Here is a 144179-nt window from a genome sequence, read left to right as displayed (position 1 = left end):
GCTGATCTCTCTACAGGATGATTTTTTGTAGCTGACCTCTCTTCAGGGTGATTTGTTTCTAGCTGATTGCTCTGCAGGTTGATTTGCTTGTAGATGAACTCTCTATACAGTGTAACTTGCTTGTAGCTGAACTCCTTACTTTGTGTCTAGTTTGTAGCTGATCTCTCTACAGGGTGATTTGTTTGTAGCTGAACTCCTTACTTTGTGTCTAGTTTGTAGCTGATCTCTCTACAGGGTGATTTGTTTGTAGCTGATCTCTATATAAGTTTATATGTGTGTAGCTGTTCTCTCTGCAGGGTGATTTGTTTGTAGCCGATCTCTCTACAAGGTAATTTGTTTGTAGCTGAACTATCTATAAGGTGATTTGTACATAGCTGATCTCTCTGCAGATTGATTTGTTTTAGCTGAACTCTCTACAGGGTGATTTGTTTCTAGCTTATCTCTCTACAGGTTGATTTGTTTGTTGCTGATTGCTCTAAAGGTTGATTTGTTTGTAGCTGAACTCTCTGCAAAGTGTTTTGTTTGTAGTTGATTTCTCTACAAGGTGATTTTTTGTAGCTGACCTCTCTTCAGGGTGATTTGTTTCTAGCTGATATCTCTACAGGGTGATTTTTTGTAGCTGACCTCTCTTCAGGGTAATTTGTTTCTAGCTGATCGCTCTACAGGTTGGTTTGTTTTTGTAGCTGAACTCTCTACAGGATGATTTGCTTGTAGCTGAACTCCTTACATTGTGTCTAGTTTCTAGCTGATGTCTCTACAGGGTGATTTTTTGTAGCTGAACTCTCTACAGGGTAATTTGTTTCTAGCTTATCTCTCTACAGGTAGATTTGTGTTGATTTGTTCATTGCTGATCGCTCTAAAGGTTGATTTGTTGCAGCTGAACACCCTGCAAAGTGTTTTGTTTGTAGCTGATCACTCTAAAGGGTAATTTGTTTGTAGCTGAACTCTCTCCACAGTGACTTGTGTGTAGCTGAATTCTGTGTAGCTGAATTCTCTAGAGAGTGACTTAATTGTAGCTGAATTGTCTACACAGTGCATGACTTGTTTATAGCTGAACTTTCTTCAGTGTGACTTGTAATGTTCTGAATCTCTATAGTGATATATTTGCTTAACTCTCCACATGGTGATTGTCTTCTTGCTGAACTGTCTATAAGATTAACTGTTTGCAGCTGAACTCACTACAGAATAACTTGTGATGTAATAAAATTCTATAATGGAATAAATAAACTAGCCGAATGCTCTATTAGGGTGATTGTTCTATTAGAGTATCTCGATCTCGCATTTGCTACACGGAGTTGGCTTTCGAATCATAACTCAGTGGTTTGTAATCCGATTCTTCTGTACTACTGCAAGGACTTTCTATGAAGATTATTCCAGCTATACACCGATTTTCAGCTCATTGCTCTAAGCGGTTTGCCTAGTAGGCGTGAAAACTAATACTTTTTTATTCATAAAAATCGATCGCGTAATTGTGACACAGGTTTGGTTTTGTGTCATATCTCCGTGGTCTTTATCTCGATTCCTTTCAAACAACCAAAAGGCACTCCTACGATGGTTACTCCATCTACATAGCAATTTTCAACTCATTCCATGAAGCGGTTTACCCTGTAGGCGTGAAAACAAATCGATCTTGTTTTACGCGAATAATCGGTAATAACTCCTGAACCATTCATCGGATTTGTACCAAATTTGATGCTAGGATTCGCCTTTGGACTCCCTTTCTGTGTGCCAAATTTAAAGGCGATCGGAGTACGCGTTTGCTTGTTATAGTAATTTTTGCAAGTGTGCGAAAAGACGAAGAAGAAGAAGAAAAAAAAAACGAAGAAAAAAAAAACGAAACTTTGGCAGCTCGTATCTCGGAAATGGCTGGAGCGATTTCCTTCAAATTTGGACTGTAGACTCCCTTGGCTGGCGGGCAACTGTGTAGCAAATTTGGTTCCAATCAGATAAGTGATCACCGAGATACAAAGGTGTGAAAATGTCTTCCTGTCAATATACTCACGGGTGTGGCGCGCCGGCTTCTTGGGCCGCACGACACACTACCGTGTGTCTTGATAAACTGAAGATCCATTATTTTCCACTAAAAACTGCTAAATATACTCTCAGATTCACCTTTAGAGGGCCTAATTTTCAAAAATTTCCTGCGGGGGATGCTCCTAAACCCCCGCATGCTTTGCATGCTAGTGTGACTTTGCACACTAATGTAGTCACTAGACCATGGATACTACATGAATCTTACAACTAGCTAGGGCCTTGTGAGAAGGTTTGGTATCTTCTAATGTCTGGCTAGTTACCTATGTCTCTTAGTCCCCCCTTTCAAAAAATCCTAGATCTGCCCCTGGTAGATGCGCAAAATAAGAAGATGGAGAATTGAGGCGATTTTGGAATTTTTCCCAAAATCACTTTCCTTGTGTTTTATACTTCCAGGTCAGTCTTTACAACACCAGAGTAAAGTCTAGAAGGTTTTTGAACACACATCCAAAGCCCGGAAGGCTGCTTTTGGCGTGCATTCTATTTTAGTATTTTGAAAACTTTTGCCCCAATCTCTATTATGAACCACTATCATGGTTCATGATAATGCCATGATTAATGCGTGCCCTTATTATATCCTTGATATAATATTATGAACATAATTCTACTGAAAGTGTTTACTATTGAGTGAAATAACACTGTATCCATACACAAGCATTAAAAATGCTGTAATTTACTAATCTTTCCAATTTAGCTGCTAAATTATTATGTTGTATAACTTTCCTTTATAAAGTGATAAAAAAGCAGAGTTTTGATCCAATCAACTTCTCACTTATTACCTGATACTTACCTAATACATACAGTACATATACCATTACACATACCTGTTTTAACACAGTCATAACAGGTGTCAAATCCATCATCCCAACTTTCGCCGCTTTCTGGACCACAGCAAGTTGCAAAATCCGAATTGGAGAAAACATCATAGTTATATGCAAAGTTGCATAATCCGCCATTACGATCAATGTCAATGAAGCAAGCTGTAAATATGAGATGCATGATGGAAAATTGCAACAAGACCAGATATTGGAAGATCACCCTTAATTACAACAAATCATGTGAAATACTACTTCCACTCATCCAGATTTCTGATAACTCAATGAAGAAGTATGCTATCAGTTTCAAATTTTTACCTGTTATTGCATGATGCAATGAAAGAATTGTGGAAAAATGTTAGGTTAATAGCATACTAGCATACTGAGTAGTCACTGTACAAGCAGCTAAAGCTAATGAATTGGATGGTTTTCCAGTCACATACATGTATGTCATCATGGTATCACATAACCAACAAAATGAGCAGTGCACACCACAAGCAACCACTACTGTGAGTTATTTGTATAACCCAACAACCAATCTTCACCATAAACCATGACCTCATCTCACAAAGTGGAAGGTTTCGACCTGATAGTAGAGACAAACAACATTTATATCCATCCTCAAATGTGCCGGATTTGCAAAAAGGAGTCTTCCACACACATCCAATTTATGGACTTTGGCGATTCATAACTTCAGATTGGAAAAGGTTATTGTCATGACATTTGGACAGTAGTGAGCACCAACATAGGTTAATGGACAAAGAAAATTTCAGCTTTGTATCTTTCTTGAACACAAAGTTATGTTTACCAAGTTCATAGAATTGGATCTCTGTGTGTCTGCCACTGCAATGACCCATCAATCAGAATAGATTTCTCTTAAAACCAAAACCAATAGTATGGTAGTGTAGCTAACACCAGTTGTGTTAGTTTGATTTTGTCTGATGAGTAATTTTATCAGTTTATAAAAAAAAATATGACAATCGACTTAGTTAAAAGTTTCATATATAGCCGCTTTACACAATAGCATACTTACTTTGTGCAAGACTTCTTGAATAGAAACAACTGAAGATACACACAGTAAAGATGAAAATGATATTGCTGTCCATTTTTGGTTACACACTACTGTCAATGCTTTTGGCTAATGAAAATCTTCTCTGCTTACGGTACAGCTCAACTATAACTTCACTATTCCACGCGTGATCACGCATGTTTCTACGTCAGTGTATGCGTGGTTCCATTGTCACGGCCATCGTGGTCCACGCTTACTCACTTGTCTTACTTCCTAGTGAAACCATGCAGTCTCGTGGTGAACTACGCAATGATTCCATGCATGATCGTGGAACCCTCACGAAATCCGTGAAACACGCGTGGAAACCGTGGAACCCACGCAGTAAAAAAGCAAGATATGTCGCATTCAGGGGATCTGGGCAAGACCTTTACAGTGATTTCAAAAAACTTTACAGTGATCTCAGCACAGGAGCTCGGGAGCTAAAGCATCACACCCCTGCCCTGCACAGCGAATATACTAGAATTTAATTGCACGTGATCTTCTAACCACAATCACCACGTGCCTTGAACTGAACGGTTCGAAAGAACACTCTAGCACTTAGAATGGTCAGGACCTCTGAAAGACGTGTATCTGAAGGTAAGTTTAGGGCTTATAGTTTTCGTTGAGTACTTGGAAGTCGATGTTAAGATTGTACCTGTCATTCTAATTCTTTTTCTAGGATCTACCAAGCCAAATGCTTTGGTGGACTTCGGCGATGAGGGAACTAGCGTTATCCGGAGCGATAAAATTATTGAAGGAAGCATCAACGATGGGAAATGCCGAGTTATTTGGTCGGACAAGGAGTATGAAGCTGATTTATTGTTTACAGGTGATGTATAATTCATGTTTGCATAGCACTAGCAATCCTTCGAGGGAGGCTATAAAACACGGAATAGCGGAACAGCGACTTTGCGGAAATTTTATTTAGCGATTTTTGCCACTATATGTAGGGAGTTCAAGGGATAATTATATATTCTACTTCAGTGACCTGAAGTCTGTCAACAAGCGGCCATAACTTTGCAGGAGGTAGTGCAGCCCTTCATTAAAAAATGGCCACCATCTTGCTGAGAAAGATGAGGCAAGTCCATTGAACCAAAATTTGAGGCTGTAGACTATGTTTCAAGGAAGAAAGCCTCCAGGTGTTAATGGCCTTTGCTGCATTCTGCATTGTTAAGCCTTGTGGTCTTAAAGTACTTTTTGAGTAGACCAGAGAGAAGGTACTTTGATAATTAATTTAAAAAATATAAAAGTAGTGGGACAGAGAAAATTGTACAAGTGGTATCATATATACTGTGCTGTGATCTGTGACCATGGTCTAAATGATTGAAATAAAAAATTGATTTTAGATGATCTCAAATCAAACTTGAAATTGTATATATGTGCATAGGTAACTACTTAGAGTGTGTTAGAGAACAAGCAGACACCGAGAAGAAGGAGAAGAAACAACCAAAGAGAAAAAGAAAACGTTTAAAGGTAATTGAATTGTAAATTGGATATCTCATGTACTGTTACACTCAGCATGATGATGGTGGTGAAAAGAACAAGAAACCAGCAGTAAGTTACAGTGTATTATGTTTTGCTGGTAACTATTATGATCCGTGCGTCATCAAAATTATGCATTTTCTATTACGTAATTATGCATTCTTTTGTCTATAAAGGAAGCTGCTGGCTTTAGTTCCAGTACGATTGTGCATCAAAATATTTGTCTTTCTATATTACACAACACTATGCAACTTGTAATAGTGAAGAGCTAACTGGTTTGTAGAAATAGGGCTGTTTGCTTGCCACCTTGAGCTTAAACGGAATGCCAATTGAACAAAAACTTTATTTTGTCAGCTACTGTACAGGGATATAGCGAAATTTGGCTTTATTGTTTTATTTAGAGTATACTGTGCAATTGAAACTCCAACTGAAAGGCTTGTTGATTGGTGTCAATGGCACTAGTGGAATAAACTTGCTGACCTATGGCATTTGCATGGTATCATGCTTCTTCAGCAATCAGGTGCATTGGCCAGGATCAAATCATTTACACATTATGTGATTACAGCCTATTGCATCATCACTTTAAGCAGTGTGCTTGGCGAGTGTATTCCAGTAGGACACTCTTTCTCTATGTTATACACTCTTGCCATTATGTATTGGTGGGTTTGAGAGATATTTCCACTTATTAGACTGACAAGATGACAGTAGATGAAGCAAAGAGAGGGAGTGACAAGGGAGATGAAACAAAGAGAGGGAGTGACAAGGGAGATGAAACAAAGAGAGGGGGTGACAAGGGAGATGAAACAAAGAGAGGGGGTGACAAGGTATGCCATGTTGTCATGCAAATACACTATACTCTTATCTTTATGTGACATAAAACAATTTTTCAAATACCTTACAGGATCCTTTTATAATTGATGTCAGTGAATTTCCTCCCTGCTCACCTAGATCAAAAGTAAGGATTAGCATTTAGTAGTAAAACCTATTTTGTATGTGGTTGCTATATATCAAGATCTGTATGCTCGTTGTACGTTGATTTGCAAAGTGGATAAATTTGTGTGCATTCTTTTCTTGAGCTATTCTTCGTTTGACCATTGTTTTTAGCAGTTGGCTTTTAGTAATTTAATAAAAGTACTATCAACTCGCGTGATTGTGCTGTCTCTATAACTAAGCAGATTTAAAAGTTCATTGTAGAGTGGATTTTTTATGAGCATTCAACATAAAAATCAGACCTATGATTTTGCCTTCCCCATTGACTATTCTGCAGATGTGTGGAGTGTATATGCTTAATATTTATGAATTGTTTTCAACATAAATTTTGGTGATTCAGTTATTCTGTTTCGGTTATTCCATGTTTTGTCGAGTCACTAATGCGATTTTGGTGTTTTATTTTCTAATATATGTACTTGTAGCATCAAGAACCTGAATGTTCACTTGAAGAAGATGACAAAAACTCGGTAAGCACAATTCATACTTTCACTGTGTGCATGCTTGCATTTGAATTTCTTATGTGCACAGTGTATGATCACTGATTGGCTTTACAGACTCTAGCTGTTCAGTAAGGGCATTCGGTGAAATAGGACGTTTAGTATAATCCAAGGATGACGGCTATTAAAATTTAAGGGCAGCTTTAGTGCACATTTTATCTTGTGGCACTGCTGTTTACATTAACAACTCAAAAGGCTGGCGACTTGTTCGAGTGTTCAAAGTCTAATGCATTGAACTATAGTCCATTTGTGTTCCACTGGGCTCTTTTGCTAGTGATTCCAACTCCACTCTTTCAGCCGCCGTCATTACAAAAATGTCAAGTGCAAGCGGAATGGAAATTCCGTTGCATAAAACAGAAATGGGTAATTCATTTTTGTCCACTACTGTACTTTATGACTGTGCTACAAATTATATTCATCAAACAACAAATATTTCTACCCACATGGGGAGTAATGCAGCTTTTAATCTTGCTCCTTAGGCCTATCTTATTCATTGTTATACAATATCATTTACATATGTTACATGTTGCAATGCTTTTGTTTGTACTATAGGCTGTTGACATTACAAAGAAAATGATAATTCACGATTTTGATGGCAAACAGGTTCATGTGTGTATAGGATATTTGCTATAGGACAGTCGCTTTGGGCTAGTTTGAAATTTTGGTGTAGTAGCATCTTGAAAATGCTTTAAAAGGTTTTGCTTCGAGCTCTATGACCATTTAACAGCACTGTAAAATACACTGCTGGCCTCTCAGGCTACTAGGAATAGCATAGTGCTTTGTGTTTACAATGGGCGTGTCCCCTCAGTACGATAGTAAAAACAAAGACTACAAGAGCAACTTATGTGCTTCAGACAATGAATTTTGATTTAAAAATAGACTATAAATTACCCAAGAAGATAGTACTCATCAATTTTGTGTATAAAACTTGTTTTGAAATGAGCATTGCTTAGCACAAAGCGGAAGCATTAAGGACACACGTGATTAACCTGTAACACAGATTAATGCTACCATAGATTGTGTGGAGCATTTTGTCTAAGACTTTTTCACTATTCACGGCATTGGTATGGACTGGGATCACAGCTCTCCGCATAAAGAATGCTAATCAAAAAGCCCTGCCTCCTCTGGAGGAATAATCTCGTCTCAGAAGGATTTTCTGCATTGACATGTGTCCCAGTGCTGTATGATCACGTGATCATTCTAACCTGGTAGCCAAAGGCTTTGCTTTTTGTGTATGTAAACTTTTAAGAGTAGATAGTGTATTACTGTGCTTTTGTTATCTCATGTTGCCAATTATGCCTACATTTCGTATTTTTAGATTGATATAAATGACATTGCTGAATCGATGGAAAATTTGAAGGCAGATATCCGAAGATACAATGATGAACAGGTGAATTGATTTTAAATGTGTACTGTTATGGACTGGCACTGTAATATTGGGAAGATAAACAATCCTGATGTGTTTTGCAGCAATTTTAACTATACATGTGCCATCTTTTAAAATTTTATGTATCGAAATTTTAACTAATGAACTACTGTATGTACCGTGGCGAAATGTAAAAATTGGCGATTTGATGACAATTTGCCAATTCCGCCAAATTTAGTTCTCTGCCAAAATTTGTTGCTATAATGTCCCAAATACTTATGTTGCAGCACCGATGTACTTATAGCCGGTGTACATTTCAGCAAAATAAATTCAGCTCCTGCAAATGACATTCTTGCCAATGTTTGTTGTTACACGGTACATCTTATAGCTGGATTATATTAACATGTGCTGTAAAAAGTATTTAGCACAGTCGAACATGTTACCATACCGTCTTAAAGATATGTGACCGGGCCTGCGATAATAGGGCATGTGGGCACATGATTTTTGCCTACTTTTTCACATTTTCATCACTCATAATGTTTTGTACCATTATGCTATGGCATTGAAATTTTCACCTCTTAGTAAGCATTTACGTGGCATCATGATGCAAGTTACAGAATGGAAATATACGTTTCCAGTACAGAGATATGACCTGTAGAGCAATGGGATGTAGTTTGTGCCCACATGCCCTGTTTTCGCAAGCCCGGTCACATATTGACATTGTGCATAAGTGTCTATTGGTGATAGCATATATAAGGTTTCTTTCAGTGTGCTCACATACCAGGGGGTTAGGGCATGAGGTCATAACACACATGAATTCGAAGATAATTAAAATTCTAGCAATGATTATGCTACATACCACTACCAAAGTCTCTCCCTGATTTTGGGCGTTGCAAATCCAGTAGTCTTTCCAGTGAATGGATACACCCTCCCTCATATATATAGTACATGTAACAGTCATAGTGAGTCGATTTAATATTTTGTAAAACATTTGTATACATACGTATGTATGAATACATTGAACTAATTTGTTATCTTGCTAGGAATTTCGATTTGAGAAAATGCTTCTTCAACTAGAGAGTGTTTGTAAGAGTGTTAGCACACTTACCAGCTCAGGTATGATTAAAGTCCTAGAAATTTAGCCTGTTATGAAACACCTAGGCAATGGATCCGACACAACCCCCCAATCATACCTCCAGGGTGACCAACTACCATCGGCTCAATCAGGCTACCAATCCTTTAAACAAGATTACCAGCCCTATGGACAAGGGGACCACCAGTCCTATGGACAAGAGGAACAATGGGACTACCAGTCCTATGGACAAGAGGAACAATGGGACTACCAGTCCTATGGAAAAGAGGAACAAGGGGACTACCAGCCCTACGGACAAAGGAAACAAAGGAACTACCAGTCCTATGGACAAGAGAAACAGTGGGATTACCAGCCCTACGGACAAAGGGAACAAGGGAACTACCAACCCAATGTACAAGGGGAACAAGGAGCCTATCAGTCCTGTCAACAAGGAGCCTATCAGCCCTATCAACAAAGGACCTGCTAGCCCTATCAACCAGGGACCTGCCAGCTCTATAAAGGAGGGAGGAAGCCAGTCAACAGCAGGCAGGAACAGGCAGTCAACAACCTCCAGCAATTAACCAGTCACCCGGTACATATTTGTATCTCAATCTGTTTATTCAACTAGGAGTAAACCATAGAATGGCCTGGAAGACTTATTAAACTGTACATGTTTGACAGAACTGGCCGTGTTAAAATGTAGCGATGCCGGTAGAGATTTAATCTGTTATGGGTATACAACTGAGTCAGGAATTATACACTATTTTATGCGTAGGTGTAGATGACCTCCCTGCACTTTTTATCTCCATTATCCCTAATCGAATGTAGAAGTCCCGATGCTTATAACCTTAGGCTTATTACACAAACAGTTACAATAACTTGTACAGAAATACAAGTATGTGCAAATACATGTAGTACAGCTTTATACTTGATATATATTTATTTAGTAAGTTATCATTTGTGTAAAATGTTAATTTTAATCTGTATTTATTGTAGGAAGATGAGCAGATCCCCCCCCAGCAAGCTCGTCCCCATGATCATGAGGCATAAAACCAGAAGATCTCTAGCCGCAGCAATGGTGGACGAGCTTGTGGATGCTACCACCAGAATTAACAGTAACATTAATGGGAGGGGGAAAGATAAGGTGACTGGGAAAGAGAAACAAAAACTAGACCCCAAGATCATATCTTATGTAAAGAAGAAAGTTTTTGAAGTTCACCCTTCAGAAAAACTAGCTGATGAAGAAAGTGACTGGCACGACTGTATAGTTAAAATTGATGACCAGGGGAGGGAGCTTAAAAGAAAATTGAAAAAGCAGTCAGAAGTTTAGAACAACCCAATGTAGTGATTTAGGCATAATTTTTGACATGATGTGGAACAGTATGTATTGTATTGTATATAAATTATAGTTAATATCCACTTGGATCACCTTCCACCTGAATTATCTTCGGAATCACCTTTTTCAAATGGCTGATATACTTCCGACACACTTCAGGCGTTAGAGTCCGCCAAAACTGTTTAATCCCTTGTTTCAGTTCAGCTAGATTCTTTGGTTTAGTGGAGTTTCTTAGGTATTGCTTTAGAGATCCCCATACCAGTTCGACTGGGTTTAAATCAGGCGATTCAGGTGGCGTGTACAGTGCTTGAAATAAGCAGACAAAAATGCTAGGACATATCACCTAAACTAAACTATTTTTGATCAGACATTTATAAAACTTGTTCAGACATTGAATACTTTTGCCATGAAAAATTATTATATTAAGTCTGATATGCATTTGTTTGAGTAAATTTTATACCAATTTTGGTTGGACATGATGTCTGACCAAAATAGAACATGTTCAGACATACACCAATTTTGGTCAGAAAATGTCAGATGTCCGACCACTATTTCAAGCACTGGTGTACCACCAATTTACTCCTTCATTTTTCAAAAAACATTCAATGTATTTTGAGGAGTGCTTGGGATCGTTATCTTGGTACAATCTATGGTGGTCTGGGAAACGTTCCTCTATAAATGGCAACAATCCTGCATTGTACACTGCTCCAAGGCGCTCGGCATTCATAATTCCAGAGAAAATGACCAGTTGGGTTGCTCCTTGGGCAGAGATTCCACCCCAAATATGCACTTTAATGGGGTGTTTTGCCCTCTGCTTTAATACTCTTGGCTGCATCCTTTTACGAAAGCAAATTCTGCTGTGTTGCTCAAGCTGCACAGTTGACTCATCGCAGAAAATGACATCCTGAAATTTTTCAGTAGTTCTTTGTTGCTCTTTGCACCAAATCAAGCATTTTCTTTTATTAAGCTAAAGTTTAAAAACACATCATTTTAAAAGAGTGAATAATGGCTTGGGAGCTCTAGCTACATACGTATTTGTGTGCTTTAGGTCAACTGTAGGTATCACCTAGAGCTGTACATACAAGTACAATAATATGTGTCAGATTCCCACTAGTAGTTTTGAGATGCTAGTCCAAACTTGTATGGTATGTTAAAACATTGTGGATATATTGACATGATGTGATATAGTCACAAATATAATGCATGATGTCAAGCAGTCATAAGAATGATGAGATAGTGAAGTGCTGATACAATATGCAGGCCATAAATTTATGCAACACATGCATTAAACTTTTTAAAATATAATAATAACAGCACACACCTCACGTATCAACTGGCAGTAATGAGGCCTTGTACACACCCAGCCTAGATTTCTCCGCACCCGCTTGATGGTGGGAATGGAAACTTCAAGATCCAGCCACTTTTCCAGAAGCAAATTCTTCATCGCTCTAGCTGTAACCTCATCATTCGCGCGCAACCGTTCCTCCATAAATCTTTTCATCTCTTCTGTTAAAATTTGAGGCATCTTGCGGCGTGGCAGGTCCCTAATAGTTCCTTTCAGGTGATACTTCTGCACTAAATTGTACAGCGCTCTAGGGCTTAGCTACATCTACTTTTTCGGCATCCAGTCTATTACTGATCTCCAACACCGAATAATCAGAATTATACAACGGTATCACCCTGCATCTGGCCTCATACGACAAACGAGGCATGGCAAATCCCTGACTCCAAATAATGCCTTATTTCCGGCTTTCTTCGTAGGGCAAGCACCAGTAATTTGCACCAACTATTTTCAGCGATTAGTAAGTACGTACGTATGTAGTATATACGTAGTATGCCTATTCTAGTGAATTGACAAATTAAATAACTAGCTGAGCTGTGAGCTACGCAGAGATGCCAACCTCTGAACAATTTTAGGAGTGAGACCTCAAATACTACCAGCAATGTGGACCAGACTCCAGTGCAGCTCTAGGATTTTTGGTAGTGAAGACCAAAAAAAAAAAAAAAAGTCGATGCATGCTCAAAGTACAAAAATAAGTACAGGGCTGTCCAATTTTAAGCACAGGGCTAATGATGAAGCAGATCAGGCGTGACAAATGCGTGAGAACTAAGCTAATAGAGTGAGAAACAGAGGGTTAGGCGTGAGAGCGTGAGATTACTAGCCAAAGAGTGAGACTCACGCCTAATGCGTGAGAGTTGGCATGTCTGGCTACGTACGTAGCTATGTACTAGTCTTGGCAAGAACGAGTCCGTGATCACGCCACGAAAATCACGCGAAAATCCTCGCAAAACTCGGAGGTCTCACGAGTTGACAGTGCTTGTTTGCGTGGGTTATTTTACCGTGGAATTTGTGTTTTCCACGGATTGTAAAGCATGCTTCCACGCGAAATCACGCGTGGTTCCATGCGTGGAGCTCCATGCGTGTGTGAAGTTGTAGTTGAGCTGTACCGTAGCTCTTTGCTAGAAAGGATTAGATAGACTGCACAATATAAATGTTACATTGTTTTTATAGTAGAACACAGAAACCATAAAAGTCAATTAACTGTGTGTGACTGTTATGTGCTGCAATGTGAAGTTATGTGGCTCCAAAGTAAATGCTTTTTCATGTGAAATGCTGTCTGGCTTTATAAATGTGTTTCGGAGAATTAAAACTTTCTAGGTTTGCATGTTTGTCTGATACTGTAATACCACATAGACCAAAGCTATAAGCCTTTATAGCTAACAAATGGTTAAGTTTGTACATTAAGTAATGAATGATTTTCTGCATACTGTAACTCCTATTACTGTACAATAATACACTGTATCTTATTCAATCCCATGTACGTATGTGCATTATGCATTAGATTAGCAAAGCCATGAATATAATTATGTGACCAGATCTGCAAAAATGGGTCTATAGCCTTTCCAATGCATGTACTTGGCAATCCATAATTTTATTTGTGTGTATGGTACCAGCCTGAAACTTGGTCACGTTACACTCCTCACATAGCACTATTCCTGAATGTAATTTTAAGACAATCAGTTAAATGCATGATGAGTTATGACTCGTCAAACTTGGAAGTATGGAAAGGCTTTAAGACACCTTTTCGCAGATCCAGTCACATTATACTGATTGTTAATTCTCTATTACCTCATTTACATGATCTAAACCAACTTAGGGATATCATAGTGTACATTGTAACTGGGGCTGCAAAAATGGCACAAACTACGTATACTCCACCACACAAACAGTCATATGTATGTCAGTACTGAAACAGAATATTTGCATTCTGTAACTTTATATATAGCCAATTAAATTTTTAATAAGGGCTAAAATTGCATGGCCTAAGCATGATGGCATAAACAGTAATGAGTCATGAAAATTCGATAAATTTTATAAATGCCAACATGCCCTATTTTTGCCCCAGTCAAAATCGATGGTACATGTAAAATAAATTATTACATTAATGGTGTCAAGTTATAATGTCAATGGTGACAAATTATAGCATCAAAAGTGTCTGTATTATGCACACCTCATTCTTTGAAACTCTTCCCAAACTTTTAGTTTAGTAGCTACAAAGGATAATGTAACCTAATAGTGGTTAGTAGCTTCCATCAATATGTAAAATAATTACATCAGTGGTGTCAAGTTATGGTGTAAACTGTGTCAAATTACAACATCAAGGCTATGGCTCGATATATATAAATATACTGATATACGTATACTTGTATATCTGTATCTATACCAACATGATGATTATCAGCTGCAGCATCAGTCAATTACAATGTATGTATATATTGTTTGACTGGATTTGCGAAAAGGTATCTTCCACACACATCCAATTCTATGTACTCGGAAGACCATAACTTACTCTGCGCAAACTATACGGACCCGAAACTTTCTCCATCCATTAAAGCATGTGAGTGCCAACTATACAGATTAAATTTCAAGTCAGTAGTGTTCTATAATCTTAAGTTATGAATCATTATAGTTGGTAAATTGGATGTGTGTGGAAGATCCTTAACATAAATTATATCACTGAGGTTTTGCTTATGTAGTATAAATATTAAAAAGAAATTCTCTTACAGATGGTAAACTCTGAAATAGTGTGTGTGGGAGGGTGATAAATCCGGTGTGACTGGTGAATCTGGTGTGGCTGATGAGGGTGGTTTTGAACCAGAAAGTTGTCCGTGTTTTCTTCATGGAAGCTGAAGTATATGGTGTATGCCACCTTTTGAAAGTTTCTTTATGTACAGTAACTTTGTACTGACAAATGATATCATTTTCTTATCAAAACATTTTGCAAACAGTCACTAATAGCTACAGTGTATACTGCAGTAACTCAACAGCAAAAGTAATAACTACATATATATGACCGGATTTGCGAAAACAGGGTAAGTGGGCACAAACTACGTGCCATCAATAAACGAGTCATGTATCAGCACTGCAATAGAATATTTACATTTTGTAACCTGTATCATAAAGCCAAATAAGTATGTAATATGGGTTGAAAATTGCATGGCCACAGCTTGATGGTATAAAAAGGTGTGAGACATGAAATTTGAAAAAGTAGGCAGATTTAATGTACCCACATGCCCTGTTTTCACAGGCCAAGTAACACATAGCTATGTGGTATATAGCAGCATTCTATTCAACAATTATAAAGCCAGTAAGTACTTCATTTGAATCAGACAAATAATACAAATAAATATATCATGGATCTGTTTAATTGGCGAAGCCAAATATCCTTACTGTGATGTACAGCATGGTAAGGCTTCACCTATTAAACAATTTGCAGTATTTTCTGGTTTTGCATGATTATTTCAGAGAATTTTAAAGCCGATTTACCTGCCTCTGCTCAGTAGTTATCTATAAAATGTATATGCTTGTTGGTATGACTATAATACCACCTGGTAATCATTTTTATATCAAACAACTGAACAGTGGATTATTATGTGAATAGGCTGGGCTTGTGTGTGGGCACATAAAATTTGAGTAATATGTCAACTTTCTGGATCCATAACATCATGCTATGAGTAGCTATGTAATTTTCATTCTTTATTTAACTGGTTTCATAATACAAATTACAGAATGCAACTAATTATACCATAATTCCAGCACTGAGATATAACCTGTTGTGTAAAAGGGCGTATATAGTTCGTGCCTACTTGCCACAGGCCCTTATATTTAAGGTTATGTCCATCTCTATATTTTATTACAGCAACTACTATACACAAAACAGTATGGCTGCCAAGGTCCAGTCATGGATTTTTTCTCCTTTCTCCACATTTTCAAACATACTTTCTGGCAACTGTAAACAGGCTGTAGGACCAGGTATCCTACAGACCTTCAGCACCTGTGCTGTAAAGCCCTAATAAATTATGACCAGGCCTACGAAAGTAGGGCATGTAGTCACATGATTTTTGCCTACTTTTTCAAACTTCCATCACTCGTAACGTTTTGTATCATTATGCTATAGCAATGTAATTTTCAGCACATAGTAAGTGTTTAATGGGCTTTATGATACAAGTTACAGAATTGAAATATTTTGTTTCAATACTGAGGTATGACCTGTAGAATGATGGGGTGTAGTTAGTGGTCCCATGCCCTATTTTTGCAGGCCCGGTCACATAATTATAAATTATTTCTGGAGCATCACGTGAGATCACGTGACCTGCCAAGAATCCTGGAGCAGTGGAAAGAAGTCTGGTCAGTGTGTGGTGGCTGGCACTGGTCATGGAGTGATTCCAAAGTATGTTTTTGTGTGTTTGGCTCCTTTACAGCCAGATGAGTATTATATGTGACTGGATTTTGGAAAAACGATCCAAATCGCACATTAGAAGTTCCGAGATAAACGGTTTTAAAGAATTGAAGCCAGCATAACTCTCCAAGGATAGCAAGCACGCGTATGAAATTTACACAAAAGATGCATCAATCTGTTACCTTTCAAGCCACTTCCAGTACTTGTAGCTGCTTGTACAGTTTCCCGCCAAATAAGATAGAAAATCTGAGCAGTTGGACGAGCGAAGTAGTATCACGAGTGCTCACAAAGGGGTGGAGGCTGGGGGGTGGCGGGGAGGGCAAAAGTTAAATCTCAAAATTGAGGCAGACCACGATTGGAGTCCAGACACGAGATTACAGGGCTGTGCTGGCTCCTTAGTGGCTGATATGTAGCAAAATCAACAGAGAACACGTCTGGCCAACATTATAAGGCTGTCCACCAGTAAACCACTGACTCTTGCCAAGCCAGGTCCTTCACAAGGCCTGAAACCGCCATTTGAGCACTCCACACCACCCAGAAAAGACGTGTGTAAAAACCAGCCTCTTGTAGTTTGAGTAGTGCTGAGGGTCAAAACTTGTAGTACGATAGTGTAGCTATCCACTGGTGGTGTTAGTTTGATTTTGCCTGATGTGCGATTTGGATCGGTTCTGTAAAATCTGGTCACATATACCGTTACATCAAAACACATACTCATTCGATGGTAGTGTTTCATGTGGCCCTCACTGCTGCCAGTGTGTTATTGACTGGAAGGACAGTAATGTGATTTTCATATGCATAATTATAATTAAATCATGTATACATTCATAGATGATTCTGCTGCGTTAATTTAAGAGAATTGTTCTAAATTCCACACAGGTTTTCAGAGTGATAGCTAGTCAAAAAGAAAGAATGTAGATACATAATTACATGTTTTATAGTGAAGACATAGTAGAAAGCTGAACATAAAAACACCTATAGGTATCGCTATAGAATCCAACTTGATATAAAATTGCAGCAGTTTAAACTATGGAGGAAATCCAGATGTCTTAGGTATTGACATGAGTCCATAACAAAGCCGAGGACGATAGTCATATTCTTCAATTGCAGTGACACAACAAACAGTTAAACCATGACACTAATAAATAACACATGGTTGAAATTTATGGTTGCAGTAGATTAAAGACTTGTTTCTACCAAAGTGAAATGCTTGCAGGTATAATAATTATGTAACCAGATTTGCAAAACGGGGGTCTTCCACACTTGTCCAATTAAATGATTTTGACAATTCATGCTTAACTTCAGAGTAGAACAATCTATTTACTCAGAATTTGGTCAAATGAGCCAACAAACTGTGTGACTATTATGTGCTACACTGTGTAAAGTTATTTGGCTCCAAAGCAAATGCATTTTCATGTGAAAATTGCTATCTGGCTTTATAAAAGTGTTTCAGGGAATTTAAAACTTTTTAGGTTTACATGTTTGTCTGGTACTGTAATACCACATAGACATAGCTGTAATCCTTTATAGCTATCAAATAGTAAAGTGAGTACATCAATGAGATCAAGACACACGGTAGTGTGTCGTGCGGCCCAAGAAGCCGGCGCGCAACACCCGTGAGTATATTGACTGGAAGAAAGAAAACGCAATTTTCGCACCTCCGTAGCTCTGTGCTGCCTTGATGAAAAATGACTATTTTTGCTGTGGATACTTCCTCCACCTTCAGTACTCCACATTCCAAATTTGAGCGAAATCGCTTCAAACGTTAGGCCACTCCAAGTCATACCTTAGTTTCTGGTCACTCCCTAGCCAACAAAAGGATGCGGGCGGGCGGATGATCAGGACTTCAGGACTATCATAGACTCTTACATATACACAAGTAATACTGTAATGTTATTAATTTTGCTCCATTTACCCATTTCATATTGAGTTTACAACCAAACTTAACCAACATTCTTATAGCATAAGTAGTTAATTATGCTTCTGCAAAGTGCACTAGGAAAATTGTTGATGGCTATAAGCTACACTGCTGAGCACAACAATGTGTAGCTAACACTAAGGAAAGGTCTGCTCATGTAGCTACTTTTGCTTTACAAATGAAATGTTTCATTAGCTATGTCAGGAAATTATTATTTATTAGCTAGCTAATAATAATCCAAAACTATATTAACACATCAGAAACTCTTTCAAATGTGAAGTCTTAGTCAACTATATATGCATGTGTTTCCAGCCTTCTATACAGTAAACCTTCAGTAAAGTAGCTGTCAAAGTTTTGAGTTGAGTTGTTGAGTGCTCCAGGCTAGTGTTTTTCAGTGATCATGTGGGAAAGCTAAGTTAATGTTTTAACTAAGGGATGCCATGCACTTGTTAATTTAGGACCATACTTGCAATTATTTAATCATGGAAAAGTTGAAGTTTGAGCTCACCAAATGTTACCGGATTTCTAGTCAGTATATCAGTGATCAGTAATAAGGAAGTCCAAGTTTAGATCCACTAGAAGAGTTACTAGATTAATCATTAGAGGACCACATCTGAATTATTAGGAAAGTTTAAGCTATGGTATATCTGATCATTAGGCTAGTGATCAATGCTACATACATACTGTACTGAATTTACTTACTGGCAACAGAAGCATTTACTAATAGCTATATAGCTAATCAAGGACAAGTCAAAAACGTTATAGTAGTATCTGTCTATTCTAGTATTAATGTTAAGGGTAGTGTGACTGCTCTATTAGAGTATCTCGATCTTTTGCAGTGTTTAAAAATCACTGTCCTTGGTCACGTACACTTAAGCGCCTGTAATATTAATAATAGTCCTCATAAACTGGGGTTCCAGTTTTCCATGCGGGCGGTGACCAGAAACTAAAGTTTGACTTGGTGTGGCCTTACCGAGATATGCGACTTCAAAAATTGGCTAAGTTTCTTAGTTTTTTTTTTCTTCTTATTTTTCTTCCTCTTTTCGCACACTTACAAAAAGTGCTATAAAACGCGATTGCCCTGAAATTTGGCACACTGAAGGGGAGTATAAAGGCGCATCTCTGTACCAACTTTGGCTAGAATATGATAAACAGAAAAAGAGTTATGATCGATTATTCCCGAATAATAACACCAATATGTTGTCACGCCTACAGCTAGGGTAAACCGCGTATGGGAAGAAGCTGAAAATCGGTGAGTGAATAGGTTAACTATTGAACCTCAAACCTTTTGTGGTTTGAAAGAAATCGAGCTAAAAACCAGGAAGATACAACGAAAAAACCAACAGTGTGTAACAATTACGCAATCGAGATTAGCTAAATAAAAAACGACTACTTGCCACGCCTACCAGATAAACCGCTTGGGGTAATGCTTTGAAAATTGCTGCATAGATGGAGTAATCATCTTAGAAAGGCTCTTCAATGGTGTAGAAGAATCAGACTTAAAGCCACGGAGTTATAACACGAAATCCAACTTGGTGCAGCAAGTGCGAGATCGAGATACTCTAATAGAGCAGTCATCCTAATAGAGCAGTCAGCCTGAAGAGAATTCAAGAGATCTGCTAGAAACAAGTAACCTGTATAGAGATCAGCTAGAAACAAGTCACCCTGTAGAGAGATCAGCTACAAACAATTCACCCTGTAGAGAGATCAGCTAGAAGAAGTTACCTTGTAGGGAGTTCATGCAACTATGGAAAGAGATAGTTCAGTTGTAGAGTTCAGCTACAAAGAAACTACCATGTAGAGAGTTCAACTACAAACAAATCGCCCTATAGAGAGATCAATAGAAGAAGTTACCTCGTAGAGAGTTCAGCTACAAAGAAACCATCATGTAGAGAGTTCAGCTGCAAACAAATCACCTGTAGAGTGTTCAGCTACAAACAAATCTCCCTGTAGAGAGATCAGCTAGAAGAAGTCACCTTGTTGAAATTTCAGTTACAAAGAAATCATCATGTAGAGAGTTCAGCTACAAACTAGTGACCTTGTAGAGACATCAGCTAAAAGAAGTTACCCTATAGAGAGTTCAGCTACAGAGAAACCATCATGTAGCGTAAGATATGTAGGTTACAAACACTATTTAAAATCATCCACAATGGGTACCCTTTATCTATCCCATCCTACTGTTTAGAAATGGAAAGAGCCACTAGACAATATCATCCTAGATGTTACATTCTTCCTACTTCATCCACCAACATATTCCAGCATAGTTTTTATTTCAAATCAATTCGTGATTGGAACGCTTTACCACCCAGATTAATTGATCATGATAACATTGACCAATTTACTAATGAAATCCAGCAAATTTATAAGTCCTAACTTCTGTACGCATGTAATCATTGTAACTATGTTTGTAATTGCTAAATTTCTCCTGAGCCAATAAGCACTGAGTGCTTCCTGCTCAGTAATAATAAATTAATAAATAGAGAGTTCAGCTACGAACTAGTGACCTTGTAGAGACATCAGCTAAAAGAAGTTACCTTATAGAGAGTTCAGCTACAGAGAAAACATCATGTAGAGAGTTCAGCTACAAACAAATCTCCCTGTAGAGAGATCAGCTAGAAGAAGTTTCCTTGTAGAGGGTTCAGCTACAAACAAATCACCTTTTAGAAAGATCAGCTAGAAGATATTACCTTGTAGAGAGTTCAGCTACAAAGAAACCATCATGTAGAGAGTTCAGCTGCAAACAAATCACCTGTAGAGAGTTCAGCTACAAACAAATCTCCCTGTAGAGAGATCAGCTAGAAGAAGTTTCCTTGTAGAGAGTTCAGCTACAAACAAATCACTCTGTAGAAAGATCAGCTAGAAGATATTACCTTGTAGAGAGTTCAGCTACAAAGAAATCATCATGTAGAGAGTTCAGCTGCAAACAAATCACCTGTAGAGAGTTCAGCTACAAACAAATCTCCCTGTAGAGAGATCAGCTAGAAGAAGTTCCTTGTAGAGAGTTCAGCTACAAACAAATCACCCAGTAGAAAGATCAGCTAGAAGGAGTCACCTTGTAGAGAGTTCAGTTACAAAGAAACCATCATGTAGAGAGTTCAACTACAAACTAGTGACCTTGTAGAGACATCAGCTAAAAGAAATTACCTTGTAGAGAGTTCAGCTATAAAAAGAAACCATCATGTACAGAGTTCAGCTGCAAACAAATCACCCTGTAGAGAGATCAGCTAGAAGAAGTTATGTTGTAGATAGTTCAGCTACAAAAAAATCACACTGTAGAGAGATCAGCTAGAAGAAGTTACTTTGTAGAGAGTTCAGCTACAAAGAAACCACCATGTAGAGAGTTCAGCTACAAACCAATCTCTATGTAGAGAGATCAACTAGAAGAAGTTACCTTGTAGAGAGTTCAGTTACAAAGAAACCACCATGTAGAGAGTTCAGCTACAAACTAGTGACCTTGTAGAGACATCCACTAGAAGAAGTTACCTTGTAGAGAGTTCAGCTACAAAGAAACCATTCTGTAAAGAGCTCAGCTGCAAACAATCACCTATACAGAATTCAGCTACAAACAAATAACCCTGTAGAAAGATCAGCTAGAAGAAGTTACCTTGTAGAGAGTTCAGTTACTAAGAAACCACCACGTAGAGAATTCAGCTGCAAACTAGTGACCCTGTAGAGACAACAGCTAGAAGAAGTTACCTTGTAGAGAGTTCAGCTACAAAGAAACCATTCTGTAAAGAGCTCAGCTGCAAACATATCACCTGTACAGAATTCAGCTACAAACAAATCACCCTGTAGAAAGATCAGCTAGAAGAAGTTACCTTGCAAAGAGTTCAGCTGCAAAGAAACCATTCTGTAAAGAGCTCAGCTGCAAACAAATCACCTATACAGAATTCAGCTACAAACAAATCACCCTGTAGAAAGATCAGCTAGAAGAAGGTACCTTGTAGAGAGTTCAGCTACAAAGAAACTATCATGTGGAGAGTTCAGCTACAAGCAAATCACCTGTAGAGAGTTCAGCACAACCCAATCTCTCTTTAGAGAGATCAGCTAGAAGAAGTTTCCTTGTAGAGAGTTCAGCCACAAACAAATCACCCTGTAGAGAGATCAGCTAGAAGAAGTTACCTTGTAGAGAGTTCAGCTACAAAACAATCTCCCTGTAGAGAGATCAGCTAGAAGAAATTTCCTTGTAGAGAGTTCAGCCACAAACAAATCACCTTGTAGAAAGATCAGCTAGAAGAAGTTATCTTGTAGAGAGTTCAGTTGCAAAGAAACCACCATGTAGAGAGTTCAGCTACAAACTATTGACATTGTAGAGACAGCAGCTAGAAGAAGTTACCTTGTAGAGAGTTCAGCTACAAAGAAACCATTCTGTAAAGAGCTTAACTGCAAACAAATCACCTATACAGAATTCAGCTACAAACAAATCACCCTGTAGAGAGATCAGCTAGAAGAAGTCACCTTGTAGAGAGTTCAGCTACACCATGTAGAGAGTTCAGCTGCAAACAAATTACCCTGTAAAAAAATCAGCTACAAACAAATCACCCTGTAGAGAGATCAGCTAGAAGAAGTCTCCTTGTAGAGAGTTCAGCTACAAAGAAACTACCATATAGATAGTTCAGCTGCAAACAAATCATCCTGTAATAAAATCAGCTACAAACAAATCACCCTGTAGAAAGATCAGCTAGAAGAAGTTACCTTGTAGAGAGTTCAGCTACAAAGAAACTATTCTGTAAAGAGCTCAGCCACAAACAAATCACCCTGTAGATAGATCAGCTAGAAGAAGTTACCTTGTAGAGAATTCAGCTACAAAGAAACCACCATGTAGAGAGTTCAGCTAGAAGAAGTTACCTTGTAGAGAGTTCAGCTACAAAGAAACCACTCTGTAAAGAGCTCAGCTGCAAACAAATCACTTATACAGAATTCAGCTACAAACAAATCACCCTGTAGAGAGATCAGCTAGAAGAAGTCACTTTGTAGAGAGTTCAGCTACAAAGAAACCACCATGTAGAGAGTTCAGTTGCAAACAAATCACCCTGTAAAAAAATCAGCTACAAACAAATCATCCTGTAGAGAGATCAGCTAGAAGAAGTCACCTTGTAGAGAGTTCAGCTACAAAGAAACCACCATATAGAGAGTTCAGCTGCAAATAAATCACCCTGTAAAAAAAATCAGCTACAAACAAATAACCCTGTTGAAAGATCAGCTAAAAAACCACCATGTAGAGAGTTCAGCTAGACGAAGTTACCTTGTAGAGAGTTCAAATACAGAGAAACCATCATGAAGAGAGTTCAGCTGCAAACAAATCTCCCTGTAGAGAGTTCAGTTAGAAGAAATTACTTTGTAGAGAGTCCAGCTGCAAAGAAACCATTCTGTAAAGAGCTCAGCAGCAAACTAATCACCTGTACAGAATTCAACTACAAACAAATCACCCTGTAGAGAGATCAACTAGAAGAAGTTACCTTGTAGATTATTCAGCTACTAACAATTCACCCTGTAGAGAGGGCATCAAGAAGAAGTCACCTTGTAGAGTGTTCAGTTACAAAGAAACCACCATGGAGAGTTCTGTAATAAATATATGTATTATATATATAATTTGTACATTTACTGATAAAATCAGAAATATTTAAGGTACATCTGCTTCAACTTTTCTTCCTCCTGTGGTAAAGAAAAAAAGATAGGTTTAAAAAGTCCCAAAGCCAGCCATAGGCCAGCTTTGGGGTATACAAATACAAAAAGAAGTGAAATCTAATCCAAAACAGCCAAGCTGTAAAGAAAGTGTGCGGCCCTCAAAAAGGCTATGGTGAAAAAAGATGTGAAATCCAAGGTGGTGGCCAAGAAATGGCTGTGATGGTAAAAATTTTAATAACGACAATTCAGGTGAATTTTGGTGTCGCTTGGTCAATTGGCACAAAATTCACCTGAATTGTCGTTATTAAAATTTTTACCATTAACCTACCATTTCTTGGCCGCCACTTTGGATTTCACATCTTTTTTCACCATAGCCTTTTTGAGGACCACACACTTTTTTTACAGCTTGGCTGTTTTGGATTAGAATTGGTTATTACTAATGAATAGTTTTCCGCATACTGTAAGTCCTACTACTGTATAATGTAGGCTGTATATCTTATTCAATCCCATGAATGTGCATTAGGCAAGTAGAGATCAGATTAGTAAAGCCGAATACTGACTGTTAATTCTCTCTTACCTCATTTACATGTATTTTATGCTTTAAATCAACTTAGAATCATTTAAGGATATTGTAGTGTAAATTGTGACTGGGACTGCAATAATGTCACAAACTACACCCCGCCACACAAACGGTCATATGTCATTACTAAAGCAGAACATTTGCATTCTGTAACTTTATCATAAAGCAAATAAATAATGTTTTTAATAAGGGCTAAAATTGCATGGCCATAGCATGATGCCATTAAAGTTAGGAGTCATCAAAACTTGAAAAGATAGGTAAATTTTACAAATGCCCACATGCCCTACTTTTGCCCCAGTCACAATTAATGGTAATCGAAGGCACATGTAAAATAAATTATTACATCAATAGTGTCAAGTTATAATGTCAATGGTGTAAAATTATAGCATCAAAGGTGCCAGTATTATACACACTTAATTCTTTGAAACTCCTCCCAAAATTTTAGTTTAGTAGCTACAAAGGAAAATGTAACCAGTTGTCAGTGGCTTCCATCAATATGTAAAATAATTACATCAGTGGTGTCAAGTTATGGTGTAAACTGTGTCAAATTACGACGTCAAGGCTATGGCTGGATAATTATGCTATATCAGTATCTGTGTCAATATGACTACTATCAGCATCAGTCAATTACGAGGTATACTTGTCTAGATTGCAAAAAGGGGTCTTCACTCTTCCACACACAACCTATACCTATTTTATGTAGCTACTTGGACTTACTCTGCACAAATCATACAGACCTCCATTCAGTAAAGCATGTGGGTGCTCACTATACAGATTAAATTTCAAGTCAGTATCATTTTGTAATCTTAAGTTATGAATTGTCAAAGTTGGTATATTGGATAACCTTAAATTTAGTCACACAGTTATATCACTGATATTATGTAGTAAAAGTACTATTATGCAAAATAGTATGTACTTACACTATCTAATATTATCATTGTACTTATACTATTAGTCATTGATGGTTAACTCTGAAATAGTGTGTGTAGGTGCGTGCGTGCGTGCGTGCGTGCGTGCGTGCGTGCGTGCGTGCATGCGTGCGTGCGTGCGTGGGTGTGGGTGCATGTATGCATGCACGCACGAGTGGTAAATTTGGTGTGCCTGATGTTGTGAGTTTGAATCCTATAGTGGTCAGCATGTTTTCTTCACGGAAATTTTTGGTACCACCTCTTAGCAGTTTCTCTTTGTACAGTAGATTTGTACTGACAAATGATAATCATTTTCTTACCAAAACATTTGCAAACAGTCATTGATAACTATACTGCTGTACATTATACAGTAACAGAACAACAAAGGTAATAAATACATATGGCTTTGTGGTAGTACCATACTAACAACCATGCAACAGCAAATAGTTTCAAAATTATCTTTGATGATTTTAAACCCAGAGAGTACTTCATTTGAAACTAATAATAAATTATGGATTCATTTAAGTGGTGAAGCCACATAACGTTACTATTATGTACATCATAGTAAAGTTATTAGGCTTCACCATTTAAATCAAGCGAAGTTTTGTAAAATCAATTCAGAGAATTTTAAAACTGATTTATCTCTACTTTGTAAGCTACATGTGCTTAGCTATAAATGTACAGGCTTGCTGGCATGGTTATAATAATACCACCTATTAATCATCACACAACTTCTGAGTTGGCAGTAATAATCTACATTGCATTAGTCAGATTATTGTAGCATTTTCTACATACAAGTAGTGAGCTATATAGAATCAGTATACAGTGAACACTCCTGTCGGAACATAAGATTTGATTACTTTGTCAAATTTCGTGGATGCATAATGTTTCATGCGATCATGCTATGAGCATACAATTCTCAGTTTTCATAATTGGCTTCACAATACAAGTTACAGAATGCAAATATATCATTCCAGTATTGAGATATGACCAGTTGAGTGAAAGGGTGTATATAATTTGTGCCCACACGCCTTTTTTGCAGGCCCTTATATTCTGCAAGGTATTACAGCAACCACTATACCCACAGCAGTATAAGGTCAATGTACATATATCATCAAGACATGTTCACATGTGATGGTATTAGTGTTTCATACACATATGCAATTCAATGTACTACACCAGTGTGTTATTGACTGGAAGAATCAAGACACATGGTAGTGTGTCGTGTGGCCCAAGAAGCTGGCACGCAACACCGTAAGTATATTGACAGGAAGAAAGAAAATGCTCTGTGCTGCCTTAACAAAACTAGACGATTTTTGCTGTGGACATTAAAAATCATTGCTTGATAATTTCAACACACAGCTCCCAAAGAGAAATCACATTTGAAACACCAGGAATTAATTTTTTAAACAATACAGCTTTTAGAGATCTCAATGTTTATGTGGACATACCAACATCATGCAATGATAATTGTGTACAAAACAGCATTGTCGGTACTAATGAAAACAATATCATAAATAGATCTCTACTCAGGTACATCGACACACCTCCGAAAAAACTTTAACACAGCTACATGTGTTGGAAATGACACTAACAAAAACTGTCAAACATATCTAACTAGAAACATAATGCTTGGTCAAGAAATTATAATTGATGCTTGTGTGCTGGACTACTATGATCAACCTGTTGATGGAACTCTTTTTATAATATATAGTGAGGATAAAGATTATGATTTAATCAATGGATCAAGTTCTGCAGCTGTAGTGTCATGTGGAGGATTCCAAGGAGTTAGAATAGTGGGTAAGGCAGTTTCTGGTGCAGTTAATTATTCTTTAACTATTACTTCACATGATGGCAGCAAGTCCGACCTGAAAACTACTCTGAAGCTAATAATTGAGTTATCACCATGTCACCCTGGTTTCCACCATGACAATGACACCTGTGTATGCTACAGTGATAGTGACATTGTGTCTTGTTCTGGTAGTACATCATCTATCAAAAGAGGTTACTGGTTTGGTGAAGTTGATGATAAAGCTACAGTGAAACTTTGTCCTAATAATTATTGTAACTTTGCTTGTTGTGAAACTGCTAATGGATATTATGAACTTTCACCAATGGAAACTGACCAGTGTAATTTACAAAGATCTGGCACTGCTTGTAGTAGTTGTGAGGAGGGTCATACTCTTCCATTTGATTCTGTAGAATGCGTGAGTGTTAGTCAGTGTACAACTGGACAAACGCACTGATTGTCACATTATCAATCATATACTGAATAGCCATAGTTGTACTAGTGTTTATTATGACATACTATCATGTTGGGATCGGTTATTTGTATGCTATTACATACTATTACAGTGTGGTGGATATTTTGTTGAGTGACACTTTATGTTCTGGCTTGTTTCATTGGTGTGGAGTTGCAGTTGGAGATGATAATAGCTCCTTGAAGATATGGGGTAGTGTAATGAGTTGATTTATTTTAGTTTCTTCATTGTTGAATGTTTTGCATGACGGGCATTTTCATGGTCTATTTGAGATTCAGAAGTAAAACTCTCTTTGATATCCCTGATATCATTTCTACACTTTGTAATGGTTTAATTTTTCTCCAAATGGTCAAAAAGGTCATCAGCTTTATACTAGCAACTCTCAGTGCATTTGTTATGCTAAAAATGCAGCATTGTTCTCTTCCACAACCAGACATTTACACATGGACACCATTATAATTATAAGTAATACACACATGCATGTATATGTATCTACATGCAAGTATTTCATGTCCGTACTTATACAGGTATAATTCTATTAATACATAATTTAAAACTAACAGTATTTCTGAACAACATGTGTACCATTTTGTATCAACTTTACATGTATTCAGGCTTACACCACATTTCAGTGGTCATGCTTATGTAGGTATACCTGTATGTGACTAGGTCTGGGATAACTGGGCTTATCACCCATGACAGCAGATTTGATTTTTCATCAATAATGCAAATAAACACATTATCAAAATCAGCTTTACTTGAGTGGTAATGCTTCTGCTGGCTACTTTTCCCAAGCACAGTGACAATCCACACCAGTGCTCTGTGGTGTTGAATAAAGACCTGCGCTGTAAATGTGACCAGATCTGCGAAAACTGATCTTATAGCCCTTCCAATTGCATGTATTTGACAATCCGTTATTTGACTTGTGTGTATGCTACCAGCCTGACATTTTGTCACATTACACTCCCACCATAGTACTATTCCAGGATGTAATTGTAAGACAATAGGTTAAACACATGATGAGTTGTGAACTCATCAAACTTGGAAATTTGGAGAGGCTATAAGACCCCTTTTGCAGATCCTGTCACAAAATATTAATGTCCTTTCATTTTAGCCAGTTCTAATACCTGAATGGCCCATAACTTGGCTTGATTCATCCCTATGCCTCAGTAATTAATTTCACACATTTAGGTGCAAGTAATGCACGTATATGGTAAAACTCCTCTCCATTCCTAGGACTATAATAAAGTGTTCATATTACAAAATCACAGAAGTACAGTACCTTGGTCCAAATGTATGTGCACCACTAGAGTGGGAGTATAAACAAACGCCTGGTTACCAAGGTGTCCAGGTATCCCTTTTGAGGAGTTTTGTCGTGTGTGCATATGCAGCCACATATACAACTTAAATAGGGCTAAGTCCACTACAGTGGGATTCAACTTAATAAAGAAGGTATTACTGAAGATATGGTACAACATTCACATGAGGACACATGCTATGGTCATCTCTGTAATTTAAAGTCAACTTATCTAATATGGCCATTTTTGGACTTGCTAGAAAGGAAGTTGATGTTTTCAATTGGTGCTATACATTAAAGAAGTATAAATTAACTACAACACATAGGTGGTGTTTTCAATACAGGTGGTAACTAACTTTACCTAGACATGTAAGACAAACTTGGCGTGGCCTTGTTGCCAGTGGTGGTTATTGGAGGTGTACACTCCCATATAACAATAATAGGCTGCAAATTTCACTGCATACCACAAAATAATTCATTATGTCTCTTGAGCCCATAGTGGTCCCACCACAAAAATTTTATCAAACATAGACCATGATCCAATCATTATTTACAAAAAGTTCAAAGAATTTCAAGCAGCATTTTATGAAATATAAAGGATTAAAGTTTTCAATACAGTAGTTTTGAACCATAATTAAGTAGATATCTCATAATTAATTTTAGGGATCACTGGAAAGGTCTATCAACAGTCTTATATCAGTGAAAAGTGTGTTTAAAAATATTTACAAGGTGCTCAGTTACAGTTGATTTTGTAACTAGCTATAGAAATGAACCAATTTTTCATGAAATATTCAAAATATTTGTGGTCATAAATCAAAACTATGGAATTTATGGAGCTAAAAATTTGCATGATTGATAAGCACCACAGGTACTACAAACACACCGAGTTTTGTCAAAGTCCGAGAGGTAACCCAAAAGTCCTTGTTGTTTGGACATGGAATGACCCTTATCTTAATAATTATGGAGTTTGATTTTGGATTGAAAATAATATTTTACAAGAAATATGTACTTATTATTATAATTACTAAGTGAAGGATTAACTAGTGAAGCGGATGGATTGATGAGTAGAAATACATTTCAGAGTGATACTAGCTTGAGTGTTATGTTTTCAGGTCAATTCATGGGAAAGTAGATAAGATTTGACACCAAGCATAATATTATGAAGATTAAGCACCACAAGTTGATATCAGTAGTGAAGGGTTCAGCTGTATTAACAACTGATGAGGATTGTTGGAATGAAAAGACTATCATACCAACAATCAAGAAGGTGGAGTGATAAAAGGCAACTATGTGGATTATGTGGTAGAAGATCTCCTAGAGGTGTGACATCCATTTTATACTTGAATATTTATCATATTATTTTGTATCACTTCTAGTAAAGATGCTGGTTTTTCATACATGGAAGAATATAGTAGTGGTAATATACATTGTTATATAAATAACAATTGTTATGTTGTGATAGGCATTAAAAAAGTAGCACTTTTTGTCACATTTGTACACACAACCTGAAGGCTCTAAATGTGACTGTCTCTGGGAAAACCGGTCTTATCGCCCATTTAAAAGTATCGAGAAACGTCGGTTTTAAATATTCTGTGTGTTGTAGCTGGCCAATGGTGGTAGCTACACATACCAAATTTTCACACGTTTCACAACAATTTCTTACCTTCCTGATCATCCAGTGAAGAAGTAGTCAACAGCTAAGTTTCCCGCCATTTTAGATAGTTTTTAAACCGAGGTTGTCTGTATCAGGCGAACTCCAGAAGGGTGGGAGGCGGGGGCCCTGGAAGGTGGGCAAGATGGTGTTCAGAAATTGAAAAGAGACGTGCTGGGATGAATTAGGCCAAGTTGTAGGCCATTCAGGGCTCAGAACTGGCTAAAATGAAAGGACATTTACAGCACAGGTCATTGTCCAACACCACAGAGCTGTACAGCCACACACAGCCATCTCCTGGTTGGCCAGGGCTCCATCAAGACCCCAGACCACTCGTACGGCTCGCCACTGTGCTCTAGAAAAGCAGCCAGCAAAAGCATACCACTTTACTCTGGTCGACTGTGGCAGTGAAACTTGATAGTGCATTCATTAAGCTTTGTGTTTGTGTGAAAAAATCAAACTTCCTGTCTTGGGCGATAAGAACGGTTTTCGTAGATCCAGTCACAGATAAAGGTACTATTTAATGTCGCTATGTATTGTTATTGTGTTCATAAAATGGTTTGTTTAGCTAGAGCCTTTTTCTATGCATGACAATTTTCTCTAGTTAAACATTTTGTTGGTGCACTAGAATTTAGTGCCTGCAACTAATAAGTAAATCAACGATATTGTACTGCATGAAAGCTTTACCATCTTACATATGCGTATGGATGGCATAAGGATATACATAGTCAATTACACAAATGCATGCAAAATCACAGTATTTTGAAAACAATTTCAAGAAACCACATGGCAGCTTTATGTGTTATCATGTGCATTCTGTTAGTTGCAAGAAATTAAATTATTATGATATAATGCAGTGCCAATAGTGAAGAAAATAGTGGCAGTGATACAAAGCAGCCAATGGATGAAAAGTAGTGGTGGTGACAAAATCAGACTATTAGCCTTACAGATTTCAATGTGAGATAACTCATAAATTTTCATGTCTCTATTTGAAGCAATGCCACTAGCCCTGCATCAAATATGTCAGCATAAGAAAGTATACTAGAGTGATAATGCTAATATAAATGCAAAATACTAGCATGTTAGGTGGATAATTCAAACTATGGAACTTAGATCATTTAAAATAGATCAATACTCCCTAATACAAAAGTGGAACAAAAAATTAGGAATTTTCAATATGAGTAGGGATCAAAGTAATAAAAAGTACTGAAACAGGAGAGATTATCTACCACCTGAAGTCATGCTAGTACACACGTAATCCCTACTTCAGTTGCCAAGATTTAAGATATAATGGCACTGAAGTAGGGATTACGTGTGTACTAGCATGACTTCAGGTGGTAGATAATCTCTCTTGTTTCAGTACTTTTTATTGCTTTGATCCCTACTCATATTGAAAATTCCTAATTTTTTGTTCCACTTGTTTGTGTACTTTTTACAAACATTGCATGAATCTTATCTTTTATGTGCATGCAGTTTCTATTACACAGGACACTAAAGTTACTTTTCCAAGTCTTGATGGTAGTACTCCCTTTGCCTTTCCGCTGACTCAATGCGAGACTTTGCCAAATCTTTGTTAAATGATGTTTTGGTGGCTTCAGCTGATTTCTCACGCGACACTGTTACATTTTTGTAGTACTCATTAGCATGACGCTGTGATAGGCATTCACTGCTGTACTTGTCCTTTCTCTCTGAGAGTATAGACTCTGTATAAGCTTCATAGTACGCCCTGTTATTCTCCTTCTTTCTACTCTTCCGCGCCGCTTCCTTCGAAGGCATTGCCGCACCCAATATTGCCTCAGAGAAAACACACAAAGTAATAATAACCACAATACCCTTAGCTAACGCTATTTTGCTACGAATTATTTCTAATATCGCTCAAATACTTGAGGTAGATACGTTGTTTACAGCAAAGAAATGCGTTTACAAATGAAAACAATATTAATTTTGCTGGTTAACTTTGCCAGAAACAAAAGATATAAGTTGCTAAATATATTCACTTACACGTACAAAGCTTCCCAATTGTGAACAGCTCGCTCTTCCTGCTCAAAATCAACTTCGAACTTTCAACCACGTGTATTCGAATATTTTACCGCGAAGATTATGATTACTCTATTTAGTGAGCACTCTTATTGAAACGGACGGCGCCGTACATTGAAGCCATTTGTGGAGTTATTAACACTACCCGTAGTGAATCCAGGATGATGGCGACATTAAAGAACGATGAAAGGTAAGACCCTAGCGCAAGGATTGTATTTCTATCAGTGTAGGAAAGGTTTAATCTATAGGCAAAGCGAGCCGTTTTCATGCAAGAAGTAGGACTGTAGCTGTTGCCATCTTCCCGCTAGGCCTGGCTGAAGGCATCAGTTAGGGAGTCAGTCACTAGTAAATTCGATCAGATAGAATTTTTTTTAAAATTCGTGGAAACTCATAGGATGCATTTCGTGTCGTTTTGAAGGCGAAATCGTGCTTCACTTTTGTAATACAATACTGCTGAATCGCCGAGATGGTTTTGCAAGTCTGCTTTTGGTGCGTATTTTTTTGGCGGGAAATCGTGAACCTTGACGATCCCTACCATTAAGTACTACCGTACTTAATGATAGTCAGTGAAAAATGTATACAGCAATGGAGTACTTAGACCAATACTGTCTAATAGAACAGTCATTTTGTAGTAAAGTACTCTAATAGAGCAATCATCTCTTAAAGTTTCAAAATTATGGTAAGAAATGTTGCTAATGTAGGAGTATAATGCAAGCATAATGGGAACATTGAAAATCACAAGAGGTGAAAATTTTGGGAAATTCTTGAAAGATTTAGGGAAAATGTTTGAGCATTTTAGACTCAGGCCTAAGCCTATAGTGTTATATGACACTTTTAGCTAGTGAAGTAATAAGTTGCTACCTTATTTACAATACAAATTATGATTTGTCTATACTCGTACCAGAGGGGAAAAGCCATAAGACTGGTTTTGTCAAAGTGGGTCACGTGTATTTTATCACAAAGTATAAATCAGCACCAAAATCCTGAAGTTTTTAGTAAAAAAAATCACAGTCATTTTACCAACTTCTATCTGTGGCATTATGCAAGCTCCTACTAAAGACAAAAAAGCACGCATTGCAATTATGATGTGTTTGCTTGTGTGGGATGTGTGTACTGCATGTGCAGGGTGTGTGTGTGTGTGTGTATGTGTGTGTGTGTGTGTGTGTGTGTGTGTGTGTGTGTGTGTGTGTGTGTGTGTGTGTGTGTGTGTGTGTGTGTGTGTGTGTGTGTGTGTGTGTGTGTGTGTGTGTGCATGTTTACTATGGCATTGTGACAAAATCTTTATAACCAATTATTATGAGTTATAGGTAAATAAAGAATTATTAGATCAGCATACTTGAAGAAACATGAATAGGAAAAAAAACACAGGCAAACTCTTACAGTAGCTCAAATCAGTGGTAAAAATTCAATGCACATGTAAATGTCTTAATGCATAATACATGCACTACAATACAGTGACAATCCTCATAATCAACGCACATTTTAAATAAATAATGTGGCCTAGAAGTATACAAGTTATTGGACGTATATTGCTGAGGCTACCTATATATAGCCACCCTAAAGAACACTATTTACATGCTTAGGCTTTACAAAGAAAATCAGCCAAACATTTGACTTATGACTACAAACCAAAAATTTAATAAGTTGATTATGAGATATGTAATAATTATTAAATAATTGTTATACTTCAACTGGATTACTTGTTTTATAACTTTGAATAGAATCAAGAGTTAATAATAGCATAGCAAAATTTACAATCATTCCCAAGATAATCTATGTTGGAGCAGTCAACAATTCTAATAATATAGATTATTGCAATATGGTGTATATTTGGTACAACCAAACAATTTCTGGTAAATATTGCATTGTGTGACCAGATCTTCAAAAGGGATCGTATATATAACCTTTCCAATTGCATGTACCTGACAACCCATAACTTGACTTGGGAATAAGGTACCAATTCAACTTGAAATTTGGTCACTTTACAACTCTAACATGCCAATATTACTGGTATTAAGAGATTTGAAAAATTGAAAGGCCCTTTTCACAGATTTGGTCACATTTCTGGTTAACTTTATTCATTGTACGGACATAGTGTCTGGATAACTCAGAACGCTACTTTGAGAGCAGCCCGCAAAGGCAGTTTTAATTTGTTGACGGGTGTATGGTGACCACAAGTTTTACCTTTAAACTAGGCCTAAGTCAAATTTGCTAAAATTTTTCCCAAATGATTTTAAAAATCTCTTACTATTATAATTATGCTCTTCATGTGTTCTCATTATGCTTGTATTATGATCATAGGTTGGTAACATTTCTTACAATTATCTTGGAACATTTTATTCAGTGAATAAAATACTCTATAATATTAGAATATTTCACTGCAAACTTACTGACTGCTCTATTAGTGCGTATTGTCATGGAATTGAGCTCCATATGTGAAAACTAATATTCACCTAATAATTTATGCTAGTATTATTTTGGCATACTGGTAGCACTCCAGCCTTATATTATTTTGGTATATTTGTCACAGGCCTAAAACATACTTTGACATTCTAACTCCAGCCTACTTGTACTTGTTAGCTACTGTATGAAAGTTCAGTGTGTAGTAAACTGTTTTTCAGTGTTGTGTTTGACATGTGGGATGCATAAAACTTCACGTAAAGTAACTGTTTTCTTGTTGTTCATGAAACAGTGTGTGTATTATGTTATATTTTAGTATACTTTTAACACTTGCTGCATGCTATAGTATATGGAAACTTGCGAGGAGCGAGAAAAATTTACAGGGCCACCAAGAGGAGGGAGGGAGAGGGGTAACTAGGGTAATTTGTCCTAGACCCCAGACAGTGATAAAAACAATGGTGACCGGGCCTGCAAAAAGAGGGCATGTGGGCACAAACTACACCCTGTCACTCTACAGGTCATATCTCAGTACTGGAAAAGTATATTTCCATTCTGTAACTTGTATCATGATGCCAATTAAATGTGTACTAAGAGCTAAACATTGCAGTGCCATAGCATAATGGTACAAAAAGTTATGAGTGATGAAACATTGAAAAAGTAGGCAAAAATCATATGCCCACATGCCCTATTTTTGCAGGCCCGGTCACAATGTATTTCACCCATACTGTAGTGCCAAATTTCCTATTCCCCTAGGTCATTATGACATTGTTTAAACCAGAGTTTGTGACAGATTGTTTTTAGTATGTATATGCATAACTATTATACTGTTTTGAGCATAGTTATACATTTGTGGTGAATTCACACTGCTTGAAGATTCTTAGTTTTCTAATTATTTTGTTAAGATGCTTTACTGTAGTTGTACCTGATAGTAAAATGTCAGTAGCTTTAAGTATATAATTATATATATGTTTAACTAAGTTTTTAACTCTCAGTAAAACATCAGTGAATGCGGGTTTACTGAAAAACTACTAAAATAACAATCAATCAACTGTTCCATATACTGGGGATATACCACTCTAGTAAACTAAAAAACTTCAAGCAGTGTCATGGAAGCACTTTGCACCATACAAGGTTTTTAAACTCCATGTTACTGCCTGTCCAATAATTATGGCCAAGTGTTAATTAGTAATGACATTTGAATACCTTATACTGTAAAGAATCCTATCTGATTCCCTCCATTTTAGCATTAGCTCTAGCCTTAAGTGTATGTATACATACTTGTAATAGACTTATCATGTGAAACTTTAACATAAAAGTCTATTACTGTAAAAAAAATTAATGAAGTGTGCATAGCAAATAAAAACAGTGTTAAGGGGTATACACTCTAGTGCCACAGGGCACATTTTTGTGTATAAAGCACTTCATTTTTTAGAGTGTATTACTTACAATATTGTTATTATTTCAGGTATTTATGTATTTTCAATTTGTGGAAGATACATTTACCAGAAACGTATTGTTAAGGACTTTTATCTGCAAACTAAACAGTTTCATACAATGTACAGAAATAACAGTAATTAAAATATACAACTGTGCACAGCCTATAATGTGTATAATGAAACAATACAAATGTGCGTGTATGGCCTAACAGTGTGCAGATATATTGCCCAATTTTAGTCCATTGCAAATTTCAGTCCAGGATAATTATTGTTTAATGTATTTTTTGAGGTTGTCAGGAGCATCAAGGATATTAGGTACCACATAATCCAGGATGTCACCCTCGATCAAGCCCTCTCCTTGATTCCCATAATTCTTAGCCTTCCAACACCACTTCCCAGTCATAACAGAGTCCCTAGTTACTGGTACAGGATCTCGACCATCTGAATGCACCAACATCTCTTTCTTAGAATCAATATTGATACCTTTTTTCATAAACTGACCTGCAACAGAGTTGAAGTTTATTTGGATACCAAAATTATAACATTCAAAATACACTTAACTATAGTGATGAACATCAAAAGAAGTAGGCAGTTTATAAGTGGCCAGGCTATTGCTATACACAAAAAGATGTTGAGTTGGAGCACGGAATTATGAAACAGTATAATAGCATATATACAGTAAGTTGTATTTGCTAAAAAGAGAACTATAGCTGCTAAATAATGAGAGTACAGTAGTCAGGCTTTCACCGTGAACTGCAATATTGGAAATATTACAAATTAATGCCATTTAGCTAGTACAAATATTTGACAAGGAAAAACTTAGACAAATTGGATGATCACATTTGACAAAATGCTTTAATATTGTATAAGAAAATACACGCTAAATTTTGAGCAGGAAATTTTTAACTAATTGCAATGCAAAAATTGCAACCGGATTTGACAAAACCAGGCTTCCACACGCATCCAGATGTGTAACTTTGAAGGACCATAACTCAATGTAGGAGTATGCTATCACTTTTAAATTTTGATCTGTTATTACAAAATGCAGTGTAAGAATTGTGTGAAATTTATAAAATATAAAAATAAAAAAATTGTATGTTAATAACATACTGCTTAGTCAAGATACAAGTGGTTAACATCAATTAGACTATAGCACGCATAGTATGCTTTGAAGTTTGGTCGTTAATGAGGTATTCAAAATCAAATAGATACCAGCGGGTAGGTATCTAGATACTCGTGACAAAAATTTTTGTCACGCGTGTCACATGTTTTGCTGGATTACAGTCACAACAGCCATCAGAAATCATTGCTAGAGTGTTAAGAAAACATCACTGGATGATAGAGATGATTGTATTCATTTAGGAAGCCTGCCAGTGAGTTGTTTTAACACTAATTCGATCAGAAAACCACAATTATTGGCAGTGAACAGAGCTGCATGAGCCATACTCTAAATTGGTTATTGCCCAAATCCATGGTATCTTCGCTATTTTAGAGACCTTCGGAATGGCACATAATCACCTCCGGTCTCTAAAATTTCACCCTCGGTGATTATTGTGCCATTCCTCAGGTCTCTAAAATAGCGAAGATAGCTACCTGGACTTGTGCAATAACCTACACAGAATTGGATACGCGGAAGCCTGGTTTTGTCAAATCCAGTCACAATTCATCATCAAATTTGTCAAAATTTTCACCCGTTGTACTTTGACTACAGCATTGTACACGGCATCACTCATGCAATCAGTTTTAAATTTGAAATTTAAATTTGGAATTTAAATCAGCAATAATTCACAGACTATTAGTAACAGATCTAAGTAATTTAAGAAGGTAATGGCTCTGATTTTTAAGAAGTAAAGGACCAAAACTTTCATGTACCCAAACCCTGTGTTGCATAAGTACATGTAATAGTTGTAACATGAGCATGAGGGCTTTGCCTGATACTATATATATGTCCCAAGGGCTGCAGACCAGAAGCCTATTCTGAGGGCAAACATATCAGGCAAAAGCCTGAATGCCCCATGTTACGGCTAGCTATATAACACTTCCAATCTGTAGCAATACACAGGGCGATCAATCTTCCAAGCCAATATGAATGCAACCACTGGATATGCACCACTACATTTATGCTTACTGTACACAGTTTAACATTGGGAAAGTTTTAATTGACATAAAAGATTACAATGACATTGACTGACTATAACGTATTAGGTAGCTACTATCATACCCATTAGTCCATGTGAGTCATGAAGTTCATCATAATTCATACTCCAGTCCACGTTGAGATGATTCTTGTAGAAGGTGACATCAAATTTAGCTTGTGGTTTAGTGTACATCACACGTGTAGTAGGATTACCATTCTCCTTCTTTGTTGTTTGGGTAAACTTGGCTGTGCCATTTTCATTGAAAATAATTTCTTTAACCATTGCAGCCTTTAAGTTTCCATCATCAACTACTACTATCTCCTGATCAACAGAGTCAAAGACTACAGCATCAGATTTATCATCATTTTGTGGGAGAATTGCTAATTTTCCGATCCAAGTTGCTTCACTAGTATCTCCTTCTGTGTCGACAAACAAGGCATTGATGACATAGTTGTTATTACAGATCAAGTTGAATGCCAACCCAGAGTATCCTTGTATGGAGTAACAGAGAACTTCTTTAGATAACAGTGGTACACTAAAATGTGGATCACCCTCTGTCAAAATTCATAGTGAAACTGAAACAGTTAAGCTATGAAAAGTTTATTTGTTCCACTCACCAATTAAGCCACATGCTGGAAGACAGTCAGATTCATCACTAAAAGATCTTCCTCCTTTCTCACAACAATCAGACGCACTAGTAGCTTGGATAGTAATACTATCATCATTACAAACTCCACTAAGATGGCATCCTTTATCTGTGAATAAGAAAATAGTCTTGTATCAAAGAATATTATTACAATTGCACTATAGTAATCTTTAGTCCTACTATATATCAGAGTTGACCAAATTAAGCTGTAAACTTACTACAATTGGCTCCTGAAAATCCATTATGGCAATCACAAGTAAAAGAACCAACTCCATCAGTGCAACTACCACCATTTTGACAAGGATTAGGATCACAATCATTAATATTTGTTTCACAGGCTGAGCCAACAAAACCAGTTGGACAGTTGCACATTGTACAGTCATCATTTGGTATACCTCCATTCTGACATGTTAAATCACATTCTGCAAAATAAATTTATTACTCTTAATCCAGAGTCACAAACTAAATGTAAAGCATTCGGGTAACACACATAGATACGTATACAGATAACCTGAACACTTTCACATCTTTATTCCTTACCCTTGACTTTACAAATGCAAACTATTGAACATGAAAAAGTCAGCAAGGATGCAAGTACATAACAGTTCACATTTGCTGTTTAAATGCACAAATTTTTGCTTTGCTAGAGAAAGCCACCAATAATTTTTCGCGCACCATTAGATTGGACATGATATTTCCTTAAACTCGCAAAGAAAATCATTGCTATGGCATTGGAAAGGTCTAGGCTTGCAGACCTGAATACAGCTTTCTTCATCTAGTTGGTTGAGTGGCACGTATTGTAAGATTGAAGCTGGTCAACTCTTTCTGTACTTTATATCAAGGCAACTCTCAATATTATGCATATGTTTAGCTTATTATCAATTGTACATGTAGTCCTATTGGCTGTGAATTACAAATCTCCAAAGTCACCTCTGTTGTGTAATCTTTGATATTCAATTCAATATTTAGCTACTAGTAACATTCAGCTACAAGTGAAGCTCATGCACAACAAGTAACCACCTTTAATCAATCCATTATATAATTTGTGTAAATAAAGACATAATTGATGTGGCTACAGAGAAACAAGCATGTGTATCACAAAATAAAAATTAACTTTATTATCTATCAGTGTCAGATCAGTGAGGGAAATAATGTCCTAATTACTCTCCAAGTAACATGTCCCAGTACTCTTTAGTTCATTAATACTTTCTACAGTGGCAGAGAAAGTAGTTGAGGAGAAAAGGATGTCCAGAATATAGAATCTTTGTTAGGGGACCTAGTGGCCACAGCCCCCAGAAGCTTTAGCCATTTTAGCTTTCATGACGTATCAAAGTTGAAAGTTCACACACAATCATTGTAGAGGTGCAGTTTGTATAGCAATTTAACTAAACCACCAACTCATTTAGCGATAAGTATTTAAAACAAGCTATTTGCAAGCTATTTTGGAAATGTCTATATATCTGTGTAAGGTTAAAAACTATACAATATTTATAAAGGACATCTTATATGGTTGGAAACACTTGGTGCAGGGGTAAGAGGTACAAAAATTAGTTGAGGAGTGAGTGTTCAATTCCTGTAAAAAAGCAAATACTATTATGAAATTAAGAACACATTTTTATGAAAGCTCTGGATGCTCAATTAGGTTATTTGATTAGAGTACATCAATCTTTTCTTACAGTTTTCAGTCATACTCTAAGAAAACAAAATTGGTAATCTCATTAATGCTATGTTTCAGAACTAAATATTTAATGAGTCGAATGCACTCATAAGGTGATTTTCCAAAATTTGGTCACATATATTTACAATTGAAATGCAGAATGTATTTATGCAAGCCATTAAAGGGAGAATTATACATTGAAATATCCACAACTCTTTAGAACCCAGTTATATTACAGTAGTCAAAGAACATCTTTAATTGTTGATTTTGGTGGCTGTTGTCATCCTACTCCTTATATGTAACTCTGACCTACAATAGGGTGTCACTTTGGTCTTTTAGTTAAAATACAACACACAAGAAGAACATCAGCCATTCTCAATTACCTTCACAAATGATTCCTGCATCTTCGTAATGTTCGCAGTTATGTCCACCAAATCCATGATGGACACAATCAACTAGTTGAGACTCTGATCCTGTGCAAAGTAAATTATCCAACCAGATCTGTCCTGTTCCTTCTCCAAAGTAGGCATCTCCGACAACATCAACAAATCCCAATCCCAGTTGACGACAAGCAACTATTCCATCTTTTGTATCCCAAGAATCATCACACACAGTACCCCATATGTTATTGTGACACACTTCCACACGACCCTCATAACTTCCAGCACTATCCACAAGACGAATATCACCCTCAATGCAAGCTGTAAGGAAACAATGTGTTAATACAATACAGATGTGTAACGATACCCTATATAACAGGATGCACATGGTCAGTGTTTATTATATATATTTGACGAAGTAAAGTCTAATAGAATCTAATTGATATTAGCACAATAAAACTGCAGTTTCAAAGGTTCCATGGTAGTAATCTTTGTGCAATGGCAGAAGAGTTGCTTGGCAGCAGCAATATTTAGGGTTTGAGTGAGTATCGCTGAGTAATCGGTGTGTGTGTATGTGTGTGTGTGTGTGTGTGTGTGTGTGTGTGTGTATGTGTGTGTGTGTGTGTGTGTGTGTGTGTGTGTGTGTGTGTGATATGATTTACTGTGAGTTATTTGCATGCACCAATGATGTCACAATCCAATCTTCACCATAAACCATTTTAACACCTCAGCTCACAAAGATACGACAAGGTTTCAACTTGATACATGTTAGAGACAAGCAACCTTTATGACCATCCTGGAATGATGAATTGACAAGACCAGAAATCACTTTTCAAACTCGCCACTGTAATGCTATATACATCACCAAGAATTGATGGCTCTTAAAGCCAACAGTATGGTAGTGTAGCTACACTTCAGTCATGTTAGTTTGGTTTTACCTTGATGAGTGATTTTAATTCATTTTGTAAAATATGGCAATTGACTTAATTATTGATTTTATATACAGCAGCTTTACACAATAGCCATTATTATGGTATATACTTACTTTGTGCAAGACTTCTTGAACAGAAACAACTGAAGATACATGCAGTAAAGATGAAAACGCTATTGCTGTCCATTTTTGTTTACACACTACTGTCAATACTTTTGACCAATGAAAAAATCTTCTCTGCTTAGCTTTTTGCTAGAAAGGATTAGATAGACTGTTCAGTAGAAATGTCAAATTGCTTTTATAGTACACTGCAGAAACCAAATGAGTCAAACTGTGTGACTATTATGTGCCGCAAGTGAAGTTATGCGGTTCCAAAGTAAATGTATTTTTATGTGAAATATTGTCTGGCTTTATAAAAGTGTTTCAGAGACTTTATGTTTGCATGCATGTCTGATGCTGTAATACTACTTATAGAACTTTGTTTGGGCGAGATCAAAGGAAAATGTGTACTTTAAATTTCATAAAGTACACTCTCAGCCGACCAACAGTGCTTCATGACCACAAAGAGTGCTTTATTGCACCACAAAGAGTGCTTTATTGAACGAATAAAGTACTCTTTGTGGGCAATAAAGCACAGTTGCCCACGTGCCTTAGTGCAGGCTAATAGCCTGCCGGGCTCACGCCAGTACGACTAATCACCCACTCCGGTGAAGGCTGATAGCCTCGCAGTGCTGAGTGATCGCCAATACGACTTCTACCACTGGATTGCTTTTACAGACATACCTAAATGTTTCGATGATGGGTGGGAGAAGGTAACGTTGCTGTTACGTTTGTTAACGTAAACGGACAAGTCCTGGAGATATCATGGAAATATTTCGCCATGTGACTCACAATACAATCGATTGTGGGTTGCAAGAAAAACCTGCTAAAATATGCGATGAACGTCTTCCATGCCAAACTATGGTGAACTACGCATAAGTTACTTTGTTAAACTAGTTTGTGTGTACTCAGGCTGCTAATAGTTTGTGCAACGCATGTTAATTACGAGTCCTAGTGTATGGTGAAGCTACGTACAGAACTAGATGAAAATAAGCACTCAGCTGTGCGTCTCGTGCTTTATTTTTTATATAGTACTCGCGGCTATGCTTTAACATATACATAGGCATAGCTATAATCTTTTATAGCTAACAAAAATCCAAGTTTATACACTGATGAGATTTGGTTATTACTAATGAAGATTTGCTTTAAACCAAAGTCGGTACATTGGATGTGTGTGTGTAAGACCCCTTTTTGAAAATAGTTTAATGTAGTATAATTATGCCTTCAATATCAAGCTACTAACTTAAAATTGTTGATGCTGTGTTATTATCTTCTGACTTACATATAGTAATATCAAAATCAATTGATCAACCAATTAATAAATCCAACAAACTAATCAATCAATTCAATATTACATACACACTAGGTTATCTTGAGAAAAGCAGAGTTTGAGATGATTGACAAGACATTGTACCATATTATGGAACCAGACAGAATTAATTTTTATGATGTCACATACAAACAAGATGAATCTTAAAATGCATATACGTATATACATATAGGTGATTCTTCTGTGTAAATTCTGTATGTGTATTCTTTGAAATCCAACACACAATTTCAGGATAACTACAGCCTGCCAAGAAACAAGGTGAAACAAAGGCTCCATCAAAGTGCAGCCTCTCAAGTAAAGTACATAATGTTCGATGGTATCAAGTTAAAGTACCGTATCATGTTACTAATAGCTTGTAATTGTAATTGTGATTCAATGATTCCTCATAAAGCTTAATTTCATGACGTAAATTGTTGTAGACGAAGCCATAAAGGACTGCTTAATTTCATGATGTCAATTGTTGTAGATGAAGCCATGAAGGACTACTTAATTTCATGATGTAAATTGTTGTAGATGAAGCCATGAAGGACTCTTAGCTGCACATATTTCCATGATCACTTAGCAAGCCATTAACTCTTAGCTATATGGCTGTATCTCACCAAATAACACTACAGCTTATGAATTAAACTTAAGTTCAATCTACTAGGGATCATCGCTTTCAGCCTTTATGCAAGTGCACAAAGAGTATGCTAGGGGATTAAATATATTATATGCTTTAAACATGTTGAACTTTTAAATATTAATCCTGTGGTTGACATAAAAGGAGATAAAGGTTGCTTTATATGAGTTAGGTGGTATAGACTGAACAAGCAGTATTATTTAAGTGTATATACCTACAGTGTATTTATGGTATGCATGAATGATGCCTCCATAAAATGTGTCAAAATTATCTACAAAAGTATTCATAAAAATATATGCATACACCCCCCTAGCTGCTAATACTCTGAGAAGGCCTCTATCACTAATCCTATAGCCATTAGGATTGACATGATTGGTAATATACACAATTGCAGTTGCGTGCCACAAAATAAACATATTCTAAAACAGATTGTTTGTGCCATTTCATTTTTAGGAAAGCAAGGCTTACCATTCCGTGGAGATAAAGGAGATGTAACTCCTTCCAGAAATCCTGGCAGTTTTTTGGCTTTATACTCAAAGACAATGTAGAAGCCGATGAAATCCTCCATAATCATTTGTACCACCCAAAAGCAAAGAAATGTCACCTACATATCCCCTATATCACAAAATGCTATTATAGATGTTACAATTCGGGTAAGCTAATTATTATCAGAGCAGTAAAAAAAAAGGCTCATTTTTTTTGTGCTGGCTGATGAGGTTTCCTCTCACAATAGTGAACATCTTCTGACTTGCCTTAATTTGTAGATGAAAGTATTTGGTAAGCTTAAAAGGCAGCAGATATTGCAGATGCAACAATGAATGAGGATTTACATGGAAAGAAGTACGATGGAGTATGGCTGGAGAAAGGTCAACTGTTCAAAAATGAATATTATTGGATACAAAAGAATTGTAATTTTTTTTCAAGAAACTCAGAAATACAGTACAGTAACAATTGTAAACATTAAATTTGGTATTAAAAATGGAATTAAATTTTACATGTGAAATTGCCTATGCCAACCAATTCTTTTTGACAAGTAGCTCTCAAAATGTTATTCATCAATCTTACGATTATGGTATTTGGTTTTTAATTTTAATACTTTAAGCCTATTAAGTATAGTAACTATAGGACTATAACCTATTTCAATGTTGCAGTCTTAGTTCTGTCATTCCATGCATGATCTGTTCAATGGCTGACACATGTGGGTAGAAAACCACATCCATGCATCACAAATCATAGAATATAGTTTATTTATTATCAACTAGTGAAAACCTTGCAACTACACTCAGATCTAAAATTAAACCCCACAAATGAAGTCCTGAGTTGCCCAATGTAACGAGTCAAAGTGTTGCATACGTTTGAGCTACTGTAGCGGGAATCAAAGTAATAAGCAAACTGCTTTCCCGTGGTATTGCTTGGTAATATGACAGTTAGATTCCGAGTGGTGCCTTTGAATGTCCACGTTACAGTACATGGTGTATGAACAATACATAATTATACATTTTATTAAAAATAGTAACTGTACATTACATATGGATTTATATTAAAAGATTTAAATCTACCAGGTAGAAAGTTCATGTACAGTACTTCTACAGGAATCTGTTAATCAAAGCACCTGAAATCAAGGACACCTGCTAATCTGGACACTTGGCAATGGTCCCAATTTGAAAGTATCCCTTAGTGAATTGGAAAATCAGGACACCTCTATATTCAGGACACCTTGATAATCAGAACACTTTTGGTCGGTCCCAAGGTGTTCTATATACAAGTTTCACTGTACAGTATAATTATGCAATGGGGCTAATGGCATAAAAACCTGTAGAGGCTGTCGTGAGCATTGTGAAAAATCCTTCTCCTGTCATCAATACTAGTTGAGTGCATCATTCAACTAGATTACATATGCTTGTTATACCATTTCTGTTTATTCAGACTTATATATCCTGCAGTAAAATACATTATTAAGTTTTAAAGCAATATCTGTGTTTGTTATAGACTATCTACCATTCCTGTTTAATCATGCAGACTTTCCCTGCAGTTAAATACAGTTGCACTGCTTGAAGGTTCTTACTTTACTGTGTTACTATGCTGCTTTACTGTAGTTGGACCCAGTTATACCGATAGTAAAATATCAGTAACATTTAGTATATGGAACATATTGTTCTAAGTTTAAACTCTCAGTAAAACATTAGTGAATGCAGGTTTACTGAAAAGCTACTAAAAGAGTAAACTATTAACTGTTCCCTATACTGGGGATATACGATTCTAGTAAACTAAGAACTTTAAGCAGTGTTGCTATAAACATTAAGCAGTGATACATATGTATGTAGTTGCCATGCACTTTACAGACAAAAGAATGCAACATTGCAGGCTTCTTTTAATAAAACAGGTTGTAGAATACAACCTGTTTGACTTTCAAACAGGTTGACTTAGTATATGGAACATATTGAATACATTATTAAGTTTTAAAGCAATATCCGTGTTTGTTATAGCCTACCTACCATTCCTGTTTAATCATGCAGACTTTCCATGCAGTTAAATGCAGTTGCACTGCTTGAAGGTTCTTACTTTACTATGTTACTATGCTGCTTTACTGTACATAGGAGGCAGAAGTGTTCTAGAGTTGGGGGTGCCCAAAATTTATGTTGGTAGTAGTAAGTGTGCGAAGCATGCTAATTCTAGGGGGATCTGGGGGCATGCACCCCCCCCCCCCCCAGGAAAATTTTGAAAATTAGGTATCAGGAGATTCAATTTGGGGGCATTTTTGGTGACTGCTCTATTGGGGTGACTGCTCTATTAGAGTATCTCGATCGTGATTGACAAGTTTTTGGAAACCTTGCGGGAGTTCACGTGACGACTATTGTGCAATGCAGCTTTAAGTTGTCCAGTAATATAGTTGGGGGTGCTCCAGCACCCCCTATTCCGCTGCTATACTGTAGTTGAACCCAGTTATACCAATAGTAAAATATCAGTAACATTTAGAATACGGAACATATTGTTCTACTAAGTTTAAACTCTCAGTAACACATCAGTGAATGCGGGTTTACTGAAAAGAGTAAACTATTAATTGTTCCTTATAACTGTTCCTTATACTGGGGATATACGATTCTAGTAAACTAAGAACTATAATCAGTGTTGCTACACACAGTGATACATACATATGTAGTTGCAATGCACTTTACAGACAAAAGAATGCAACATTGCAGGCTTCTTTTAAACAGCATGTAGGACCAGGCGTCTTACATACTATCAGCACTTGTGCTGTTGTAAAGCCTTACTGAAAACAAACAAGTTAATACACCATAAGGGATCATCACTCTTTAATCTATGTAATACAGAACTGCTTTTGCTTTGATCAATAAAAAATCATGTAGCTATAGTTGAAGTGTATACATTTATATATACAAGGTACCTTTAGGCACAGTAAGCAATATTATATAGTAGTTAACTACTGGAAATAAATGCTGTCTGTCATAGCTACACAACTATTTGAGAAGAAACCTTAAAGATTAAGGAGGATAATTTTACACTGAATTAATGTAATCATATTATGTGATCATTTACGGAAATTAAATTAGTTACAGGATGTAATCATTGACAACATTTTCTATAGTGAAATATGTAGCTACAATGGCTGAATATATGACATTTATATAAGACAATGGCTGAATATAAGACAACGGCTGAATATACATGTTCGTATTATAACTCTTTAAATCTATGTAATATAGAACTGCCTTTTTGCTTTGATCAATAAAAAATCATGTAGCTATAGTTGAAGTATATACATTTATATACCACACCTGTGGTTGAGATCAAAAGCGCCGCGCTGTGGTATATAACTGATATAACACGGAAAATTGTGGTATATAACTGATATAACACGGAAAACTGTGGTATATAACAGATATACCACGCTTTGTGGCTACGCTCACCATAATTATTATGGTGTAACTTCACACACTCCATGAAATCCTTATCTATATATAAACGGTAAACAAGTCTCTAATAACTCAATGACTACATCCCGTAACTAATTTAATTTCTGTAAATGTGACTGAATTTGACAAAACAAGGCTTCGACGCACAAAGCTTTGTTAGGAGATATGGCGATTTTAAGGAATCATTGTGTAATAGCTTCCCAGTGCCTACAGCTGTGCAAACAAAATTTGCTCCAATTGTTCATCTGTTCACTAGCTATCACTGAGTGGGTGTATACATTTCTGATACCCAAAATTTGCCCTGTTTTGAGCAGCTTTTTTCGAGCGGGTAATAATATCACAGGCGGTACTAATAGGGTGGGAGGGTGGGGGTGGACGGTGGTCTTAATATACGGGTATAAAATGAAGTAAGAAGACGATTGGAATCCAGAGGCCAAGTTTGGGCTCTCCATGGCCCTCCATGGCACTCAGATTACTCCAAATTGACTGAGAACACTATTGGTGAGCTCTCTGTGAAGTCCCAGCTCACTACACACCATTATCACAGAGCCATGGCCATTTAATGGTGCCAATCTCACACTCGTGGCTTTGACAGGGTCGGAAGAAAGCTGCTACAGAAAACAGACTTGTCAGTGCTGAAGGAAGTACAGTGTGAAATATGATAGTGTATTAGACCAGCAATCCATTTCTGGTAAAATCGTAAGTTTGATTTTGTGTGTGTGGAAGCCTTGTTATGTGAAATCCGGTCACAAATGATCTTATGATATTATTACATTAATTTAGTGTAAAATTATCCTACCTTAATCTTTAAGGTTTCTTCTCAAATAGTTGTGTAGCTATATGACAGACAGCATTCATTGCTGGTAGTTAACTACTATAATATTGCTTATTGTGCCTAACATAATATATTTTATAGTTATAACAAGGGTTATGACTAAAATATATGTACGATTCACGAGAGAGCGCAGCGCTTGAGTGAGAGTGTGTATATTTAGTCATATCCCGAGTAATTGTGTTACAACTGTTATATTCTACACCCCAGTAGATGAAAACAATTATAGATAGTAAGTTATAGTGAAACAGCACCTCCTGGAGATGGAAATCAATAGAAATTCTTGATGGATCAGACATTTTACACTTTAAACAGTGCCACGCCCACATAGTCATGATTAGTGAGTTATTCACGAAGGAGACAAGAGTTCATTGAAACATGTTCCAGTTCCTGAGGTGAATAATTGCTGGTTGACAACATTTTCCATAGTGAAATATGTAGCTACAATGACTGAATATACAACATGATTCAGGCGTGCAAACATGTTTACATCATTAAAACATGCTTGTTCCAGTGCAAAACCATTGGGAGTGAACACATGTTCACCTCTTTGATATCACTGTGTTTGGCTGGAGCTCACATGAATCAACTATATTAATAAAATTTAGTGGATACCACAGAATTGAATTCTTTTCTGACTGCTTTCCCATGGTATTGCTTGGTAATATGACAGTTATACTCTGAGTGGTGCCTTTGAATGCCCACATTAAAGTACATGGCGCATGAACAATACATAATTATACATTTTATTAAAAGTAGCAACTATACAGTACACAATTTATAGATTTATATTAAGAGGTGTAAATCTACCAGGTAGAAAGTTCATGTACAGTACTTCCACAGGAACCTGTTAATCAGAACACTTGAAATCAAGGACACCTGCATATAATCTGGACACTTAGTAATGGTCCCAATTTGAAAGTATCCCTTAGTGAACTGGAAAATCAGGACACCTCAATATTAAGGACACTTGATAATCAGGACACTTTTGGTCGGTCCAAAGGTGTCCAACATACAAGTTTCACTGTAAAGTATAATTATGCAATGGGGCCAATGGCATAAAAACCTGTAGAGGCTGAGCATTGTGAAAAATCCTTCTCCTGTCATCAATACTAGTTGAGTGCATCATTTAACAACTAGATCACATATGTTTGTTACACCATTTCTGTTTATTCAGACTTATATATCCTGCAGTAAAATACATTGTTAAGTTTTGCAGCAATATATGTGTTTGTTACAGCCTACCTACCATTCCTGTTTAATCATCCAGACTTTCCCTGCAGTTAAATGCAGTTGCACTGCTTGAAGGTTCTTACTTTACTATGTTACTATGCTGCTTCACTGTAGTTGAACCCAGTTATACCAATAGTAAAATAGCAGTAACATTTAGTATATGGAACATATTGTTCTACTAAGTTTAAACTCTCAGTAAAACATCAGTGAATGCAGGTTTACTGAAAAGCTACTAAAATAGTAAACTATTAACTGTTCCTTATACTGGGGACATACGATTCTAGTAAACTAAGAACTTTAAGCAGTGTTGCTACACAACATTAAGCAGTGATACATACGTATGTAGTTGCCATGCACTTTACAGACAAAAGAATGCAACATTGCAGGCTTCTTTTAAACAGGCTGTATATAGGACCAGGCGTCTTACATACTGTCAGTACTTGTGCTGTTGCAAATCCTTAGTGAAAGCAAACAAGTTAATGCACCATAAGGGATCCTTTTTGTATCACTCTTTAATCTATGTAATACAGAACTGCTTTTGCTTTGATCAATAAAAAATCATGTAGCTAGTTGAAGTATATACATTTATATATAATGTTAGTCATAGTAAGCAATACTATATAGTAGTTAACTACTGGCAATGGATGCTGTCTGTCATAGCTACACAATCAACTATTTGAGAAGAAACCTTGACGATTAAGGAGGATAATTTTACACTAAATTAATATAATCATATCATACGATCATTTACAGAAATTAAATTAGTTACAGGATGTAATCACTGACAACATTTTCCATAGTAAAATATGTAGCTACAATGGCTGATTATACGACATTTATATACGACAATGGCTGAATATAAGAGAATGGCTGTACATATGATAATGGCTGAAATTACATGTATCACTCTTTAATCTATGTAATACAGAACTGCTTTTGCTTTGATTAATAAAAAATCATGTAGCTATAGTTGAAGTATATACATCAGGCCTTAATTTAATTTTTAAGGTGCCGAGGACAAATGTCCTTACATATTCACAAATGTACAGACATAGAGTCAAATTGTACAGACATGAGCTAGAGGAGCACTTTATATGCACTGCTGGAATTGGAATAGGGAATTTCCATTGAATGTTTTGAGGTTAAATACAACCACATAGCTGCAAAGTATCACCAGGCTGTGGTCACTACAGCTGCTGGTGATAGCAGTACAAAAAGGGGAGGTGGCATTGGTAAATCCTTGGGTTGGGAAAATGTAGCATCTCCTAGCAACCAAGTGACAGTTATTGTTAGCACTACAAACAAACATATACACATCAGCTTTTATGGTACCACTATTGGTTTTGCAAGGACATGTGTGTCCGCCCAAAACTAATTATGTGCAGACATTGTGCTATTTGTGTGGATTTTGTCCGTTGACCGCACGTTAATTTAAGGCCTGATACATTTATGTATATTAGGCACAGTAAGCAATATTATATAGTAGTTAACTACTGGCAATGAATGCTGGTTGTCATAGCTACACAGTCAACTATATGAGAAGAAACCTTGAAGATTAAGGATGGATAATTTTACACTAAATTAATGTAATCATATGATATGATCATTAAATTAGTTACGGGATGTAATCATTGACAACATTTTCCATAGTGAAACATGTAGCTACAATGGCTGAACACTTGATTCAGGCACGCAAATATGTTTACATCATGAAAACATGCTTGTTCCAGTGCAAAACCATTGGGAGTGAACACATGTTCACCTCTTTGATATCACTGTGTTTGGCGGGAGTTCACATGAATCACTATAGCAATAAAATTTAGTGGATACAGCAGAAATGATTTTTTTCTGAAATACAGTAACAGTAATAATTTAGACTATTTTCACTGTGTTGCCACATGCAGATTAAGTAACTATTCTCAGTTTTCAAGAATTGTACAATGTGAGTGTCTATTAAAGCTTGTAGTCACCAGGAATTCAGCTGGCAATGGGTTATACAGTATATAATTCTCAGCCGTTGATACATATCTTTGGCATCTGCGAAAGACAGTACATTTCATACAAGTACGTTGGCTATAGCCATTCAGTGCTAGTAACAATAATTTCAATCATTATATTCATTCCTACAGTAGAACTTTTAAAGCTGCACAATATAAAGGCTTCACCTTATAAGTACACAAGTGGGTGTAGCTACTGTGATATTCTTGGTAAGGAATTGGTACCTTAATAATTATACAGTATGACTTCCATGTTGCAGTATTTAAATACAGTGATACATAACAGTTAAATGGCTCACTGCAATAGGATACAGGATTATATGCTCTAAGGAATTCAGTGAATTATATGTAGCAGGAATCTTGCATGCACTATGTATGGATGCAATTTCTGAATCAGTATATATGGTATTAACTTTACTGTAACTTGACACCAATGCTATACAATTTAGCCAGTCACAATGACGTTAAATATTACATTCAGATATACTATAGTAGACATTTAATCCCTATACGTCATTTTATAGCAATGGCTTAGGTAGGGATTGAATATTTGCTAGTACTTATATTTCTAGGTGCCCTCCCTGTTTTTCACAACTTGTATACCTAATCGAACATATTTTTCCTTTTACACGTCCACTTACTTTTTGTAATCTAATTATGACTGCATGGTGAACCCAAGTATAGTTACTGCAATAAAATGGATGAAAAATGGCGTGAAAACTTAGTCTAAGTTGTGCCCTAATTACAATTACTAGGCTATAATACTTCTGAATCATTTCCAGTTGCATATTCAGAAGGTTAGAAGAGAATAAATACAGAAATAAAGCAGTTACTTGCTATAGCCATGATAATCAGCACATGCAAGCACATGCTATATTGCTAGTGCAAATTGACATTTTGTGCTGTTTGCAAAATGAAATTGTAGAGACAAAAGTAAGTCCATGATGTATGCATTGTATATAGCGTGACATCTAACTGTTATAGGCAGTGCAAAATTCTGGTCTGAAAGCATTAGGCAATTAGTTTGGTCATGCAGTCAGCAATAATCTTCATGCACTGGACATAGTTTTTAGACTACATAGCAACTTATCGAAAGTGTTTCACTGAAGGCATTTATGGGCTTGAAAATGCCTTATCAATAATTAAAGTTATTTCTACTCTGGCTTCCAGTCAATATATTTGTGAGAAAGTACAAATCTTCATGATTCCACACAGTACTATTCCAAACATTCTACAGTGCATATATAATTAGAGGTGTACCGATATGGTTATTGGCATGTACCGATGTCCGATATTGATGCCATCAAAAGAAGTCGATAACCAATAGTCAATCTGATATTTGCATTGTAGTTAAAAGTGTATTTTTACCTACCCTACAACAACATGTATATACTTGTATTCATTGCTATACTCTGCCTGTGGTGGTATACAGCTTGCATTTCTGTTGTGCAATGCAGATAATTAGGCACTCACAAGCATTTTTATGCAACTACCATGAATCACATGTATTATATGGCATCTCATATCATAGTGCTTGTTTCAGAGTGAACCACAGCACTAAACAGCCACATGAACAACATAGAAAACCAATGCATAATCCATTATGTACAAGCTATTGCTACAGTATAAATATCGGTAGCGATATCGATCCTCCTGCTGTTCTGTACCAATACCATGTTGGTAAAATTACCATATCGATGGCCGATGTTGTAGCTGATCCAGTTATCGGTACACCTCTAAATATCATGTGCTACATTCTGATGAGGTCATTACCTGTCATAGTTCTAGAGGTGTAGCAACCAATTTTAAAGTGTGGGGCTGAGAAGGGTGGTAACTAGTTATTAATCATGCAGTACAATAGTTATAGTAGGGACCACAAAGCAGTAGGTGTGGCCGACAAAATAACATTACCCAAAAAGCAGCCTCAATTTTCCCAGACAACAATGAGGCAGTATTTGTTAGGCAAAACTAAGCCCAAACAAGCTTTCAGATCGACCCAAAATGCTTTCAACAAGTTGCTACAGAATTTTAATTATAATTTAGTTAATGGAATTTTCTACTGACCGACTGCCTGACTGACTGACTGATGTATTCAGACAAGCGTAACTCAATAACGGCTAAGGCTACAGGCTTGATTTTTTCACTGTTCGACATTGCTTTGTCCCGAGAGGTGCCTCTTAGCATACCGCAGTATGTACAATTCATTCTTCATGGACTTACCAGTGTCCTCTTTTGTCTCCCATTCATCTTTACTGACAGCGAAAGATGTCAATTTGGCGGTAGCATGTGATGGCTTCCCTTCGAAATGTAAACCGTCCGTATTTTTCATAGTGGCTATTTGGATTTTTCGAACAGTTCTTGATTCGTACTGCTGTGTAACGGGTTGAACATAGCTGACTGTAATGGATACTTCATTTTTCAGATGATAATTGATAATTAATGATTGGGGTACGTGGTACAATTTCATTCTTTTGGTATGCGTGAATTGCTGAGATGCTTTATGAACAGTTGTTGATTTGAAATACTGTGTAATGGGTCAGAGCCGGAACCCACTGTCCGGCCAATCACTTTTCAGCTACATGATTTTAGTGAAAAGGTCGAAATACTCTAATGGAGCAGTCATCGTGATACTCTAATAAAGTCAGTATAGAATATAACATAGTTTAAGCCATTACATCTGTGTTAACTGTCTTAAAATTACCTAGTGAGTCATCTACATGGCACACTGCATTGATCATGCATGTCATACATTAGCATGCAGTAAAACTAAGGCCTTCGTTAAAACCCTAAACGGACCGGACCAGACTTTTATTGTTGAGGAGCGCGTATCCAACTAAAATAAATTTAGGTGCGCTTGCAAGGGATACAGGATGTGGGCTCTGTTCTTCATTTGCACTCAGGGCACGATTCTCCACTGATCGCTAGAGTGGCTGATGGTGATTTCAAAGCAAATATAGCCGTATACTGGTATATATACACGTTTACAAAACGGAAATGTAGTGTATTACACAGACTCAATACTCTCACCGTAGCTAACAATGGTGGCGAGATTCAAGCTAGCTAAGACTGGTCACAGATAATATACCTGGACTGATCTTCATACCGTACGCAATGAAATTTATACTTAAGAGAATTTGACGAATCGGTTTGATCTTGTTTGATTAGTCAAATTTTTTTACGTCCACATTTCCTTGCGTACGGTATGTATACAGATCAGTCCAGTTATCTATATTATCTATGACCAGTCTTAGCTAGCTTGTATCTCGCCGCCATTGTTAGCTACGGTGAGAGTATCGAGTCCTTGTAATACACTACATTTCCGTTTCGCAAACTTTTATATATACCAGTATACGACTATATTTGCTTCGAAATCACCATCAGCCACTCTGGCGATCAGTGGAGAATCGTGCCCTGAGTGCAAATGAAGAACAGAGTCCACGTCCTGTATCCCTTGCAAGCACACCTAAATTTATTTTAGTTGGATAAGCACTCCTCAACAATAAAATTCTGGTCCGATCCGGTCCGTTCCGGGTTTTAACAAAAGCTGTAAAACTAAACACATCATGAAAATAAAATTAGCTACTAGCTATAATAGTCAGATATGAAACTCAATTACAATTGATGTTTACAAAGAGATTTTGCAAGTGAAATAGGGCTGAGCGATAGTAAAATTTTCACTGTCCGAACGATATCAAGATACTGTTCACGATAGACGATAGTAAAACGATAGTGATAATTCACCTATTTCCTATTAGTTGCCTTCAAAGAGAGTTGGAAGGAGGGATGTACCCATGCATGTATTTTGCATAAGATATTAAACAGCCTTTTAGGCTGATTCTTGTTCCAAAAAGTTATTATTTTAAAGTATTTAGCAGATATTTCTCCGTATTTTACTTGTTAATTACTGTCCGATAGTAAATTTTCAAGCGATATAGGCGATATCGATAGTGATACTATCCCGATATTCCGATATGCACATACTATCCCCCAGCCCTAATGTGAAATAGCCTCCAGATGCCATTTCAGAGCATCTATTGTTAAAAGTTTCCTTGGGGGAGCATGCCCCCTGACCCTTCTAGCTTAGCATGCTGTATGTGCTTATATAGCACATGCAGTTAAGTAATGCACCAAATAGATAATCTCTGATATACAGATCATATTAGAACAATACAAACTGAGTAGTGTGCATGACTATGACCTTCATTGTAGTCCATGTCTGGCCGGACCACTCAAAATCTCTGGGCCTCGGCCCTGCTATGAGTTGAACATAGCTGACAATAAAGCATAATGGATAGTTCACTTTTCAGATTATAAGGGGCTGGCGCTATTTCAGATGCGGTATGCATGGGTTCACCAGTCACAATAAAATTATTTACAAGAAAATTACTTTTTATCGATGTGCTATGGTCCCTACTCTAGTTGAAAATTCCTATTTTTTTTGTGTACTTGTAATAATATAATTTGCACAATGTGCTATGCTCTAACTAGAGTAGTCTAAGAGCATGCCCTGATGTACAGTTAATCAGCTTGCTGAAATTGTTTGACTAAAGTTTTGAATCTGAATGTTTATTTGTTTACATACATGACTGCTTTATTAAAGCAGCTGACTACTCTATTAGAGTAACTAAATTTTGAAAACTGGGAGGGGGCTAAATCCTACTAAAACCAAGGTATTCTAGCTAAACCAAGTTGAATCCTAGCTATGTATAAATTCCTGCTTCCACCTGCAAGCTTTATCTAATGGAATTGCCATAAATTTTCATTATCAAACAGTACAACGTAGTACTGTTTAAGTAGGGATCCCAAAAAGCGAAGCACGCAGCCTAAAATGCTGCCTTTAAAATTATCATAGGCACATGTTACATAATGAAAATCACCTTTATAGAATAACATTAGTTGGCTCAAGGTTTGAATAGTATAACCACCCATCCGCATCATTTTAAAACATTTGAAGCAGAACTTAGCTTGATATCTTTTTGTGAAAAATAAACCAACTACATCATGCAAGAACAAAATTTTAAATTTTCATATATGTGACTGTCTCAGTGAAAACCCATCCGGTTCACACAAGCATGCATTTTGAGAAAAACATAATTTAAAAAAATGGTAAAAATTATGCTTGTGACAAAGAAAATTTTATGCAAGTTTTAATCGAGCCATTACTCAGGAAAGGAAGTCTTACATTGATTAAACCTATACACCATCGTATTCGCCTACTCATGGGGAGATCGAAAATCTTTGTTTTGTTGCTGTAGCCCCGATGATTTGCATGTCATGTACGCTTGCTCACAATTAAACAAAATTGTTGCCGTTTTTGTCAGTAAAACTACCTTCATATACCTATGCACAAGTGACTTCAGGGATAAAACTATACTTTGGTTGATCTGCCAATCCATGGTGAACATTGTAAGCCAAATCTCAACTTTTTAGATTAATCCAATTGGAAGTAATGGCTGCAAATGTAAGCACATGTACATTATTTTATAGAATAGTCACTAGGGACACGTCAATTTTGCTGGCAACATGTTTGGCATAATGAGTGGGTAAAAGCAATGAGCAAAATGCTGGCGTAATAGGTGCAATTTTTTTGAAATGGACATAAAAATTGCACAAAAGATTGAGATACTCTAATGGAACAGTCAGAAGAGATAAAATATCAACAATGCATAGCTAATTGTTATGGGAAGAATAAGTGGCAATCGAGATACCCTAATAGAACAGTCACACATGTTAAGTAATGTTAGCTAGCTTCTTGCTATGCATGTTAAGAGCAAGCCTAGATCGAGATACTCTAATAGAACAGTCAATTAATATTTAAGGTGAAATTGTAGCTTTGCACTTGGAAATGGTTAATTGACAAAGATTTATGCTAAGCAAAATTTATAATTCTTGAGCAAAATATGGAGCATACAGTAATAGGTGAAAAATAAAAGAATTGCTGGAAAAAAAATAGGTGGAAATAAAAGCAAAATAGACTCATCCCAAATAGTCACTGTACAAATCGATTTCTTTACTCTCCCTATTTTCTAGCGGTGTAATTCCAAAACTACTCACCATGGTTGACTGAAATTTTGGTGAACCATTCTTTGGACAATGCAGATAATGCTGAGCAAATAAAAAGAAATTCGGAAGTTGTGCGGACTTTCACTGAGATGGTCACATATATTTCAGTTATCCAGGGGAGTGCAAAGGAAGCAAGACCATCCACCTCTTCTTCTCCTATTTCTTTCCCCAACCATCACGCTGTAGCTAATAGCTATGGCAATTGAAGTTACACCAGGCTCTTTTTCTGCCGACCATCACTGAGGCAGGTAGCTAGGGCGTAACATTGATAGATACAGTCTTTTCAACCTTAGACAGTGTCATTCTAACAGCACTTTGCAGGTTGAGGTCTTGTAGCTACAGGAGAAGAGTTAGGGGGTCGGCTAGACTCATGGGTACTAATGTATAACTGGAGCTCTGGTAAAGGCATAAAGTTATCAAAAATACATAACACAGTGTACAACACGATAAAGTAAAGTCTGCCCGCAGCTTTTAGCTACTGACCTTCAATTTACTCAAGTCAGTGCATCATCAGGAACCATAGCATCATCCATGCCGGCTTCATAAATCTGGAATCCATTCGCAGGAAGATGTCTAGGTTGTAGTACATGATGAACCTAGTCCCACGCGAGACTAAGATGAATCCTCTCAGCTCTGTAAAATATACGCGCAGTGGCGCTTAATGAAGAAAAAAGGAGTTTCCTTGCAGTTGGCATAGGTTAGCGTATTCCATCTGGCACACCTTCAAAGTCTTTGTAACTACGGAGAAAAGTCACGATGGTAGCTATATGTTTCAGATCAAAAGCTAAATGCCGCTGGGCGTAGATGATGAGAGCGTGTGATTTCTTTATTGTGACCACGAAGGTATGTATGGGCACTTTTTACTGTCTGTGTTGTGTGTAGATGTTTGCTAGAGTGGTTTGTTGACAGTGATCAATTAACTTTTTACACGATTCTATTCAATGCCTTTCATATAAAATGATTTGTCTAATTTCGGGCTGGGTCTTGCGTTAGATCAAAAGTAGATAGAGTAATATTTACATTTTAACTGAACAACCATTGACAACTAGTTCTTGCTACCTACAGAGCTCCATTCAGTTAACAATTTTTTGACAGCACCTGTATCAGCTTCCAAGGTGTGCACGCTCCTCAAGACTTTTCACTCCAGCCTGGTGTGGTTGACACCAGCAAAATACACATGGCATCTACAAAGCCTTTTGATCTGGTACTTATGCACGGCTTACCTCTTTAAGGTGTGGTTGGTTGTTTTACTGTAACTTTTCTGTACACTCGGTTTTGTAAGGTCAAGCATATCTAAGCTTATATGGCAGTGAAAAATATTTAGGCTTTAATTAATTAATGCAGAGCTATGTTGCATACCGATTATCCAACTATAGACAGTAAACTTTTTAGGGCGTATCCTCTTTCTAAGTAATAGAAAATGGTACATGTGGAGTATTCTAAGATATATGACACATTTAAATCATTTAGTCTATCATTCTAAGTGGTAGTGAAGTTTTACTAAGAATATTTTCAGTGAGTTTTATTGCCCCTTCAGCCAGAGTGTAAAATCTTAGTGTAGGAGAATCTTTGTTCCTTTTACTTACATGATAGATAATACTGTTAATTAAAGCTCAGAATTTGTGCAAAATATCAGCCTCATTGACTGGAACGGCTCTCCGGTTAAGCAAATCAATAACTGGACGGAAAGATATCAACTTTCTCTGTAGCCAAATATCTCAAACTTGGGTATGTAACATCAGTATAAGGGACTGTATGCCAACAATAATTAACTTTGTTTCAGGTGTAGATTGAATTATGCCACAGTCAACATGTTTTGTTTACGACGATTTCCAGACCTGGACATTTTTACCTTGCTGGGGGGGAAGGCTTTGGGGGTTACTATTCAGTGGACTGGACTACTGGACTGGACTACTGGACTGACATATTTTTGATTTTTGCATATTCTATGGTTGGATTTATGGAGTCTTGCCAGTAAGTACCCTTAGGGCACCTGCAGCCCACTTCTAAACGCTGAAGACGAACAATGGAATATGCGAAAACTGTCTCTTATCTTGATAATTTCGCTACTGTTCATTATGCCACTATACAACACTTATTTCTTACCCTGGTGTGTAGTAATGCTGCAGGCAGTGCAGGGAATTGATTGTGACAGCAATAGTTAATCAGCAATCAACTAGCCAGTAGACGGTATCCTTCGAGTTATATCCTTAGAGCAAGCTTGAGGAGCAAGCAAGTTAGTCTCGCTGCCAGATTTCTGTGGGCTTATCAATTAAAGATTATAAGTAGCCATACTGAAAAATTTCTAATTGGTAAGCCCCTGCACTGAACTAGAGGCAAGTCTAGAGGTCTGGCCATGCTGGCGAGACTAGCTTGCTCCTCAAGCTTGCTCCTCAAGCTTGCTCCTCAAGCTTGCTCTAAGGATACCTTGAAAGATATTGTCTACTGGCTAGTTGATTGCTGGTTAACTATTGCTGTCACATTCAATTAGCTACTACACACCAGGGTAAGGAATAAGTGTTGTATAGTGGCATAATAAACAGCAGCGAAAATATTAAGAGACAGTTTTCGCGTATTCCACTGTTCGTCTTCAGCATTTAGAAGTGGGCTGCAGGTGCCCTAAGGGTGCTTACTAGCAAGACTCCATAATTCCAACCATAGAATGTGCAAAAACCAAAAATATGTCAGTCCAGTAGTCCAGTCCAGTGTTCCAGTCCAGTAGTCCAGTCCACTGAATAGTAACCCCCGAAGGCTTTGGCTAATTGATGATTCCAAAATCTCCAAAGCTACTGAGTCATGATGGATGTAAGTGTTTCTATCAACATTAGTATTTCTATTTAACGCCATGCAGTCATCACTATAACAGTGATTGTGCTGATTATCTGATATCCGTACCTTCCATGGTTGTGTACCACCTGACTTATAGTGTTAATTCATGGTGTTGGTTTAGCTGTGCAACAGGTTTGTGTTGTAGTTTGTTCTAATCAGTCCAATACTCCTGATAAGAATTCTTAAGTACCAGGACAAAATATGTGACCGGATTTGCAAAAAGGGGTCTTCCACACACATCCAATTCTATAAACGTGGAGGACCATAACTTAGCAAGCAAGAAACACATTAACCTGAAATTTTCTCCATCCACTAAGCTATGTTGGTGCTCACTACTGACTACATTTTAAGTCAAAAGCCTTTTCCAATCTGAAGTTATGAGTTGTTAAAGTTGGTAAATTGGATGTGTGTAGAAGACCCCTTTTTGTAAATCCGGTCACATATCCTGACAAAAACACATTTGTCCAGACATACTTGGATACAGGTGGCTCATAACACTGTCTATAGAGGGACAGTCTTGAGTGTAACATACTCTGGTAGTAGGCAGTCCCTCTACTGTACTGAGAGTAGTCATTCTTTTGTGTTCTAAGGTACTATTAAAGTGCACACTCTTTATGAAGTTTCTGAGGAGTCTGCATTAGTACATTTGTGGTCACTCCATTGGGTGGCTTGAATGTTTATCTCCTAGCAACCAAGTTGACAGCTGCTATTGGTAAAATAAACACACACCCTGGACTTTTGGGCTCCTTTGATCAGAGGTTATGTCCTATGTCCTATTATGGTTGATGTCTGGCACTGAATGAAACATGCATATTATACATGCACATTTACCAATTGTGAATTACAAACTTTTTTTTTGGGGGGGGGGGGGGGGGGCTGCACAGTACTATTATGAATTCATGTAGGCTTTGTGGTCTTTTAGTGGTACATTTGTTAATAATATAATTGTTTACTGAGGTATGGAGATGTTTGTGGCTATGGCATGTTGTTCTTGTATGCCTGTAGATGATATTCTTTGTCTTTTGTCAACCTTAACCAAATCCCACAATCAATTGTAACATGTGGCATTATAATTACCAGGTATGACCCTGATTTATGTAATCATTCAGAAGCACTAATTCACAATAATAGTTAATACCCTTAATTTTTGACAAGTTTCTTACAACATGTAAGGAAACTTGAAGATAATTTTTTGACGATAGAAATAATTTCCAAACAGGGAATCTTAATCTTAATAATTCATCATCTTGATAATCTAACAGTACAGTATAGTGCTGTTTTAGTAGGGAATCGAAAGTCACTGAAACTCGAATTTTCATCTGCTAGGCTACCTACCTGACTACAGTCACAAAGCTGGAGGTGAATCAAAGCAGCACACGGCCATTATTTTATGCCACAATAACAAACTGACTAGTGGTGTGTGCCCTCTGCACCTTGTCTTTCCTTTTATCTTGTCTTCGTCCTTCATGCAATTATGCCAATGAAACCACATTGAGGCAATAATTTACCCTGTCAATACTTTCCTTGAACAACATATTTAGAAGCCACAAACTTATTTAATCACTTACTTTTGGTAGATATGTATGAACCGGAACTTCATGATAGGTCAAAGACCACACCTATTAACATGATCTTGATTGATTAATAATGATCGAGCAATGGTACTGCACCTTTTAACAATCTATTTACTTAATCACGATAACACACTCCATTATTATTGATCTAGATGTATTCATAAGCTAGCACAGTGATAATATGAGATAGTGACACACCCTCTGGTAAGTGAAAAGGCCGACTCATGTTTATTCCTTTTGTGTGTTGTAGTTTGTTCTAATCAGTCAAGTGCTCCTGATAAGAATTCTTAAGTGTCAGGACAAAATGTCCTGACAAAAACACATTTGTCCAGACATACTTCGACACAGGTGGCTTATAACACTGTCTATAGAGGGACAGTCTTGAGTGTAAGGTACTCTGGTAGTAGGCAGTCCCTCCACTGTACTGAGAATAGTCATTCTTTTGTGTTCTAAGTCAACGTTGAAACCGGGTCACTACTGCTGACCCGGATGACCCACTGACCCGGATAGCAATCCGGGTCAGACCCGGATGTGACCCGGATTGACCCGGATGTGACCCGGATTGACCCGGATGTGACCCGGATTAATTAAAGCCGAGACGTGTTTCGGCTAGTCTCGGGTGAGCGAATGAGTCTACATTTTGAGCGTTCGATTCGTGTTGAGTAAATATTGCAACTTCAGCTTAGCTGTAGGTTGAAGACCAACAAAAAAAAAAAAAAAAAAGGTCTTCACCTACTGACAATAGCTACCCCTCACCATAGATACCTCAGTTTCGTGCTACATACTGCACTTACTAACAAATAGGCGTGGCTGAGCATATGTTGGTAATGCGATAAGTGGGCGTGGCTCACGAAAGAGCTACGCGATAGCATTTATAAGTTCCATGTCGTCAAACGAACAATTTCGTTTCTCACGTGATCCAATCCGGGTCAGACCCGGATAAATTGTAAACCGGGTCAGACCCGGATGACCCGGAGAAAATGTGACCCGGATGACCCGACCCGGTTTCAACACTGTTCTAAGTCACTATTAAAATTCACACTCCTTTTTATGAAGTTTTTGTACTGTAGAGGAGTTGGCATTGCTACATTTGTGGTCAATCCATTGGGCGGCTTGAATGTTTATCTCCTAGCAACCAAATTGACAGCTACTATGTATATGTTAGATACCCACGGGAGGTTATTTAGTAGGGTGACAACTCAAGGGCACGGTTTGGTCACTGAGGTGTGACATTATGCCTGCGGAGGTGCCAAACTAAGCACAAGGGTTTCAACCTACTGAAAAACAACAGTGGGTATCTAACCTATTTAGAAAGCAGCTTGTTAGAAGCACAGAGTGATGCTAGGTAAGGTCCTTTATAGCATGTTTGCACACAGCCAGCTTAGTAGCCAGGTTAGTGTTGTTTTAGCAGCTGTTATTTAGTTCCAAGGCTTGTTTACAAGCTGGCCATGAAGCAACAAGCTTTATTACAACTGACCATGAAGTGACAAGCTGTATTGCAGCTGGCCATGAAGTGACAAGCTTTATAACAACTGGCCATGAAGTGACAAGCTTTATTACAACTGGCAATCAAGCAACAAGTTTTATGACAACTGGCCAGGAAGCTACAAGCATTATTACAACTAGCTGTGAAGTTACAACTGTCATGAAGCTACAAACAAGTGCAATAACACAGCTGAAGTGTGTTGATGGTCTAATGGCGACAGTGCTGACAAGCAGACAAATGCAAAATATGCTTGAGTGGCAATACCAGTAGCCAGTTTCATTTGTGGCTAGCTAGTTTTGAATGTGGAATGTTGTTGAGGTAACTGTAATATGCATTGAGCAGCTGGCTTGTTCAATGTGACAGCTGGCTTGTTCAGTGTGACAGCTGGCTTGTTCAGTGTGACAGCTGGCTTGTTCAGTGTGACAGCTGGCTTGTTCAGTGTGACAGCTAGCTTGGTCAAGTGCTGGTTGGCTGATGAAGGTAAAAACCCAAATCTCACTTAACCATATAATCACTAATTAAATCAGTGACATAGAAAACTCTTTGAAGTGTTGTTCAATTTGCCATAACAGTCTCACGTGACAACAGGTCTCTAAATGAAACTTAGAGCCCTGTGTAAACATCAAAGAGAATTATTCATGCTGCTTTCTAATGGTAAAATAAACACCCTGGACTTTTGGTCTACTTTGATCAGAGGTTATGTCCTATTATGGTCAGACAATGGCTGATGTCTGAGTTATCAGGAGCACTGAATCAAACATATGAATACCCCATACATTTACCAATTGTGAATTACGAACTTTTCGTGTGTGTGTGTGTGGGGGGGGGGGGGGGGGGGGGGGGCAGTACTGTTATCAATTCATGTGGGCTTTGTGTTGTTTTAGTGATACATTTGTTAATGATATAATTGTTTACTGCGGTATGGAGACATTTGTGACTATGGTTTGTTGTTCTTGTATGCCTGTAGGTGATATTCTTTGTCTTTTGTCAACCTTAACCAAATCCCACAATCAATTATAACATGTAGCATTATAAATGCCAGGTATGACCCTGATTTATGTAATCATTCAGAAGCACTACTTCACGATAATAGTTAATACCCTTAATTTTTGACAAGTTTCTTACAACCATGTAAGGAAACTTGAAGGTTAAGGTTTTATTTTATTTTTTTGATATAAATAATTACCAAATGGGGATCTTAATCTTAATAATTCTTCATATTAATAATGTAAGGGAATCAAAGCAGTACACGGCTATTATTTTACGCCACAATAGCAAACTGACCAGTGGTATGTGCCTTTTGGAGTGCGTGCCCTTTGCACCTTGTTATCTTGTCTTCGTCCTTCATGCAATTATGCCAATGAAACCATATTGAGGTAATAATTTACCCTGTCAACACTTTCCTTGAGCAACATATTTAGAAGCCACAAACTTATTTAATTACTTACTTTTGGTAGATAGGTATGAACCGGAACTTTATGATAGATCAAAGACCACACCCATTAACATGATCTTGGTTGTAATGATCGAGCAATGGTACTGCACCTCTTAACAATCTATGTACTTAATCACGATAACACACTCCATTATTGTTGATCTAGATGTGTTCATAAGCTGGCACAGTGATAATATAAGATAGTGATACACCCCCTGGAAGATAAAAGGCTGACTCAAGATACTCTAATACAGCAGTCATCCTAACAGAACAGTCACAAGTATATTAGCTATATGCTAAAAATCAAACGAAACAATTCCAAAGTTTCCGAGCTATGCAGTAATACCATCTTTTGTCTCTTGTTTCACTACTTTTTATTGCTTGGATCCCTACTTCATTTTTGAATTAATAGTAATTATTATTTTATGGTTTAGTATGAAGAAATGTGTTACTAATGCTCATGAGTAGTTGTTTAGATGTTTGTTAAGGAATCAATAAAGACCTGAGATTACTGTATCACTTTCATAATGGTAAAATCTCTATCTTCCTACCAGATATATGTACATGTATGTATTCACAATGTATTATGTGTCATATTATGTATGTATATTTGTGTACACTGTGTTGACTTTTGTTTATGTTATTTTGTTTACTGACACATGCAGGTTGATTACATACATAGTGGACATTAGAGGATGTTTACTTCTGGAAGTATCTTCATGTGAGAGGGACTATTAGAGATTGAAGGTAGGTTATGTGTGTGCGTGTGTGTGTGTGCGTGTGTGTGTGTGTGTGTGTGTGTGTGTGTGTGTGTGTGTGTGTGTGTGTGTGTGTGTGTGTGTGTGTGTGTGTAAGTATGCCCTCACATTACATGTGCTATCTTTTGCTATATTTACATGAAGTATGAATAATGGATATTTTACCCAACTCACTATGGTAAATATCAACATCCCTTAATCGATTGTAATAGCAGAAGGTATAGGTATACTTTCCATGTGTGTCATGGTGTGACACTACTGCAGGGCCGTAGCCAGGGGGGTTTGGGTGGGTTCTGAAGAACCGCCCTTTTGGAAAAAGATCCACAATTTTAGCAAAAAGGTCCACTGTTTTAGTATACAAGTCAAATTTTCAGGAGCAAATGTCCATTAGCTACAGTTTACTAGATACCACTAATAAGAAGCTAAATTAAGTGCTCCGAATAGCTCATTCAGTGCTTGTATTAAATGCAATGCAAGATTGAGATACTCTAATAGAGAAGTCAGCCACTCTAATAGAACAGTCACAACTACATTTTCTTTAAAAACTACTTAATTTACATGTAGATTGTCGAAACCGAGCTTTCATTAAGATTTTAGTGGACAAGCCCCTCCATGCAGAGCCCATGAATAGCATCCATGCTTCAACTCCATGCAATGTCTAAATTTCATTGTTTAAGACAACCTTTGTTCTGCTCCACTGCCCATGTTGATCATCGCAGAGTTCTCAATCTTTTCCCATTCTTATTCACTGTGACATTCCATTATATTATATTTAGACACACACATGCAGATGGTGCAATTATAACAGAAAAAAAAATTATTTACAGTAGCAATAGAGATATTTTTCCAGATATCATCCATACAGCTGGTCTTCAGCTTACCTAAATAATTGTTATTTTTATTGACTGAAATGCCACTAAATTCAACCTTTTAGTATCAATTTTCAAAACATTTTCTGGGGGAATGCCCTCAGGCCCCCCTAGTGTCAGCATGCGAAGCATGCTGGGTGCACACACCATAATATAATCTGAATCATGTCATATAGAGGTCCACTTTTCTTCTAAAAGAACCTACCCAGACAAAAGTCTGGCTACGGCCCTGCTACTGCAGGAAAAAGATTCTGTAAAAATAAAGGTGAAATACACAAGTAATGCGAATTCAAAACAAGTACTTAAGGTAGCATTGACCGATTTATTGAAGTCATATGTGTTGCCCATTTGTCACTACCCAATAACATTACAATTAGTGTGCTGTTTTATGATGGTCAGCTATTGTGTGTGTATATCTGTATTAAAGCCAAGCTCAAATACGTACATACATACAATATACATGCTTTGGTCTGTTACAATGACACGGTACTAACAACTAGACTAATTCTAATAAACACCTGCAGGAGTTGTATGCAGGATAAACACGTATGTCATTGTTGCAATATTGCAAACTGTAAGTAATCATGTAACATTATCACTTCACTACGAAATAAATTTCTGGCCTGAATAAATGCCAGGCTTGTTTATTCAATTACCAGGTCCAATAGGGAAATAAATTCCCATTCTATGTATGTGCGTAAATAGGAAACTTATTCTCGTATTGGTGTAAAGGAATGGTTGCTGGATGTCTATGACAAATTTGATTGTCTGTGGTGCATAAATTTGACGTCTTATCGTGTGAAAATAAAAATTGTGTGGCTGGCCATGGTGCACTCCATATAGAACAGGGAAACTGATGCAGTTTGCCAGTGAGCTAACTGTGGTGATATCTTTAAGTGTGAATACCATTACTTGTACAACAACTGTATCCTGATACGTGTAGTAAAAAATGATCTTGTTAGTCTTTTACGGGTGCTAGCGCCTTTTTGAAGCTGCACAAATGCTGTTATTTTTACCTTTGATACAGGCAAAAATGAAGCTACAGGAATCTAAACTACTGCTTCGAAGATTGACCTAACTTTCTACTACAGAGACCAAAGTATAAGATTGTACCTTGTTTCATTCACGCGCTATAGTCCCTCAAAGTCAACCCATACATTTTTCTTATTCCGAGATACTGGCTGCTTGCACAGGCATCAAATTCGCTGTGAAGATTCTTCAATAAACTTGTGGAAACTTAGTGCAGGGATTTATCTTTGCACTTCTTCTTTCTTGAGTTATAAAACAAAGAGTGAGTGCCCGCGAGGGAGCTTTGACTTCCGGGCCTTGTAACTTCGTGATGGATCAAAACAATTATAATCCCATGTGCTAAAAGTTTGCAAATTTATCACTGATGGTCCACCAAAAGTTTGGTAGAGATCCGACTATCGTGTATTCCAGAATATCGCCTTTTACAATGCAGTGTAGAACATGCGCACGCCGACCAGTTATTACAACAAATTCCAATAAACCACAAATGCCAACTTTATCAAGTAACAAGTTATAAATGAAGTTCTGAACAAAAGAAAAGTTCTTGTTCCTTTTCTTTACACACTGGGACACCTTCCTGTTGCTTGTGGAGTCGCCAAGCCTGCTCTTCGATAGGTAATGCCTCGTAAAGCACAGTCAGTATCCTGTCATGTGTGATAAATCCAGCTGGAACATACATCATCACTACCTAAGAACAGGTGTACATATAACTTACCAGCATACTGTACACTATCACTCCAGACAATGCAGGAAGAACGTGTGTTGGCTACAAATCAGTTTGTGTCTCTGGCTTGTGTTCAGGCTAATTCACTCTATTGTCATTCTTGGACACCCAGATGATCATTTTCGTGATGGTTTTCAAACGAAACAGGCTGTTTCTTGGCCAATTTATTTAGCACAAAACACGGTCGCCTAACACGGATACTTTGAGTATGCGTAATATTGCCAATTATGATGTAACAGGGCATGTGGTTATGTAGTTTGTCCCTTGAATGGCTTCAAAAACCTGCTAGCACCCTTAAAGAACAGATACTTGGAGTGCTGTTGTATAATTGGCTTAGAAACATATTTCAGTTGCATACTGTGTGTTAGCAGCAAAGAATCATCTGACTGATTTATTATAAATTCAAGTTTGTGTGGTAAACATTTATAAATCTATAAAGTAACAAAATTATGTACATACGTGATGTCTCAATTAATCTTTGATTAATAGTAGATTTTCAGTGTGCGTATTATCCTGTTTATCAGGGATGTACGTACCCAGGTTTTAGAATAGCGGTGGTTACAAGAAACACGGTCGAGTCCAGAACTGTACGATAAAACATATGGATCCTGAATTTGTGTAAATCAGAGATGAATCTGTAGTGGTTGGTGAGTATATTTTATTTGAGTGGTGGCTGTTCCAACAATTGTGGGCACATGCTTGCATACATACTGTGCCACGATACTGTACGTAATAACTGGAAAGTTTTAATGTATGATCAATTTCAAATGAGTTTCAGTGTAATGCACTGACATTTATTAAGAATATCGTATGACACGGGAGTTTTTCCAACAGAATAAAGTAGAGCGGTAAAGCCGTCAATTTGATACCATCATCAAAGTAAATTTGTTAATTGTATACATTCTTGTTGCCACATCAAAAGAGTTTTGAGTAAAGTAGAACGGTGCTGCATCGCTCTACTACTCTTTAGGGAAGCCCCTGGTGTGCAAGTGTTTGTGCATTGTACATTGTTGTTTAGATCACTCTAGACATCAATACTTTGCCTATATGTCTGTGTATGATATTAAACCAAAACCCACAATACATTGTGATGAGTAGCTCTATATAAAATGGGAGCTAGTTAATGAATCAGCGAGCACATCAACGTTACCTTACCATGGTGCCTCGTGAAGTTGACAAGCATTTTTTGGCGGTCATAATTATATGACTTGAACCACTGTGTACAGTGAAACATGTGGGTTAAAGATACCTTGGGGGACTGTCTTGATTATCTTGATCTGTTCGTGTGTTAAGAGATACTTTAAGACTATTATTACATGTGTCCAGATTATGCAGATGTCCTCTAAAGTACAGGGATTCCACTGTAGATAATGCTGCATATGTGAGTTGTTAAATAATACGGAATATTCTGTTTTGTAGTTTTGAAATTTTAATTGCTCAATTTAAAGGCTTATTTCACACTGTTAGAAGACTAAAATTATTATAGGATTTGCTATTGAATTTATTAATTCACTTTTGCAATAATTATAATTTGTCGCTTTTGCAATTCATTGCCATGGGAATTGAGATTTAAGCACTACTGTATCACGGTAGAGTTTGTTATGTTTGCAGGAAATTTTGTCATCACTAATAAAATATGAGTAACTAAATGGGACGATGAAATCTACAGAGACAATCAATTCTACTGCAATAGTGACAAATACTATTGCTGTCAATTTACAAAGATGACAAAATTTGAAACAAAAACGTTTATATACCTGCGTGCATGCATCTTTGAGTGATTAGTGCCACGTCTTCTTCATACTGAATACTTCTAATGTTTCATCTTTGTGATCCTGTCATACATGTGTATACCTGTATATTGTGTAACGTAGAAAATTATGCACCTGTGTCTCTGTTGCAAAATTTCTGGTGAATACTTTCTCTGTTTAATAAAGTTTGTAGCTTTGTATAAACCTTTCTTTGCAATAATGGCAATGCCAATCCTTGATTTTGTTTCTATCATTGTACATACATGATACTTTATTCCCCTGAGATCATAGCATCCTGCATTGTGCCATAGTACAAGGGAACTTGTAGTTAATTGTATTGTATTTATGTATATATTTCCAATGAAGTGATGTACGTTAGTATTTTTGTATTATGAACCTTCACTGCTTTATTTTGTGCAGCAAGCAAATTCTCAAGTGTTTAACTCTATTGTAACATACCCTTGCTGTATGTGTGGAGGCTCATCTTGGTCTCAACTGATGTATAAAAATGAAGCCACTTTTCGGCTGAGGCTTATATTTTTAAACTTCATAATACAGTATAGAAACACAGTAGTGTCACATTGGTGATAAGTTCTGGCCAGACAATACATCAGTACTGGAGTGTTGAGAAGCGAACACCAAAACCCAAACCCACAATGCATTGTGACAAGTGACTCTATATAAATTGATAGGTAGTCATTGTGTAGTGATGGATCAGCAACCATAATATCATTGATGTCACCTTTCTTAACTGCTTTCCATAGAAGGTAATTTTTGGTCAGTCATAATCATATGACTTGAATCACTTTGTACAGTGAAACCTATGAATTATGGACACCTTGGGACTGTCCTGATTATCAAGGTGTCCTGACTTTCCATGTCGGTTTGTGTGCTAAGAGATACTTTGTGTGCTAAGAGATACTTGGTAACAATGTAGCAATAAGTGTTCAGATTATGGACATTTCCTCTATTTTATGGTACAAGTTCCACATTATGATGATACATTCTGTGTAGTCCTTCCAAATTTTAATTGCAATTTAAGGCTTAATTATTTCATAATATTAGAACTTATGAGACAAAACTCTTTTGCTATTGAATTCGCCAGCTTTGCAATAGACTCGTCCATGTTTGCACTAGAATTTGGCATGCTTGCAACAGAAGTATGTTCTATTGTAGTAGAGTTTGTCACATTTGCAAGAAATTTTGTCATCAATAGTCAGTGATTACCTGACTAAATGTGACCAGATCTGTGATAACCTGACATAATGGTGCAAGCCTAAAGTTTCAGTATAGGCTATTGATTGCAATGGGTAAATATTTACATAAACAAAAAAAAATTGTAAACTTTTAAAACACTTTCTGCACCTGCAGCTATACCACTTATCAGTCACATACAGCCGGTCAATAGTGTAACCAATTGAATGAATGCAATTGCAGCAAAGGAAAGGATGACACCAGATCCAATGAGCACACAGTTCAAGTATCAGTTACTGAAACACAAAGTAGTCATTCCACTTCAGTTTCTCCATCCATTGTGCAGAAAAGAACAGTGCAACAAATGCCTTGGCAATCATTCTAATTACAGTAAGGAAATGAAAGAGCTGAAGCCATGGAGCTTTACCATAAGTGCTAGTGAATGGCAGGGACGAACGTAAGTCTATCATACAGTATGATAGTACTGTGTAGTAGGGACATTGAAGGTGTAGGAGCGATCCGTGATATAATATAACCCAAAAACCTGCCACAATTTTCCCTCACAATGACATGACAGTATTGGTCGGGTAAAACCAAGCCGAAAAGTGCCTTCTGGTCGACCTGAAATGTTTCCGTCAAGTTGCTACAGAATTTTTTTTATTATTATTCAATGGAATTTTCTACTGCCTACCTGCCTGCCTGACGCCTTCAGTCAAGTGTAGCAGAAAACTGGCTACAGCTATAGCCCTAATTCTTTCACAGAAATGTTTCTAGTTTGCTTAAGAAAAAAACCTTTGGTATATTGATAAACATACAATGCTTGCGCTATTGTCTTACGTTTATCCTTCTTTACCATGACCATCAGTCAAGGTTCTACCGCTAAGTGTTAATAGACTACAGTACGGCTTCCATCTACCAGCTTAAGTGTATATTGCATCTAGTACTGTGAACCAGTATGCAATAAACTGGTTAGTAACTGGGTCAGGCAATTACTAGTTAAGAAGCCATTAAACTGGTTTTGCCCATCTACTTGGTAAACCATTAATTACCCCTGCTGACAAGTGTTAACATCATAACATAACCTCAAACCATGTGTAAATATGTGATTGTAAGACAGGATGTTGATGGTCACTTTGGTACTACCCTAAGCTTCCAGCAGACATGTTGAGTATCATTACGTCTGCCAATACCACTGTATTACACAGAAACCAGTTAACCAGTTAACTGCCAGTAATTGGTTACCAGTTAACCGTTTTTGAATTTATTATCAGGTTCACAGCTCTCATTGCATCAAACTATTCGGATACACGTGGTCGCCAGTTGCACCAAAAACACGTACGTGACTCGCTGTTGATATCGATCAGAGAGTGCAACTCATGGCGAACTATATAGCAATGTGTAAGTCAGTAAACATAGTTTATTTAGCAACGAGTCGGGCCATCCAGGTCCTGCTTTACAGATTATTAGGGTCTGACCCCATGTGCTAAATTAAATGTGAACGTGTTACTACACGTCATAGCGTAACTCTGCTTCTTTCATGAACCACGCCCACTTATGTAATTATTACTGTCTGTAGACATATGGTAGCCATGCCCATTCGTCAGTCCGTAGGTATGCACGGATCCACGAATCCACATTGATTATTGTCTACAGGCTTATGTAGAACCACGTCCACTGATCAGTTGTTATTGTATGAGTCATAATCTAGTATAATAGTGCTGTGATCAACTCTTTTAAAATATTGTGACTAATTTTGTGTAAAGCACACTATATAGTGGTCATGAGCTTGCAAAAAAACTTCACAAACAAGTATAAGATTGTAGCAAAGTAGGAATATTCATTTCTTATTGTTTTACAGTATTTGGACATTACGTACTACTCCGATCCAGCTGGTTTCAGTACTTTTTATTGCAGCACTATACACTGTCCCTACTCTAATTTAAAATTCCTATATTTTTCTTATGCTTTTTATGCATACATTGTGCCATAGCCTTAATCATAGTAGACGTGTTATGTTTGGCTGGAGGTATCAAGAAGGTCGATCAGTCAGTCAGTCAGTCAGTCAGTCAGTCAGTCAGTCAGTCAGTCAGTCAGTCAGTCAGTCAGTCAGGAATGTTGAATGTAGTACTTGCACCCAACATTTTATCTAAAAAACTTTCATATCTAACTTGTTTAGATAATAGAGTGTGCATGTGTTTTGTACGTCTGTCTAGACTGTTAGCCACACATCAATGTTTTGCCTATTCATCTATCGCATTCCAAGTATTACGTATATTAAGGTAACAAAACCCAAACCCACAATATATTGTGATGAGTGGCTCTATATAACTAATAACTAGTCAGAGTTTAGTGATGGATCAGTAACTACATCAACTTGGCCATTCTCTAGAGGTTAAAATTTTTGTGCAGTCATAATTATATGACTTGAACCACTGTGTACAGTGACACCTGTGTGTTATGGACACCTTGGGGCTGTCCTGGACATCAAGGTATCCTGATCTTCCTGGTCATCAAGGTATCATGATTTCCATGTGAGTTTATGTGCAAAACAATACTTTGGGACTGTCCAGATTATGTAAACTAGTTTCCATAACGTATGTAGTTGAATATATTCTCTTTCAAATTTTAATTGCAATTTAATGCTAATTATTTCACAATGTTAGACTCTTACACTATCTTACTATTGAATTTGTAATTGGCATAGTTCAATAAATTCAGCAATTTTGTAGTGGAATTCATCACTTTTTCAAATATGTCACTTGAATCCGACACACATTCAATAGAATTAGTGCTATTGTATTACAAGTTTATCATGTTTATAGTAAAGTTTCCCATCAATATTCAGTGAGCACCTGGCTAAACAAGAACACTTTGCAAAGTAACTGAAATGAGGCAACGACTCAATTGACTTTTGTTGCAAAAGCAACAAAAGTCAATGGCAAAGGTGATAGAATTCAATAGCAAAAACCTGCATATACGTACGTACATATACACATGTATTTTTGAGTGAATAGTAAAGCCTTCTTCATTGTAATGTTTCATCTTGTTATCTTGTCATACATAGTATATACCACATCACAAATAAACTCACTCTACTATACAAATGTAAGGAAAAATAGTGTAAGTGTAAGGATCATAGAAGTAAAGAGCAAATGAACAAGGGAGGTCATCTTTTTCTGCAACTATGCTAGTGGACATTTAATTCTTATGTCAGCCTATATCCTGACTGAAGTAGGGATTAAATGTCCTCTAGTATAGCTGCAGGTATAGATGACCTCCCTTGTTTCTTTGCTTTTTATTTGTAAAATTTCTACACTATATATATATTTTTTGTAATAACATAAATTCATTACTAGTAAAGCATGGCTTACCACATCAAAGGAAAGGATGGTACCATACCTATTAGAAAATTAATCGCACTATCCCAGCTATCAATTGCTGAAAGGCGAAGTGGTCATTCTGCTTCAGTTTTAGCTATGGGTATATTGTATCAGGAAAGAACAGTACAAGAAGTGCCTCTGCAATCAATTCAATCACACTAAGTGAATTACGTAAAGAACTGAAGCCATCACAAATCAATACCTACTTGGTAGTGGATGAGACATAAAGGAGAACAAAAGATAAGATGTGCTAGCCATAGTTGAGTTATGTTTGGCTGGAGGAATCGGGTAGGTAAGTAGGTCAGCCAGCCAATCAGTCAGTCAGCTGGTCAGCCAGTCAGTCAGTCAGTCAGTCAGTCATGCGGTTAGTAGGTGGAAATGTCTTTTAACTTGTTGGAAGGATTCACTGAAGTCATTTATGGACTTGGATATTGCCAAGCTGTCATAAGGGAAAAGTGAGGCTGTTTTTTTTTTTGATGATACCTTTGGACAAGAAGTCCAAACCTACATAATTGCTACTGTACAGTACAGTATGATGAGTACTTAGGGGCGGATCCAGGATTTTTCAAGAGAGGGGTTCTCTGAGCTGGGTGGAGGGTAACCCCCCCCCCCCACACACACACACACATGCACACACACACACAATTATAGTTAACTCAGTGCATCTGACCTACGGCTGTACGTAGCATTCATATATAAAATGTGCCTTTGGAAAACAAGCATGACGTGTGTTAGCTATAATTAGCTGGAAACCTACACTGCTGTTTTTGCAGCTTATTGTTATACTATGCTATTGTAGATTTATAGCTTACTACGTACACAACTTCCTGCCATACAGTATAGCCATGACGAATGATGGATCACTTGTTCATTGCACCAGATTTTTGATCACACTTCTTGTTTTCTGTCTGGCATCATCGCAGAAGTGGCACCAAAAGTGAACCTTGTGCAAGTGCGAGTGAAATTGCTCTTCCTGAGCAAGTTGAAGAACTACTGAAGTAGTTAACTCCTGTGTCACTTTGTAATTCAACTGTCGAGTGTGGGACCGGCATTCTGTGTCGTCTGGGTGAAGTCTCAAGAACAGCCGAGTGATATCACGTGCCCATATTGACCAAAGGCGGAGTCAGGTGTATTACCACAAAAGAAAAGTACCGGCAGTTAAAACACTCTTTATATACAAAGCAGACGTACCTTTACAACAATATCAGTGATTACAAACGCTTGCAGCCGCCAGCTCTTCTACGCACAGTAAGCATGTGTCTTCCACCATTTGCTGAACTTTACGCAATCCATATCACGTGAGTTATCATTACGTGAGCTATCATGTGATGCTATATCAAACAGTTAGTGACTGCTCTATTAGGGTATATTGATCGTTCGCGATCTGTTGCTTTCCTCCGTGCACTTTCTGTCGTAGATTTCCTGTTCGAGGTCCAACCTGAAGGGGGGGTCTCGAGACCCCAAATACCTCCCCCCTTTTGATCCGCCCCTGGTACTGTATGATGCATATGTAATTGTGTGTAGGTTCCATATATTATGTGACCCGTTGAGAGAAAACTGGCCGTTTTTGCAAAATTATACTTTGCTATAATAACGTATTGGGTAAAAAATATGTGTGCTATAAAAGTTTTATGCACGTTTCAGTCACTTCGGAATGTACTGAAACAAATGAATGTAGCTTAAACATTTTCGTCATACAAACACTCGCTAGTGTGGGACTAGTTTAAAATTAAACATTGTAATGTACGGTACCGCTCAAATGCAACGTTGTCTCGCGAGAGTGCGAGCGTTTAAAAACCTTGCTAATTAAAGGGCGTGGCAGCTGTGTCGCTTGCGAGTATTCATCCTGTTTACCACTCTGCGTGGGTAGTTCAAAGGCGCCGCCAGTGCCATAATTTGTATATGGCACTGCTACAGAGCATTATAACTTATAACACACTGGTTGCAGTTTTGCAGACCGCAAGGAGTGCATTATAAGTTATAATGCACCGACCGCAGTGCAATATACAGATATTGCACTGGCTGCAGTTTTGTGCAGCAATTGGCACAAGTGCTGGCAGCCAAGACCATTACAACACCTCACCTAATAGGTGAAAAGACACCTCACAGATCACTCGAAATATTTTATAGCCTGACATGTAAAGGTCAATTGTGGGCCATAATGTCACCAATACGTATAATGTTTACCAAGCAGCCAATGGTGATCGAAAAAGCCAACGCGGTGGCCACAATTAACTCTAGTCTACATATACATAAAGTACTTATACACCTTACTAGTCTGGTGCCATCTGAGCCCAGATTTAACTGTAGTCCACTTTGACAATGACTCAATGAAACTTATACTTATTCTAAATAATACTCACCTTTACATTTGATTGTGGTAACCAGTTTTAGCCATGCCACCAGATTCGGGTTTAGCCAGTGTGAATAGTAAGAATTAGACCAGTATCGTTTAGTAGTTAGGTTTTGTTTGCTTAAACTGTCTAGTAGCTGCTTTTTTTGTTCAAGAGAATCACTATGGTGATTAGTCTAGCGCTTAGTCTATATGGTGATTGAGTGATTAAGCTAACATGCTGAGCACTACATGATGAGAGTCGAACAGTGAGTGCAGGTTAGTGATATAGCCCATAGTGTACTAGCTTTCAATATCTCAGGTGGCTGCAACATTGTAGAGGGAACGTCATTGCAACGTTCGGCTTGATCACCTGCAATCAATGTTAGAAACCTGCCTTTATCATACACTACAATAGTAGTGTATAGTAGGGACCACAAAGGAGTAGGCGTGGCCCATGGAATAATATCACCCAAAAAACAGCCTCAATTTTCCCTAACGATGATCAGGCAGTATTGGATAGGTGAAACTAAGCCCAAACAAGCTTTCAGATCGACCCAAATGCTTTCAACAGGTTGCTACAGAATTTTAAAAATAATTTATTTAACGGAATTTACTACTGACTAAGTAAGTAAGTAACTGACTGATGCCTTCAGACAAGCATAACTCAATAACGGCTAAGGCTACGGGCTCGATTTTTTCACTGTTTGACATCACTTCTGCTTGACATGTACCTTTTGGCATACCGCAGTACGTATAATGCATTCTTCAAGGACTTACCAGCATCCTCCTTTGTGTCCCATTCATCTTTGTTGACAGCGAAAAGTGTCAATTTGGCGATAGCACATGATGGCTTCCCTTCATAACGGAAATTGTCCGTATTTGTCATAGTAGGTATTTTGATATCAGAGGTGCTTTTCAAACAGTTCTTGATTCATACTGCTGTGTAACGGGTTGAACAAAGCTGACAATGAAGTGTAATGGATACTTCACTTTTCAGATGATAATTGGTATAACTGGGACACATGCGGCACCATTTCTTTCGGTATGTGTGGATTGCAGAGGTGCTTTTCGAACAGTTCTTGATTCGAAATGCTGCGTAATGGGTTGAACATAGCTGACAACGAAGCGTAATGGATGCTTTACTTTTCAGACGATAATTGGGGCGTGCAATACCATTTCAGATGCAATATGCGTGGGTTCACCAGTCATAATTATTATTTACAAAAAAAAAGTTAACAAACAAGTACACAGAAAAATTTGAGTAGGGACCATAGCACATCAATAAAAAAATACTGAAACAAGCTGGAGTAGTGCACGATATTAATTTACAGTAAACTATAAGAAGTGTTATATCCCTACTGTGCTCAAGATACCATAATGGAATGCACAGTAGGGATTTAAGTATATGTTAAAGTATAGCCGCGAGTGCTATATGAAAAAGAAAGTATGAGGCGCACGTCCGAGATGCTAATAAAGCACGAGGCGAAGCCGAGTGCTTTATTAGCATCGAGGCCAAGCGCCGAGTACTTTATTTTTCAATATAGCACGAGCAAGGCGATGCTTTAAATAATTTATGGAACTTTCTAGTCGTGTAGCTTCACCATACACTAGGACTCATAATTAACAAGCGTTGCACGAACTATTAGCAGCCTGAACGCGCACAAACTAGTTTAACAAAGTAACTCACGCGTATTTCACCATAGTTTGGCATAGTAGACGTTCATCGCGTCTTTTGGCAGGTTTTGCTCGCAACCCACAATCGATTCTATTGTGAGTCACATGGTGAAGTATTTCCGTGATATCTCCAGGACTTGTCCGTTTACATTAACAAACATAACAGCAACGTTACCTTCTCCCACCCATCATCGAAGCATTTAGGTATGTCTATAAAAGCAATCCAGTGGTGGAATTCGTATTGGCTGGGGTGATTGATCACTCAGCGCAGCGAGGCTATCAGCCTTCACCGGCTTGGGTGATTAGTCGTACTGGCGTGAGCCCCGTAAGCTATTAGCCTACACTAAGGCACGTGGGCAACTGTGCTTTATTGCCCACAAAGAGTGCTTTATTGCACCGCAAAGAGTGCTTTATTGAACGAATAAAGCACTCTTTGCGGTGCAATAAAGCACTCTTTGTGGTCGATGAAGCAGTTGGCCGGCTGAGAGTGTATTTTATGAAATTTAAAGTACACTTTTTCCTTTGATCTCGCCCACGCAAAGTTCTATAACACTTCTTATAGTTTTACTATGAATTAATATCATGCACTACTTCAGCTTGTTTCAGTACTTTTATCCATGTGCTATGGTCCCTACTCTAGTTGAAATTTTTCTGTATACTTATAAGAGTTACAGCTGTCTTGTGCGACTCTCCCTAGGTGAGTGGTGCATAACAGTTATACAACGTGCACTCGTGCTCTGCCTGTATAAACGCACCTACCTTTGGGCCTGATGGCCCTCAGGCTCATGCATTTATATCAGGCAGGGAGGTGCTTGTGCCCGTTGTATAACTATATATTGTGCATTCAAGGCTCACTAGAGCCTGCAAAAAATTCAAATACAAAACTACCATGGAGTAAATGAAAAGTAATTAGTCAAGTTTCATTCACTACTTATATAGTAGAAGGTGTACAAACCAATTGTGGGTTTTAGTTTTCATAGTGATCATCCCACCACATTACTTGTTCTATATCCAAACAACATTCTACAAACATCAGTCTTGTCTCAACCACAACTATAAACACCACACACGAACAGAATCAGTACAAGTACTTCTTGATATTTTATTATCATACACTAGCTAGCTATATTTCTATTATATCACAAGTACACAGAAAATTTTGGAATTTTCAACTGGAGTTGGGACCATAGCACATCGATAAAAAGTACTGAAACAAGCTGGAATAGTGCACCATATTAAATCACAGTAAAACAATAAGATGTGTTATATCCCTACTGTGCATTTTCATAATGGTATCTTGAGCACAGTAGGGATATAAGTTATAGTTATATCCTGGTACGAGGGTGATATCATTGTTATTACACGAGTCCGAGACGGAGCCAAGGACGAGTGTAATAACAATGATATCATCCGAGTATACGGGATATAACTATTTTATATCCCAGTGCGTGGGAGTACGCAGAAGTTTACGGATAGTAAATTAAGTTCCGGTTTGAGTTCCTGTCACTGTGCTCAAGATTTCGTCCGAATTGTGTGGAGATTCTACTTCGTAGCTACAAGAGAGACCTTACATACTGCCTACAAACTGTAGTGAAGGGCGGTGTTATGAAGCAGCGGTTCCAGGTACGATTCGCCTTCGTCAGAAATTGGTATGGTGGTGTCGCGTGGTGTGCAAGAGAAAAATAAAGACCAACAAGTGGCTACCATAGTCCGAGATAGAACGATGAAGCTAGAGGAAGTTAGTTCTTCACCATAATGACCGTTGGGAGTGATCGCTGGAGCAAAAATCGTCACGGACTATTCTTGACATTTGTTTAACTATCATATTGGTAACTTGTAGTGTTATTGTGTAAAGGATTAACAGTTTTCTTGTAAGACTTAGCTAATTTTAAGTGCTGTATTGGTGTGTTTTGTATCAATATTTCCTTATTTGGCTCTTTGTTCCATTGGTAAACAATGCCATTCACGGTTATTATGATGTCACGAAAGAGACTGAGTGGCTCCGCAACAGGGTAATAAGTTAGTTATCACTGGGTGATAACTAATACATATATCGTACAGTAGCAGCGCCGCTCTGTCTAGCTGTATGGTAGTTATAACCCAGCGCGGCGTTTTGATACTCCCACGCACTTGGATGTAACACTTCTTATTGTTTTACTGTGATTTAATATCATGGACTACACCTTGTTTCAGTACTTTTTATCTGTGTGCTATGGTCCCTACTCTAGTTGAAAATTCTGAATTTTCTGTGTACTTGTTTGTTAACTTTTTTTCTGTAAATAATTATTATGACTGGTGAACCCACGCATACGTACCTCATCTGAAACGGTACCGTGCACCCCAATTGTCGTCTGAAAAGTGAAGTATCCAATACGCTTCATTGTTGGTTGGCTATGTTCAACCAGTTACACAGCAGTACAAATCAAGAGCTGTTTGAAAAACACCTCTGCAATCAAAATAGCCACTATGACAAATACAGACGATTTCTGTTACGAAGGGAAGCCATCACATGCTATTACCAAATCAACACTTTTCGCTGTCAGCAAAAATGAATGGGACACAAAGAAGGACACTGGTAAGTCCATGAAGAATGTATTGTACATACTGTGGTATGCCAAAAGGTACCTGTCGGGCCGAAGCAACATCGAAAAGTGAAAAAATCAAGCCCGTGCCTTAGCCATTATCGAATTATGCTTGTCTGAAGGCATCAGTCAGTCAGTCACTTACTTAGTCAGTCAGTCACTAGAAAATTCCGTTAAATAATTTTAAACAATCCGTACCAACTTGTTGAAAACGTTTCGGGTCGATCTGAAGCTTGTTTGGACTTAGTTTTACCTGATCAATACTGCCTCATCGCCGTCAGGGGAAATTGAGACTTATATTATTTTTTGGGCCAAACCTACTCCTTTGTGGTCCCTACCATACAGTACTATCATATTGTATGATAATTTATTTACTGCATGCTGCTTGTCTATAGTTTTATTTGTTGTTGTTACATGCACAGCAGACAACACCTGTAGGTGATACTTTTTATAGTTGTAACATGTAACACTTTTGTTCAGGCTGATAGCCTTGATGCTAATACAAGTGTAACCACTGGATTCGTTTTATATGCATGCCTGAAAGATTTGATTATGGTTAGGCAGCAAGTGACGTTGTAGCTACAATTGGTATAATAAATGGACGAGTCCTACGGATATCACAGAAAAGACGAGTAGGACAAATTTCATGAAATTTACAAGTGTTTTAATGCTTTTGCATTATGTAAAGACTAATCATAATGTATACTAAAGACCAAAAGGGGTAAGCTTCATTATAGATGGTTAACTTGTGTCATCCGTAATGTGGGTGTGTCCGCATTCAAAAGCATGCTGAAACGGTTGTAAATACATTGTAATACTAGCTCTCACCTTTTAGTAACATTTCCCAACTTGTAGAACGGCAAGGATACTGAAATGCCTTCCTTTGAGTGCTTGTTGTGACAACACTTCAAGTTGTGGTAATCATCACGTGAGCATTAATTTATTCCCACAATCGATTTTGGTCTAAGCTTATGTAAAACAAACAGAGGGTGATACCACTACCTCATACACATCAAGGCCACGCTTACTTTGATGAAAGTGGCTTGCTCTTTTAGAAGTGTACCACTTTCCCAAGATATATTTCAATGTACATTTAGATGTCTCCCTGTAAAGAGGCATACATGGCAAATGTATCCTCTGGAATTCTTGTGATCTGAGGTGTGAAAGTGTTACATTTTTTAATTACTTATTTTGTCAAGTTTAACCAAACCCCATAATCAATTGTAACATGGGGTAGTATAAATGCCCTGATTCGGTTAATCATCCAGGACAGTGTACTCACAATGAGCCTTATCCGAAATTACATCACAGACATAAAATGGCTGCTGTAGTGTGGGGACATTTGTAAAATTTGTATGGGCGACTATGGGAAGAAAACTTTTGAATGGTGATATCTCAGCTAAGATGGAAGATATGGACTTTATCCACAATGACGTCACAAGTACAAGATGGCCACATTATTTGGGGTACTAATGTACAGGCGCCTGTGGAAAAATTCTTTTGATCGATCATATTTCAACCAGGGAAGATGATCTCAACCTCTAAGCAACAGGTACAGTTACAAGACAGTACAACAAATGATTTGTTTCGCATGCTGGAAAGTTTCCGAGGTAACGCTTGTTTGCAATAGTTTTTGTTATTTTATACCCATACCTGTTGGTTACTCCTCAGTATCTTGTTTCACGAGTGAAATATCATGGATCAAAACAATTTCTCCATTGGCGCCTGTACATTAGTACTCCAAATAATGTGGCCATCTTGTTGCTCATGACGTCATTGTGGATAAAGTCCATTGAGCTCTAACCAGCAAGTATGGTTGTAAATTAGCTGAAAGAATATGAATCTAGCGTTGTTTTGAAAATCAACCTAAAATCGCTTTTATGTACTTATTGTATCGTCAAGAGTTAATAATAGTGGAGGGGAGAGTGTCTAACGCTCTATAGGGCTGTATAAAATGAGCGCGTTTGAGCTAAAGGGCTTCTGCAATCTTAACAAGCGACGTGTTAACGCATTCAATTATGGTTACGCGGCCGGCGCAATACTCATTCAGAAAAGAGTGTATCGATAGCAGTTCACGTGAGAAGCGAGTGTTATAAAATGGCGTCCGTTCATGGTTCTCAGTCGAAGATATCAAATTGTGGCGGTACCCGTGAGAGTGGAAAACAGATTCTAGTGGAAGAAGAAACATCATCTCGATGGGAAGTAGGAAAACCGTTGTTCGAAGACGCGATGCGGTGTTACCTGGTCTGCCATGTTGGAACCAAATACCACTATCAGCACTTCCCAAATATCGATTCTAGTGTTCATGAACTTGTGCAGCATCGTTGATGTGACCTGACAAAAGTGACGATTGGTTCTAGTTGTCAAGTGTAGAGAATGCGACTAAACACGAGATTATCCGTGGTGAAGCCCTTTAGCTCCCACGCGCTCATTTTATGCAGCCCTATACAGCATTAGACACTCTCCCCTCCACTATTATTAACTCTTGGTATCGTCTTATAACCATACCTGCTAGTTAGAGTTTGATATCTTTCTTCTTAGCTGAGATATTTCCGTTCAAAAATTTTCTTCCCATAGTCGCCCATACAAGTTTTATGAATGTCCCCACACTACAGCGGCCATTTTTATTTTTGTGATGTAATTTCGGATAAAGCTGATAATAGCCATTACCTTTAATTAATTTTTGACAAGCTTCTTACAACAATGTTAGGAAGCTTGATTTTTTAATGATCTGTAGGTATCTGTTTTGATATCGTCAATTTCTTAACACTACAATACCATGGATTTTAAAAGATAGCCTTTTAAAGCTTCACTATTTGTATGACAAGTGTACTTATGAAAGGATATGAACTGGTATCGGAGGGAAGCTACTGTGAAATTTATATAAATTCATGAATGACTGACCTTGTTTAATCATGCTTCAAAATTATTGTTCATTTTTATTTCTCTAAAAAAAAACTATTACCTCAACTCCTTTGCCTAGTGTCCAACACTTATATCAGTATATTCAGATACAAGCCACAGCTCTTATTTGAGCGCTACTCTTATGACAATAATTCTAGACCGTGGAGCAGCTACTATACGAGCTACGGTTGTTTCCTGTCAAATATATTATGTGTAAATGATTGAAATCTTTTACTTATTTGTGTGTAGAACAGGCACTCGGAGTACTGTTTTATAATTGGCTTGAGAAGCTTACTCCATCTATGTATGTTAGCAAACAATCATGTGACTGATCTATTATGTTTGTGTATGTGGTAACTACAGTGTACACATTGGCCTGTTTATATAATACGTACTGTACTGTGATACTAGTAACTTGCAAGTTGAAGTTTTAATTTCAAAATGACTTTCAAAGTAACCAGCAGTAACCAAGGCTATGCTGACATTCCATCTAAAAACTTTCATATCTAAGTTGTTAGAAAATATTTTGTGTATGTGTTTGTGCCTCATACATCTCCATTTACCGTTAGCCAAAATGACACGTGAAACATCATCTACACAGAGGAGGGTGGACACGATATAAGTGCTACTAAAAAATATTACCATTAATTGAATATTTCTAATACCAAGATTAAAATGAAGTGATTAAAACTGTTTAGCAACAGCCACACTAATTTATCTTGTGCTTCTTGTGACAAACAGAGGAAAATGAGTACGAAGGTGTCTTATTTCCTGCTTGATTCTCCATGAGGACACGCTAGTAGCGTCCGCTTTCCTTTCTTTAATTCCGTGGGAGTGAGCATAGGAGGCACATAATACCTTCTTCGACGATTTTTGGACTCGAATGCAAGCTTATAAGATGTCTCTAGAGTGCAACGCATCGATTCCACCGACAAACTTACTGCACACGTGATCCTCTATAAATTCAAGAGTGATTTACGTGCCGGGAATAGCGGGGAAGAGTGGGGCAGACCGGTGAAATATACTAAACAACCAGCACACTTTCGAATGGTACTTATTTAAACTTCGCTGAAGGCTTAGTTATACTTTTAATACAAATGTAAGCGCTCACGTGAGCATGTCCACTCTCCTCTGTCATCTACATATGTATATTACGTAAAAAAAACCTAGCCCACAATACATTATGATATGTAGCTCTATATAAAGTGGTAGCTAGTATCAGTGGATGCGTCCATGTCATCCTTTTCTATGTTACCTCATGGAAAGGGTAAATTTTTTGGACAGTCATTTTCCTAATTCATATGACTTGACCCACTGTACATGTTTACAGTGAAACCTGCGTGTTAAGAACACCTTGGTGCTGTCCTGATCATTAAGGTGTCCTGATTTTCCAGTTAGTTTATGTGGTGAGAGATATTTTGTTTGGGACTATTACTAAGTGTTTAGGTTGTATATTTGTCTTCTGATTTAGAGTTGGGAACCACATACCGGCATTTTGCTCAATAGGAGGTGTAAGAATGATGCAACATAGATACTGAGGTGTAGCAGAGGTTTCTGTTATATCATTCTAACACCTCTTACGAAGCATTTATGCCTCAATGTCACTGGTATTGGTGTCTTAACTGTTTTAGAAAATTGTCAGTCAACAGTGAAAAGGACATGCCTCGAGTGAAATTTGTATTAAGAAGGTCTATGCTACCATATTGGATCAGTTTTGTTTGTTGGCTTGATGATGTGTGACTGGATCTGCAAAAACCTAACATACTCACACAAGCCTAAATTTACCGTATAATGCAATGGGTGAATTATTTGCATATTACTGAACAGCTTCTGTAAATTATTGAACACCTTTTTCTAAGTGAAGGAAGGGGCTAACAATAAAAACCTGATATCATCTTATTCGTCTACTCAAGAAGAATTGGAAAATCTTTTGCTTCGTTGCAGTAGCACACAAGTCATGGGCAGTTGTTTACGTCATAACAAAGCAATCTTACGTAATTGATTTTTCTTCACAAGTTTTGCCCTTGTAAGCAGTGAAGAAAGGTGATAGAAGGAAGATAGAAGAATAGCCAGCCAAGGTTTCAGCCCTAGAAGCCAATAGTTTTCAAAGCTACAGCACTGCAAAGTGGTAATAACAAAATGGTTGATTTGTACAGTGACAATATGGAAACTTCAGACACTTACTTAAAAACAGTCTTAGCTTATGATTGCAGTCCTCTACAACATCAGACAGGCTGATCAGATTACAGTGACCATCTCAGTCTGTCCATAAACCTTAGGGTTTATGGCTGCTCTGAAGACATTTATGGGCTTGGGGCTATCCTTAACAAGCTGTCAGTGAGGCTGAATTTTGGGTAACATTTTTTAAGTAAGAAAGCCCAAACTTCCATGATTGCTTCTATACAGTACTACCATACTATATGATTCATATAAAATTATGTGTGGATTCTGTGTATTCACAAGTAATTATGTGTGTGTGTGTGTGTGTGTATGTATGTGTGTGTGTGTGTGTGTGTGTGTGTGTGTGTGTTGTGTGTGTGTGTGTAAAATAGGTATGTATCTACATGTACACATAGACATTATTGGTTGATTTTTTGAGCTACACAGACTGTTAAAAATTGAACCTGTTAACAAAGATGCCCAAAACCCAAACCCACATTACAATATTACAAGTGACACTATATTAAGGGGTGGCAAATAATTGTATATTATTAAGATCAAAAAGTTGTTGTTGAGCAGCCAAGTGTGATGGATAATAATTTTTGGACAGTCATGATTATATGACTTGAATTGTGCATGTAGTAGCTGTAGGGATTTGCCTGATATGTATGTCCAAAGTCCAAGGGTAGTGTGCATCAGCGTTGAAACCGGGTCACTGCTGCTGACCCACTGACCCGGATTTGACCCAGATTGACCCGGATTAATTAAAGCTGAGGCGTGCGATAAGAGGTATGTTTCGGGTAGTCTGAAGTGAGCAGGGCGAGCGAGACTACGTTTTGAGCGTTTGATCCGTGTTGAATAAATGAGTGGTTATGTGATAACTAAGCCGATAAGTTTATAATTTAAAATCAGTCAGTACGTTTTGGTTCCACGTAGCATAGATAGTATATACTACGTACCCAGTTTATGCTATCTATGCACGTAGCTACTGTGAGTTTACAGACAGCAATTGGGTGTGGCTTCCTGCATACCTAGCATTACAATTTCCCATATATTGAAGTGGGTGTGGTTCGCAAAAGAACTTATCCGCTGCAAGACTAAACTATATACAACTTGTACAATAATCGATTAGTGGGCGTGGCTCCACGTAAGCTTGCAGACAGCAATGGACACAGTTTATGCTACAGACTGCACTTGCTAATAAATGGGAGTGGCTGAGCGTGTTTGTAACGTGATAAGTGGGCGTGGCTCATGAAAGAGCTACACAACTAGTGTTTATAAATTTCCATGTCGTCAAGCAAACAATTACGTGATCCTATCCGGGTTAGAATTTGTAAACCGGGTTGGGCCCGGATGACCCGGAGAAAATGTGACCCGGATGACCCGGATGACCCGACCCGGTTTCAACGCTGGTGTGCATACATACCAAGTGCCCATGTTACAGTTAATATGTAATAGCAAGAGTTCATAACATATATATTTGCAATACATATCAAATATGGCAATATATCGATGCAGCAAATAGGTATCATGATACGATACAGTACTTAGAAAATATCGATATATCGAAGTTTTCCAGTAGAAACAGTCAGTGATTGCTCTATTACTGTAACAGTGATCTAGATACTCAAATTGAAAGCCTCTCAATTTACCTATCCTATAAAATGCAACTTTACAAGAAGCCATACAAGCATGCATGTATAAAATTAATGCTGTTATGGCTAAAATATTCTTACCTGGGTCTTCTAAAAACAGTAGCTGTTACACTTTAAGTATAAAGAACTGCACCATTAAGCAGTAAACAAATCTGCTGTATATACTAGCTGTCTTGAACAACTCATGAAAATGCAGAGTAATCCGGACAATCCTTTGAGGGAACATGTGTTAAATGTTTGCTGCAGCCAGTATTGGTGGTAGCTAATTGTCTGGGTGGTGTAATAGAGGCAGGTATCCATTATATCAAAACACACTTGCTTTTTGTCATCACTATACTACTGTAGTTTATCAGTATTCACTGAATAAAGACGTTTGTATACACAGTGAATGTAGAATCAGTGTCAGCTCTTTAAGGTACGGATAAATTGGATATAGTTACAACTATTAGCTAATATGCCAGTCATAACTAGCCATGACCACTTCATTATAGTATCATGATACAGTATCGTATCACACAGTTTACTGACGGTGATACGTGATACACAAAATGCACTGTATCACAGAACACTAATATGTAATACTTTAGTTTCAGGCTAATAGCCTATCCGGGTGAGTAATCACCCATACCAATGTGAGTGTAACCACTGGATTCATTTTGTTACACATGCCTGAAAGATTCGATTATGACAAGGCAGCACGAAACATTGTAGCTACATGTACGTCTGTTATAATGAATGGTTGAGTCCTAAGAATATCATAAAAAAGTCAAGTTGGGGGGATCTTGGGGAATTTGCAAGTGTTTTAATGCTATCGTGTTGTTTAAAGATTAATTACAACGTATATACTAAAGGCCTAAAGGGTAAGCTTCATTATATAATGGTTAGCTCATGTTACCTGTCATGTTATCTATTATCTGTGGGTGTGGTCCTTATTCGAAAACATGCCGAAACGCTTGAATGCACTATAACACTACTTCTCATCTTTAACTAATGTTTCTCAACTCGTAGAATGGCAAGAATACTGAAACGCTTTCATCTGAGTGCTTCTTGTGACAACACTCCTATTCAATAGCACACTATTCAAATATTTGTTAGCACAGTTGTGATCAGATGGATAAAGCCTACCTTGAAACTTGAGATTGTGAACAAATTGGCATATTCATACTGAAAATTTTCATTTAGATGAGATTTTCTGCTTTACCTTACTACCCAACAAAGATTTCATTGCCTATCCATGCTTAAAAAATATATTCAATTAAAATTAATTGGTTATTTGTTCACGATAATAAAAATTGTAATTCCTTCCTACACTAAATGATATATATATAATATATGCTTCTTCGTCAATGTGCCTATTGTTTATATAACTATTGGTGCATTCTGACATACGTACGTACACACTACTATAAATTTTAAAATAAAAATGAATGTAGCTTAGTTTACATGTAAGTGTATGGCAATGACAGGAAAAAAACACATGACCAGATCCGACAAAATCATGCAAGCCTAAACTTACAGTATAAAGCATTGAATACAATGGGTGAAATACTTGTGTATTATTGTAAAAATTCCTTAATTTTAAACGCTTTGTTATTAGTGAAAAAAGGTAACTCTGAAAACCTGGATATCATATTATTAACTTATTCAACAGAAACACGAAAATCTTTGTGTCGTTGGAGTAGACCCCAGGATATGCAAGTTATGGGCATTTTCTTTATGTCACGTTGAAATGATAATATATGATCAACAGACACGGTAGTGTGTCGTGCGGCCCAAGAAGCCGGTACGCCACACCGTGAGTATATTAACAGGAAGAAAGAAAACGCAGTTTTCACACCTATGTAGCTCTGTGATCCCTAATCCTATTGGAACCAAATTTGCTACAGAAGTGCCGGCCAGTTAGGGGAGGGAGTCTACATGCCAAATTTGAAGAAAATCGCTCCAGCCATTTCCGAGATACGAGCGAACAAAGTTTCGTTTTAATTTCTTCGTTTTTTTCTTCTTCATCTTCTTTATTTCATGCACTTTGCAAAATCTGCCATAAAACACGAATGCATGTTCGGATTGGGCTGAAATCTGGCACACTTAAAGGGCTCATTATGGTGGATCTCCGTACCAACTTTGGTAGGAATCCAATGAACATTCACAGAGTTATGACTGATTATTTGTATAAAATAAGTTCGAAGGTCTGTCACGCCTAGATGGGTAAACCACTTGGAGGAATGAGTTAAAAATTGGTATGTAGATGGAGTAGCCATCGTAGGAGTGCCTTTCTGTGGTTTGAAAGGAATTCAAATACAAACTGCCTAGAGCAATGAGCTGAAAATCAGTATGTTGCTGGAATAATCATCATAGAAAGTCCTTGCAGTAGTACAGAAGAATCAGATTAGTGAGATTACAAACCACTGAGTTATGATTCGAAACTTAACTATGTGTAGCAAATGCGAGATCGAAATACTCTAATAGAACAGTCACCATAATAAAGCATTTAGCTACGTTTATAACTTACTTCATTATAGAATTATATTACATTGCAGGCTATTCTGTGGGGAATTCAGCTACAAACAGTTAATCTGATAGACAATTCAGCTACAGGCAAGTCACCCTGTAGAGAATTCATCTTGAAACAAATCACCCTGTGGATAGATCAGCTAGAAGAAATCACCTTGTAGAGAGTTCAGCTACAAAGAAACCATCATGTAGAGAGTTCAGCTGCAAACAAATCACCCTGTAGAGAGTTCAGCTACGAACAGATCACCCTGTAGAGAGCTCAGCTATAAGCAGATCACCCTGTAGAGAAATCAGCTAGAAGAAGTTACCTTGTAGAGATAGTTCAGCTACAAAGAAACCATCATGTAGAGAATTCAGCTGCAAACAAATCACCCTGTACAGAGTTCAGCTACGAACAGACCACCCTGTAGAGAGTTCAGCTAGAAACAAGTCATCCTGTAGATAGTTCAGTTACAAAGAAGCCACCATGTAGAGAGTTCAGCTGCAAACAAATTACCCTGTAGAGAGATCAGCTAAAGGAAATCACCTTGTAGAGAGTTCAGCTACAAAGAAACAAGAGAGTTCAGCTGCAAAAAAAATCTATCGCTCTGTATAGAGTTCAGCTACATTTCAAGTTACCCAGTAGAGAGATCAGTTGCAAACAAGTTATCCGTAGGGAATAATTGACATGTAATAACTGTATGTATTATTTATATATAATTTGTACATTTACTGATAAAATCTGAATTAGTTAAAGTATTTAAAATCTGCTTCACTTTTTTCTTCTTCCTGTGGTAAAGAAAAAAAAAGATAGGTTTAAAAAGTCCCAAAGCTGGCCATAGGCCGGCTTTGGGGTATACAAGTACAAAAAGAAGTGAATTCTAATCAAAAACAGCCAAGCTGTAAAAAAAGGAGTGCGGCTCTCAGAAAGGCTATGGTGAAAAAAGATGTGAAATCCAAGGTGGAGGCCAAGAAATGGCTGTGATGGTAGGTTAATAGTAAAAAAATTTAACAACGACAATTCAGGTGAATTTTGTGTCTAGACCAAGCGGCACCAAATTTACCGGAATTGTCATTATTAAATTTTTTACCATTAACCTACCATCACAGCCATTTCTTGGCCGCCACCTTGGATTTCACATAGTTTTTCACCATAGCCATTTTGAGGGCCGCACTTTTTTTTTACAGCTTGACTGTTTTGGATTAGATTGACTTTTCTGTACTTATTTCACCTTTTCATGTAGTGAAAAAAAGTGATGCAAAGAAAACCTTACCCAGTAACTGATTACCCTACTCATGGTGAACACAATGGTGAAAATTTCTGTGACTCTGTTTGTAAGTTACAAGTGCCTGTATGTTATTTTCCTATACATACTTGCTGTACAAATAGATTTTTCTGCTTTTGCTACTTTGTAGGAGTGTAACTCACAAAGTTATTGGCATTTGAGATTGAAACCTTACCAGAGCATACACTTGGCTAAGTAGATTATAATAAACATGAATTTGAAAAATGCACGATTTTGTCGGATTTTCTCAGATCCAGTCGCATACATACATATACTAACCAGATTACCAACAATTATTAGAACCTGACTGTATTTTTCTGTAATTCTTATCACACAATATGATATTACTGTATATAGGATCATAGAGGTTTGCACATTCTCACAGAATATGAATATTTACCAGAAGCCAGCCTCACAATATAGCACCTTGACATTATTGGTGAGGTATAGCAAAGCCCAAAAGTGCCTTCAGTGTGGCCCAAAATGCTTCCTGTGAAATTTAAAAAGTGCTCACTACGTAACTTACTAATCAATGCCTTCGAATAAGCATAGCTCAAAACTAGTTTGACTATAGGCTTGATTGTTCATTGCTACAGTAGATGTTGCTTTAGCATGTGCCAATACAGTACGTACTGTACCATGTGCACATCATGTTACTTACGTACCTCTTTTTTGGGTGTTGATTTGCAGTAGAATGTTGTGGCTTACTGCTGACTGGCTATCACATTTGTCTTCCATATTTCCATAGTAATTGTAGAAATACTTGTCATACTGTTTTTCATTTGAAACACAGTGTAACAGACTGAATATATGTAGCAAATAATGAAGCATATGTAATGGCCACTACACTAGAGGTCCCTGCACTGTATTTTCAAATGTATGTACCATGTATGTCATTAATATTACAGTTACCTACTGATTCTCATTTTTTTAGTTTGTTTTGTCAACCTGTTGGACTGAATAAGCAACCAATAGCCAACTGTGATGATCTATACTTTATGTAAGTTGTTCTTGTTTTTTTATTTTACACACTAAGATTTCAGTACAGGCAGCCCCTTTCTTACGCTAATACTGAGCAATCGTTCAGAGCTATATGTAATACAGTGCTGCTGGCAATAGTATTCTCCATACTATGTCATGATAACAGATATGTAATGATTTGACATAATTCTGATGGTAATAATTAGCTACCTTGGGTGGTGTGACATCAACCTGGATATTTTCACTGATAATATTTTTCTTCAGCTTACCAGATGACTGGTGTGTGCTTGCTCCATATTTTAGTGGCATAGGCACCCCATTTGATGTACTGCATGTGCTACGATTTTTCCTGTGCGCCTGATACGTTCTACTTCATGAATTTGGTGGTGGATGTGGATAATCTCAAATTGCTCTATAATTTTATTATTTGTGTACAGGCTGTAGATGGAACAAGAGTATTCTGTGTATATTGTACATAGGTATTCAGGGATTATTCTAGGGGGGGGGGGCAAAGGAGGCATTTTGCCCCTCCTGAAAATGATTTTGCCCCTCCTGAACTCTGCCTCAATCAGGCTGAGTAAACAGGTGATTTAGCCTAACTTAAGTTCTGCCCCTCCCTCAATTTCTGAAAAACTTGGATTGCCCTCCCTGAATTTATTTTCTAGAAAAATCCCTGGGTATTTATTTTGTATTCTGACAGTTGTCTGCAGCACATAAACATAATATAGTTGTAGATACAACCTGAAAAGTTAAATCCCACAATCAAATATCACAAATAGTAAATACTCGACATCCATGTATAGCATCCTACCTGACTTTGAATTGGTTGATAGTTTGAGACTTTACAGCACAAGTGCTGAAGATCTGTAGGATACCTGGTCCTACAGTCTGTATGAAGTTGTTACATAAAGTGTGTTTGAAAAAGTCATAAGCAAATACTTTTAAAGCAGTGGATGATTGTTTAAAGCAAGACGCACATTTTGTATGTTGTTACTCAACCTCTCTTTGTTTGTTCTATAAATGTGTACATGTACGTTTGTGTGTGGGTATGTATTGTTTGCATAGTGTGCATGTACATATGACTTGTGTATGTGTGAAATTGTAATTCTAGTTTGGTTATACAACTGTACAGTATGACTAATCTAAATCCCACAATCAAATGTTTCAAGCAGTTGTATATATTGGTTAGTGGCAATGTTGTGTGTACTGAATGTGTGCTATGAAATATCATTTGACCGGCAAAATCTAGAATGAATTTTTAGAAAGTTTCCTCAGAAACCTGAGGATACTTGTAGGTATACTACACCCACAAGATGGATGTGTGCCTGGTTTCCTGAAATTCTGGAAAATGTGTGAGTGTGTTTGTATTGTTTTATGTCTGTCCATATTGTGTGACAAGGATGATTTTTTAGGGTTCTTTAAACCCTGTGTTAAATTTTGGCTGGTATTAAGTGCATTGGTACCTGGATTTTAGAAGCAGCTCAACATCAACGTGTTCCTTAGTACGTAGGTCTTTGGTGCATTGTGAACAGTTTAACTTTTCTGAATTTGTTGATTTGTTTCTTATTATTGTTTGCAGAAGGGTTGTGTTGTATTACTGCTTGACCATATATCTTTATACGTCATACACAGCAACAAGCTACAGAAATACTTTTATTTATTTCTTGCTGTCTTCTTTGGTATTGTACGTACGTATAAAATTGTATGAGTTGACTTTGTGTGGATTCCATATTATGCTATCATTCACATGTAATGGATTTGTACGTGTAGAATACAGTATGTATCTACACGTATACGTTACTGGACTTTTATGGATAAAAGGTGAATCTGTTTGCAAAGAAGACAACTAAAACCCAAACCCACAATACAATATCACAAGTGACCCTATATTAAGCTGTAGATAATCAGTGTGTTGTGAAGATTGAAGAGTAATTGTGACCTTTTTGAGCAGCAACGTACAGTGGAATAATAATTTTTGGACAGTCATGATTATATGACTTGAATCATGCACAATAAATTTGTATGAGGGATGTTTTATTGACTCTAAAATTATATGTATGCTTTGGATACTCATCTTTGTTTGTACTCTAGAACGTGCTTGTTGTTTAGACAATAATTAGACATTCTGACATACGTACGTACTAGAATAAGGTGGATGTATGTACCTTAGTTAACATGTAAATCCGTAGCCATTACAGAAAATTATATTAACAAGATTACCGAAATATTATTATACTTTATGTGACTGAACCCGACTGTACGTATTATTTGGAATACAGTACAATATTGCATACCTCCACTATTATTAACTCTTGGTAGTACTGTGTCATGAAGGTTTGCACAAAAAAAAAAAAAAGAATATTGGTAGCCTACAGCTTTACAACACCTTGGCAGTATTGGTGAGGTATCACAAAGTCCAAAAGTGTCTTCAGTATGGTCCAAAGCACTTACAGTACAAAATCTTAAAAAGTTGAGTGGAATTTTACTGCTGACTGACTGACTAACGTTCCTTTCGTTCCTAAATGTCGCTTCAGCCTTGTAGGTCTCTTTTGGCATGTGCACAATGTTACGTAACATCGTGGACTTACCTTTGTCCTCATTTGTGTCTCATTTCTTTTTGCCGATAGAGCAAGGTACTGATTTGTGGTAACATGTTAAAACTTCCTTGTGGACTGGTTATCATGTTTATCTTCCATATTTCAGGAATGACTGGATTGATTGTAGAATATGTTGTCATACTTGAACATTGTGTAATGCACTGAGCATAGCTGACAATAAAGCATTATGACCACTACACCTCTCAGTAATGGATAGTTTAGAAGTGCATTTATATCCAAACTAAATTTATGGCATGGGGAACATAGAAATAGAAAGCAGTAAAACAAGGGAGGTGGCGTACACCTGCACATATACTAGTGGTCTGAAAGATTGGTAACTGGTATTTAAGTCAGTGAAGAAACATGGACAGCTTACTATTGTTCCAACACAACATAAGCAAATGCTTATATTCCATGTTACCTGCACCGAAACAAAGATTTTTGAACTCCATTTGAGTAGAAAAAATAATGATATCCATTCTTCATTCATTTTTAACCATTAAACTTGCATAATCTAGAAAACTGGATTTAAACTTCAATAAATTTGCCAGCTATAGTACAATGATTCTCCAGCTTTCAATACTAAAAGGCCCCTGGTGAGATACATGGTTTGCAAAACATTCTGTGACTGCTCTATTAGAGTATTTTAATGGACAGTGACTGCTCTATTAGAGAGTTTCGATCGTTTTAGCGGAACAATGCGGAGGGTCCAACAATGTTACAAAGAAGCATCATGCTGTAAAATCTAACCCGTATATTGACATGATAGCCTTCATCAGGTATTTTCCGTTGGTCATTTCCGTTCCCGCTTTCCGTTCCGTTCCCGTTTACCTAGAATTCTACTTATCCGTCTTCAGTAGTTTCTTCAGTAGTTAAAATAAAGTTGAACATGGCATTTGTGGTTCCTCAACTATAAATAGGTACACTTAGTTATATCGGTATATCGGATCAGTATCGGTGTTCAGACTCAGTGGAGTACAACATAACAGTCGGCCCTCGGCCATTTTCCGACCAAGTGATGCTGTTGACTGATAAATGTAGTGGTTGGTCGGCCATTTGTGCCGATCAAATTTTTTACAACTGTAATTCTTTATTATTAGTCTTTATAACATGTAATATTACAGTTCTTATTATTGTCGTATCGTTAACTTTCCTTACCGAAGCTATTTAATCACTACGTGAAGTCTCGATATCGTTGAAACATCGACTCGATGCGCATGCGTAAGCTAGAGCACTGCACCTCGTATTTACCCAAATTATTGATTGTGGGTTACTGTCGATGTTGTGAAGAAGCCATCACTACACTGACTACACGAGTGGTGCCTTCCAAGAGAAGAAAAGAAAGTAATGTTTGCGAAGTGGAGGTACGATATTAAGTATAAGATGGCCATTTCGTGGTTATAATCTGTAGAGATGCAGTGGCTGGAGAAAGTGGAATGAAAGTCACGTGATAAAAGTGCTCTGCACATAAAAAGTTCGAGTTTTGATCTATTGCTATTCACAAGAGAAACTTTAACAATAGCTAGTTGATAATTCAATCTGTGCTGACTCAACACCACTTTTAACAAAGCATTTAGCCTAGCCATAGATAATATATACCTTACCTATTATCTATGGCCTAGCTAAGTCTACAAACTGGCTGTACAATACATTGATTCATAATTTTTTTTTGTAAAATATGTATGCAGCAACACAAATTTTGTACATGTATTACTAATAAATAATTAATTCTCTGTAAAATCCATGTGCATAAAGTTCAGTGATAAGTAGTTGAAAGTGGTCTCAGATTCAATCTCAGAGTGATCCTTTCAAAAATTTCCTGGGGGGCATGCCTCCAGACCCCCTAGAAGGCTTGTGCTTCACACTGTGGGGTGTGCTTCGCACACTAGGATAGGACACCTCTATCTTATGGCCATGCAATTTCAGAAATGGCCAATCAAATTTACTTTTGATTGGCCATTCTGTCCGAGCAATAATTTTCCCTTATATTGTACACTGCTCAGTATATCGGTTTATATCGGATCGGTTCAAAATTTCCCTATCAGTACACTTCTACTCATATCACAGGGGCTGTTCCATTTGCTGTTAAATTTTCCGTCATACCGTATACGACTCACATGAGTAAACCCACAATCAAAATCAAACATGCGGCTAGAATTTGGAAACATGGAGACACAAGTTGCTGTTGTTCATTACTTCATAACAAGTGAGCCACTGTAGTTACAGTGTTCATTTAACCTTCTCCAAGTAGCCCAGTGAACAGATTATTAATGACAGTGTTGTTGTAGGCTATAAGAATTAAATTATTCTACCTAGTGCCACCATGCGGTTCCATATTGTGTAAACACGTATTTCCCAATAATTTTCTGTACGTAGGTTTAAGGGTTAAAATTTATCTATAAATCCGTATACATATTACAGTATGTAGAGTTTTTTTATAATTTTTTAAACCAGGTGCATGCTTGGTTTACTGAAATTGTTTTCATGAAAACCTCTGTGTGTGTGTGTGTGTGTGTGTGTGTGTGTGTGTGTGTGTGTGTGTGTGTGTGTGTGTGTGTGTGTGTGTGTGTGTGTGTGTGTGTGTGTGTGTGTGTGTGTGTGTATGTGTACCTATGTACCTATCTATGTTTGTCCGTACACACCCACGTGAGCAAAATCATTACAGTAATGGTAAAAGCAGCTTTTACGCAAGAAGTAAAGCGAAATGAAGTCTATATTAACTTACGCAAAGAATTGAAGAATTAAAAAAAATTTATGAATTTCAAAATCCAAAAAATTCAATAAAATAATAGTATTGTGCATTATTGTACAACTTAATGAAATAGTAATACATAGTTGGTTAATTCCAGATGAGTTAGCTAGCTGCATGGTGCCTGGTTTTAGAAATAGCACACCAAGTTGTTTAGATCTGATCACATATGTGTGTTTATGTATGTTTTCTGTAAGTTTACACTTTCACTCAGTGACTATCAGAAAAGTATTAAGATAAATCTAGTGTAATGTATTGCTCTGGCAAGATATGATGTGTTGAAATAGTAAAATCGGAAAAAAAATAACCATTCACAATGCCTTTAAAGAACCTTGGTAGTATTCATAAGGTATAACCAAGAGTTAATAATAAGAGAGGAGAGTGTCTAACGCCGTATAGTCCTGTAATAGATGATTGCGCAGAAATTAAATGGCTTTTCCGCATAATGTACAGACTGGCTAGTATATTTTCGCATTTAATCACAAAGGCTATCCCAGACACAAGGGCGTGCGTTCAACTCGATGTTCAAGTTCACCACGAAGAGCATCGCTCTGTTGCGTAAAGAAGTGTGGCTGTTAACCTCGAAGATAACTCTGGGGGAGAGTGTCTGAGAAACCAATAAACACTGAACCAAAGGCGGAGTATTGCTTCAAATTTTCACTGCGTCGCCATGTTACCCTACCTTTGAGCATTCTTCAATTGAAGGAGCACTGTTCCCTGTACATACAGCTCAGTGTTTAGTTCAGTCTTCGAAAATTCTTGAGGATTCATCACGGTGCGGCTAAATTAATTGCGGTAAGGAAACGAACGAACACTAGAACCCTATACGTTACACAGAAAGGAAGCCATTTAACTTCTGCGCAATCATCCAGTACAGGCCTATACAGCGTTAGACACTTTCCTCTCTTATAATTAACTCTTGGTATAACCAATCCCAAAAGTGCTTTCAGTGAGAAATACTTCCAATACGTATGTCACCATGAAAAAAGTTGTTGGTGGAATTTTTGGCTGACTTGCTGATTTACTATTGCCTTCATACGTATAAGCATAGCTTGATATTGGCTAAGGCTGACTATTTAAATGATAATATTTCTCTTCCTCTAATCAGATGACTCAGCTATTTACACGGCTTGTTTGTAGTGTTTTCTATGTTTTGGCTACATACGTGGATGATCTTACAGGTTTTTTGCAATTGAATTCGTCCCGTTTGCTGTAGAGTTCGTCGCCTTTGCAGTATAGTTAGTCGCCTTTGCAGTAGATTTCATCCCATTTGCAATTGAGTTCGTCGGTTTTGCATTATAATTCGTCACACTTGCACAATAATTGGTCTGTAACAAGAGTGGCAGTTGTGGTAAACACAAAAACGAGATGTAGCAGCTGCTTCATGATCTTGTTGAAGTACAACTATTGTAAACAACTCTTTATAAGATGATAATTCTTCTGCTATGGCTTCTTCAGCACCATTCACATCCATGCTTCGCCACTGGCGATGGGTATGGTCACTCATGAACAAGCTAAACTTGACAGACAGTGCATATAACCATCAGTTACACTCCAGTGTCTAAAGTAGTATTCTCCACATATGGTGAAAATGATTCACCATGTGATGAGCACCTGGTTCCTGTAGTCAATGTAATTATGATGAATTCTTTTGCAATTGTGACAAAGTCTAATGCAAAGGCGACTAATTCAGTTGCAAAACTAGTCTATTCAATTGCAAATGGGACAAATTCTACTGCGAAGGTGACGAATCCTATGGGACAAATTCAATTGCAAAACACCTTATCGTCACATTAATGTACTGCACATGCTATCTTTTTTTCCCACCACCCCTACATGAGTACGTATGATAAGTCCAACTTCATAAATATAGTGATGTCTCGTAGAGCTTGAATTGCTCTATAATTTTATAATACATATAGCTGGAACGTGAGTTGGTTCAAATAAATTACAATATCCCATTGCTTTTTTTTGGTTTGATTTCTACACATGTAAAAGCATTAAGTATTCATTTTGTATACTTTTTACGTATGTGCTGGTTATCTGCTACCCATAGACACACTGTAATATACTATACCTGATAAAATCAAATCCCACAATCAAATATCACAAATAGAAAATTATCTCAAAATCTATGTATAACATCCTACCTGACGTTTGAGTTAGTTGATAATTTGTTTCTAACGTTGTCTTAAGCAAACTCGAAGACAGTGACTGAAAACTAATGAATATTTAAATCTGGACACACATTATAAAGTTTAACCCAATACATACAGTCACAGAGAAGGTTGGACACGATATAAGTGCTTATAAAATTTACTACTGTTAATATGTGATGAGGAGTGATAGAAGAAATGTTTAGCTATATCTACACCATGTTACTTTGTGCTTCTTAAGATGAACGGCAAAGTCATATTGCAAGGTGAGTGCGAGTTTCTAATTCTCTGTGAGGCCAAGCTAGTGGCATCCGCTTTTCTTTTTCAATACCCAGGAGGCTATGTTATTTATCCACATTGCTTTCTTCAACAATTATTGTGCTACATAAGGTGTCCCTATAGTATTATACATTAATTCCACCTTCAAACACTTACACACGTGATCACCGTAGATTTCAAGAGTGATTAACGTGCCTGGAGTAGTAGGGTTGAATCGGGTAGACCGGCTGAATAGACTAAACTTGAAGTGCACTCTTGAATGGTGTTGAAAGCTTTAGTGAGCGCTTGATTAAATGTTCAGTACAAAATGTATGTGCTCACGTGTGCATGTCCAACCTCCTCTGTACAAGTCGTATGTACATGTACGCTATGCATACCTGCACAAATATACATGCACACATTTTAAAATATATATCTACCGTGGAATTGTAATTCTAGTTTGGTTATACAACTGTACAGTATGACTAATCTAAATCCCACAATCAAATGTTTTAAGCAGTTGTATATATTGGTTAGTGGCAATGTTGTGTGTACCGAATGGGTATTGTGAAACATGATCTGACCTGCGAAGTCTCATCATGAATTTTTGGAAAGTTTCCTCAGAAACCTGAGGACACTTGTAGAAACACTCCCACAAGATGTGTTTATGTCTGGCTTCCTGAAATTCTGAAAAATGTGTGTTTCTGCTTTTTATGTCTGCGCACCTGCACTTGTGTTACAGGGAACGTTTTTGTTAAGCATGAGCATTCTATAAACCCTGTATTAAATTTTGGTTGGCATACCTGCATTGGCGTGTACCTGGTTTTTAGAAGCAGCTCAACATTAACTTGTATGTAGGTGTGATGCATTTCGAACAGTTTAACTTTTCTGGATTTTCGATTTGCTTATTATTGTTCGCAGAAGGGTTGTGTTGTAATACTGCTTTGCCAAGTATCTTTATGAGTTTCTCTGATGAAGTTATGTTGTACTCAATTAGCCATACACAACAAGCTTTAGAAATAGTTTTATGTAATCCTTGCTGTCTCCTTTTGTATTGTACACATGTATAACTCATACATAATTCATGACCTAAGGTTAGAATAGAAAACCATCAGTGTCTACATATTCTAAGTTCATTTTATTGTTTCTCTGAGAGGAATGTACATAGCTTTGTAAGTTGAGTAGTGTAGGTGATACAACACTGGATGGAAAGATGAGCAAATGACATCAGTTCGTATAGAATCTAGTAAGAAATAATCTACAAGTATTTACGTAAACATTCATAAATTTGTACCAGTGCTATAGTGCATACAGTTGAATCATCATACATCAGGATTAAAAATCCCAGATCATTATAATCAAGAAACTTTATTGCAATCAACTAGATCTTACCATCATTTACACTTCTCAATACCATTTATAAACACTAATTCATATAAATTTAGTTATTTCCCAAGAACAATTGATGAATGGAATCACTTACCCCACCATTTACTTGAGTTGGAATCAGTCGATTTATTTGTAGTTAATGTAATTGCATGTATGTAAGTAGTTAGCTAATCTGTACTTGTGTATTTGATTTTTCTTGGGGCTGGTCCCCCCTTGACATATCAGTGATTACTGGCTGTCCAGTATAATTAAAATAAATAGAATCTTGGCTCGTTGCGTTCACCATGGATTTGTGAGTATAGTTATTGCCCAATATATGTATGTGTGTTTGAGAAGGAAGGCATGTTCACTGATTGATGGTAAATTCATCCATCACAAGCAAATATAATAATGTAACCCAGGAACCTGCTCATGTACAGAGATTTTCAAATTTCCTTAGACAAGTGAAGATACCCTAGTTTTATTGATTGGAGTGTTATTATTCACTCAGTGACTGCTGAGGTGATAAAAACTTGCGTATGTTTGAGGAACTTTATTAACCGTTGCATTTTATATAAATACTATTGTGCATGCAATGATGAATTTGGTCACATTTTATGAATGATGCAGTCATTACCATGTTCCTGTATTATCATTGTGTGTGTGCATGTGCGTGCGTGCATGTTTGTGTGTAAAACAAAATGCCACATGATCTTCAGGCATTGAAATACAACTATGAATTTATTGTTGAGCTGTTATCCCTCTTGGGATCTCTGTAGTCTCGTACCCAGACTGCTTTTTTTCTTGTGTAGGGGTGAGAAAAAAAGTGTCTGATGGATCTCCAATAGCGGTTTTGTGCAACCGAACTCCCACAATCTGGGAGTGTTAAATTGGTGTTGATTTGCCAACTAACAAAGTGAGAATGAAGCGAAACGGTGCATGTATGCTTGGAGTACCAGCTGGTCCTAGCATTGTTCTTTTGTTTGCCTATTATTAATTATCTAGCTACTTCTTTCCATGTCTACAGGGGATGGCCATGGGTGACTCGGCGGCTATGGGCCTACAAGAAGCAATGCATCAAGCTTTGAGTGACATTGGGCTAAATCTGAAGCCAAAACAATTGGAAGCAGTGGTGAAGTTTTGTTCTGGAAACGACATGTTCGTTTCCCTTCCTACTGGGTATGGAAAATCAATCATCTATGCTATTTTACCCAGTGTATTTGATGAAACTTGAGGTAGGTGGACTGGTTGCTGGTATCAATAATGAATTTACTGCTTACTCAATTGTACAGACAGAAAAAGAAGTATAATGGTGTACATTTCCCCTTTATCTGCTATTATGATGGATCAAACAGCAAAATTTCACTCTGCAGGTTTGAGCGTAGACTTTGTTGGTCAATCACAAATGGATAAAGCAGCATGCAAACAGATAGTTAAGGGAGAAACCCAACTGGTGTATGTTAGTCCAGAAAATAGCATTCCTAAATATCGTCAGATGCTTTTGTCACCAGTGTATAAAGGGAACTTGATTGGTATAGCAGTGGATGAAGCTCATTGTGTTAAGACTTGGTAGGTACGTATACACTTATGCACACTCTAGTGTGAATTTGATTTTATCTAGCGATGATGATTTCCGTACTAAATTGGCGAGCTGCGAAGCCTTATTCCAGATCATGTCCATATCTTGGCTCTGACAGCTACTACTACTCACTCTACGAGCTGTGAAGGATCATTTGTACCTGCAGAATCCAGTCATTGTTGGCTTATCACCAAATAGACCAAATATATTTTTTTGTCATACCTGCCATGAAACTGGACGAGTTGAGTGCAGTGATAGCAGGTGATTTGATAAAGATAAAAATGAATTATCCAAAAACTGTAGTACTTTGTGGTAAATATCGGGATTGTTCTAACTTGTATGTAAGGCTGCTATGACATCTAGGCGATGTCAAAACTGAACCAGCAGGGTATCCCAATTTCCTGCAATTCCGTTTGCTAACTATGTATACCAGAGCTTCAACTGTGGCAAAGAAATAGGCTGTATTGGCTGTGTTTACAAAGCAAGGATCAAAATTACGAATAGTGATAGCCACTACAGCATTCAGCATGGGCATTGATTGTCCCGATGTTCACCAGATCATTCATTGGGGATCACCTGGTGACCCTGAACAGTACCTACAAGAGATTGGAAGGGCAAGGCGTGATAGACAATTGTCACGTGCTTTATTAATATGTGGAAGAAAGGGCGGCCGTCACATGCAACAGTCCATGAAGGCATATTATGAGAACAGCAGCAGCTGTCATTGATGTAATTTATTCCAATCATTTATACTTTTTGATGAACCGGACTGTATAAAATGCAAGTGTTGTGACATTTGTAGTACTTTATGTGACTGTGAAGAAGGTTCAAAGCAATAGATAGCATTGTACAGGATTGAAATAATGTAACTGTGTGTTGAAATATTGCATATTAAATTAAAGCATCAAGTTTTGATAAAATCCATGGTTTCAAATATCCAGATAAACACTACTGTAAAATTCTACCAATTTTTGAAAATGACCGGTGTTTTCTCCTTTGTTTAATGTCTAAAACACCTACTTCTTTGAGAACATCCACTATTAACTTGACGTCTTTTTCTAGAGATGGCTTGTTGTGATTACCAGATTCAGCTTGTTCTGTTCTTCAAATAAATTACAGTTCATTTAGCAAGCCAATAGATCTTGCAACACGACTGACAGCATTAACAGGATAGATAATATTACTACTGTCCGATGCATTGGAGCTTAACTTTGTTATCAGCCCCTTAAGGCACCAGTTGAGGTGCTTTAAGTGAAGGTCACATGGTATATTACAGCCTTGCTTTCCAGATGTGTAAATAAAACGAGACCACTTCATCTGTGCTGCTTTGCGATCTGACAACAAAAAGTGGTGCTGGATTAATAGTGTTACAGCCTCTTTGCAATAGTTTCTGTGACCCTTTGCTCAAAAAATCACTAATAAAAATTTCCAGCACAGGAGGACCCTGTCTCCATCTGCTTCTCATATGGAGTCATCAAAGGAATGCCAAATAATGGCCAATGTTAGTAACTCTGTGCCATACAGGTGAATTCTATCATTTTGTGAATTCTTTTTGTCTGGATCAAAATTTGTGAACTTACAAAGTATGGCTCTTGCAAGGTCTTGGACAGTGTCATACTGCTTTTTTTCCATAAGTTTGTTTCCTGCAGCGACAACATGAGCGTGCAACACTATGAGAAGGAAGTCCTCGCATCCCTTCATATTCTTCTCAGGGTCCACTGAAGTTACTACATTTAAGAAGAGCACTTTAAATTGTACCTTTCTCTGTGCTGGAAGACTGAGTAAAAAAGTGTTTCCAAATAGCCTGCAAGGATAAAGCAAGAAATTCAGCTCATTTAGCAGATTGTAATATAAGTACCAACAATGTGCAAGCACTGCAGCAGTGTGTAGTGAATAATACTCTGTATATATATATCTTAAGTAGGCATGCCAATCCTCTACCACTGGTAGCAATCCCTGTAAACGTTCTCGACGTGTTTGGTGGTCCCTTCTAGCAGCAATGCTGCCTCTTGCTCTAGCTGCTGTTAATTGATCACCCCCTAGTAAAGTTTGGTGAAAAAACTTCATCATCATACTCAAAATCAGATTCATCATGGAATAGTGAAAACAATTCTGTCACATGCCTGGACAGCACATACTTGTGAATTTTATCCATTATTTCACGCATTTCCTCAATTCTATTTTCGTTTCTCTGCAACACTCCAAGTGGTACCTACACAAAAAGCAAACTGCATGCACGACACTATTAATACACATGTATAGCATATTATATGTCTGTTAGGTAGTGTTTTGCTTGTCTAAAAATTACAACAATGTCCACTTTATGTATTAATACTTCAGTAACTATTACATATCCTAACCACTTTTGACTTTATTGACGTCTCCTCGATGAAGTTGCTTGGTATGTGAGCCAGCATATCTTGCTTTTGGGTAGAAAACACTTTTATGTGCTAAACCAGAATTCTGCAATTATAAAAACATTAACAACTATGTACATTACAATAAACTAACATATGCCTACTTAGCAATACAACTGCATCACCTAAAAATGACTTTGTGTCTTTCTTGCTTATTAGTAGCTTGTCAATTTCAATAACAGAAGATGTTGCAATGTCAGAAAATGATGATAAATCTATTCTATCATGCACTGCGTACATAATTGAAATTAGGGCTGGGACGAAGCTTGAAATTTATATTCGAACATTCGCTAATAAAATATTCGAAGCTTCGGTGTTGGTATGTTTTCTTGTATTTATGTTTAAGTTTTATCTTTCTAATCCTATTTTGTAAGTTTGTAAGCATTTGGATAATGCATAGCAGCAGTTTTGAATAACGTGATCAAGCGATTGCAAATGGGCGTGTCCGCTATACTGCAATCATGCATAGTTAAATGCCAACTAATAGCTTTAAGGACGTTTTTCATGCATTATCTATCACTTTATAAGGCATTAAAGGCTTCTACCATTGTAGAAAGATAACTTTTCATTGGCTTAAAAATGGGCGTGGCAGGTGACAAGACGAACATTGATCGTGCAAGGTGAATAAGCTGCTGCAATAAAGAACAGAATGTTTATTCGTAATTCTTTTTGTAGGTTATGAGTGCATTACGAAGCTTCGAAGGATAGTTTTATAATTCGAAGTTTGCTTAACCTTCGAACCTACCGAACATTCGAAGCTTTGTCCCAGCCCTAATTGAAATGCATGCATGGAATTAGTTGAATTGCTATGATGGGTAAAAGTTCTTATCTATGTTGTCTCCAACAATTTTGAAACCAGGCCAATTGGTGTTTACAGTACCATTCGGTTGTGTGGATCCTCTGTCCTGTCATATTTCTGACCCTGTTGTAATATTCTCCTGTGGATCTGATGTAGTACCTGGTGGCTGTGGTGGACTATCCTGTGATTTAATGTACTACCAGGTAGCTGTAGTGGTGTACCACTCTGTCATTGTGATGTAGTGTCCCATAGCTGTGATATACTACAATGTGGCTGCCATGGCTGTGGTGTACTACCCAGTGGCTGTGTTGTACTACCCAGTGGCTGTTGTACTACCCCGTGGCTATGTTGTACTACCCTGTGGCTGTGTTGTACTACCCGGTGGCTGTGTTGTACTACCCCGTGGCTGTGTTCTACTACCCTGTGGCAGTGTTGTACTACCCTGTGGCTGTGTTGTACTACCCGGTGGCTGTGTTGTACTACCCCGTGGCTGTGTTGTACTACCCTGTGGCAGTGTTGTACTACCCTGTGGCTGTGTTGTACTACCCTGTGGCTGTGTTGTACTACCCTGTTGCTCAGATATACCATCTTATAGTTCCACTAGTAGCTCTGGTCTGGGTTGTGTTGGTGTACTATCTTGTAGCACCTCTAGAATATTGGCTGTCAACAATAAAGGGTTACATATTGGCTGATCTGCTTCACAATCATTAGATGTATTAATAGGGGTATATGATGGACTGGAAAAAGAGGTCTCACTCCGGAAACTGAATCGGACAAGTTGGGGAAAAATTAGTCTGCACCAATACGATTCAATGAAAAAAATTAACAATAAAATATATAAAGAATGAAATTATTAATTACCAGTGTTGAAGGAACGTATTACATTAACTGATTTTCCACAACAATGGTATTTTATCATTCTCTGTCCATGGTATCAAGGGTGGCCTCATATGACTGGCACAGCATTAACGGTTGCAAACACCTGTATACCTATATATACAATTATAAACATATCAATGTACTGTACTAGCCCACTCATGGTAAGTACACACTTTCTTTAAAGCTCCATTAGCATAGAAAAAAGTGGATAACGTTCTTTGAAGTTGAAGAAAAGCCATTTCTTCAAAAGCATGCATCCAACTGCACAGTTCACAAGGATATATTCTTTAGTTTAAAAAGACTCCAAAATGATGTGAACATAGGCATGTGTAGTTTTAAATCACCCCAGATAGTATCCCAAGAAAACATCTGAGTAGTTCCTCCGTCTTTTTATATTATAGTTCTGAGATTGGTAGAACTCATATGACTGGATTCATTTTTAATACCACTCCCTATTACAGACAAGACATTATCAGGATGAGAATCCACAACAGATTTGGTAAAGGATGGATAACTCTGTCTAGCATACCGCTATGATGTCACTTCATATATGAAATAAAAACTCACAACAAATGACAGAAACCCACTGTACACTGCCGGGAAGCTAAACATCAGAGGTGAGCCAGTAACTGTTATTGAAACTGTTGTTGGCTTAAGAACATATAGTTTATCTTACTTTATGTATCTACATTTAATCAAACTTACAACAAGTGATGGAAAACCACTACACACTCTAGAAAAACTGGACATCATTGAACTTCCACCACCTGTAGTTGTTCTGTGATCAGTGCAACATCTCATACTCTATATATCATTAAAAACATCACATGCAGGTTTTCATGCTTAAAAGTTACTCACAACGAATGTTCTGCTGCTGCGATGCATGTGTTCACTTGTGAGATGATGCCATTGCCTGTAAATTGCTAATGAAAGATGACACTTTAGCTCTGATTTGTTTACTTTCATTCTCAAATCTTATCAAATCTTTTAGTTTCTGCATACACTCATAGCATAATGTTAAATCCATACTAAAATTCTCCAGTCCCCCACAGCCTTCTTGTGCAAAGCATTCTTTTAACTTTTGTACTTCTGCTTGTCACTTTCCACATAGCACTTTCTTCTGAGGAGATTTTCCTTTTGCATTCACTAAACTTGCAAGGCATAAGCAGCAACATTTCTCTATCTAGACTAGTCTCTGCATCCACACCCGCACCACCAGAAGAGTCTATACTTAGAGTGTTACTGTTTGGCCACTGCTCAGTCTGGCACAGACAGAGCCTCACTAGCTGAACACGGTTCGTACTTGTACCACTTCGCTTCATTCTCACTTTGTTAGTTGGCCTTTGTTCCAATTCAATAGCAATTTAACACTCCCAGATTTTGAAAGTTCAGTTGCACAAAACTGTTATTGGAGATCCATCTAACCCTTTTTTTCCCACCCCACACCAAAGGAAAAAAGTAATCTGGGCACAAGACTAGGATCTCTGAGAGAGATAAGCCTGTCAGTAGAGTCAGATCTAGTCAGAAAACTTGATCTGTATTTTAATCATGTTCACTTTTGATACGTGATTGTTTAAAAGTTGTATGTAATATGTGAAGTTTTTATAATTATTTTAAATGTGTTTATGAACTATATCTTTGTTTGTGTAGGAGAATGTTCATACAGTACATGGCTGACAGTATATGTTCAGTAAGAAGTACCTCTTATCTGCCACCAATGTACCAAGAGTCTTGGTCACTGTAAAGTAAGCCGCAAGACTAAACAGGTGTATCTCTTTGTTAGTATTGAAACTGCTTCAATATACGTATAGTCCTAGTTCATGTTACTCAGGAGATGAGTTTGTAAATGACATCATCAGTGAAACATCTAACAAGCTGTATGCGTGCATGTCTGAATCAGTGTGTAGTGTGCATGCGTGTGTGTGTGTGTGTGTTAGTGGGTGGGTGGGTGGGTGGTTGCACACGTGCGTATGCAAAATGTGGGAAGTGAATACTCAACTGCATATTCTTTTCTTGCTTAGAGATTTTAGGTTCAGCCTTCTCTCAGACAGGTTACTATATAGACCTGCCTCAAGAAGATTTGTCTGCACAGGACTCTAGTGCCTTAATGGTATACAAGCATCTCAGTAGTAAAGAAGACAAGAGCCGTTTTAGTATCTTTTGCAAAATTATTACTGCTTTACAATGTCCAACACTGAAAGTCTGACAGCAACTTGTGCTGCAGCCTTTGAGTTATATACCTACGTATCCTAGTAAAGAGAAATAAAAGACTTTGACATACTTAACATAGCTAACAAGCTGAAACAAAAAACTGAGCCAATGAAGAAACAAAATCCCTCCTACTCCAGGATTCCAACTACAGACTACACAATGTCTAGTTGAAAATTAAGTTATCACTAAGTAAAACAACCAAAAGTTGAGAGGCAATTTCTATTTAATATTTCTATAAAGTTACAATAATGCCACAAAACTCAAACCCACAATACATTACAACAGATGGCTATACATTTAGCAGTAGCTATTCAGTATGATTCAAGTGGTACTGATTCATGATTCATATTGACCAGTAGTTGTCTCGTAAAATTTTTGGACAGACATAATTATATGACTTGAATTTCTAAGAAATAATGTTGTATGGTCCTTATCCGTAATGATGTTGAGATTGACAAAATGTCTGTGTTAGTTTTGGGGACTTGGGTGGTTTTGTCACATATTCATCTGCAATAACCAAAATGTACTTTGTTTGCAGCTTTTACCATTGGAAACTGAAGGTAAGAAGGCTACTTAGGCAATGTGAAATAATCCCACCAAACATAAATTTTGTTATGGATACAAAACTGCATAGTCATCTTGTAAGTATGTATCTAAACCAAAACAGCCAAGCTGTAAAAAAAGTGTGCGGCCCTCAAAAAGGCTATGGTGAAAAAAGATGTGAAATCCAAGGTGGCGGCCAAGAAATGGCTGTGATGGTAGGTTAATGGTAAAAATTTTAATAACGACAATTCAAGTGAATTTTTGTGCCACTTGGTCTTGGCAAAAAAATTCACCTAAATTGCCGTTATTAAAATTTTTACCATTAACCTACCATCACAGCCATTTCTTGGCCGCCACCTTGGATTTCACATCTTTTTTCACCATAGCCTTTTTGAGGGCCGCACACTTTTTTTACAGCTTGGCTGTTTTGGTTTAGATTTCATTTCTTTTTGTATTTGCATACCCCAAAGCCGGCCTTTGGGACTTTATAATACATATATTTATCATAGAACTCTTCATGGTGGTTTCTTTGTAACTGAACACTCTACAAGGTGACTTCTTCTTGCTGCTCTCTCTGCAGGGTGAATGTTTGTAGCTGAACAATCTACAAGGTAACTTCTTCTAGCTGATCTATCTACAGGGTGATTTATTTGTAGCTGAACTATCTACAAGGTAACTTCTTTTAGCTGATCTCTCTACAGGGTGATTTGTTTGTACCTGAATTCTGTGCAGGAGATATGTTTGCAGCTGAGTTCTTTACAGAATGGTTTCTTTGTATCTGAACTCTCTACAAGGTAACTTCTTATAACTGATCTTTCTACAGGGCAATTTGTTTGTGGCTGAATTTTCTACTGGGTGATTTCTTTGCAGCTGAAATCTCTACATGGTGGTTTCTTTGTAACTGAACTCTCCACAAGGTAACTTCTTCTAGCTGAACTTTCTAAAGGGTGATTTGTTTGTAGCTGAACTCTCTACAAGGAAACTTATTCTGGCTGATCTCTCTACAGGGAGATTTGTTTGTAGCTGAACTCTCTACAGGTGATTTCTTTGCAGCTGAACTCTCTACATGATGCTTTCTTTGTAGCTGAACTCTCTACAAGGTGACTTCTTCTAGCTGATCTTTCTACAGGGAGATTTATTTGTAGCTGAACTCTCTACATGATGGTTTCTTTGTAACTGAACTCTCTACAAGGTAATTTCTTCTAGCTGATCTCTCTACAAAGTTATTTGTTTGTAGCTGAACTCTCTACAGGTGATTCGTTTGCAGCTGAACTCTCTACATGATGGTTTCTTTGTAGCTGAACTCTCCACACGGTAACTTCTTCTAGCTGATCTCTCTACAGGGAGATTTATTTGTAGCTGAACTCTCTACAGGTGATTTCTTTGCAGCTGAATTCTCTACATGATGGTTCTTTGTAGCTGAACTCTCTACAAGGTGACTTCTTCTAGCTGATCTTTCTACAGGGTGATTTGTTTGAGCTGAACTCTATACAAGGAAACTTCTTCTAGCTGATCTCTCTACAGGGAGATTTATTTGTAGCTGAACTCTCTACAGGTGATTTCTTTGCAGCTGAACTCTCTACATGATGGTTCTTTGTAGCTGAACTCTCTACAAGGTGACTTCTTCTAGCTGATCTTTCTACAGGGTGATTTGTTTGTAGCTGATCTCTCTACAGGGAGAATTGTTTGCAGCTGAACTCTCTACATGATGGTTTCTTTGTAACTGAACTCTCTACAAGGTAATTTCTTCTAGCGGATCTGTCTACAGGGAGATTTGTTTGTAGCTGAACTCTCTACAGGGAGATTTGTTTGCAGCTGAACTCTCTACATGATGGTTTCTTTATAGCTGAACTCTCCACAAGGTAACTTCTTCTAGCTGATCTTTCTAAAGGGTGATTTGTTTGTAGCTGAACTCTCTACAAGGAAACTTATTCTGGCTGATCTCTCTACAGGGAGATTTGTTTGTAGCTAAACTCTCTACAGGTGATTTGTTTGCAGCTGAACTCTCTACATGATCATTTCTTTGTAACTGAACTCTCTACAAGGTGACTTCTTCTAGCTGATCTTTCAAGAGGGTGATTTGTTTGTAGCTGAACTCTCTACAAGGAAATTTCTTCTAGCTGATCTCTCTACAGGGAGATTTGTTTGTAGCTGAACTCTCTACAGGTGGTTTCTTTGCAGCTGAACTCTCTACATGATGCTTTCTTTGTAGCTGAACTCTCTACAAGGTGACTTCTTCTAGCTGATCTTTCTACAGGGAGATTTGTTTGTAGCTAAACTCTCTACATGATGGTTTCTTTGTAACTGAACTCTCTACAAGGTAATTTCTTCTAGCTGATCTCTCTACAGGGAGATTTGTTTTGTAGCTGAACTCTCTACAGGTGATTTGTTTGCAGCTGAACTCTATACAAGGAAACTTCTTCTAGCTGATCTCTCTACAGGGAGATTTGTTTGTAGGTGAACTCTCTACAGGTGATTTCTTTGCAGCTGAACTCTCTATATGATGGTTCTTTGTAGCTGAACTCTCTACAAGGTGACTTCTTCTAGCTGATCTTTCTACAGGGTGATTTGTTTGTAGCTGATCTCTGTACAGGGAGATTTGTTTGCAGCTGAACTCTCTATATGATGGTTTCTTTGTAACTGAACTCTCTACAAGATAATTTCTTCTAGCTGATCTCTCTACAGGGAGATTTGTTTGTAGCTGAACTCTCTACAGGTGATTTGTTTGCAGCTGATCTCTCTACATGATGGTTCTTTGTAGCTGAACTCTCTACAAGGTGACTTCTTCTAGCTGATCTTTCTACAGGGTGATTTGTTTGTAGCTGAACTCTCTACAGGTGATTTGTTTGCAGCTGAACTCTCTACATGATGGTTTCTTTGTAGCTGAACTCTCTACAAGGTAACTGATGTCTCTACAAGGTCACTAGTTTGTAGCTGAACTCTCTACGTGGTGGTTTCTTTGTAACTGAACTCTCTACAAGGTGACTTCTTCTAGCTGATCTTTCAAGAGGGTGATTTGTTTGTAGCTGAACTCTCTACAAGGAAACTTCTTCTAGCTGATCTCTCTACAGGGAGATTTGTTTGTAGCTGAACTCTCTACAGGTGATTTGTTTGCAGCTGAACTCTCTACATGATGGTTTCTTTGTAGCTGAACTCTCCACAAGGTAACTTCTTCTAGCTGATCTTTCTACAGGGTGATTTGTTTGTAGCTGAACTCTCTACATGATGGTTTCTTTGTAACTGAACTCTCTACAAGGTAATTTCTTCTAGCTGATCTCTCTACAGGGAGATTTGTTTGTAGCTGAACTCTCTACAGGTGATTTGTTTGCAGCTGAACTCTCTACATGATGGTTTCTTTGTAGCTGAACTCTCCACAAGGTAACTTCTTCTAGCTGATCTTTCTACAGGGTGATTTGTTTGTAGCTGAACTCTATACAAGGAAACTTCTTCTAGCTGATCTCTCTACAGGGAGATTTGTTTGTAGCTGAACTCTCTACAGGTGATTTCTTTGCAGCTGAACTCTCTACATGATGGTTCTTTGTAGCTGAACTCTCTACAAGGTGACTTCTTCTAGCTGATCTTTCTACAGGGTGATTTGTTTGTAGCTGATCTCTCTACAGGGAGATTTGTTTGCAGCTGAACTCTCTACATGATGGTTTCTTTGTAACTGAACTAGGTGACTCCTTCTAGCTGATCTTTCTACAGGGTGATTTGTTTGTAATTGAACTCTCTACAGGTGATTTTTTTGTAGCTGATTTCTCTACATGATGGTTTCTTTGTAGCTGAACTATCTACAAGGAATCATTTTGTTAACAATTTTGACAGTAATAACCTATGTACTTTTTATTTCCGTTGCCCCTGTTCCAAATGTTTAAACATTCCAGCTCCTACAAACTATTTTATTCTTTAACTTGTACTCTTTATAGCTACCCCTTGTAATTGTTATTTGTAGTTATATAGCTTATTGTAATTTGTAAGTAATTAATTATGGCTACCAGTGCAAGACACTGGTAGACCTTCAGTTCTGTAATTTAATTGTTATAAGCTCTTGAATATTGTTTAATTTTGTTTATTGATCTGTACAGTTCTGTAAAGTATTAATAATAATAATAATAATAAAAAAAATAATAATAACAAGGTAGCTTCTTCTATTGATCTCTCTACAGGGCGATTTGTTTGTAGTTGAACTCTCTACATGGTAGTTTCTTTGCAGCTGAACTCTACAAGGTGATTTCTTCTAGTTGAACTATCTCTTTCCATAGTTGCATGAACTCCCTACAAGGTAACTTCTTCTAGCTGATCTCTCTACAGGGTGAATTGTTTGTAGCTGATCACTCTACAGGGTGAATTGTTTGTAGCTGATCTCTATACAGGTTACCTGTTTCTAGCTGATCTCTTGAATTCTCTTCAGGGTGACTGCTCTATTAGGATGACTGCTCTATTAGAGTATCTTGATCTCGCACTTGCTGCACCAAGTTGGATTTCGTGTTATAACTCCGTGGCTTTAAGTCTGATTCTTCTACACCATTGAAGAGCCTTTCTAAGATGATTACTCCATCTATACAGCGATTTTCAAAGCATTACCCCAAGCGGTTTATCTGGTAGGCGTGGCAAGTAATAGTTTTTTATTAGCTAATCTCGATTGCGTAATTGTTACACACTGTTGGTTTTTTTGTTGTATCTTCCTGGTTTTTAGCTCGATTTCTTTCAAACCACAAAAGGTTTGAGGTTCAATAGTTAACCTATTCACCCACCGATTTTCAGCTTCTTCCCATACGCGGTTTACCCTGTAGGCGTGACAACATATTGGTGTTATTTTTCGTGAATAATCGCTCATAACTCTTTGCCTGTGTATCGTATTCCAACCAAAGTTGGTACAGAGATGCGCCTTTATATCCCCCTTCTGTGTGCCAAATTTCAAGGCGATCGGATATGGCGTTCGCGTTTTATAGCAGTTTTTGTAAGTGTGCGAAAAGAGGAAGAAAAATAAGAAGAAAAAAAAAAAACGAAGAAACTAAGCCAATTTTTGAAGTCGCATATCTCGGGAACGCTTGAAGCGATTTCTCTCAAATTTGGAATGTGGAGTGCTGAAGGTGGAGGGAATGTCCACAGCAAAAATCGTCTTGTTTCATCAAGGCAGCACAGAGCTACGGAGGTGCGAAAATTGCGTTTTCTTCCTTCCTGTCAATATACTCACGGGTGTTGCGCGCCGGCTTCTTGGGCCGCACGACACACTACCGTGTGTCTTGATCTAATCCAAAACAGCCAAGCTGTAAAAAAAGTGTGCGGCCCTCAGAAATGCTATGGTGAAAAAAGATGTGAAATCCAAGGTGGCGGCCAAGAAATGGCTGTTATGGTAGGTTAATGGTAAAAATTTTAATAACGACAATTCAGGTGAATTTTTGTGTCGCTTGGTCTTGGCACAAAATTCACCTGAATTGTCATTATTAAAATTTTTACCATTAACCTACCATCACAGCCATTTCTTGGCCGCCACCTTGGATTTCACATCTTTTTTCACCATAGCCTTTCTGAGGGCCGCACACATTTTTTACAGCTTGGCTGTTTTGGATTAGATTTCATTTCTTTTTGTATTTGTATACCCCAAAGCCGGCCTATGGCCAGCTTTGGGACTTTTTTAACCTATGTTTTTTTTTCTTTACGAGGAAGAAGAAAAGATGAAGTAGATGTACTTTAAGTATTTTATCGGTAAATGTACAAATTATATATATAATACATAATTTGATTACAGAAATCTCCATGGTGGTTTCTTTGTAACTGAACACTCTACAAGCTCTCTACAGGGTGAATTGTTTGTAGCTGAACGATCTACAAGGTAACTTCTTCTAGCTGATCTCTCTACAGGTGATGTGTTTGTAGCTGAATTCTGTACAGGTGATTTGTTTGCAGCTGAGCTCTTTACAGAATGGTTTCTTTGTAGCTGAACTTTCTAAAAGGTAACTTCTTCTAACTGATCTTTCTACAGGGAAATTTGTTTCTTGCAGAATTTTCTACAGGGTGATTTCTTTGCAGCTGAACTCTCTACATGGTGGTTTCTTTGTAGCTGAACTCTCTACAAGGTAATTTCTTCCAGCTGATCTCTCTACAGGGAGATTTGTTTTTAACTGAACTAACTACAAGGTAATTTCTTCTAGCTGATCTCTCTACAGGGTGATTTGTTTGTAGCTGAATTCTGTACAGGTGATTTGTTTGCAGCTGAGCTCTTTACAGAATGGGTTCTTTGTAGCTGAACTCTCTGCAAGGTAATTTCTTCTAGCTGATCTCTCTACAGGGAGATTTGTTTGTAGCTGAACTATCTACAAGGTAATATCTTCTAGCTGATCTCTCTACAGGGTGATTTGTTTGTAGCTGAATTCTGTACAGGTGATTTGTTTGCAGCTGAGCTCTTTACAAAATGGTTTCTTTGTAGCTGAACTCTCTACAAGGTAACTTCTTCTAACTGATCTTTCTACACGGTGATTTGTTTGTAGCTGAACTATCTACAAGGTAATATCTTCTAGCTGATCTCTCTACAGGGTGATTTGTTTGTAGCTGAATTCTGTACAGGTGATTTGTTTGCAGCTGAGCTCTTTACAGAATGGTTTCTTTGTAGCTGAACTCCCTACAAGGTAACTTTTCTAGCTGATGTCTCTACAAGGTCACTAGTTTGTAGCTCAACTCTCTACATGGTGGTTTCTTTGTAACTGAACTTTCTACAAGGTGACTTCTTCTAGCTGATCTTTCTACAGGGTGATTTGTTTGTAGCTGAACTCTCTACAAGGTAACTTCTTCTAGCTGATTTCTCTACAGGGAGATTTGTTCGTAGCTGAACTCTCTACAGGTGATTTGTTTGTAGCTGAACTCTCTACATGATGGTTTCTTTGTAGCTAAACTCTCTACAAGGTAACTTCTTCTAGCTAATCTCTCTACAGGGAGATTTGTTTGTAGCTGAGCTCTCTGCAGGTAATTTGTTTGAAGCTGAACTCTCTAAATGATGGTTTCTTTGTAGCTGAACTCTCTACAAGTTAACTTCTTCTAGCTGATCTCTCTACATGGTGATTTGTTTGTAGCTGAATTCTGTATAGGTGATTTGTTTGCAGCTGAGCTCTTTAAATAATGGTTTCTTTGTAGATGAACTCTCTACAATGTAACTTCTTCTAGCTGATGTCTTTACAGGGTCATTAGTTTGTAGCTGAATTCTCTACATGGTGGTTTCTTTGTAACTGAACTCTCTACAAGGTAACTTTTTCTAGCTGATCTTTCTACAGGGTGATTTGTTTGTAGCTGAATTCTGTACAGGTGATTTGTTTGCAGCTGAGCTCTTTAAAGAATGGTTTCTTTGTAGCTGAACTCTCTACAAGGCAACTTCTTCTAGCTGATGTCTCTACAAGGTCACTAGTTTGTAGCTGAGCTCTCTACATGGTGGTTTCTTTGTAACTGAACACTCTGCAAGGTGATCTCTTCTAGCTGATCTTTCTACATGGTGATTTGTTTGAAGCTGAACTCTCTATAAGGTAACTTCTTCTATCTAATCTCTCTACAGGGAGATTTGTTTGTAGCTGAACTCTCTACATGATGGTTTCTTTGTAGCTGAACTCTCTGCAAGGTAACTTCTTCTATTGATCTCTCCACAGGGCGATTTGTTTGTAGCTGAACTCTCTACATGGTGGTTACTTTGTAGCTGAACTCTACAAGGTGATTTCTTCTAGCTGAACTATCTCTTTCCATAGTTGCGTGAACTCCCTACAAGGTAACTTCTTCTAGCTGATCTCTCTACAGGGTGACTTGTGTGTAGCTGATCTCTATACAGGTTTCTTGTTTCTAGCTGATATCTTGAATTCTCTTCAGGGTGATTGCTCTATTAGGATGACTGCTCTATTAGAGTATCTCAATCTCGCACTTGCTGCACCAAGTAGGATTTCGTGTTATAACTCCGTGGCTTTAAGTCTGATTCTTCTACACCATTGATGAGCCTTTCTAAGATGATTACTCCATCTGTACAACGATTTTCAAAGCATTACCCCAAGCGGTTTATCTGGTAGACGTGGCAAGCAGTCGTTTTTTTATTAGCTAATCTCGATTGCGTAATTGTTACACACTGTTAGTTTTTTCGTTGTATCTTCCTGTTTTTTTAGCTAGATTTCTTTCAAACCACAAAAGGTTTGAGGTTCAAAAGTTAACCTATTCACCCACCGATTTTCAGCTTCTTCCCATACGCGGTTTACCCTGTAGGCGTGACAACATATTGGTGTTATTTTTCGTGAATAATCGCTCATAACTCTTTGCCTGTTTATTGTATTCCAGCCACAGTTGGTACCGAGATGCGCGTTTATGCTCCCCTTCTGTGTGCCAAATTTTAAGGCAATCGGATATGGCGTTCACGTTTCATAGCAGTTTTTGTAAGTGTGCGACAAGAAAAAGAAAAATAAGAAGAAGAAAAAAACGAAGAAACTGATGCAATTTTTGAAGTTGCATATCTCGGGAACGCACGAAGCGATTTCGCTCAAATTTGGAATGTGGAGTGCTGCAGTTGGAGGGCATGTCCACAGCAAAAATCGTCTTGTTTCATCAAGGGAGCACAGAGCTACGGAGGTGCGAAAATTGCATTTTCTTTCTTCCTATCAATATACTCACGGGTGTTACGCGCCGGCTTCTTGGGCCGCACTACACACTACCGTGTGTCTTGATGCCTCACTTTGCCCCTTGCTGCAGTATCAAAACTATCTACAGGGAGACTTTTTTATACCTGAACTTTCAACAGGGTGATTTGTTTGTAGCTGAACTTTCTACAGGGTAATCTGATCTCCCTACAGTGGGTGATTTGTTTTTAACTGATATCTCTACAGGTAGATTTGTTTGTAAGTGAACTCTTTGCAAGGTGATTTGTTTGTAGCTGATTTTTCTACAGGGTAATTTGTTTGTTTGTTTGTATAGCTTAACTTTCTACAAGGTGATTTATTGTAGCTGAACTCTCTACAGGGTGATGTGTTTTTAGCTGATCTCTCTACAGGGTGATTTGGTTGTAGCTGATCTCTCTACAGGGTGATTTGTTTGTAGCTGATCTCTGTAGCTGATCTCTGTACAGGGTGATTTGGTTGTAGCCGATCTCTCTACAATGGGTGATTTGTTTGTAACTGAAATCTCTACAGGCTGATTTGTTTGCAGCTGAAGTCTCTACAAGGTGTTTTGTTTGTAGCTGATCTCTCTACAGGATGGTTTCTTTGTCACTGAACTCTCTACAAGGTGACTTGCTTCTAGCTGATCTCTCTACAAGGTGACCTCCTCTAGCTAATCTCTCTACAGGTTGATTTGTTTGTAGCCGAACTCTCTACAGGGTGATTTACTTGTAACTGAATTCCCTATATTGTGTCTAGTTTCTAGCTGATCTATCTACAGGGTGATTTGTTTTTAGCTGATCTCTCTACAGGTTGATTTGTTTGTAGCCGAACTCTCTACAAGGTGATTTGCTTGTAACTGAATTCCCTATATTGTGTCTAGTTTCTAGCTCATCATCTATCTACAGGGTGATTTGTTTGTAGCTGAACTCTCTACAGGGTGATTTATTTCTATCTGATCTCTCTACAGGATGGTTTCTTTGTCACTGAACTCTCTACAAGGTGACATGTTTCTAGCTGATCTCTCTACAAAGTGACTTCCTCGAGCTGATCTCTACAGGTTGATTTGTTTGTAGCCGAACTCTCTACAGGGTGATTTGCTTGTAACTGAATTCCCTATATTGTGTCTAGTTTCTAGCTCATCTATCTACAGGGTGATTTGTTTGTAGCTGAACTCTCTACAGGGTGATTTGTTTTAAGCTGATCTCTCTACAGGATGGTTTCTTTGTCACTGAACTCTCTACAAGATGATTTGTTTCTAGCTGATCTCTCTACAAGGTGACTTCCTCGAGCTCATCTCTCTGCAGGTTGATTTGTTTGTAGATGAACTATCTACAGGGTGATTTGTTTGCAGCTAAACTCTCTACATGCAGGGTGGTTTGTTTGTAGCTGAACTCTCTACAGGATGGTTTCTTTGTTACTTAATTTTTTCTAGCTGATCTCTCTACAAGGTGACTTCCTCTAGCTGATCTCTCTATAGGGTGACTTGTATCTAGCTGAACTATCTACAGGATAATCTGTTTGTTGCTGAAATCTCTACAGGGTGACTTGTTTCTAGCTGATCTCTCTATAGGGTAGCTTGTTTCTAGCTTAACTCTGTACAGGGTGATCTGTTCATAGTTGAACTCTCTACAGGTTTATTTGTTTGTAGCTGAAATCTCTTGTTTCAAACTGATCTCAATGTAGGGTAACTTGTTTGTAGCTGAACTCTCTACAGGATGGTTTCTTTGTAGCTGATCTCTCTACAGGGTGACTTGTTTCTAGCTGATCTCTCTACAGAGTGACTTGTTTCTAGCTGATTCCTGGATGACTTGTTTCTAGCTGATCTCTCTACACGGTGACTTGTTTCTAGTAACTCTCTATAGGGTTATCTGTTTGTAATTGAACCCTCTACAGGATGGTTTCTTTGTAGCTGATCTCTCTACAGGGTGACTTGTTTCTAGCTGATCTCTCTACAGGGTGACTTGTTTCTAGCTGATCTCTCTACAGGATGACTTGTTTCTAGCTGATCTCTCTACACGGTGACTTGATTCTAGCTGAACTCTCTATAGGGTTTTCTGTTTGCAATTGAACTCTCTACAGGATGGTTTCTTTGTAGCTGATCTCTCTACAGGGTGACTTGTTTCTAGCTAATCTCTCTACAGGGTGACTTGTTTCTAGCTGATCTCTGGATGACTTGTTTCTAGCTGATCTCTCTACACGGTGACTTGTTTCTAGTTGATCTCTCTACAGGGTGAACTTGTTTCTGGCTGAACTCTCTACAGATGATTTGTTTGCAGCTGAACTCTCTACATGGTGGTTTCTTTGTAGCTGAACTCTCTACAAGGTGATTTCTTCTAGCTGATCTCTCTACAGGGTGATCTGTTCGTAGCTGAACTTTGTACAGGGTGATTTGTTTGCAGCTGAACTCTTCATATGATGGTTTCTTTGTAGCTGAGCTCTGGACAAGGTAACTTCTAGCTAATCTCTCTATAGGGTGACTTGTTTGTAGCTGAAATATCTGCAGGGTAATTTGTTTGTAGTTGAACTCTCTACAAGGTGATTCTTCTAACTGATCTCTCTACAAGATGACTTTTTCTAGCTAAACTCTCTACAGGGTGATCTGTTCGTAGCTGCACTCTCTACAGGGTGATATGTTTGCAGCTGAACTCTCTACATGGCGGTTCCTTTGTGACTTAACTCTCTATAAGGTGATATCTTTTAGGTGATCTCTCTACTGGATGACTAATTGTTTCTAGTTGATCTCTCTATAGAGTTATAACTTTCTCTATAGAGTTATAACATGTTTGTATAGCTGAACTCTTTACAGAGTGGTTTTTTGATTGGTTGCTGAACTCTCCAGCTACACGGTGACTTGTTTGTACTACAGAATGACTTGTTTGTAGCTGAACTCTTTACAGAGTGAGTTACTTGTAGCTGAACATTGTTTAAAGTGACTTGTTTGTAGCTGATCTAGATGAACTCTCTACTGGGTAGATTATTTTGTAGCTGAACCCTTTACGCAGTGATTTGTCTGTAGCTGAATTCTCTACAGAGTGACTTTTTATAGCTGAACTCTCTACAAGGTGACTTCTTTATTTCTGAATTCTCTTCAGTGCGACTTATAATGTTCTGAATCTCTACAGCAACATATTTGTAGCTGAATTCTCTACAGGGTGACTTGCTTGTAGCTGAATTGTCTATACGATTAACTGTATGTAGCTGAACTCCCTACAGAATAACTTGCAATGTAATATAATTCTATAATGGAGTAAGTTATAAACGTAGCTGAATGCTTTATTAGGGTGACTGTTCTATTAGAGTATCTCGATCTTGCATATGCTACACGTAGTTGGCTTTGGAATCTTAACCCAGTGGTTTGTAATCCGATTCTTCTGTACTACTGCATGGACTTTCTATGATAATTATTCCAACCACAAACCAATTTTCAACTCACTACTCGGGAAACACTATCTCGCCCAATACCTCCCTGTACAAAGTCAGCACACTATGGCGGCTAGAAGTGTAGGATTTTTTCAGTTGTACTGATATCCGACTAATCTGTACCTAAAAGAGCTGATACAGAATATACCGGTCCGATTATTGTATATACAATCTGTAAAGTGTAAAATAGAATTACAGGTGTATAACTACTGCATGATGCATATTCTAATGATTTTTAGAGTAAACAGAAGTGATATAACTATAAGGGATCCATTAAACCACGGAATTTATAACATCTATAGTGTTTACACAATACTTACCTCGTAGCAACTCCCCCAAGAATGCAACCATGATGGAAGGCAGCCAGAGGAGGTATGACACGCACACCTGAGCACATATGTTTTGTACAGGGAAGATATTTCATGGGGTTGTCAATGAAAAATACGTGCCAATCGAACTCTTTTCTTATGCTTAATTCAATGATGCAATCAACCCCAGTGGCTCAGTTTTGATATACACAGCCTATTGGAGGAACCGTCACGTGATGAATAACTAACCGTAGGAAATAAGGCCAAGCAGCAAGTTGGGAAGAGAAATCCAGTGAAAAATCAATTGCACAAGTGTCTAAGTAGCTTTGCAGTTCATCAAATCTTGCCTACGGATTGATTTTCCGCAATATAACCATTTGAAGAATGCAATTACTGCGAATTCTTTTCAGTAGCGCTTAATTCATGTCGTGCCTCCCCTGGAAGGCAGCACAAAGGCAATAATCAGGGTGATCTTTAAAAAGAATACACATAAAATTAGCCACTCTATAATAACCTAACTAAGCTAAACTACTTTCTAATACACTTTGCTACATAATCGCTACAAAACTATTAAGTTCTTTCTGCTACACTTGCTTCTACCAGCTATCACTAGTAACTGCCTGAATTTATTAGAGTCATGAGGTGTAAAATGATGGGAGCTTAAAACAGCACTTAACCTTTTAAATTTCTTTTTAACTTCTTTGGTGATAGATAACTAACAAAGAGGTTACCTAAAGTAAATCATTCAAGGTAGACTTTTGGGGGTGGAATATTTTTGTCACTAATAAATTTGGGCAGTTACTCGTATATGATAGCTGGCATAAGCAAGTGTAGCTGTAGTTTTGTAGTGATTATGTAGCAAAGTGTATTAGAAAGTAGTTTAGCATATTCTAGAGAGTTTAGTTTTGTGTGTATTCTATTTAAAGGTTGCCTTGAGGATCAACTTAGTGCTGCCTGCCGTCATGATTGCAGTCACGGCAGAGTTGCTACAAGGTGAGTATTGTATAAATGCTATAGATGGTATAAATAATCGTAAAATGTTAAGAATCTTTATTCCGTAATTCCGCTATTCCGGAATTTAATGAATTCCTAACTATAAGGCACAACTATAAGGCACAACTATATATAACCCAGACAATTAAGCACCACAAATATTATATTTAATATATCCCCCCTTGTCTGGATTACTCTGTGTTTGGATTAATTATCAAGATAGCTACTATACACAGATTATTAATTTGGCTTTCCTGTGGTGTAGTCCTTTACTGTTAAAATGTAACAGCTACTGTTTTCAAGATCTGGGTAAGATTAGTTTAACACAAATAGCAATACCTACACAAGCAGTCATATGGTTCTCATAACTTAGTGCTTTAATGGAATAGTATAGTATAGTGAGGCTTTCTATTTGTTTGTAGTGAGCAAAAGGGTTTTTCATTGCTGCAAACAATGGCAATCATATTTGCCATACAAACTATCGGTAGAAATATCGGTTCTCAGAGCAGTTGTGCCGATTACTGATATGGTAGAAATTGTCATATCGGCAACCGGTCCAATCACCAATCTAATTATCGGTGCATCTATAATGACAGCCATTTTGCTTTGTGACATAGATAATACATGAAATGTAATTGCAATGTCGTTGCAGATATTGCTCAGTACTTCTAAGTAAATTATGGAAAAGATTCATATTGTATGCAGTAAATATGTAAATCCTAACAAAATAAAATCATGGACATTATGCTACTATAAACCTGTACATGTATACTTTAGGCTAGATTTTGTGTTTGGTTTTTAGTGCTATTTACCACTAGGATAGTGTAAATGTTGTGTAAATGAGTTGATAAAAGCTTGTTAATATATTTGGTAATGGTTTAATTGTAGTATGGTGTGACGACTTCTTCATGTCTACAAGGCGCATCAAGGTAGCGTTGTAATTAGTTCTGTAAGGCTTGTAACAAACATCAGCTTAGTGAAACAAAGCTTGTTGGGTGCATATATCTTCAATACACTGTCAGTTCTGTTAGCGCGTGACACTTAAATGACGTCACTAATTATTTGTGGTTTCTTTGGCATTTCACTACAGTATACTATTACTTCATGTCGGTTTTCTGTAGTATACTACTAGATAGGCTAGTATACTACTAGATAGGCTAGTATACTACTAGATAGGCTAGTATACTACTAGATAGGCTAGTATACTACTAGATAAGCTAGTTGTTGTGGCTTACAACAGTTCAGTAGTAGTGGGCGCAGGGACAGATACCAAAAAAGTGCATTTAATTGCATTTTCTTAGCGATACAGGAAGGATTTGTGTGAAACTTTGAAAATTAAATAACTATTTCCGTGCACTACACTCAGATTGCTAAAGCAAACCTTTCTTAATGGATTTCTGTCCCTGCCCATGTGTCTGCTGGCTGGTTTTCACTAATCATCTTGGCAAAAATGGTAATAGTTTCCCAGTGATTTGACCTGTAGTAATGCTTCAAAGCCCTTCACAAACCACACCATAACTCTTGAGCAATTAATACTAGCAGCTTCAAATCTACCACCCTATTAGACTAGTCTATGGACTGTAATGGGCCAGTAAGTAAAGATGTGTGGTTATTAGCAAAGGCAAGTTATCACCTAAAGTATGGCATGCAGTATTTTACCTATTTCCAGTAACCTTAACACTTCTGATTGTACAATGTATTATACAAGTACAACCATCCAAAAATTTCTAACATTTTTAATAATATCCTAACATCTGATGCATCCCAGCAGTTTTTTTAAACCATACTTATTTATAGAGATGCTCAGAGGAAGTAAATGTGGGTTTGAGTTTTAAAATACATTTAAGTAGTTTTGATAAGGAATCAACCATAGGAGTGCAAATATTTGTGAATTTCTAGTCTACAATACATTACAATAGGAGAATTAAAGACTTAAAATAACATATTTACTTGATAGCAGATTTTTAAATATACAGTCAAACCTCTATATAATGGGACCAATTGATTTGATGAAGTTTTAGTTTTACTGTTATAAGGAAGTTTTTTAGAAGTAATATTGAATTTGTAAAGGCCTATAGCGACCTCATAAACAGTCCTTTACAAGAAGGTAAAATGTACAGTGTCGATTGATTGATTTGTAACTGGGATAGGTAGCTTGTTGTTGATAGTATCCCAGGGAGCTGAAACATCACAGCTCCAGTAAACAACCAATCAGTACATTCAACTAACACACACTGTAGGTAAAAGTGTCAACTGTCAAGGGTCCTTTAACAGAGGTTCCACTACAGCCGACTTAGACAACTCACGTGAATTGGAATACAGCTGTCTTCTGTCAAGTCCTCATCACTGAGCTTGCAACAAAGTCTAGCCAAACAAAATAGTAGTGAAGTAGTGTAGATCAGTGCATACGTACAAACAAGTGTACACACTTATACTTGTAAGTAAACTATACAATTGTACATAATGTTTACAGTTGTGACAAGATCTGCAAGAATCCCACATGTTCACACAAACCTAATTTTACAGTAGAATGCATTAAACACAATGGGTAAGAAATATTTACAAATTATATAAAAACTCCATAAATTTTAATTTTAAGCACTGGTTTTGTGACAGTATTGTAATATTGTATTGCTGCATATGTTGTAGATTATGTATGTACATATCTGGCAATATTGTGACATATATGTACAGTGTGCTCTAATAAGAGTTGGTTGTCGTTTGTTGCTGAACCGCGTGTTATTATCCATCCGTCTATACGGTTTTAATCATTGACAATACATGGTGTCAGAAGTGGGATTCAACGATGGCAAGCGTTCCTTTACAACCTCCAGCACAATTTTGTTTCAGCAAAATGGATAAGTGGCCAAAATGGAAGAGACGATTCGAACAATATCAAATGGCCTCCAGACTGTCACAGAAAAGCAATGAATGCCAAGCCAGTACACTTCTTTACTGCATGCTTAGGCTCCGATGCAGATGATATCCTGGCAACCACTCGAATCTCAGACGAGAATAGGAAGAAGTACAGCAAGGTTCTAGAGAAGTTTGATGAATATTTTAAAGTAATGCGCAATGTAATATTTGAAAGAGCTCGTTTCAATCGAAGGAACCAACAACCAGGTGAATCCACTGAGGACTATATAACCTCTTTACACCAGCTAGCACAAGGATGCGAGTATGGCACAATGACTGATTCGTGATGGACTAGCTGTAAGAATAAGAGATAAGTCATTGTCAGAACGTTTACAGATAGAGTCAAACCTCACTATGGAACAAGCCAGGAAATTTATAAGACAAAGAGAGGCAGAAGAACAGTAACAGAGCATACTAAAGGGAAAAAATGACACAGAAAGTGAGACTTTTGAACCAATGTATGTGAAGCAGACACAAGGGAGGAGAAATTCAGGCTACACTACACTTAGAGAAGTGTCATCTGCTCAAACAAACCATTGTAGACGGTGTGGAAAAGCTTCTCATCTCCGTCAGGTTTGCCCTGCTAACAATGCTACATGTTTTCACTGCAATAGGAAAGGGCATTTTAGTTCTCAATGTTTGTCAAAGACCATGGGAGAGCTTACTACTCCATCACACCAACAAGCCGACAACAAACTAGCTGATTATCTGATACTGTTTACTCAGTACTGACAATGTTTACCTTGATACTGTCGATAACGTTAACGCTAACCAATGGAATGTCACAGTGTTAGCTGGAAGTAATCCAGTTGTCTTCAAAGTGGACACTGGAGCTGAGGTGACTGCTTTGACAGAGGAGACATTTCGTTACTTTTCCAACCCAGTACCACAACTTAATAAATCACCACACCTTGCGGGGAGCCAACTGGTCATCTCTTGATGTAGTCGGTGAAAGTCAAATGACACTCAGTTACAAGGAGAAATCCAGTAATCAATGAGTATTTATCGTCCGTGAGTTGCAACACAACTTATTGGGACTACCAGCCATCAGAGATCTCAAGATAATCACTGGCATCAAGGCCATCGAACTGAATGCTCCAGTCCAGTATCCAGCACTTTTTAATGGATTATGTACCTTCAAGAGAGAATACACCATCAACCTGAAACCAGATGCCAACCCCTTCTCACTCTTTATGGCAAGAAACATGCCAATACCCCTGTGCGAGAAAGTTAAACAGGAGTTAAACCGAATGGAGAGCCTTGGAGTGATTTCCCAAGTTACTGAGCCAACACCATGGTGTGCGGCTATGGTAGTGGCACCCAAACCATCAGGATCCATCTGTACCTGTGTTGATTTCAGACCCTTGAATGAAAGTGTGATGAGAGAAGTGCATTCAATGCTAAAAATAGATGTCACACTAGCTCAATTAAATGGAACTAAGGTATTTAGTAAGTTAGACACCAACAGTGGTTTCTGGAAAGTGCATTAGCCAAAGAATCACATCTTTTAACTACATTTATAACTCCACAGAGTCGCTTCTGCTTCAGTAAGCTACCATTCGCAATCACCAGTGCACTGGGACACTTCCAGCATCATATGAGTGAGATACTTGATGAAATTCCAGGAATTGTGTGTCATGTTGATGTTTTGGTGGCTGGGAAAAATCAGGAAGAACATGATAATCATCTCCATGCAGTTCTTCAAAGGATTCAAGCAGTTGGACTCACTCTTAACAGAGATAAGTCCCAATTTTCATGTTCTAGAATTGTGTTCCTTGGCCATGTCATAGATGCTAATGGTTTACCTCCAGATCCCTATAAGACAGAGGCTATCCAAAAGATGAAGTCTCCTACAACAGTCACTGAACTTCGGAGATTTAAGGGTATGATTAACCAGCTTAACAAATTTTCCCCTAAAATTGCTGAAACAAGTCAACCTCTACGAGAACTCTTGAAGTATAACACTGCATGGCTATGGACCCCCAATCATGAAGACGCAATACAAAAACTAAAGGAGGAAAAAGTCTCACCACGAGTTCTTGCCAATTATGACCTTAACGCAGAACTAAAATCAGTGCCGATGCATCAGCACACGGTCTGGGAGCAGTCCTCCTTCAATGTCAAGGTAACCGTGAGTGAAAACCAGTGGCATTTACCTCCTGTAGCCTCAGTGATACTAAAAGTTGCTACGCACAAATTGAAAAAGAGGCCTTGGCTTTAGTGTGGTCTGCTGAAAAAATTTCTGATTATATGCTAGGCAAGCCATTCCTTTTTGAGACTGACCACAAGCCACTCATCCCACTTTGGGGAAGCAAACAACTATTTTCCACCAAGAGTTCTCCGCTTTCGCTAAAGAATAATCGTAATTATAAGCTTGAGGCTATCTCAATCCACTAAGCTATGTTGGTGTTCACCACTGACCAAATTTTGAGTCAAACACAACTTTTTTATGAATCATCTAAATTGATTAAATATTTAGCATGTGTGTGAAAGACCAATTCCATAGTTATACAACCAAAATTTTTGTATGCACTCCATACCATAAACCGTAAATAGGAGTGGGGGGGGGGGGGGGGGGGGGAGTGAGACGTGTACACATTCAATAGTAACAGTAGGAGATGTGTAAAATACAATCATGACAAATGGAAGGTATTACCACTTCTCAATACTGGTCCTGTAGCATTTTGGCACTTCAGTATCTTTAAGACTATCTCTATACCTGTTGCCAGTGCCTATAACAATCTTTAGTATACATGTATTTCTTTATTTAATTGGAGACTGACCCAAGTAGGGAATTTAGGAAACCATAGGTTAATACCTTATTGTATTGGTCGCCCAAGCCCTTGTTGTTCTTAGAAAATGGTATGTATGAAGCTCTTTCATCTTCAGAAGATAACAAAGTCTTTAAAGTCACTATTAAGAGTTCTCTGGAAATGTTCTCTAAAATGATCTCTTATATAGGAGATATATATCCAGTTGTGGGGGTCACCAACATAGCACACCTCATCTATGATCACTGATGTGCTGAGTGGAATTGCAGACCTCGCTAATCTGGAAGACATAGCAGATAGATACAAATGTGGAAAGTAATTGTGGATTTCATTCTGTGCAAGATATTATATTTGCAAGATATTACACTCAACCCATGATCAATACACAGTATAAATACACTCCCACCATTTTCTAAGGTAGTTAGAAACTGCACACTTATATCTTTGTAGCTTTAAAACCCGAAAATTACGAAGATCTTACATATAGTTGATGGTGGGTCTCAGCAATCACCAATGTCACTTTATGGAGGTGGATTTACCTGTTTGTCGTCTGTTCCACATACTTTACTGGTATGTTCTTTTCGACAGTGTCATTGAGATGACGTTAGGGAGCACCGTCAAGCTGTTTCCTGGCAGGTGATGGACATTTATGATGATGTCAACAACATGTGGCATTTCTATTATACATGAATGCCTGGATACATTTGCTCCACTTCACTATGTGATACTTTAAAGGGGAACTGCAGTGAAAATATAAACTACTTTTAATTATATAAATCATTCAGTAATATAGTCCTAATCTTGATAACAAAGTTTCAACCCATAATGTACAGTGGTTGGCTAGTAATTAAATTCAAAAGTTAGCGTGACACACCCCTTTTTAGTAGCCATGCTTTTAGTGGCTTATACGTCACTGGATCGGAATGCAAATAATTCCCCATAGGTTTCAATAGTGTCTTTACATTTCGAGCAGGATGCCGGTGTACTGTATCGCGATAGACTGTGACAACGACATAGATAGTGCCCCACCTGGGACAAGCTTTCATCGTGTACCACTGAAGAAGAACCCAGAGTTAGCAAAACAGGTAAGATTTTGTGATTGCTGGTCCCCGCACTTACGCGCGTGTTGTGATAGTGGCTACAAAACCTGAAAGTGGTTAACCCACCACTAGAAGACGAAAACGCTCGTGTTTGCAACCACCATTTTACAGCAGACGACTATGTGAAGTCTGTGTTGGAGGGTCACGGGCCTGCTAAACCGAAGCTAAAGGCTACTGCTGTTCCTACTATCTTTTCCTTCACAAAACCAGTGAAGCGTAGGAAACTGAGCGAAGCTAGAGCAGCCAAGTCACAACATGACTCGCTGATCGGTGATTTGCTGGGGTCCAGCAGTGAGTCCAGCAGCCAAGCCGTGACAATACCTGATAAACAGGAATTGCAGCGTGGTGAGCCACAAGGCTATAATAATAAAAAAATATTAGTCCATCATACTACCAGATAGACCAGTTTTGTCTAGGAGCAAGGCTACTTTTGTCAACATTTACCCAGAGCCATTGCTACAGAATGATGTTGGCACACAGGCAGACTTATTTTTCCCTACGTCATCACCTGTGCTCTCACCTATGCAGTCTTCATCACCGGTACCAGGTGCTGCTAGCTATACTTTTAGTGAAGGGGATGAGGACATGTGAGATGTTGTTATATCTGGTACTGATAATTATATTTCTGTTTTTAGTCCACAACACCAAGATGAATCATACCACCCGGACCACACTGAGGAGGCTGTGGATGGCACAGATAGTGATATAACAGGAGACCGCAAGTTCATTGTATTTGAATCACAGCTGATGATGTTATTTAAGAGGTGTCGTAGTTGTGGTCTGGAAATGGTCAAGTTGAAGACATCCACCTCGGGAACATTACTGGAAGTCAGTGGTATATGTCCTGATGGACATGTACTATTCTGGCAATCTCAACCAGTAGTAAGACATATACCAGCTGGTAACCTGCTGCTGGCTGCAGCTATACTCCTCAGTGGTCAGACCTTCACCAGCTTTGCTAACTTGGCAGATGTGCTAAATTTAGTGATGTTTGGTGAAAGGCGTTATTATGACATACAGAGTGAGTATGTGTATCCTGTTGTGCACACCACTTATGTAAAACAACGGGAGGCTGTAGTTGAATATTTAAGGGGAGCCAGCTACACCTGTCTGGTGATGGTCGTTGTGACAGTCCTGGTTATAGTGCTAAATATTGTGCGTATACCCTCATGGACTCTGCCACGGACCTAATCCTAGACTACAGTTTATTGCAGTGTACTGACACTACTAGTTCAGTAGCTATGGAGAAAGAAGGATTGCGACGGTGCCTTGATAAGTTGATGGCACAACACGTCGATATCTCTACTATAGCTACAGACAGACACACTGGTGTAGCGTCCCTGATGAGAACTGATTACCCCCATATAGACCATCAATATGATGTGTGGCACTTGGATAAAAGTGTCACAAAGAAGTTACGTAAGAAGGCCAAGACAAAGCATTGTGGTCAACTCCTCCCATGGATCCAGTCAATTTCTAACCACCTGTGGTGGTCTGCGCAAACATGTAATGGTGATGCACAGTTGCTCGTGGACAAATGGAAATCTATTGTACACCATATATCCAATGTCCACGAGTGGGACAATGACCCTAATGCATTGTTCCCAAAATGTGTGCATCCAACACTGTCTCCAGAAGAGGAGCGCAGTAAGAAATGGCTGCGACCCGGAAGTGTTGCACACAATGCTTTACGCAAGGTAGTACTACAGGATACACTGCTGCGGGACATTAAAAAATTAACCGGCTTCCATCATACCGGCTCGTTGGAGGTCTTCCATTCCTTACTCCCAAAATACTGTCCTAAGCGGGAGCATTTTTGGTATGATGGAATGCGAGCTCGTATGGAACTTGCTATTCTTGACCACAATTACAACACCCAACGTAAACAAGCAACCACACAATCAGGTATTATTAACTATACTGTATGTGTGTGATGTTTCTTAACATGTGCAGGTAAACTAAGATTCAAAGTAGTGTTTCCTAAGGGACAGAGCGCCTGGGTAGCCAAGCCGATACTACAGAACAAGGACTACACACACCTCACACACATGATGAATGACATACTTGAACTACGGACTCACGGAAAACAGTAGGACACACAGGACTATGACAAAACACTTGCATTACCACAGAACATTGCCACAACAGAACGACCGCCTAAAGATGAAATTATAGCTAAGCACACATCTAGATTCCCCAAACAGCCATTACATGAACAAACATCTCAGTAATAATATTTATCTCTTCATAATTTTTTATACTACATGCAACATTATAAATCTGCTAATTTAAAACCAGTGTAAATATTACTTGGTTCAGGAAATTCCTTGCGTATGGCTAACACAACACAAGATGGGATAACTTTACGAATTCCTCTGCCGAGTCTATGGTATGTCCAGTAGATGAACTGTCGGTAGGCAGCTACCCTGTATGACCTAAAACACAATAGTACACGCCATAAATGATTACAAATCAGCGTTTATTAATTGTCTGTACCTGTTAGCCAGTGGAAGGCGCAAAGAATCACCGCATACTGACTTCATTGTTACCAGTGCAGTGTACAAAACATCTTTGTTGAGGCAGACCACTTTAAATTGCTCGTGATCCATTATGCACTGAAGACCTCCCCCGTGTTCTGTCAGTCGTTCGTCTATTCCTTCCATCTCTCGACAACACTGGCATTCAATGCCACTGGGCATGGGCGAACATTTCGCGCACTCACACCAATCCATTGTTCCCAAGCGCTCTGTGAAACTTGCTTGCTCTCTTATATCAGTTTCTGACTCGCTGCTGCTGTCGTCTTCATTATCACTATAGCCTGAAACATCCGTGGGTTCGAACTGATAAGGTATAATCTCGGTATTCGAACTGCTCTCAGCCATTATCAATACAACAATACCCGCACTTAGATCCAGTGACGTATAACCGCAAATTAACATGGCGGCAGGCATGCGCAACTTTCCATCGCTGTATCTCCACAGTGGAATGTAGTACAGCTATAAAAATTGGAATACATACATAACTTTTCGTATACATTCAATTAATAAAATAAAATTATTTTTAAAAAATGACTGCAGTTCCCTATTAATTGCACTTGCTATTTGTAAATTATCTGTATGCAAGCTAAGTACTTGTAGATTAGCATTGTGTGATAAAATAACTGTTATGTCATCTGCTGCGTCTTTTGTGATACTATAATTATCAACATATTATAGTTCAGTAAGCAATGAAATGTTCTGTAAAACTCTTGCTATGTTAATAGCACCTGCTAAATTATTTCTATCTAAGCCAATCATTTGAAGATTAGTATTGTGTGATAAACCTGCTGCTATATCAACTGTTGCATCTAGAGCTGCACAGAATAATGTGTTATTCTACAATACACCACACTTGTCACTACTGAACATGTTGTAATGATGTAGTAGAACATAGTGAGTGTACTATTAGGGTATGATTTAGAGTCTTCCAAAACTACCAGTAAAACTATGTGCATCAAACTCGTGACATCCTTTCTATCTTCAAGCATGTTGACAGTTCGATAAAACAAATGGAAATTCTAGCAAAGGATTTTCAAAGAAGAAAAGCCTCAAGAAAACAAAGGACAGAATATATTACGACAATAGAGACAAAGGAGAGACGAAATGAAGAAGGTTACTAAAGGTTAAATGATATTGTGGATCTATACTTTGTGAGTAGTTTAATGCAAATCACGAAGCAATAGGTGGTTCCTACGTGGATTAGCAGGAGCCCGAGTTTTGTATGTCAAATGCATATTTTATGTAAAATAAGTTCCTTTTTTGGTTCTTGAGCTGCTTCTTTCCATCATGTCAACTTGTCAACTATAACAATGATGCATTTCAGTATTATGCATGTGTACTTGTTATACATAGCTACCATGTGTACTTGTTATACATAGCTACCATGTGTACTTGTTATACATAGCTACCATGTGTACTTGTTATACATAGCTACCATGTGTACTTGTTATACATAGCTACCATGTGCACTTGTTATACATAGCTACCATGTGCACTTGTTATACATAGCTACCATGTGCACTTGTTATACGTAGCTACCATGTGCACTTGTTATACGTAGCTACCATGTGCACTTGTTATACGTAGCTACCATGTGCACTTGTTATACATAGCTACCATGTGTACTTGTTATACATGGCTACCATGTGTACTTGTTATACATGGCTACCATGTGTACTTGTTATACATGGCTACCATGTGTACTTGTTATACATAGCTACCATGTGCACCTCACAAGTGTGCCTAGCCCATTATGCATGTATGTTAGGCCTCAATGAATCTTTTTATTCCCAAATTTCTCCAAAGAAGTTCACATAATGCTTTCTCATTGTTCTCATTATAATGTTTAGCAAGATTTTAATTTGAAACAATAAAATCAAGAGTTAATATCTCTATATTATTAACTCTTGAAAAAATGTTATTTGTGACCCGGTCTACGAAAAGGGCTCTTATCGCCGAATCAAATATTTTTCAGGAGGCATGAAGAAGTATTTAGGGCAACACGAGATTATTGCATGTATACATAGACATACCCTTTCTGCACTCTCCCACAAAGTTTCAGCTTCACAACGTATCTTGAAGATGACTTATTACTCATTTTCTCCGACCCTGTATCTCCTCTTCGCGTTGCAAAAACGGACCTTTACAAATCACCACTTTGTCAACACAGCTGCAAATTTTAGCGGACTATATCTGCGCGAAATGTCCAGTAAAGATAGAGTTCTCTCTGCTCTTAACTTTCTCACCGGAGAAGGAGTCAGTTATTACTGGGATGGAGTTGAGAGCAACCAAGTAGAGGCGCTTATTAGCGACTACTTCGATGCCCCAACTGATGACGAAGACGACCACAGAAGTGATGACGAAAGCGAAGAGGAATGCGACCACAGAAATGAAGGTAATAATTTAATAACACTAATAAATGAACGGTTAAATAAAAATACACATCACACATACTATCTTTTTTTTCTTATGCAGAACAACAGCTTACAAACTATGGAGACAGTTATGAAGGTTACTAATGCATTCAATAACAATTAAAACATATACATGGTGGACTTTTTATAGACTATGAATCACAGCCATCTGCTGGTATTGATGACAGTATTCAGGATGAAGGTAAATGTAGACTTGAGGATATAAACTTAGTTTCAACTCTTGTAGAAGAATCCACAATAACGCCTGGAATTCTGAGTCCACTTCTAGAGAGTTCTCCACAGTTAAGTGTTTGTACTCCCAACTCACGGGGTACCAGTGCAACATTACTGGCTACTAATGCAATGTCACCGGCTACGACTCCAACGTCTCGGACTTCCACCCCTACATCACGGGCTTCCACTCCAACATCTCGGGTAACCAGTTCACAGCCACGGGTTACAAGTTTGCAGTCAAGGGCTACCACTTCACAGCTACAGTCAGGTGCTGCTACTCCATCTAGGAAGAAACCATCTGATAAATGTTTGTCAGCTGCCACCCTTGCTAGAATCAAACATGGTGAAGTGGAAAGGGAAGCTGAGCCGGTCATATGTGAAGAATTTGTTCTTACAACTTGTGGATGTCAACTTGCTGGTGGAGGACCTTGTAGCAGTATGTTCTCATCAGAATACTATCAGCAGTATAGGGCCCAGGCCCTTTTCCTCTCCAAGGAGTTACTGGACATGGCATTAATTGGATCAATTGCAGCTACTGTGTGCGAAGATGACGACGTTGGGGTGCGTAGTGGGCATAGGCCTGCCAAAAGGCAAAGAACAACTATTCAATACATGCACAAAGGATACCAGGTGTGCCAAAATACTTACAATTTCTTACATAGTGTTGGCAAAAGAAAGGTACACAATATCAAAGAACATTTTTTAGAAAATGGTTTGGTGGAACGGGAACATGGCAATACCAAAAATCGTCCTCACAATGCACTTACTTTCGCCAGGATCACAAACATCTTGAAGTTCATTGAAAACTATGCTGAAAAGCATGCCATCCTTTTACCAGGCCGCATTCCTGGATTCAAGAGAGATGATGTTTCAGTACTCCCAACATCAAATAGTAAACAGGTGATATCACTCTAAGTGAAACAATACAACTACATCGAAATGTTGTTTAATGTGGCTAAATCAGGAACCCATAAGCACCGTTACACCTGCTTATGGGCTCCTGTTTAAATCTACCAGGGATTTTCCTAGACAATAAATTTAGGAAGGGCTATTCCTGGTTTTTGAAGTATATGGGGGGGGGGGGGGGGGAGAGGCAGAACTTCAGTCATCCAAAATTTAGTTAACAGAATTATCATTATTAAAATTTATTAATTTTCATCATTGAGCCAGTTGAGGCATAGTTCAAGGAGGCAAAATTATTTCCAGGGCGGGATAAAATTCCCTCTTCCCATAGAAAAATCCTCCTGTCTACTCACACTTTGTACACTTTAATCATACTGAAGGCACTAGTCTCATTTCCATGGAATACAACAACATACTTACTGCATGTGTATCTTTTCCAGAAAATTCACGACCAGTATGTTGTAGCTTGTGGGCAAAGTGAAGACAGTGAGCTGCAGCCTGTGTCCTATAGAACCTTTTGTAGATACTGGCGTCTACAGTTGCGGCATGTGGTGATTGGAAGACCCCGAACTGATCTCTGTTGGACCTGCCAACAGAATAGCATGGCAATTACAAAGATGGCTAATACATCAGACCAACAGAAGGAAAAGGCACAACTTACTTTGTGTGGTATTGTATCGTAGTTAAAAACTAATACAACCAGCTGATGTATTTGTTCTGTGCCACTATTCTTTTACTTTCACTGTACGTTCAGTAATTCTCAGTCACGGTCAATTACAAAATCCTTCACAATTTCCCTATACCAAAGGATGTCTTAGTATCTGCCCATTATGTTCCAAGTTCAAGTAGTCATTTTTGTCTGTAATGTGAAATAAAAAATGTTCATAATACAAAGACTATCATTTTTGTTACATCTCTAATGTATTGTCCTGTTTTTAGATCATTGACGAAGCTAAGACACATTTAGAGGCAGTGTCACTCGAGAGGTCTACTTACCGGGAAGCCTGCAAGTTAAGTCGAGAGAAACTGAAGTCTACCTTTACTGTGTCAGATGAGTTCCAGCCCCCTTCACCAGCATCTCACTTGCCACCAAAGAGCCACCAAATCACTGTTCATTACAGCTTTGATATGACCCAGCAGGTACATAAAAATGTGCGATAAGATAGATAACCAAGTTATAATTTGTTGAAACAGGTTCACTACCCTAGTGATCCTTTTCAGCCAGGGCCCATCTATTTTTTGACACCACGGAAGTGCGGTATTTTTGGCATTTGCTGTGAAGCAATACCAAGGCAGGTAAATATGATTGTATATGATGCGTACATCCTCATAATTACCTGGTACTATACTTTTAGGTAACATACCTCATTGATGAAGCCTTTAATATTGGCAAGGGGGCTAACTCCATTGTATCAATGCTCCATCACTTCTTTGAGGCTCACGGGCTTGGTGAAACATCAGCACACCTCCACGCTGATAACTGTGCTGGACAAAATAAGAACAGGTTTATGATGTATTACCTGATGTGGAGGGTGCTGATCGGTCTACATAACGAGATAAAAATATCTTTCCTTCCAGTGGGGCATACGAAGTTTGCTCCCGACTGGTGTTTTGGCTTGATGAAGCAGAAATTCCGGCGTACAAAAGTGGGAGACTTGGATGATATTGCCAATTGTGTGAGCCGGTCATCTCGCGTCAATGTTCCACAATTGATTGGTTCATTGGATGGTACTGTATTTGTCCCCATGTATAATTGGAGTGGATTTTTTGAGCAGTATACCATTAAGACTGCTTTGAAGGGCATTAGTCATATGCACCACTTCCGCTTTACTGCTGATGCACCTGGATCAGTGTTTGTGAAAGACACTAGTAATTCTACTGAAAGGGAGATCATACTCCTGAAAGATAGTTCCTCTGAGATCTCTCCTCAACAATTTCCCCCATTGCTAACACCTCCTGGCCTCTCCACAGAACGACAGACGTATCTTTTTGAAAAGATAAGAGAATTTTGCCCTGCAGAAAAGAGAGACAGTGTATGTCCAAGGCCTGCAGGCATTTAAACTTTCACACATTTAAGTTATAAGCATTATACAATTTTAACATGGATTGGCATTAACTAGAACACAAGTTACGTTTAGCTTAAGTAGTTCAAGAAACTATGGATTCCGCTAAAACAAGCATGAAACAGTCCCGTGAATGCTAGAAAGGGCAGCTTTTAGGATGTGTTTGAAGACGGCCCAACCACATGCCCACTAAAAGGAACTCCTAGCTAACAGTTTGCGTACCTTACATCACGAATGTGTCAACGTTCTTCCTCACCGTCACGATCATTCCAGTACTGCGTTGTTCTAAGCAGTTTCAGTGGCATGTCATAGCTTCTAGTTTCTTTCTTTTCACACCACAAGCATACACGATATTATACTAACGTTAATAAGCATAACCGGGAAAAGATTTGTCGCGATTTGTCCAGCTGTTTGTTTACAATAAGTATGCGATAAAAAGCGGTGTTTCATTTAATTCACTGGAATTCATGCTTGTTCAACTTTGACGGAATCGGACGAATTCATGATCCGTGAATAACTGATGAATGGATTGCTGCAGAGCGCTGAAACTTTGCAAGTGAGTTTATACTTACCTTATAACTGTTTTTAGCCAAAAAAATCAGTTTCCAAAATTTGGGCGATAAGAGCCCTTTTCGTAGACCGGGTCACATTTAGTTAACAAGATGTATAGCTGGTAACTACAGCATATTATGCAAAATTGTTGGCTAAATATAGACCCAAGTATAACACGGTACTGGGCCCTGCAAAAACAGGGTGTGTTTTATTATCATTATACAATATACTATAGCCACTTAATCCTCATCAAACATTGAATTGACTGAATGAAAATATTCTATGATGATTACATCACTTCCAATTTGGTCATCCTATTATACACATGTAACACAAAGCAGTAAAAGACCACCAGCTAATTGTATGACACATATGCACCTATGAAATAGTAGCAGTGCTTGAAAGTTCTTAGATTACTAATTTGTTAAGCTGTTTTACTGTAGTTGTACCCAGTTATACTGATAGTAAAATGTCAGTAACTTTAAGTATATGGAACATAGTTGTTTTACTAAGTTTTAAACTCTCAGTGAAACATCAGTGAATGCGGGTTACTGAAAAACTACTAAAATACCAATCAACTGTTCCATATACACTCTAGTAAACTAAGAAACTTCAAGCAGTGTAGTATATTGTAAATTGCTTGTTCGTTTTTTACCTTTCTTAGTTATTTAATCTAGCCTTTATACTGAATAGTATTTTTGATGCACTTGTAAAGGGAACAGACTTTCTTGTTAAAATATCAATTATGAATTAGTCTAAGAATATTAGTTAAACATTAATGTACATGGGTAATTGTTGTGGCCATGTATTTCTTCAATGGTTGTATGCAATGACCGAAGAGGGCTTGAGAACCATTCGGAAAAATGGTTAGATAAAAATGGCATATGCACTCATGTCAATATATACTATAATAATTGTAGTCCAGAAGCACTATATTTTGCTTTCTTTCGTCTTCTTGTAATTATTTCATTTTGGCCCATTTTGTTAATATTTTTTGCCAAATCTAGAAGTGTTGTATGATTTTAGCTATGTTCTTTATGTTTTGTGGTGACCATTTTGTTAGAGTTAATTCCATTAGTGACTGTTCTATTGGAGTATCTTGATCTCCAATGACATTAATTTTTGTATGGGGTAACTAGTACACATATCTTGACTGTATAATAATTTGTTGTTCGTCAACTTTCTTAAGTGCAAGTGCATTTAACTTGAGTTTTATCCTATTGCACAAATATTTGCTCCTTGCTTTTGACTTCTAACAAACTTGACACACCTCTTGACAACAGTACGTTTACGTACATACTCCTCCCATGTGCACACACACGAGTGCATTTGTAATAACATCATAAATGGATACACAAGTGTGTTAGTGTGACTTCAAATTTATTGTAATGAACAATGTACTGGAGGTCAAAAATTAACACTACAATAATGTGTTGAGCTATAAAATAATGTAGGCTATCTTGTTCTGTCACATGAAGTTACCACTGTGGTGTGACTTATTGTGCTTTGTTGTTTCTTTGAAATTTAATAATTCTATCAACAGCTACCATAATCATGGTATAAAAGAATGACTCTTTGATAAAATCACTACCAGGACAATATGCAGGACAGTATACTGCTGCTGAAAAATGAAATGACTAGTTATGCAAAAAGGTAATCCCATGGCAATCAGATGACACACACAGTACTGTGTGTATCATAACTTTGTTTCTAGTCATGGAAGCATTTAAATTTCTTCTAGTGATAGAAAAATGTTTATTTCTGCAATGCAGATTTCAATGTTAGTGTTCTGCATAACAATAATATAGTCCCCATTGTCAAATTAATAACTCATGAGCTGCATCTGTAAGATGTAACTTGCAAACATTGTTTACAAAAGTATTGCTATTGTACAACTGCTTTGACACATAAACAACTTTTGATGGTGCTAACTGATGTTTACAGTACATAATGGTGTGTACAAAAACTGAAACAATGTCAATGGCTGAGGACCACAATGCCTGAACAATGACCATTCAAATAATAACAAAACTATCAAAACAAAACATTGTTTACTGAAACTGAGGTAGCTGGCTGTTCTGTACACAATCATTTCATGTACTGACAAAACCTCACCATTTTATAGAGTGTTATATGCATTTAATATTGAATAATATGTTCTAACTGTTAAGAAGTAGGCTTGAGCTACCATTAAAATACAGAAACCCTTATTGCTTCTTTCCATCAGTAACACTGCACTTAGCACCAGATTATATCTTAAAGACTACTTGGTGCATTAATAACACTTATCTTACTAGACTCTTAGAATGTAAGCGAGTGCCTTCTGTCCAGCTGTAGCACTCCAAATCAAGTAAATAATGACTTGTGTATGACGTCCAATTCAACTCTTAAATGACTAATAAACAGCCATCATTTTCTGTTTGTTCAATGCAAGAAAACTAGCAACTAATAAACTGTCTTGATTTCAACAGTTTTATTTTGAGCTCCTCAAAGGTATATCATATACAGCACATTGGCCTCCTAAAAACTTCTGGCTTTTTCATAGTATCTCCCAGATCCCCCTATATAGATGCTGTGAGTGCAACATAGACAAAATACGTTGTAGACATAATGCACAGAGAAAGACTTAGTATGGAAAGTTCAGTTTTATCTCTGTAAAATGTGTAACCTCCTAAATTTAGATTATAAATGTGATGTTTGAATCGGTGCCATACACTACATAATTATTAAGTACATCTATATATTATTAGCTTCAACCTGACAAGTGGGCCTATTAAATGAATTCTAACACACATTTTGTCATTGTGAAGGCTTGCTAATGTGGTATTTGGTAAGCGGTCTATTAGGATTTAGGCACTAAACTGGTGAATCTTAATTCTAGTATATTCACATAGTAATATATAGATGTTTCAGTGTTAAAATGTACATAATAGTAGATAATTGTGCTCTTAATACATGTCACTGCTTGAAGCATCTTAGTTTACTACAGTGGTATATCCCCAGTATATGGAACAGTTAATTGTTTGTTATTTTAGTAGTTTTTCAGTAAACCCACATTCACTGATGTTTTACTGAGAGTTTAAAACTTAGTAAAATAATTATGTTCCATATACTTAAGTTTACTGACACTTTACTATCAGTATAACTACAGTAAGGCATCTTAACAAATTAGTAAACTAAGAACCTTCAAGCAGTGTGTACAATTTCACCATAATCAAAACTTGTTTATTTGTCATTGCTGTTGTGTAATGGTACTCTGACGGGTCTGTGCTTGTAGGATATAGCTAGGAACATATGGTGGTAATGATAATAATGATTGACCACATGAAAATGAACTTGCCTACTCCTTAAATGTTAATCAATTAAAACTTTTGAATGATTGGCTGTTGTAAACTAATTGTCACTTCATGTCGTTGACTATAATATGCAGGTAACAAAAGTGTTGAGATGTTACCTGTTATGTGGTGAGAAATGGCTTTTGCCTACATCATTGGCTTTCAAGTACCTGGCCACATTAAGTGTATTAGTCAACAATTTCATATGTAAGAGAGCATCCAATGGGTCCAGCATTTTTACAAGAGTAGAGTGGGGATGGGGAGAGGGTAAATTCACCTGTATGCTTTAAAATGTTAAGTATACAGCAGAAATAGTGCCGTTCAGTCAGAATGTTAATAGTGATGGAAGCTAAGTTGCAGCGGAGTATAATACTTAATGATTGCTTTGAGAGATATTGACAGTATCTAGAGAAGTACTGTAGGCTCTATATTTAACATTCTGTCAATGCCAATGTTGTGACAAATCAGAGGATGAAGTAGGAACATGCAATAGAGAAAACCAAGAAAATTTGCAGCATAGCATCAACATTGTAGATTTGGGTATTTTAAGGAGGGCTATCAGTAAAAAGAGTACTTACGCCTGTGAAAGTGCTGAAAATTATGTTACATAAGTAAGTCTATAAATGGTGTACAGTGTACATGTGCTTGATAAGTAGAACAAAAAAATATATGATTTAGTATTACAATTGCGTGCACAAGTGTTTTTTTTTCAGGAATACAATCATACTCAATATAATTTTATTGATATTAATTTTTACACCACCACCACCAGTATTGTAAGTGCTACAAAACTTCTATACTATTACACAGTTATAAAGGTGCTGGTTGTGGTCTAATAAACAATTTCAGCCATAGATTTGAATTAACCTTGTTGTATAGGATCTCTATTAAAATGATTAAAAATGATATTATTGCTCAGTAGTTTATTACAAAATATAAAACTGTACTCACTTTTCATTAAAACATGTCGTGTGACCTGAATACAAACATTATGACACAATTATTACCTAGA

General features: G+C 37.6%; 4 protein-coding genes, 4 long non-coding RNA genes and 1 pseudogene across 21 annotated transcripts; 6 read left to right on the top strand and 3 right to left on the bottom strand.

Moving 5' to 3' along the window:
- Positions 1 to 4388: 4388 nt before the first annotated feature.
- Positions 4389 to 10734, top strand: LOC136247201 (uncharacterized). 4 transcript variants are annotated; one of them, XM_066038843.1, is made up of 12 exons: positions 4389 to 4491; positions 4574 to 4723; positions 5282 to 5367; positions 5413 to 5448; positions 6066 to 6141; positions 6279 to 6331; positions 6789 to 6833; positions 7416 to 7466; positions 8182 to 8253; positions 9273 to 9345; positions 9391 to 9893; positions 10298 to 10734. In XM_066038843.1, exons 1-11 carry the CDS (start codon positions 4458 to 4460, stop codon positions 9786 to 9788), a joined length of 1074 nt encoding a protein of 357 aa, XP_065894915.1. In that variant the 5' UTR covers positions 4389 to 4457; the 3' UTR covers positions 9789 to 9893; positions 10298 to 10734. The 4 variants fall into 4 exon arrangements, with proteins under 4 accessions (XP_065894915.1, XP_065894913.1, XP_065894912.1 ...); XM_066038841.1 differs by having other exon boundaries at positions 6066 to 6171; XM_066038840.1 differs by having other exon boundaries at positions 6066 to 6200; positions 6278 to 6331.
- A 25847-nt stretch (positions 10735 to 36581) lies between these two features.
- On the bottom strand, positions 36582 to 42497 carry LOC136247200 (uncharacterized). The gene is made up of 6 exons (XM_066038838.1): positions 42358 to 42497; positions 41316 to 41633; positions 39494 to 39697; positions 39247 to 39384; positions 38713 to 39183; positions 36582 to 36992 (listed from the first exon to the last, which is right to left on the bottom strand). Exons 1-6 carry the CDS (start codon positions 42428 to 42430, stop codon positions 36757 to 36759), a joined length of 1440 nt encoding a protein of 479 aa, XP_065894910.1. The 5' UTR covers positions 42431 to 42497; the 3' UTR covers positions 36582 to 36756.
- An 18603-nt stretch (positions 42498 to 61100) lies between these two features.
- LOC136247208 (uncharacterized) lies at positions 61101 to 110170 on the top strand. 2 transcript variants are annotated; one of them, XR_010697192.1, is made up of 5 exons: positions 61101 to 61156; positions 66341 to 66422; positions 93401 to 93466; positions 108711 to 108866; positions 109900 to 110170. It is a non-coding gene; the product is annotated as an uncharacterized lncRNA (long non-coding RNA). The 2 variants fall into 2 exon arrangements; XR_010697191.1 differs by lacking the exons at positions 61101 to 61156; positions 66341 to 66422 and adding an exon at positions 92413 to 92515.
- Positions 85417 to 139696, bottom strand: LOC136247206 (uncharacterized). 8 transcript variants are annotated; one of them, XR_010697186.1, is made up of 7 exons: positions 139503 to 139661; positions 138582 to 139230; positions 138214 to 138491; positions 137879 to 138076; positions 137638 to 137803; positions 137082 to 137225; positions 136086 to 136894 (listed from the first exon to the last, which is right to left on the bottom strand). It is a non-coding gene; the product is annotated as an uncharacterized lncRNA (long non-coding RNA). The 8 variants fall into 8 exon arrangements; XR_010697184.1 differs by lacking the exons at positions 136086 to 136894; positions 138214 to 138491 and adding an exon at positions 85417 to 85428 and having other exon boundaries at positions 139503 to 139659; XR_010697182.1 differs by having other exon boundaries at positions 138214 to 139230.
- Positions 103285 to 105848, top strand: LOC136247209 (uncharacterized). 3 transcript variants are annotated; one of them, XR_010697193.1, is made up of 3 exons: positions 103285 to 103491; positions 103603 to 103810; positions 103868 to 105848. It is a non-coding gene; the product is annotated as an uncharacterized lncRNA (long non-coding RNA). The 3 variants fall into 3 exon arrangements; XR_010697195.1 differs by having other exon boundaries at positions 103285 to 103810; positions 103868 to 104144; positions 104197 to 105848; XR_010697194.1 differs by having other exon boundaries at positions 103285 to 103810; positions 103868 to 104148; positions 104197 to 105848.
- LOC136247196 (uncharacterized) lies at positions 130912 to 134976 on the top strand (annotated as a pseudogene).
- On the bottom strand, positions 132986 to 134179 carry LOC136247204 (P2X purinoceptor 7-like). Its single transcript, XM_066038846.1, has 2 exons — positions 133626 to 134179; positions 132986 to 133564 (listed from the first exon to the last, which is right to left on the bottom strand). Exons 1-2 carry the CDS (start codon positions 134078 to 134080, stop codon positions 133402 to 133404), a joined length of 618 nt encoding a protein of 205 aa, XP_065894918.1. The 5' UTR covers positions 134081 to 134179; the 3' UTR covers positions 132986 to 133401.
- On the top strand, positions 135451 to 137385 carry LOC136247210 (uncharacterized). Its single transcript, XR_010697196.1, has 3 exons — positions 135451 to 136061; positions 136142 to 136282; positions 136328 to 137385. It is a non-coding gene; the product is annotated as an uncharacterized lncRNA (long non-coding RNA).
- LOC136247202 (uncharacterized) lies at positions 137409 to 139360 on the top strand. Its single transcript, XM_066038844.1, has 4 exons — positions 137409 to 137867; positions 138157 to 138357; positions 138412 to 138513; positions 138573 to 139360. Exons 1-4 carry the CDS (start codon positions 137820 to 137822, stop codon positions 139275 to 139277), a joined length of 1056 nt encoding a protein of 351 aa, XP_065894916.1. The 5' UTR covers positions 137409 to 137819; the 3' UTR covers positions 139278 to 139360.
- Positions 139697 to 144179: the final 4483 nt, after the last annotated feature.

The sequence above is a fragment of the Dysidea avara genome, chromosome 2 (assembly GCF_963678975.1).
Source record: "Dysidea avara chromosome 2, odDysAvar1.4, whole genome shotgun sequence".
NCBI classification, from domain to species: Eukaryota; Metazoa; Porifera; class Demospongiae; order Dictyoceratida; family Dysideidae; genus Dysidea; species Dysidea avara.
This window is presented reverse-complemented; position numbering and strand designations above follow the sequence as displayed.

Bases quoted from the DNA above. Each gene is read 5' to 3' on its own strand.
- LOC136247204 (XM_066038846.1), bottom strand. From the start codon at position 134,080: ATGCCTGCCGCCATGTTAATTTGCGGTTATACGTCACTGGATCTAAGT. The intron at 133,565-133,625 runs GTACAGACAATT...ATTGTGTTTTAG, and splicing joins CGCCTTCCACTGGCTAACAG to GTCATACAGGGTAGCTGCCT.
- LOC136247201 (XM_066038840.1), top strand. From the start codon at position 4,458: ATGGTCAGGACCTCTGAAAGACGTGTATCTGAAG. The intron at 4,724-5,281 runs GTGATGTATAAT...ATATGTGCATAG, and splicing joins AGCTGATTTATTGTTTACAG to GTAACTACTTAGAGTGTGTT. The intron at 6,834-7,415 runs GTAAGCACAATT...TTTGTACTATAG, and splicing joins AAGAAGATGACAAAAACTCG to GCTGTTGACATTACAAAGAA.
- LOC136247202 (XM_066038844.1), top strand. From the start codon at position 137,820: ATGGCAATTACAAAGATGGCTAATACATCAGACCAACAGAAGGAAAAG. The intron at 137,868-138,156 runs GCACAACTTACT...TCCTGTTTTTAG, and splicing joins CAGACCAACAGAAGGAAAAG to ATCATTGACGAAGCTAAGAC. The intron at 138,514-138,572 runs GTAAATATGATT...CTATACTTTTAG, and splicing joins GTGAAGCAATACCAAGGCAG to GTAACATACCTCATTGATGA.
- LOC136247200 (XM_066038838.1), bottom strand. From the start codon at position 42,430: ATGGACAGCAATAGCGTTTTCATCTTTACTGCATGTATCTTCAGTTGT. The intron at 41,634-42,357 runs GTAAGTATATAC...GTTTCCTTACAG, and splicing joins TTCAAGAAGTCTTGCACAAA to CTTGCATTGAGGGTGATATT. The intron at 39,385-39,493 runs GTAAGTTTACAG...TCTTATTCACAG, and splicing joins ATTTTCAGGAGCCAATTGTA to ATAAAGGATGCCATCTTAGT.